The sequence below is a fragment of the Choloepus didactylus genome, chromosome 5 (genome assembly GCF_015220235.1).
Source record: "Choloepus didactylus isolate mChoDid1 chromosome 5, mChoDid1.pri, whole genome shotgun sequence".
NCBI classification, from domain to species: Eukaryota; Metazoa; Chordata; class Mammalia; order Pilosa; family Megalonychidae; genus Choloepus; species Choloepus didactylus.
In genome coordinates, this window is record NC_051311.1 from 166,301,296 (window position 1) to 166,445,474 (window position 144,179).

General features: G+C 41.0%; 3 protein-coding genes, 1 long non-coding RNA gene and 1 pseudogene across 4 annotated transcripts; 3 read left to right on the top strand and 2 right to left on the bottom strand.

The window, feature by feature from the left end:
- Positions 1–8,438: 8,438 nt before the first annotated feature.
- On the bottom strand, positions 8,439–27,511 carry LOC119535508. Its single transcript, XM_037837823.1, is given in 6 exon segments — positions 8,439–9,855; positions 10,357–10,593; positions 11,641–11,752; positions 11,852–12,287; positions 26,786–26,938; positions 27,447–27,511. Coding segments are annotated over 6 exon segments (1,203 nt in total). The 3' UTR covers positions 8,439–9,655.
- A 7,539-nt stretch (positions 27,512–35,050) lies between these two features.
- On the top strand, positions 35,051–37,460 carry LOC119535063. Its single transcript, XR_005217157.1, has 2 exons — positions 35,051–35,133; positions 36,937–37,460. It is a non-coding gene; the product is annotated as an uncharacterized LOC119535063 (long non-coding RNA).
- Positions 37,461–48,262: 10,802 nt separating this feature from the next.
- LOC119534673 (zinc finger protein 596-like) lies at positions 48,263–84,550 on the top strand. Its single transcript, XM_037837288.1, has 6 exons — positions 48,263–48,370; positions 76,800–76,884; positions 78,537–78,663; positions 79,464–79,559; positions 80,081–80,160; positions 80,613–84,550. Exons 2-6 carry the CDS (start codon positions 76,873–76,875, stop codon positions 82,038–82,040), a joined length of 1,743 nt encoding a protein of 580 aa, XP_037693216.1. The 5' UTR covers positions 48,263–48,370; positions 76,800–76,872; the 3' UTR covers positions 82,041–84,550.
- Positions 84,551–87,978: 3,428 nt separating this feature from the next.
- Positions 87,979–89,033, top strand: LOC119535064 (annotated as a pseudogene).
- Positions 89,034–123,145: 34,112 nt separating this feature from the next.
- On the bottom strand, positions 123,146–123,799 carry LOC119535509 (immediate early response 3-interacting protein 1-like). Its single transcript, XM_037837824.1, has 2 exons — positions 123,556–123,799; positions 123,146–123,156 (listed from the first exon to the last, which is right to left on the bottom strand). Exons 1-2 carry the CDS (start codon positions 123,797–123,799, stop codon positions 123,146–123,148), a joined length of 255 nt encoding a protein of 84 aa, XP_037693752.1.
- Between the last annotated feature and the right edge of the window lie 20,380 nt (positions 123,800–144,179).

Sequence of the window (144,179 nt, forward strand, 5' to 3'; positions counted from 1 at the left end):
AGCACCCAGTGATCTTTTTTACTTTAATTGTTCTTTTTCACTTTAATTTTTATTCTTACTACTTTTGTGTGTGTGGTAATGAAAATGTCCAAAAATTAATTTTGTTGATGGATGCACAACTATATGGTGGTACTGTGAACAATTGATTGTACACCTTGTTTGACTGTATGGTATGTGAATATGGGATTGGGAAAGCCATAAGGACCACACTCCACTTTGTCTAGTTTATGGATGGATGAGTAGAAAAATAGGGGAAGGAAACAAACAAACAAAGGTACCCAGTGTTCTTTTTTACTTCAATTGCTCTTTTTCACTCTAATTATTATTCTTGTTATTTTTGTGTGTGTGCTAATGAAGGTGTCAGGGATTGATTTAGGTGATGAATGTACAACTATGTAATGGTACTGTGAACAATCGAAAGTACGATTTGTTTTGTATGACTGCGTGGTATGTGAATATATCTCAATAAAATGAAGATAAAAAAATTTAATTATTAAAAAAAAGTCTTCAACTGATTGGATTAAATCCAGCTGACTGCATTCTGATTGTGGAAGACATGCCCTTTGTTGATGTAATCAGTCACCACTGCAGCCAATTGACTGATGATTTAATAATCTAGCCTTCTGGTTTATTAACCAGTCACAAATGTCTTTGCAGTAATGGTTAGGCCAGTGCTTGCTTGACCAGACATCTGGGTACCATCACCTGGCCAAGTTGACATATGAACCTGACCATCACAGGCATATTACAAAGCTGCAGGGATCAAAACAGCATGATACTGGCATAGAGATAGGTATACAGACCAATGGAATTGAACTGAGTGTTCAGAAATAGGCCCTGTCATCCACGGACAATTGATCTTTCATAACGTTGTCAAGTTGACTCAACTGGGAAAGAGCAGCCTCTTCAACAAGTGGTGCTTGGAAAACTGGATATCCATATCCAGAAGAATGAAAGAGGACCCCTATCTCACATGTTATACAAAAATTAAAATGGATCAAAACCAAACACTTGAACTAAGACCATAAAACCTTTAGAGGGAAAAATCTTAAAGTTCTTTGTGACAGGAGGTGGTTTCCTAGACCTTACACCCAAAGTGCAAGCAATTAAAGAAGAAATACATAAATGGGATGTCTTCAAAATTGAACACTTTTGCACATCAAAGTCAGGAAAGTCAAAAGGCAGCCTAGGCAATGGGAGACAATATTTGGAAACCACATATAAGATAAGGGTTTCATATCCAGAATAAATAAAGACATATATAACTCAACAACAAAAGACAAGTAATCCAATTTAAAAATGGGAAAAAGCCATGAGCACTTTTCCAAACAGGAAATACAAATGGCTCAAAAAACATATGAAAAGCTGTTTAACTTCACTAGCAATTAAGGATATGCAAATCAAAACCACAATGAGATATTATCTCACACCTACTAGAATGGCCATTTCCAAAAAAAAAAAAAAAAAAGGAATCAGTGAATTTTATGGGAAGACAACAGAAATGATTCAGGTTGAGGGGCAGAAAGATAACAAAATAAAAAAAGAATGAACAGAGCCTCTGGGACCTGTGGGATACCATCAAGCATCCAAATATATGCATTATGGGAGTGTCAGAAGGAGAATAAGGGAGAAAGGCACAGTAGGAATATTCAAAGAAATAATAGCAGAAAATTTCCGAAACTTAACAAAATTAATATGCACAATTAATTTTTTGTGACAAACCCAAAATGGGAAAAGAACAAAAAGAACCCCACCCAGATAGTTATCAAATTGTCTAATGCCTAAGACAAAGAGAAAGTTTGGAAAGTCGCAAGAGAAAAGCAATGATTTCTGTACAAAGAAGACTCAAGTGGAAGGGCATTTTGTGTTCATAGATTGGAAGACTAAATATTATTAAGATGTTAATTCTATAAAATTGATTTATAGATTCAAAATGATCCCAATCAAAATTCAAACAATCCAGTTTACAGCAAAAGAAAAGCCAATTATAAAATTTATTTGGAATGGTTAGGAACCCTGAATAGTTAAACATCTTGAAAAAGAAGAATGAAGTGGGAGGACTCTCACTTTCTGACTTTAAAGCCAGTTACAAAGCTACAGTGGTAAAAGCCACATAGTATTGGCATAAAGATAGACATATTGACCAGTGGAACATAACTGAGAGTTCACAAAGAGACCCTCACACCTATGAACAATTGATTATTTATTGTGAACTGTAACATATATACATAACAGTGATGAATTTTAAAGTATGATTTCACAAGTAGGGAGCAAATTTCAAAGTATGTCATGGGACACAGTTCCACAACTTCAGCCATTTACATTATTTTAAAATATATCATACATACAGAAAGGTGTTATCACTCAGTGTACAACTCAACAGGTAATTTCAAAAATTGTTGTGCATTAGAGTTCCAGAGTTCAGTTCTTCCCTTATTATGCAATACAGGGTATGTACAGAAAGGTGAAGAACTTCAAGGCACAATTCAAAAAGCAGCTATAGTAAGTCCCAAAAGATGCCATAGTCTGCAGTTTCACCCTGTCATTACCTCCTTCCAGCCATTCCAATACACAGCATCCAAAAAAAAATCTGTAATTATAAAAAGTTTCAGTATTCATAGACTTTGTTAAATCTTATCTTGTTTGTTGCTACACCCTCCTCTCATTTAATCTCTTTCTCTAAATTTAGGTGTGTCTAGACAGTGGGCACCCTAAATTGTTCTAATTGAAATGGGGTGTCAACAGTATAGGAAGGGGGCTGCATCTGTTGGTTGATCTTAAAGAGGTTCTTGCCTCTGGGTTTTAGGACTTGTCTGTTACAGGAACACTCTGGTGGATTTAAGTTTCTAAAAGATAAAACTTAGTGAGTACATCTTTTATAGAATCTCAGGTAGGGACCTAGGTATTTGGGGACGACCTTTGGTAAGGGCATGGCATTCTGAGGCCATTTGGGATGCTGGAGCTTGCTTAAGAGAAACCTCCAGGATAGACTCTCAACTCTATTTGGGATATGTCAGCCACAATGACATCAGCTTGTTACCTTTTTTTCCCCCTTTGGGTCAGTAGACATTTTTAGTCACCTGCTGCCAGGGCCATGCTCATTCCTGGAAATCATGTCTCACATCTCCAGGGAGATTCATGCCCCTGGGAGTCATGTCCCTCGTGGCAGGGAGGTCAATAAGTTTATTTGCCAAGTTGGGATTAGAGAAAGGCCACATCTGAGCAACAAAAGAGGTTCCCTGGAGGTGCCTCTTAGGCATAATTATAGGGGGCTCAGGCTCTTATTTACAACCCTAAATTTCACAAGAGCAAGACTCAAGTTGAGAGCCTGATTTATTAAATAATGGTTTCCTAATTTCACTTAATATATATTCTATCCCAAGATAAATGTTCAGTTTCTTACAGTATCTTCATTAGCTGTACAATCATTTCTCTCAAGTTAAAACAATTATCATAACATTATATATCCCAGATCTCCTTTCAGCTGCTAATTATTCATTCCTAGTATTAGTGTAGAGTTGGTAAGATATTCCTATTAAATATAGGCATTAATATATAATGGAAGTTTTTCAATACCACTCTGTCATTAACCCTCTGCACCAGTGTCATACCTTATAAGTGTATCCTGCTAATGCTTATTTAGGTTTGTGGTGCTACTCTGTGTGTCACAAGCCTTTAAAGGACTTTTTAAGTCCCTCACTGATAAATACAGGGGATTCACTCTGAACACAAATGACTTGCCATTTATTCTTACTTTCAAAAATGTTTTTTATGAGAGTTGAGGATTTACAGAACAATCATACATAAAATACAAGATCCCCATATATCACCCTATTATTAAAACCTTGCATTGGTGTGGAATATTTGTTAAAATTGATAAAAGCACATTTTTTATAATTCCACAATAATTTTCCCTTGTTTACCTTAGGATTCAGTGTGTTATGCAGTTCTATAGATTTTTTACCAAAATTGTACTCTAGTAACATATGCACAACCTAAAATTTCCCCTTTTAACCACATTCACATACATAATACAGTGCTGTTGATTACATTCACAATGTTGTGTAACCAGCACCACCATCCATCATCAAAACATTTCCACTGTCTCAACAGGAACTCTGTACCTTTAAGCCTGTCAATTTCCCTGCAGCAGTACCCCGAAGGTAAACCATGGGCCTTGCCACTGGAAAGCAAATTGATCCTGGACATCCAGCAGGAGTGGGTTTGTGAGAAAGGCATTTGCAAGGTTAATGACATTCACCAAACACTGCTGGAGGCCATAATGGCATCCATGGGAGAGCCAGTATCAGCCATTCCCTGATAGAAGTACCTCTCCTATCCCAGCAAGGGCTTGTCCTACATCACACACAGGGATACCAGCAGGAGGGCTTTGAACAGGGAGAAAGTTTGCCTTCCAACTGAGAGGCACTGATTTTATTAATTTATTCCTTATACCTGCGTAAAAATGGAGAGGTCAATGGCCCCAGAAGAGTGGGCTTGCACTCCTTCAAAGTACTCCAGGGGTGGTGGCCCTCTGACAGCCATGCCTCTTGGCAGACATTAATGAGCCAATCAATAAATTCGTGACTGCCCAGCACCACCCTTGCCCCATGTCAGCACTGTCTGGTGGATGGTGGGTGGTGGCATCACTTACCTTTTCAGCATCACTCAGCCTCACAAGACAACCCCATCAGCTGCACCATCCTATAACCTTACAGGCCATGCCACCCATCTCCTTAGGATTTGGGGGGAAGGAGCTTGCACTATCAATCAGCTCCACATGGGTTTAGACCTAGGTGGAATATATTTGACTCACTGACAGAGGGGGTCCTTGAGCTCCTGCTGGTTTAGTCTGTTTCACCTTTTCTGTGTAAGGAGATGTGCATGCACACACTTCCCTTCCCCATTCTCTGAGGTGATTGCCTTGAACTCCTCAGATTCAATCTTGCCAAATGATTTCATGTCTTTGCATCCCAGTTGGGAGCCTTTACTATGTTTTATGTTAGAGAGCCTTTTCCCACACCTTTTTGCACACAGCAGGTCAATGTGTTCAGACTGGACTCCCCCTCTTCCACTGACCCAGCCATATCAGTTTCCAGCAAAGTTGCAGTTGACCTCATATTTTGCTCCACCTGCACTTTTTCCTCTAGTTTACATACTCTGGCCTCAAGCACTGACCATGCTTTTACAGTCACTCTTGCTCCCCACACAAGTGGTCACCCTACCCCAGTCACCATTCGCTTCACCTCTTGGCCAGCAGAAAGCAACTTTAGCCCTTTCAGCAGAGAGGCAAGACCTGCCAGAGTTTTTAGAGCATCACCAATCTTCCAGACCCAGATCTACAAGACATGTGACAGAGCCCCACATAGACCCTTGGAGCCAACCTGGAATTCTCTGCCAGTTCCTCTTTCCCCAGCTCATGTCTCCAGAATCCTGCTGACCACACCAATTATGTTCCACAGACCCAGCAGCAGGACTGTTCTAGTTTGCTAATGCTGCCTGTTATGCAAAATACCAGAAATGGATCAGCTTTTATAAAGGGGGTTTATTTGGTTACAAAGTTACAGTTTTAAGGCCATAAAGTGTCCAAGGTAAGTCATCAACAATTGGGTACCTTCAGTGGAGGATGGCCAATGGTGTCCGGAAAACCTCTGTTAGCTGGGAAGGCATGTGGCTGGAGATTGCTTCAAAGTTTTGGTTTCAAAATGGCTTTCTCCCAGGATGTTCCTATGTAGGCTTCAGCTTCTGCCTGAAATGTCTCTCTCAGTTGCTCTTGGGGCATTTGTCCTCTCTTAGTTTCTCTGGAGCAAAAGTCTGCTTTCAAAGGCCATTTCCAAAATGTCTTTGTAAACTGCAGTTCCTCTCTCAGCTCCTGTGCGTTCTTCAAAGGGTCTCTCTTGGCTGTAGCAAGCTTGTTCCTTCTGTCTGAGCTTATATAATGCTCCAGTAAACTAATCAAGGCCCATGCTGAATGGGCAGGGCCACACCTCCATGGAAATTATCCAATGAAAGATCTCACCCTCAATTGAATGATCGCATCTCCATGGAAACATCCAAACAAAAGTCTCCAACCCAATCAACACCAATACATTGCCTGCCCACACAAGACTGCATCAAAGACAATGGCACTTTGGGGGACATAATACATCTAACCCAGCACAAGGACTCACACTGAAAGAAGAAATAGGGGTAGACCCAGTTGGGACTGACCCAAACACAGCTGCTGAGATTCCAAAGAAAAAGGCACTAAATACCAGTGTGATCAGTCCAAAACATTTATTAGGGGAACTGATAAATTCCCCTAGTAGCTCCCATACAGAGCTGCAGTTATCTTGCAATGGACAGTGAAACAGCAAGAAGTTCATTCTGCACCTATGGCAACCACCGCACAGATTATATATATAACCATATATATAGCAGGAACAAAGGTGCCTGAGTGCCAGGGGCTTGCATGCAAATATTGGGAAAATATTTTATGTGCTCTTTTCTCAAAAGAAAATGTTCTAGGGGTGGGCTGCACTCAAGGTTATAGCAGCCAAAGCTTGGCATGCTTCCAGGGTGTTCCAGGAAGGGATGTCTAAGGCAGGTGGGGTGACATCAATACTTGGTTAGGTAGGAGATGCTATATGTATCACACAACATTGTGGTGACTGAAATAAGCCAGACAAAAAGAGACAAATATATGATCTCAGGTATATGAAATACCTAGAAGTAAAAATTCACAGAAGCAGATGGTGGTTTATAGGTTAGAGGGGAATGGGAGGGAGCAGGGTGGTAAGAGAGTGATAGCTTAATGAGTTAACCAGTTACCTCTGTTTGAGGTGATCAGAAAGGAGAGGTAATGTATGTCAGTGATGGTAGCACAATCCTGTGAATATAAATTACTACTACTGAAATTGTACACTTGAATATGGTGAAAAGAGGAATTTTGTGTTCTATATCAGTTACCACAATAAAAGTTTTTTTGAAAAAAGCCTGACATCGTTCCTTCTTACTGCCGCGTAGTATTTCATCATGTGTATATACCATATTTTATTTTAATGCTGAGCAAAATAAGCCAGGCACAAAAAGAGAAATATTATATGCTACCACTAATTTGAACACTGAAAAATGTAAAATAAGTGGTTTATAATGTAGAATGTAGGGGAACTAGCGATAGAGAGCAATTAATGAACGGGGAACGATAACCCAATAAGAACAGATAAGCTATCATGGGTAAATTCAACTTTCGGGGAATGCTCAGGAATGACTATGGTTTGTTAATTTCTGGTGGGTATGGTAGGAACAAGTTCACAGACAAATTCCTACATTAGGTTATTTTCTTGGGGTAGAGTAAGAACATGTTGGAAGTAAAGTAGTTATTTTAGGTTAGTTGTCTTTTCTTACTCCCTTGTTGTGGTTTGTTTAAAATGTTTTTTTATCGTATGTTTTAAAAAAGTTTTTTTTGATATAGTTAATTTTTTAAAAAAAGTTAATTAGCAAAAACAATGAAAAAAGTATGCAGATCCCCCCTGAGGAGCTGGTGGAGAAGTCAGGGGTGTTGGGCTTCCCTACCTCAATGGTTGCTGATGTGCTCACGGAAACAGGGGACTGGTGGTTTGATGGGCTGAGCCCTCTACCACAGGACTTGCCCTTGGCAAGACTGTGGCTGCAAAGGAGAGGCTAGGCCTGCCTGTAATAATGCCCAAGAGCCTCCTCCCAAATGCCTCTGTGTTGCTCAGATGTGGCCCTCTCTCTCTAGCTAAGCCAACTTGAAAGGAGAAATCACTGCCCTCCCCACTATGTGGGATCTGACACCCAGGGGAATAAATCTCCCTGGCAACGTGGAATATGACTCCTGGGGAGGAATCTAGACCTGGCATCATGTGATGGAGAACATCTTGACCAAAAGGGGATGTGAAAGGAAATGAAATAAGCTTCAGTGGCAGAGAGATTCCAAAAGGAGCCGAGAGGTCACTCTGGTGGGCACTCTTACACACAATATAGACAACCCTTTTTAGGTTCTAATGAATTGGAATAGCTAGCAGTAAATACCTGAAACTATCCAACTACAATCCAGAACCCAAGAATCCTGAAGACAATTGTATAAAAATGTAGCTTATGAGAGGGGTGACAATGTGATTGGGAAAGCCATATGGACCACACTCCCCTTTGTCCAGTGTATGGATGAGTAGAAAAATGGGGGCAAAAAAACAAAAAGGCACCCAGTTTTCTTTTTTACTGTAATTGTTCTTTTGCACTTTAATTTTTATTCTTATTATGTTTGTGTGTGTGGTAATGAAAATGTTTGAAAATTAATTTGGGTGATTAGTGCACAATTATATAATGGTATTGTGAACAACTGAATGTATGCTTTGTATGACCACATGGTATGGGAATATATCTCAATAAAAATGAACTTTAAAAAGAAAAAGAAAAAGAAAAAAAAAAAAGCCTGAGGGTCACTTGTGGCTCGAAATCAAGGTGACAATAAAGGACCAATGTAAGGGATCAAGTTCAGGCTGAGGTTCAGCATTAATGTCAGAGTGAGGTCAAGGTCAAGGTCAAGGTGAAGGCAAGGGTGAGAACATGTTCAGGTTGGTATTAGGTGAGAATCAGAAACAAGGTAAGTGAAAAATTCAGATTGAAGTCAGAAGCATTGTCAGAATTGTCCAAATCAGGGTCAGGGTAAAGGTCAGGTTCATGGTCAAGACCAGGGTTGGATCAGTGTGAGGGACAGGGCCTGGCTGAGGGTGTCAGGGAGAAGATCAAGGACACGGTATACATGAGGGTTGAGCCTCAGTGTCAAGGTCAGGATCAGAGTCTAGGTGAAAGTCTGATTGAAGAGTCAGGGTCAGAATTACATGACTCTCAGGTTCAGGATGGTCATGTTAGGGGTCTGGGTGAGGTGTCCTGTTCAAAATCAAGGTGAGCATCAGCGTTAGATACGATGAGGTCAGAGTCAGGTTAAGGTTCCAGGCCAGTATCTAGGTAAAGCTCAGGGAGATGTTAGGATGAAGTTCAGAGTCAGGGTCTTGGTCACGGCAAAGTTCAGATTCAGGATCAAAGTCAGGATCAGAGTTGGTGTCAGGTTCAGAGTGAAGTCCAGTGTCCAGGAGAGGGACAAGGGAGGGTCAGGAGGCAGGGGAGGGTGAGGGTAAATGTGATGGAGAAAGTCAAGAGTCAGGCTGAGGGTCAGACAGGGTAAGGTCAGATTCAGGGTCAAGCGTGGGTTGCAGTCAGGATAAGTGTCAGAGACATTATCAGGGAAAGTCTGAGAGTGAGGGTGATGGTCAGAGCTACACTGAGGTTGAGGGTGAAGGCCGGGTTGTGGGACAGGGTCAGGGAGAGGACTAATGCTAGAGTCAGAGTGAGGCTGAGTTTTGGGTTCAGTGTCAGAGTGAGAATCATAGTCAGGATGAGTCAAGGTAAGGATCAGGGTAAAGGCCAACACCACCATCAGGATTAGTGAGCCAGGGTCACTGTCAAGTTCAGGATCAGCGTGAAGGTCCAGTCAGGGTCAGGGTGAGGGGGTGGGTGCGGGTCAGTGTGAGGTGGAAAGTCAGGGATCCCTGCTTCCCCCTGCCCTCTCCCTCTTGCAGCACCACACTGGCTTTCAGTGGCAGGCAACTTTCTGAACTGCTCTGTTGCTCATTTATCTGCATGTCTACCTCCTTCACCTCCTTGGTGTCTCTAAGTGGCCTAACCATGTCCCCTCCACTAGATTATCAGTGCCATGAAACAAGGATCTTGGAATGTTTTGCCCATTAATTAATCCCAGGCACTTAGAAGAGAGCCTGCCACAGGGAAGGTAAACGTTTGTAGAATGAATGAACAGATGAGTATGCTCTAGAGTATTTCTGTAAAAGGGCACATCTGGAAATAAAACCAAACAAATTGTCAATAGTAGTTCTTTCTGGGGTAGAATTGTAAGAAAGCTTCTTGGTTTTCTTTATATATGTTCATATTGTTTTGATTTTTTAAAAACTGACATTGATTCCTTTAGTATCAGCAAAAATGGATCTTTCCACTTAGAAAGAATAAAAAAACTTTGGGTAAAGTGCCCACACCGTGATTGGTACAAGGTACTCAATGAAGTAGAGCTAGAGCTGAAACTCTGCTAACCGGAGACCTTCCCAGGAATCAGGGAGCCTCCTGGGGAAACCCTGCTCTCATTCACACACCTAAACAGTAGAGACACACTGCAGGCAGAACAGCAGAGAGGGTCTATTCAACAGCAGCTTTAAAAATAAGGCCTCAGTACATGGAGGGGATGCGTTTCCCCAAGTTCTACTTCACTCCTTTCCCACACATTTCTATCCTTTGATGCAAAAAAATAAGGGGGAGCTATTGTCCTACAGGTACTTAATACACAACCTTTTGATGGCACAGCCTGGAGATGCAGACACACAGAGCAGTTGTAGAAGGGGGACGGCAGAGTTTCACTGTAGCCGATGAGGAAGCAGTACTTGTGGGCAGGCAGTTGCCTGAGCATCAGGGCACAGATCTCCACCTGGTCAGGCAGGCAGCCTGGGATGGTACCCAACAGGAACTTGTGCAGGAAGACATCCTCCACTGTTCAATCCGCAGCATGGTCCTCCCCGTCCAGGTTGTCTGAGGAGAGAAGGACATCACAGAAGAGTCAGCCCAGCTGCCTCAGGGACCTGCCAGACTCCACAGGTGACACCCACAAGCTGTGGGCACTCACCCCCATGCCCCATCCCACCGCCTCTTCTGTTTTCCTCTACCAGTGGGATAACAACAAAGCCCTTTATTTCATGAATTCTCAAACCAATCCTGCAATGTTGATGATATCATTATACTTGTTTTACAAAAGTGGAGACTGAGGCCTGAAGCCACAGCACAAAAAGATGATCTGGCCCCTTTCCCACTCTGTCTTGGCTTATAGAAGCACAGGCCATCCTTTAGAGGCCACCAGCTACTTCTAAGTTTAGGGACACAAGCTCTCTCCTGAGAGGGCCTCCAGCAGAGTTGCACAGTGTGGTCCCTGGAGCCCCCTGCAACACTTAAGAAACCTGTTAAAAGATTCTGCATACCTCACGCACAGACCTCAGAACCAGACCCGAGGAGTTGGGGGACAGGAATCTATACTGTAAATAAGTTTCCCAGTTCATCTCAGACATCCAAACTAAGAACCCCTCCCCACAGGCAGGAGCCAAACAGATATGTACTTGTAGACCAACAGTTGTGCTTAAATGGAAAATGGCATTACTTAGAGCACACTCATCTGTTATGTGATTCTAAAGGGGCCTTTAGACCTGTCATTGCCTGAGTTATCTTACATCTCAGTAATTTGAAAATAACTGATAACAATGCAAAATAATTCTTGTCTACAGACATGCTAATAATTTCTGTTCTTTGGAGCCAGTTTTGCATCTATTTCCAAATTCATTTCAAAATCCCTGATATATATGTCTGGGCGTTTTCTCCTTTGAACCGTTTTATTAGATATCTCATTCCGCCATTAATTACTGTGTTAAACAAAAATCTTGGGCACATGTTCATTTTCTATTTGCTTGACATTCGTGGGTGTTTTTGTTTTTAACCGTCCTTGAACATTCTGAACAAAAGCGAGGGCTCCTCTTCCTGTGCCCCTGAGGTGGGCGTGCTGCTGTCTCTGGCACGTCGCTGTGGCCTCACCTGTGTGCAGCGACAGCCAGCCCTTACGGTGGGCGATGTAGTGCGGCGCGTGGGCCTCCTCGTGGGTCACCGGCTTGTCCCCCTTGCCCACGCGGACCCGGGCAGCGCGGTTCTGCGAGCAGAAAGGGCCGTGACCCCGAGCGCTCCCCGCGCCCCCACCTCTCCCCGCCCTGCCCGCCAAGGGCTCCTGCCCCCGCCTCCCCTCCCTCCCCTTGGCGCGGGCCGCGGAGACGTGCAGGGCGCGCCAGGCGCACAGCAGCTCTCGGCTCCCGGCCAGGGCCTGTGCGGATGGGGGAGCGTGAGGCGGAAACCCGGGCCTCCCACGCAACCGCCGCCCGACCCCCAGCCGCACACGCGCGCCAGCACTCGAGCCGAGGGCAAAGGGCGGCGGAGGCGGGGCCACTTGGGCCGGAAGGAGCGGAGCTGCTGGGTCGGGGCGCGCCGGAAAGGCGGGGCCACTTGGCCGGGGGCGGGGCGAGGAGGAAGCGGTTGTGAAGGGACCACGCGGAAGCGAAGAAATCTGGTGCCAACTTGGCGGGGGAGGATGGCTTGTTGGCGCTGGAGCTCCCGGAGGAGAGGCGGTCCCTCGGCCGTTCCGGGGTTGGGCCGGGTCCGGGTGGTTCTGAGATCTGAGCACCTGGATATTTCTGCGTTTTCCCGCAATCCTGGTAAAGGCTCATCCCTACAGCTCTCTTCGGGTTTCAGATCCGAATATTTGATGATGCAAGAAATGAGTTTCACCCCCGAAAAATCTCGCACCGTACTGAGGCGGGAGAAGGATTAATGGAAAACGTAGCGTGTCTGCCTGGGAGTCCCTTGCGCCCGCTCAGCTTGTGGGGCTCCCGGCTCGGAGAAGAAGGGTGCTTTTTTTCCAGGTGCTAGAAATGAGGCTGCTGAGCCCCGCACCTAATGAGAGATAAGGAGATAAACCTGGGCTGCTTAATTAAAAAGACACAAAATAGGTGAAACGAATTTCCTACATTGATCAAGAAGAAATAGAAATTTACCTCAACAAGTAAAGAGATTGAAAAAGAAAATCTCAGCAGACCAGTAACAACTAAAGAGATTGAATCAGTAATTTAAAATAATCTCCCAATGAAGGAAAAAATTCAGGACCAGATGGATTCATTGGTGAATTCTAGCGAACAATTAAAGAAAAATTAAGACCACAATCCTCAAACCCTTCCAACAAATTCAAGAGGAAACACTAATTCATTCTGTGAGGCCAGCATAACCATTATATCAAAGAATGATAAAGACGCCACAAGAAAAGCAAATTATAGACCAATATCCCTGTTGAATACAAATGCAAAACTACTTTAAAAAATACTGGTAAACTGAATCCAAGTGTGTAACAGGATTATGCATCATGACCCAGTGGAATTTATTCCAGGAGTGCAAGAGTGGTTAAACATTCTCCTCCAGATTTAAACAATGTAACAGCTCATCCTAAAGTACAAAAATTTGTATAAACATGTTTAATCATGCAAAAACCTCACATGATTCCCTCTCCCTGATGAACTAACTGAAACTGTTTTCGAAACAAGGTAGGGTATAAACAAAAACAGTGAGTAAAGAGTAGGTAACAAAGAATTTGGACCATGGAAATGTTTGCCAACTGACATGGTCGTTATCACTCTTGGAAAGATCCAGGTCAGTTTGGAATTCCTAGGAGACACCTCAGGCCTAAGGAACAGTAGAGAAAACAAATTTGATTATGCCTCGAGGAAAAAATCTGAAGTCCCGAGCACAGCATTGGTGATGCAGCCTCTGCTCAGCTAGCCTGTTCCTCTGCTCAGCTGGCCTGTAGCATCTCCCACTGCAGGGCTGTGGGCTCCCAATATGCCTTTGTCACCTTTGCTAGAAACCCAGTCTCCGTCTTGTCCTTTATCTGACTCACATCTGTTTCAAGACTCAGCCCAAGTATCTGTTCTCTTATTTGATTGTTTTTATTTCTTTTTATCCTGTTTTTTTTTTTTTTACTGTTTTTGTGGCATGTAACTTTTTTTAACTTTATAAAAAAATTTTTTAAAAAAGCATTTGAAACAAAGCAAAGGAATAAGAAAAACTAATAACCTGAAATAACTACATCGCTTCCTACATGTTCCCACCATACCCCAAGAAATTTAACAACCCATAACAAATCATTCCCCGCCACATCACCCTCTTTTTCATTTAGTTTTTGTCCCCATTTATCTACCCATCCATCCATACACCGGATAACGGGAGCACGATCCACAAGGTTTTCACAATCACATTGTCACCCCTTGTAATCTACATTGTTATACAATCATCTTCAAGAGTCAAGGCTACTGGGTTGGAGTTTTATACTTTCAGGAATTTACTTCTAGCTATTCCAATACATTAAAACCTACAAAGTATTATCTATATAGTGCATAAGAATGTCCACCAGAGTAACCTCTTGATTCCATTTGGAATCTCTCAGCCACTGAAGCTTTATTTTGTTGCATTTTGCATCCCCTTTTTGGTCAAAAAGATGTTCTCAATCCCATAATGCCAGGTCCAGATTCATCCCTGGGACTCATATCCTGCGTTGCCAGGGAGATTATACCCCTGGGAGTCACTAACATTAGTGAGCAAACTTTGAGAGTTAAAAGCTGATAACACAGGCTATTAGGAGTTAGAAAGAGGGTAGAGAGCAGGTATTTGATGCTGAAGGACTACAGAATATTCCTTTGTTTTGTTTCAAATGTTTTTAAAAAACTTTTTGATAAATAATGTTAAAAAATGTTACATGCCCCCAAAACAATAAAAAAAAACAGAAAAAACAAAAAACAAGAAAACAAAACAATCAAAACAAAAGAACAGATATTTGGGCTGAGTCTTGAGTTGCAAGTCTGCTGCCTGCCCTATGAATTTTGGACTCATGCATACCCACAGTTGTGTGAGACAGTTCTATAAATCTTTTATTTATAGATATATCTTGTTGATTCTGTTTCCATAGAGAAACCTAACTAACTAATACAATTTGGTGCTGGGAGTGGTTCGTGAGAACCAGAATCTTAAAACGGGGCTTTTCCAATTGGTTTTCTACTCTGATTAGATTCAAGGGCACTGTTGATTCCATTTCCAATAATCAAGATGGCACTCACAGTCCATGGCATGAGTTGGCAATGGAGATACACAAAATAGCGACATTTGATTCTTCTAATAATACTCTTGTACAAAGCAAGGCTTTAGATGACGGTGTTTTTGACACCTTAACAGAGTTTTGCAGAGTCTAGAAGTATAATGATATTGGCTGGTTGCTCTTAGATACGCTGGGTAAAGTTATAAGACAAAGGGATGAGCTAAAGGCTTCAAATTTAAAACTTGAGCACCATATGACAGATGTAAAGGTTTCCATGTGTGCCTTGAAAGAAAATCTTATTTCCTTTGGCTGCAGACTTGAGATTTCTGAAAACCAGATGCACAGTCCCATTGTGCAAGTAGCAGATTTACAAGGTAAACTAAAATCTCAACATTGCAGGGTGTCTGCTTTTAAAAGTAAAGGCATTGATTGGAAAAGAATGGGATCCTGAAACTTGGGATGGGACATATGGATTGATAATAATGGCAGTGAGGACATTGGAACCCTGGATTCTGCTGAGTCTTTGCTAGATATACCTGCAGTGGTCTGTCCTGAGGAAACAGACCCCACCTGCAGTTCTGCCCTGAGGAAACAGCTTCCCCACTTCCGGTTTGCCCTAAGGAGCCTGCCATCCAACCTCTACCTAAAGAGGTTAGCCCTTCAGTGCCTGCTAATCCTGTAATCAGCTACCCTGAGGAAGCAGCCCTCACTCCTCTGTCTGGAGAGATTAATCCTGTTTCATGAGATGAAACTGCAAGAGAATGCCCTGAAGTAAATGGTTTGAAGAATGCTTCTAATTCTTTTCATGACCCACCCCCACCACCAGTCTTCTCTACAACACCTATAACTAGACTAACATCCCAACAGGCCCTGAAGGGTGAGGTACAAAGTGTGACCCATGAGGATGTATGCTATTCTCCAAAAGAACTGTATGAGTTTTCCAACTTATACAGATAGAAATCAGGGGACTATGTGTGGGAATGGATATTAAGGGTGTGGGATAATTGTGGAAAGAATATAAAGTCGGATCAGGCTGAATTTACTGATATGGGCCCACTAAGCAGAGATTCTACATTCAATGTTGTAGCTCAAGGAGTCAGAAAGGGCATTAACTGTTTGTTTTGGTGGTTAGCTAAAATATGGATCAAACAGTGGCTGGCATTACCTGAGGTTGAAATGCCAGAATTGCCCTGGTATAATGTAGAGGAGGGGATTCAAAGGCTTAGAGAGATTGGAATGTTAGAGTGGAGTTATCATGGAACACGTGCTTACACACCCCTGGAATGTCCAGAGGACACCCTTTTTCCAGGACTGTGAGGAATAAATTTGTGAGACTAGCTCCGTCATCCCTGCAAAGCTCTGTAGTCGCCCTTCTCAGTAGGTCAGATATTACTGTGGGAACTACTGTCACTGAGCTGGAATCCTTAAACACAATGGGGATAATCAGAACTCAAGTTGGCAGAAGCCACATGGCAGCAGTTAATCATCAAAGACAAGGTGGGCGTGGCTACCAGAATGGAAAACAGGATCAAGGCAGCAATCAAAATAATCTGACTCGCAGAGTCTTATGGCATTGGTTAGTATATCATGCAGTTCCTAGCAGTAAAATTGATGAGCAGTGTACTAAATTCTTTTTTGAGCTGTATAAGCAGAAGAATTCTAGGTCAAGTGAACAAAAGTCTACCTTGAATTACAAAATCCGAGTCATGGCCCTTAATCAAGTCCCAGACTTGAGACAATTTATGGATCCAGAGCCCCTTGAATGAGGGAAAGGCTGGGTACCCTTGGGGAAGGACCCTGTTACACTGCCAAAAATTTATACTGTTACTCTTTGTCCCAGCCTTCCCGAGGGGGACCTGTGGCCTTTTACCAGGGTAACCATGAATTGGGGAAAAGGAAATGATCAGAAATTTCACAGATTACTAGGCACTGGTTCAGAATTGACATTAATTCAAGGAGACCCAAAATGTCACTCTGGTCCACGAGTCAGAGTTGGGGCTTCTAGGGGTCAGGTGACTGATGGAGTTTTAGCTCAGGTCCATCTCAGAGTGGGTCCAGTGGGTCCCCAGATACATTCTGTGGTCAGTTCCCCATTCTGGAATTCATAATTGGAATAGACATACTCAGCAACTTGCAGAATCCTCACATTGGTTCCCTGACTCATGGAGTGAGGGCTATTATGGTGGGACAGGCCTGGAAGCCATTAGAACTGCTGCTGCTGAGAAAAATCATTAAACCAGAAGCAATATCAGATTCCTGGAGGGATTGCAGAGATTAAGGCCACTCTTAAGGACTTAAAGGGTGCAAGGGTGGTGATGCCCACCACATCCCCTTTCAACTTTCCTATTTGACCTGTGCAGAAAACAGATGGGTATGGAGGATAACAGTGGATTATTGTAAGCTTAACCAAGTAGTGACTCCAATTGCAGCTGCTGTTCCAGATGTGGAATCATTGCTTGAGCAAGTAAACACATCCCCTGGTAGCTGGTATGCAGCTATTGAGCTGGCAAATGCTTTTTTCTCAATAGCTGTTAGTAAGGATCACCAGAAACAGTTTGCATTCAGCTGGCAAGGCCAGCAGTTTACATTCACTGTGCTACCTCAGGGGTGTATCAACTCTCCAAAGTCCGCAGGGATCTTGATCGTTTCTCCCTCCCACAAGACATCACACTGGTCCATTTTATTGATGATATCACGTTGATTGGACCTAGTGAGCAAGAAGTAGCAACTACTCTAGATTTGTTGGTAAGGTACTTGCATGGCAGAGGATGGGAGATGAATTCAACAAAAATACAGGGGACTTCCACCTCAGTAAAATTTCTAGGCATCCAGTGGTGTGGCGCATATCAGGATATCTGTTCAAAGGTGAAGGATAAGATGCTGCATCTGGCCCTTCCTATGACCAAAAAAGAGACACCATGCTTAGTTGGCCTCTTTGCATTTTGGAGACAACATATTCCTCATTTGGGTGTGCTACTCCAGCCCATTTACTGAGTGACCAGAAAAGCTTCTAGTTCTGAGTGGGGACCAGAACAAGATGAGGCTCTGTAACAGGTCCAGGCTGCCGTGCAAGCTGCTCTGCCACTTGGACCATATGATCTAGCTGATTCAATGGTGCTGGAAGTGTTAGTGGCAAATAGAGATTCTGTTTGCAGCCTTTGGCAGGCTCCTATAGGATAATCACAATGCAGGCCCTTAGGATTTTGGAGTAAAGGTTTACCATCCTCTGCAGATAACTACTCTCCATTTGAGAAACAGCTGTTGGCCTGCTACTGGGCCTTAGTAGAGGCAGAATGCTTAACCATTGACTACCAAGTTACTATTAGACCTGAGTTACCTGTCATGAGCTGGGTGTTGTCCGACCCACTGAACCATAAAGTTGGATGTGCACAGCAGCACTCCATCATAAAATGGAAATCATATATATGAGGCAGAGCTCGAGTGGGTCCTGAAGACACAAGCAAGTTACATGAGGAAGTAGCCCAAATGTCCATGTCCCCCACTCCTGCCACCTCATCTCTTTCCCAGCTCACAGCTATAGCATCTTGGGGATTCCTTACAATCAGTTGACTGAGGAGAAAACTTGGGCCTGGTTTATAGATGGTTCTGCACGATATGCAGGGACCACCCAAAAGTGGGCAGTGGCAGCACTGAAGCTCCTTTCTGGGATGTCCCTGAAGGACAGTGGTGAGAGGAAATCCTCCCAGTGGGCAGAACTTCAAGCAGTGCATCTGGTTGTTCACTTTGCTTGGAAGGAAAACTGGCCAGAGGTGCGTTTGTATACTGATTCATGGGCTCTTGCTAATGGTTTGGCTGGATGGTCAGGGACTTGGAAGGCACATGATTGGAAGACTGGTGGTGAAGAAGTCTGGGGAAGAGCTATGTGCATAGATCTTTCCGAGTGGGCAAAAAACATGAAGATATTTGTGTCCCATATGAATGCTCACCCCAGGGTGACTTCAACAGAAGATTTTAATAACCAAGTGGGTAAAATGATCCTTTTGGTGTATACAAAACAGCCTCTTTCCCCAGCCACTCCTATAATTGCCCAATGGGCTCATGAACAAAGTGGTCATGGTGGTAGGGATAGAGGTTATGCATGGACTCAGCAACATAGACTTCCACTAATCATGGATGACCTGGCCACAGCCACTGCTGATTGACAAATCTGCCAGCAGCAGAGACCCACACTTAGTCCTGGATATGGCACAATCCCCCAAGGTGATCAGCCTGCTACCTGGTGACAGGTTGATTACATTGGACCACTTCTATCCTGGAAAGGGCAGCGATTCTTTCTTACTGGAATAGACACATACTCCAGATATGGGTTTGCCTTCCCTGCATGAAATGCTTCTGCCAAAACTACCAACCGTGGACTTATAGAATGTCTTATCCACCATCACGGTATTACATACAGCATTGCTTCTGATCAAGGAACCCATTTCACAGCAAATGATGTGGGGGAATGGGCACATGCTCATGGAATTCTCTGGTCTTACCATTTTCCCCATCATCCAGAGGCAGCTGGGTTGATAGAACAGTGGAATGGCCTGCTGAAGACTCAACTATGGTGCCCACTGGGTGGCAATACCTTGCAGGGCTGGGGCAGTGTTCTCCATGAGGCTGTGTATGCTCTGAATCAGCATACACAGTCAACCCTCTGATGCTATTTCTCCCATAGGCAGGTTTCATGGGTCCAGGAATCAAGGAGTAGAATCAGGAGTGGCACCACTCACTATCACGCCTAGTGATCCACTAGGAAAATTTTTGCTTCATGTCCCTGCAAGCTTAAGCTCTGCTGGTCTATAAGTTTTTGTTCCAAAAGCAGGAGTGCTTTCACCAGGAAACACAACAATAATTCCATTGAACTGGAAGTTAAGACTGTCACCTGGCCACTTTGGGCTTCTCATACCTCTGAATCAACAGGCAAGAAAGGGGATTACTGTACTGGCTGGGATGATTGATCCTATCATGGTGAAATAGCACTGCAACTACACAATGGAGGTAAAGACTTCTCCTGGAATACAGTCAATCTCCTAGGGTGTATCTCAGTACTACCATGCCCTGTGATTAAAATCAATGGAAAACTGCAACAACCCAATCTAGGCAAGACTACCAATGGCCAAGAAACTTCAGGAATGAAGATTTGGGTCACCGCACAAGGCAAAGAACCATGGCCAACTGAAGTGCTTGCTGAGAGTAAAGGGAACATGGAATGGGTAGTGGAAGAAGGTAGTGATAAATACAGCCATGTGACCAGTTACAGAAATGAGGACTATGATGGCATGAAGATTTCTTCCTTGTTTTGAGTATGTTTGCATTTGTCTGTAAAACAAATATCTTTGCTTTCTTCTGTCTTATTCCCTTTTCATATGACATAAGCTGTATTGTTCATTTTGCAGTATGTAAGTTAAAGGAAATCAATTTTAAGATTTAATGTCACCCAAGGACTTGCACCCTTTTCTGGAGAGATTCAGTGTTTCTGGTTGTATGCACAACAGCAGAATCTTGTTAGGTGAAATATATGGCTGTTATTTTTCCCTACTTAGAGATAAAGTGTGGTTTAAGGTGATGTGTATAACTTCCAGGTTGACAAGGGGTGGATTGTGATGGTTAAGTTCATGTGTCAACTTGGCCAGGTAATGGTACCCATGTGTCTGGTAAAGCAAGCACTGGCTTAACCATTACTGCAAGGACATTTGTGGCTGGTTAATAAACCAGAAGACTGGTTTATTAAATGATCAGTCAATTGGCTGTGGCTGTGACTGATTATGTCAACAAAGGGCATGTCTTCCACAATGAGATAATGCCAGCAGCTGGATTTAATCCAATCAGTTGAAGACTTTTAAGTGAGGCAGATAAAGGACCTTCACTTCTTCAGCTGACCAGTGAAGCATTTCCTGAGGAGATCATCAAAATTGCCAGTTCATTGCCTGAGGAGTTCATAGAACATCTTCATTGGAGTTGCCAGTCTGCTGCCTGCCCTACGGAATTTGGACTTGCACATACCCACAGTTGCGTGAGACAGTTATAAATCTTATATTTATAAATATCTCTTGTTGATTCTGTTTCCATAAAGAACCCTAATTAATACAGTTGGCAAACATTTCTATGGTTCAAATTGTTTGTTACATATCATTTACTCAATATCTTTGTTTATAGCCTACCTTGTTGCAAAAAGGGTTTCAGTAAGTTCATTGGGGAGAGGGAATCATGTGAACCTGTTTGCAAGATTAAAAATGTTTATACAAATTTTTATACATTAGGATGAGTTATTACATTGTTTAAATCAGGAGGAAAATGTTTAACCACTGTTGCACTCCTGGAATAAATTCCACTCAGTCATGTTGCATAATTCTTTTATACACTGTTGGGTTCAGTTTTCCAGTATTTCTTTTTATTCAGTTTTATTGAGATATATTCACATACCATAGAGTCATCCATGGTGTACAATCAACTGTTCACTGCAGCATCATATAGTTGTGCATTCATCACCCCAATCCATTTCTGAACATTTTTCTTACACCAGAAAGAATCCAAATAAGAATAAAAAATAAAAGTAAAAAAGAACACCCAAATCGTCCCCCCATTCCACACTCCCACACTATTTTTCATTTAGTTTTTGTCCCCATTTTTCTACTCATCCATCCATAAACTAGATAAAGGGAGTGTGATCCAGAAGGTTTTCACAATCATACTGTTACCCCTTGTAATCTACATTGTTATACAATCGTCTTCAAGAGTCAATGCTACTGGGTTGGATTTTGGTAGTCTCAGGTATTTACTTTTATCTACTCCAATACATTGAAACCTAAAAAGTGCTATCTATATATTGCACAAGAATGTCCACCATAGTAATCTCTCGACTCTATTTGGAATCTCTCAGCCACGGAAGCTTTATTTCATTTCATTTTGCATACCCCTTTTGGTCAAGATGTTCTCAATCCCATGATGCTGGGTCCAGATTCGTCTCTGGGAGTCATATCCTGCATTGCCAGGGAGATTTACAGCCCTGGGAGTCAGGTCCCATGCAGGGGGTAGGGAAGTGAGATCTCTTGCCAAGGTGGCTTAGTTAGAGAGACAGGGCCACATCTGAGCAACAAAGAGGCACCCAGGAGGGCACTCTTAAGCACAATTATAAGCAGGATTAGCCTCTCCTTTGCAGTAAGAAGCTTCATAGGTTCAAGCCCCAAGACAGAGGGCTCAGCATATCAAGCCATCAGTCCCCAATGTTTGTGAGAACATCAGCAACAATCCAGGTGAGGAAGTCCAACACCTCCAGCTCCTCAGGGGGGTCCGAATATATATTCTTATTCTCTACCCAAATTACTTTGGGATGTGTTGCTATTTCACTCTAACCTATACAAACCGATAGTATCTCACTTCCTATTCAAGGGTCCATGTAATTGTGGTATTTGGACAAACTGTAGAAGTTACATCATTTAGAAAACATAGATCCTACACCAAATAAACATCTCTTCCCTTGGTCTCACATGGAAGTTGAAGTTTTAACACACTGTCAGTTTCAACTTTTACCGTTTGGCCCGATTTGCCCTAGTCTTAACCAGATCTGCTTCATTCATATTTCCAATTGAAGTCTACGCTCTTCTTCAGCTTTTTTTTTTTTTTTTAAACAGTTGCTGTATGCATTAATACTAACATTCATATCTGTGGAGCTCTAGCTTTGAGTTTCACAGATACCCAATATTCCAGAGACCAATCAGCTTATACACAAAGGGATCAACAACTTAGGGTTTGGAGATAGCCATTACAGTTCAGGAATAGATTTGGCTGCTGTAAGAGCTTACAATCTAGGGACCATTACAATAATCATTTCCCTGTTAGGCTGCACTCTAAGATTCAGTTCTGAGTTCACACATTGTAGTTAGTCCATATCGGTGAGGCATTATAGTATTTACCTTTGTTTCTGGCATACTTCACTCAAAATGCTGTCTACAGGATCCATTCACCTCCTTGTGTGTCTCACAACTTCACTCCTTCTCGTAATTGCTCAGTATTCCATTGTATGCATACACCACAGTTCACCATTCTGTTCCTCAGTCAGTGTACCCTTAGGCCACCTCCACCCAGTGCAAATCATGAATACTGCCTCCATAAACACCAATGTTCAAATGTCCATTCATGTCTCTGCTCTCAGATCTTCCAAGTACATACCCCATAATGAGTTTGCAGGACCTTATGGCTCCCACATACTTAGCTTCTTGTGGAACCACCACAGTGACCTCCACAAAGGCTAGACCATTGTGCCCCCTCATCAACATAAATAGGTACATCCCTCTCTCCATGTTTTCTCAAGCAATTTTATCCCTATTTATATATCTTCCTACAATTTTATAGAGATATATTCACATAATATACAATCATTCAGAGTGTATGGTCAGTTGTACACAATGGGAGACAATATTTGGAAACCACATATCAGATAAGGGTTTATATCCAGAATATATAAAACGATCCTACAACTCAACAGAAAGACAAATGACCCAATTAAAAAATGGGCAAAAGACATGGACAGACACTTTTCTGAAGAGGAAATACAAATGGCTCAAATACATATGAAAAAATGCTCAACTTCACTGGCTATTAGGGAAATGCAAATCAAAACCACAATGAGATATCAACTCACACCTACCAGAATGGCCATTATCCAAAAACAGAAAATTACAAGTGCTGGAGAGGATGTGGAGAAAGAGGCATACTTATTCATTGCTGGTGGGAATGTAGAATGGTGCAACCACTCTGGAAGACAGTGTGGAGGTTCCTCAGGAAGCTAAGTATAGATCTGCCATATGACCCAGATATTCTATTGCTAGGTATATACTCAAAGGAACTGAAAGTTAAGACATAAATGGACATTTATAAACTGATGTTTATTGCAACATTATTCATGATTGCAAGAGATGGAAGCAGCCCAAATGTCCATCAATGGACATTAAAAGAATGTCCACATACTACATTATGTCTCTCCATTCAAATGATGGACACGTGACTTGCTTCTATGTTATTGTATAATGTATAATGCTGCAATGAACATCAGTACATAAAGCGCTGAGTCCCTCCTTTCAATTATTTTAGGTATATAGCTAGGATTGGAATTGCAGTCATGTGTTAATTCCATACTTAACTTTCTGAAGAAAATCCATTTCCTACTATAGGGTCATGAAGATATTTCCCTAAGTTTTCTTGTAAGGGTTTTATAGTATTAGCTCTTATATTTAGGTCATTGGTCCATTTTGAAGAATTTTTTGCATATGGGGAGAGCCACATTCATTCTTTTGCATGTGGATTTCTACTTGTCCCAGCACTGTTTAAGAGAATATTTTTCCCCTATTGGATGGACTTGGCACCCTTGTCAAAAATTAACTGGCCATAGAAGTGTAGATTTATGTATGGACTCTCAATTCTATCCTATTGGTCTATATGTCTGTCCTTAGGTCAAAATAAGCGTTTTGGTTACTGTAGCTTTGCAGTAAATTTAAAATCCAGAAGAATGAGTCCTCCAAGTTTTTCTTTTGCAAGATTATTTGGGCTATTTGGGGCCCCCTGCAAATCCATCTAAGGATCAGCTTTTCCATTTCCACGTCCAAAAAAGTTACTGGAACTTTGATAGGGATTGCATTGACTTTATAGATAGCTTTAGGCAATATTGACATCTTAATATTGTCTTCCATTTCATGATTGTGAGATGGCTTTCCTTTTATTTAGGTCTTCTTAAATGTCTTTCAGCAATGTTTTATAGTTTTTGGTGTACTATTACTTCACCTCCTTGTTAAATTTATTCCTATGTATTTTATTCATTTAGATGCTATTGTAAATGAAACAGTTTTCTTGATTTCTTTTTCAGGTTGTTTATTACAAGTGTTTAAAACCCAACTGACTTTTGCATGCATACCTTGTATTTTGCAACTTTATTGAATTCATTTATTAGTAGGGGTCATGTGATTTACAAATCGGGATAATTTGGCATTTTCTTACCCAGTTTGGATGCCTTTTATTTCTTTTTCTTCCCTGACTGCTCTGGCTAGAATTTCCAGTATAACATTGAGTAACCTTGGTGACAATGGGTATCCTTGTCTTGTTCCTGATCTTAGGGGGAAAGCTTTTTGATCTTTCACCACTGAATATGATACTTGCTGTGTTATTTTTTCATAAATGCCCTTTATCATGTTGAGAAAGTTCCCTTATATCCCTAGCTTTCTGAGCATTTTTATCTTTAAAAAAAATTGGTTTTTGTTGATCCCATTTTCTTAATTCTCTATTTCATTTATCTCTTCCCTAACCTTTACTATTCCTTCTATTCACTTTGGTTTAGTCTCTTCAAGTTGTTCTAGTTTCTTTAGGTGTAAAGTTAAGTTATTGACTTGTGTTCTTTCTTCTTTTTAAATGTAGGTATTTAGAGCTATAAATTTCCTTCTATGGACTGCCTTTGCTGCATCCTATAAGTATTGGTATGTTGCGTTTTTGTTCATCTCAATGTATTTCCTAATTTCCCTTGTGATTTCTTCTATACATTGGTTGTTTAATAACGTATTGTTTAATTCCCACATATTTGTCAAATTTCCACATTTGTTATTGATTTCTAACTTTATCCCATTGTAGTCCGAGAAGATACTTTGTATGACTCTGATATTGTAGAATTTATTAAGATGTGAGTTGTGACCTAACATGGGGTCTATTCCGGAAAATGTTCCATGTGTAACCAAGAAAAATTAATATTTTCTTGCTTTGGGTAGAGTGTTCCATATATGTCTATTAAGTCTAATTGGCAAATCATGCTGTTCAAGTCCTCTATCAATTATTGAAAGTGGTGTATACAAGTCTCCAACTATTGTAGAAGCATCTATATTTTTCTTCAATTCTGTCAATTTTTGCTTCATATATTTGGGGGCTCTGTTGTGAGGTGACAGTTTCATAATCATTTTATCTTCTTCATTGAATGTTTTATCAATATATAATATCCTTGTTTCTTATAGTCTTTTTTGACTTAAAGTCTAATTTGTCTAACAGTAATATAGCCATTGCAGCCCTCTTTTGATTACTGTTTTCATGGACTTATCTTTTTCCATCCTTTTACTTTTAATCTCTTCATGTCATTGTACCATGTATGAGTCTCTTATAGATGGACCCTCAGCCTTTTAATAGGAGTTTAATCCACTGACACTTAAGGTAATAACTGACAAAGATTTATTTCTGCCATTTAGCCACTTTTTTCTCTATGTCTTCTTTGTTTTTTGTCCCTCCATTATCCCATTACTGTCACATTGTACATGGTGACTTTGTACAAACCATTTCACATTTCTAAGCCTCAGTGTCCTCATTTGTGAAGTGTGGATAATACCGTTCTTATAGAGATAATGTGAGAAATCAAGAAAGTCATACATATAAAACACTTAGCATAGTGAGCAGCCAAAACAAGTGCTGAACCATTATCACTATTGTTTTTATTAGTAGGAATAATGGCAGTTCCCATGCTTAAATTATCCCATTACTGCCATTTCTTGTATTTAGTTGCTGTTTTGAAGTGTATCATTTTGATCCCCTTCTTTGTTTCTCTATATTTTAAAATTATTTTCTTAGGGATTATCTTGATAATTACAACAAACATCTTAAACTAATGACAACCTAGTTTGACTAATACCAACTTAGTTTCAGTAGTATACAAACTCACTACTCCTATATATCTCAATCCCTCCCCTACACTATATATATGTGTGTATATATAGTAATAGCTTTTATATTTAGGTCATTGGTCCATTTTAAAATATTTTTGTACATATGGAGAGGCACACTCATTATTTTCCATGTGGATTTCTAGTTGTCCCAGCAACGTTTGTTGAAAAGACTATTTTCCCTTATTGAATGGACTTTAAATATTGTATGCTTATTAACACATCTTTCTATCCCTGGAGTGATGTTGCCAAACCATTTGCCTTACCCATGGAAATGAAACAGGCTTGCCATAAAATACTGTAAAGCACTTCTGCCCATGGTGGGCAGAGCTCCTCCTTCTTCAGGATGTCCCTCCTGTCCCACTTCTCTGCACTTCCTCTTGACTGCCAGATGGAGAGAAGCTGGATGCTCACATTCACATCCAGGAAACAAAGATACTCATGACCAAGTACACCCTTACGCTGGCTCTGGAGCTTGCCCAGGTTGAGGGTGGACAGCGAGACCTGGTGCTGCTCCCTGCAAAGCAGAGGGCAGGACCCATATATTGGGAAGGCATCCTCAAAGGCAGGTGGAAGGTTCAGCTACAGCAAGGTTGTGAGGGGTGAGGGGCAGTAATAGGGCCACAAGCCCTTATGGAGTATCTACTACTAGACAGGACAGGGGTGGATAGTGATGGGATGACATAAGCCAAGGGCATGGTTCCTGTCTGCAGGGGCACAGGCTAAGGAGGGAGACAGGCCTGACATGCAATCAGGGTAGTCACAAAGGGCAAGCTACAGCTAGCATGTTTTATGGGAACTTAGAGATATTGAGCCAAGGCCACCACACTGCACAACTCAGGGATCATCATAGTTTATATGTGAATGGTGACCCTGGACTTGGACAGTGTCTAGTCTATGCAACCATCTGTGGCCAAGGTATCAAGCAGAGCTCCTTAGAGGAACGAGATTGATACAATGTGACTCCAGAGAGATCAGGATCCCCAGGAATGGCTCCAATTCCCTGGTGCAGAGCTGGGACCTACTGCAGGACCTGCATACCTTCTAGATCCATCTTCATCTGGTCCCTGATATATTCAGGGCTTGGCATCCTGTGGTCTCCCCTAGAACTGCGACCATGTCTGAAAGGACAGAAATGGGCACAAATGGACAATGTGATATTAGATGTTACCTCATCCAGTCTGAGTCTTAGTTTCCTATATGGTAAAATAGCGATAATACATACCTCTTTGTTATGAGGATTCATGTTAAACCCTTAGCAAATTGCCCAGCACACAGCAAGATTATCAATGTTTTTCATCAGCTGGGGTGAGGTGGACTGCCTTAGCACAGCACTTTAGGGTTTATAAATCACTTTCACATCCATTATCACAACAGAGTGTCACGTCACTATCTCCATTGTAGTTACAACTTTGGCAAAAAGTGCTGGGTTTCAGCTCAGGTTTTGTCACTATTTAGGTGACCTTGTACAAATCATTTCACATTTCTAAGCCTCAGTGTCCTCATTTGTGAAGTGTGGATAACACCATTCTTATAGAGATAATGTGAGAAATCAAGAAAGTCATACATATAAAACACTTAGTATAGTGAGCAGCCAAAACAAGTGCTGAACCATTATCATTATTGTTTTTATTACTAGGAATAATGGCTGTTTCCATACTTAAAAATTCTGGGAGAAATGAGAAGCAGACTGTAGAATCCTAGGATGTTTATTCATTCATTCAGCTAACACTTATTGAGCACTATCCAAAATGTTTGCTATGCAGTGGAACAAGGCAGATATGATCCCTGAACTCACAATGCTTACTTTCTAGTGGGATGTTATAACCGGGTAGGCATTTATAAATTATCTCCTTAGACTAGAGATTCTCAATGTAGCTCCCCAGAAACAATTTAAAGAGGGGATTCCACGCCCCTCCCTCAGACCCCGTCCCCACTTGGCAGATTCGTATTCAGAGTATTTAGGGTGGGACCCAGCATCTGCATTTTAATCAACGTTCTGAGTGACTATAAGGTGCAACGAGGTTTGGGTAGCCGGGCCTAGTCTATCCTGCAGTTAGTCGTAGGAAACCGAGGCTTTGACAGAGGCCGTGACCCGCCCAGGCTTCCACCGCAAAAGCGCGGGGTACAAGCAGCCTTACCCTGGCGGTACCGGGTGTAGAGCGCCCTTCCCGCAGAGCCGGCAGCCAGCAGCACCTTCTACAGCGGGGACGTGGGGATATGGTAGGGGTAGAGCAGGCCGACGCCGTGGCTCGCAGCCCGAAGGGGTAAATAGCTGCCGGACAAAAAAAAGCCAAGGTCAGAGGAGCAGGGCGCCCCAGGACTCCTCCCCGTCTCCATCTGGGACCCGCCGCCACTTGCCTGCAGCAGACCCGGGGCGGCCGGGGAGCAGCGGGAGCGGGCGCAGGGCCCGGCACGGCAGCGTCGCCATGGCAGCGGGCCGGTCCCGACACCACCGGCAATGGGAGGGCAAGGCTGACGCCCCGAACTTCTCTGACGACCAAGAGATGGAGAAGTCAAAAGGACTCGATCCCGACTGTGCTGTCTATGGCTTTTTAGAGGGGGAAATTGGGTCACAGACAAGGAAGAGCCCTATCGCTATGTATTAGAAGGAAACCCAAGCGACCTGTGTACTAAGGCGCCTACTTCCATCTATATAGGACTTCCCATTTCGCCTCACACTCAAAAAAGGGTTTCCCGGGAACAGGTAAACTCCACTAGCTTTGGGTTTCGTAGCCGGGCACTACTTGCTTCTCTCTAGCATGTTTTCCCCGAGGACAAAAAGACAAGAACCACTTCCGGTTGCGGAATTTGGCGACGCCCTCTAACAGCCACTTCTGGGGGCGGGACCGTGCGGCACTTCCGTCCAATGTTGGTTGCTGCCGGCTGCAGGCCTGAGATCTGCATTACTGGTGCGCCTGCGTGGACTCTTCGCGGTGCACAAGCCCCCGGGTCTAAAATGGAAGCACCTTGTGGAACACCGTGGAGATGAAGCTTTTGAAGGGTAACTCGAACCAGACCCAAGATGCCGCTCCCGTTTGCCCAGGTTCCACCTCTGCTTCTGATCCCCCAAAACTAAGTGATGCGACCCGCTCGCTGGGCAGAGCAACTTCTTAATCATCTGTTCTGTACATTCTGTTACCCTCGCGTTTCGCGATTTGGGGAAGCTGAGGCTGAGAAAGGCTGTATTGACCGTTGTCTCGGAGTTAAAAATAGCAGCGGGATTTGAACCCATGTCTGTCTCTCTTAACTAAAGTCACTCTGTTCTCTACACCGTGGGCATCTTATGTGTCTTGTACATCACTCTTCTTCCCTGCCCATCTCCCCACCCCCCAGATCGTCGGACAGAATTGACAAGATGTTTTTTACCTGTGTGTGCTCAGGTCTCAACGCTGGGAACCCTCCTGCTCCGGAACAGTGTGTTGGCTTCCTTCTGGGTCCCGTGGAAGGCAGCGAGGAGAAGGAGTTGACCCTCACCACCACCAGTGTGCCCACCCTGGCCAAACATCCCCTTGGTAAGGCAGATTGGGGCAGGGTTCTGGGTGTCACTTCCCAGCAAATCCCTGAGCAGAGTCAATGTCTCAGTGCTCAGAGACCTTCTTTCCAAGACCCTTGAAGGACCACCGTGGGGATAGAGTATTAGACCAAGGATTAGTATACTTTTTCTGGAAAGGGCCAGATAGTTAATAGTTTAGGCTTTGAGAACCATGTGGTCCCTGTTACAACTACTCAACTCTACTACTGTAGTGAAAGAGCAACAATAGACAATACATAAAGGGATGAACCTGGCTGTGATCCAGTCAACTTTGTTGATGGACACTGACATTTGAACTTAATTTAATTTTCAGTTGTCTTGAAATATTTTTCTCTCAATTTTTTTGAATCACTGAAAAATGTGAAAACCATTTTTAGCTGGTGAGCCATTTAAGAAAACAGGTTGTGGATCTGGCCTGTGGACTATGGTTTGCTGTCCCTTTTACTATTCTAGAACTCCAGGTAAGAATAGAGACCCGCAGGTAGAAGGCCTAAGAGGGAGTTTTGGGCTCCTGGTAAAGAGTGACTTTCAGTCAACATTGCTGCCCAACAATGGAACTGGTTCTGGTAATTAGACCCCTGACACTAGAATTGATTAAGGTACCTGTTAGGGAGGCTGTAAAGTCCAAGGAACTGGGCCAGAAACCTCTATCAAGCCCTTGAGTGGTGATATTCAGTGACTCTACAGTATGATGGCAATAACAAACATAATTTATTGAGTCCCTCCTCTGTACTAAGCATTGTGTTAAGCTTTTCCCACATACGACCTCATGAATCTTCACCACAATCCTGTGAAGTATGTCCTATTCTCATTTCACAACTGAGAAAACTGAGGCTCAGTGTTGACGTTAAGTAACATAGCCTGGATTCAATAGGCTCTTATCTATTCCCACCCATCCCTTAGTTTCCTTTTGATCTAGAAAAAACTATACATTTGCAGCTCACTCCCATGCTCATTTTTTCAATGGTTATTTCCTCAGAAGCTGGTGAGTTCTGGGCTCTGGGTTAGAGGTGTGAGCAGACAGACCCAGGTCCTGTCTTAAGGAGCTTACAGCTCCCATTTTCTCCCCAGATGGTGGTCAGGATTCTCCTTCAGCTGGAGCTGGGCAGGGAAACACAAAAGTCTTTTTTTTTTTTTAATTCAGTTTTATTGAGATGTAGTCACATATCATACAATCATCCACGGTGTACAGTCAAATGTTTATAGTACCATCCTATAGTTGTGCATTCATCACCACATTCAGCACTTGAACATATTCATTATTTTAAAAAAATTTTTAAAAGAATAATAAAAAAAAGACTAAAAAGATTAAAATACCATACAATGCAATGTAATAATATCATACAACATCACCACTACCAAGAATCCCATACCCCTCCCTTATATTTCCCTCTCATAGACATTTAGCTTTGGTACATTTCCTTTGCTACATTTGATGGAAGCATATTACAATGTTACTGTTAGTCATAGACTCCAGGTTGCTTTGATTATATTTTTCCCCAATACTATCCCTTTTTTCAACACCATACAAGACTATTCTCCCACATGTAGCAATATTTTTATATTTGTACATTTAGTCACCATCATTAACCACTCTAAGTTTCACTAAATTATACAGTCCTAGTCTTTATTGTCTGCCTTTCCTTCTGGTGTCATACTTGTCCCTTGCACTCCTCTTTCAGGTTTATTCACAGACATCTTTGTTCATTATCATACCAACATATAGTAGTATGCGATCCATTTCTGGATCTATGCAGTTAATCCTGTTAGCCTTAAATGCCCGATGTTTCCTCTTTCTTTCTTCTGATAACCTGTGTTCTCAGCTTTTGACTCTCAAAGTTTGCTCATTAATGTTAGTTCATATATGTGAGACCATACAGTATTTGTCCTTTTGTTTCTGGCTAACTTCGCTCAACATAACGTCCTCACGGTTCATCCATGTTATTATATGTTCCTTGATGTGTTCCTTTGTTCTGTCTTACACTATGTAATAATCCACTATGTGCATATATCACAGTTTGTTTATCCACTCATCCGTTGACGGACATTTGGGCTGTTTCCATCTCTTGGAACTCGTGAATAATTCTGCTATAAATATTGGTTTACAAATGTCCATTCGTACCTAAGCTTTCAGTTCCTCTGATTATACACTTAGTTATGGAATTGCTGGATCATATGGCAGTTCTATACTTAGCTTCCTGAGGAACCACCACACTGCCTTCCAGAGTAGCTGCACCATTCTAAATTCCCACCAAACGTGAATAAGTGTGCCTCTTTCTCCACATCCTCTCCAGCACTTGTAATTTTCTGTATTATTGATAATGGTCATTCTGGTAGCTGTGAGATGATATCTCATTGTGGTTTTTATTTGCATTTCCCTAATAGCCAGTGAAGTTGAGCATCTTTTCATATATTTTTTGAGCCATTTGTATTTTCTCTTCAGAAAAGTGTCTCTCCATGTCTTTTGCCCATTTTTAATTTGGGTTGTTTATCTTTCTCTTCTTGAGCTGTAGGATCTGTTTATATATTCTGGATATTAAACCCTAATCTGATATGTGGTTTCCAAATAGTGTCTCCCATTGCGTAAGCTACCTTTTTACTTTTCTGACAAAGTCCTTTGATGTACAAAAGTGTTTAATTTTGAGTGTATTCCCATTTATCTGTTTCTTCTTTGATTGCTTGTGCTTTGTGTGTAAGTTCTAGGAAACCACCTCCTATAACTAGATCTTTAAGATATTTCCCTACATTTTCCTCTAAAAGTTTTACGGTCTTAGCACTAATGTTTAGGTCTTTGATCCATTTCAAGTTAATTTTTGTATAAGGTGTGAGATAGGAGTCCTCTTTCATTCATTTGGATGTGGATATCCAATTCTCCAAACACCATTTGTTGAAGAGACTACTCTGTCGCAGTTGCTTTGGCTTGACTGCCTTATCAAAGATCAATCGTCTGTAGATGAGAGGGTCTATTTCTGAACTATCAATTCAATTCCATTGGTCCGTGTATCTGTCTTCATGCCAGTACCATACTGTTTTGATCCCTGTAGCTTTGTAATTTGTTTCAAAGTCAGGTAGTGTGAGACCTCCCACTTTGTTCCTCTTTCTCAATACATTTTTGACTATTTGGGGCACCCTGCCCTTCCAAGTATTTTTGGTTATTGGTTTTTCTATTTCTGGAAAGTAAGTCATTGGGATTTTAGTTTATATTGCATTGACTCTATAAATCAGTTCAGGTAGAATTGATATCTTAAGTATATTTAGTTTTCCAATCCATGAGCATGGTATGTTCTTCCATATTTTTAGGTCCTGTTTGATTTCTTTTAGCAGTTTCTTGTAGTTTTCTCTGTACAGGTCTTTTGAGGCCTTGCTTAAATTTATTCCTAAATACTTGATTCTTTTGGTCCCTATTATAAATGGAATTTTTTCACCCCAATCAATTTATCAACATTTTCCTTACTACAAAAGAATATAAATAAGAATAAACATAAAAGTTAAAAAGAACACCCAAAGTACTCCATCCCCCCATCCCACCCTATTTTTCATTTGGTCTTTGTCCCCATTTTTCTCATCTGTCCATATACTGGATAAAGGGAAAGTGAGCCACAAGGTTTTCACAATCACACAATCACACCACATAAGCTACATAGTTATACAATCATCTTTAAGAATCAAGGCTACTAGGTTGCAGTTCAAGAGTTTCTAGAGTTTCCTTCTAGCTATTCCAGTACACAAATACTAAAAAAGGATATCTATATAGTGCCTAAGAATGCCCTCCAGAGTGACCTCTCAACTCCGTTTGAAATCTCTTTGCCACTGAAACTATATTGTTTCATTCCGCTTCCCTCTTTTGGTCAAGAAGATTTTCTCAATCCCATGATGTCGGGTGCAGACTCATCCCTGGGAGTCATGTCTCACGTAATGGGGAAGGCAGTAAGTTCACCTGCCGTCTGGGAACCCCACAGTCTTCGTCCCCATTGTTAAACTGGTTGAGGTCAAATCTTTTCATTGGGTAGATGGTGCTTGGCACAGTGACATGTATAGTGGATAGGCCTTTCTCTGGGCCAGGGGGAGTGAGGAAATAGTTCTGGGCTCCATATCCCATTGTGGCAACCCCCGAGAGTCTAGCCTGATCCTGGCTTTGGGTTCCATGAGGTCACATTTTAGGCATGAGGTCATCACACAGCCCAAAGTTGTCCTGGAGGCTGGATGAATTGAGGAAATGGACCTTGTTTGTTTTTTCGCAGTACATGGGCCAGCATTCACCAGCCTGAAGGTCAGTGTGGGACACCCTCTGGATATCCAGGCTTCTGGGGTGCTTCGTAGGTGATGTGGTGAGTCTGGGGGTGCAGTTATATGTATTTGGGGGAGGATCAGGGAGGTACCAAGATCCCAGCCCTCTTTTTTCTTGATAGCCATTTTCTACCACTGCCTTTCTCCCCTGATTCCTGTCTCAAGTCTCTGATAGTTGTAACATGAATGGTGGAAGGGAGGAGTGTCACAAGGTCATGGTCACATTGGCTACCTTTATCAAGTGATTCTTCTGGTTACATGTGGTACCACACCCTTTGTGTGCATCTGTTCACCAGACAATCTCATTAGGTAGGTAATATATGATTTTACGGATGAAGAAATTAAGGTTCCAGGAGCTTGGGTGACTTGCCCAGGGTCACATGGCCTGTGAGTGCCCTGGACCAGAGATGGAGCTATCACGGCATGCACGAGGCAGCCAACCCTGTGGCTCTGGACCCCCTGGCTGAGGTCTAAATATTGCTGGTTCTGGACACACAACCAACTGGACACTCTGAGTTATGAGCCAGCTGAGTGCCCAGGATAAGTCAGTTGGCCAAATCTTCTAGTCACGACAGTCTCAGTACTTGTGTGTTGCTTCCTGAGACACAGGCAAGCAGATGTGATCTCACCCACCCCCTCCCTATTCCCTCTCCAAGAGTGAATGGAGAGTCATTTTCTCCTCCAGCCAGAGACAGAAACAGACCTGGGGAAGGGCAGCGAGTGCCCCCATGGCCACCGTTTATTGGATCTTTCTTGGTGCTGACTGCTTCTCATGCATTGACTCCTTTAACCTTTGCTACACCTATAGGCATTCAGATGGTATTTTTATCTCCATTACTGATGAGGAGCCTGGGGCCCAGGGAGGTGAAGGACATACTCATTCACCCCAGGTTTGTATACAGCTCTGTATGACTACTTTTGAGTTCATAAGAATCCCCTGGGGAGCTTGGTAAGGATCCTAGGCTATTCCCAATCAAGAATCAGATTTGTAAATATGGGTGTGGCCCAGAAATCTGCATTTTGATATGTGCCCAGAGCAGCCATCTGGCTCCCTGTAGAAGAAACTCTCCTTGCTACCTTGCAGGCTTCAGCAGCATCAGAGGTGGGAGTATTCTGATGGGGGGTGGGGGTCCCCCAGGGTAAAGGGAATGGGGAGCCAGGTGTGAGATCAGGTTGGGTGCCTTTCAGTGCTCGGCATGGGACGTGGCTGCAGGCTTCTCACTGATGTGTGATGCTCATCTCACCAAGGTACGGGGCTCTAGGGTCAGCCCGCTTATCCCTCAGCCCTTTCCCTGGCATCACTGGCATGATCCTGCAGCAGAGAGAGTTCCACAGGGAGCACCCAGGTTATCAGCAAGCATTTTTCTATGGTCATGTGTAGGGGAGACTAATAATAGCGTGATAACAACTACTGGCATCTAAGCATGCTGCCTACTCTGTGCTGAGCACTGTACATAGATTCCCTTGTTGAATCCTCACAACTTCCCCATAGAGTTGGTCCTATTGATATCCCCATTTTACAGATGAGAGGAATGAGGCTCAGAGAGGGGGTGTCACTTGCCCAGGGTCATACGGCCCTGAGGGGGCAGAGCTGGGATTTGAACCTGGATCTGTCTGACCCCAGAGCCTGATCATGACACCACTCCAATCTCTTTCTGAGACTGAGAATGTGGATGTCACCATCCAGCCCTGAGGAAGCTTTCCATCTAGGGTGGGAACATGGAATCTGGTACCACATTGCATGTGCAGAGGTGTCACATTAGACGGACTGTGTTTTTTAGTGGTTAAGAGCACAGATTCTGGATGCAAACAGCTTGGGTTAAAATCCCAGCTTGTTCCACTCTGCCAGCTGTGTATTCTTGGGTGGATTACTTCTCTGCGCCTTAGTTTTCTCATCTTTAAAATGGGAAATGATAGTACCCCCCCAATAGGGTTACTCTGAAGACTGAGTTGGTGACCATACATAAGTGCTTAACGCAGCTCCTGGCACATAGTAAATGCTCAGTAGCTGTCACTGTTGTCATCATCTCTACCCTCGTCATTGTCATTATTTGTATTTGTGGCAAAGGAAACCCCACAAGTTTAGCTGAAAAAGAATTCCTGATTTCAAGGAGGAGGAGTGGCTTGAAGTGGGCCTGGAAAATGTGGTCCTGTTTAGATAGGTGGAGAGAAGCCAGCAAGGATACTAGGAGGGGGCAGCACATGATAATCATTTGTCTGGTGTGGCTGGAGTGGAGAGAATTGGGAGACATGGGACCATGGCAGGCTGGTTGTTAGCACCCTTTGCAGGCTGCAGTGCTTGCTGTCATGGGGAAATCCATCCATGGAAACCCAGCCAGCGATCATGAAGGAGACCCACTGATTCGAAGCTAGACACCATGTCTTACTGAATGGGGCAAAAGCCCTGTGGGATATGCCCTGCCCGTCCCCCAGTTGCAAAGGAAAACTGGGATACACAGAGAGCAAGGGAGCTGTCCAAGGCAGCTAGATGGGGCTGAAGGAAGAGATGCCTCCCCACCACCCCATCCCCGACATCCCATAGCACAGATTTGGGGTGGTTGTGGGGAGGCCTTCCAGCCCCCAACCTCAGACTAGCACCTCCAGGGCATGAGCTAGTGGGCCAGGTTCCCCTCCTGGGTGCTGAGGCTTAGAGTAGGGGAACTGACCATGTCTTCCCCTCCCTGTCCTGACAGGATTACACAGTACGTGGCCTGCTGGGCAAAGCCACAGATGACTTCGTGAGGATGGGCGGCTGGTGAAGGAAACAACCTATGGTGAGAGCCCGTGGGAGTTCGCCTATTCCAGTGGAACTGAGGCCACGTGGGAGGGTCGGCTGAGGCTGCCTCCCTCTGCGTTTGCTTCCCCTTGATTCCTCAGTGCCCCACAGGCCGTGCCAGCCGCATCTGTTATTCTCAGACACGCCAGGCTCCATCTGGCCTTCGTGGAGCTTTGGACACTGGGGATCCCCTGTGGTCAACTCCTCAGTTGGCTCAAATGTCATCTCCCCAGAGAAGCCTTCTTCAGCCCCAGACAAGGTCCTGACTGGATGGACCCTCACAGAGTAACTAACTAATGATTCGTGTTTATTTACTTAATATCTGCTTCCCCACCAGGCTGTTGCCCCGAGAGCAGGACCTACATGGTTCACCGCTGTGGTTGTACATGTAGCACAGGGCCCAGGATGTGGGGGGCACTTAATACATGTTTATTGAATGAATTAATGGTTCTTTCTTTATTCTCACTGTCTCCATGGTTGGAGACTTCACTTCCCATGGGTTCTACTGCATTTGCTTATTTGTGAAACATTGTTTTAGCACCAACTATGTACTGATCTCTTGGAGACATGGGGTGAACCAGACAGGTTCCCCAACCTCTCTGAATTCAGTTTAGCTAGGAGAGGAGACACACAACTATACATCTATAGAAAACAGAACAGAAAAGATGTGACAAAGCAACACTACATATTTCTTACATATATGTGTATGTATCTGAGATCCAGGTTCTCAAAGGACTCTCAGCCCCCTACGATGTGAACCCTGGGACCAGAGTGTGCTCCATCACCCCTTCTGGGTTCCCAGAACGGGGCGAGTCAGCAGGCTATTGTGTGGTGAGAGTACCTTGGATTTTCTAGACAATGTGACCAGGGAAAAGCTGGACCAGATCCTGTCTGTGACCCAAGGCTCCCATCAGAAGGCTCTGGTGATGTAAGAGAGACCTGAGGGGTGCTAGAAGAGCAAAGAGGAGTGCCCACAGGGCTCCCACAGGCTCCACCACCCTGGGGCAGATTCCACAGCTCTCCTTTTCAGAACCTGAAACCAGACATCAACCACCCATTCCTTCCATAGCACACAGATATGTTTCTGTGTGCTGGGTCTTGTCCTGGCCACTGTGGACACTCAGGGAACAAGAGACCCCTGCTATCCTTCCAAACAGTGTATGTTCTAACGGAAACCAAGGATCCACATCATTATGGTGCAGGGGGTGGGGTGCAAGGCTGGGGGATTGTTTGGCCTAGTGACTAAGAGCTTGGTCTCCAGAGCCAGTCTGCCTTGGAGATCCTGGTTCTACCAGCCGTCAGTGGCATGGCCTTGGATGCACAGCCTAACCTGCTATAAGCCTCAATTTCCTTGTCTGTAAACTAGGCATAGAAACAGCCTGCACCTTATAGACATGTGATGAGGACTCAAGGGGGTCAGGTAGGTCCTTGAGCACAGTGACTTCACAGTTCAGGGTGACACCAGTCAGAACAACCACCTGAGGCAGGGGAGGCTGTTGTGATTGGAGGGATCACCTTAGGATGAGCATGGCAATGCCCGATGTTTGTGGTTGTGGGGAAAGGTTATTCCAGGCAGTGGGAACGTCATGTGCTAAGGTTCAGAGGCATGAAACAGGCAGATGTGTTCAGAAAACTGATGAGGGACACAGCACAAGGGATATGAGGTGCCTCAGGGGAAGGGACTGAAGTGAACACGAGTTGGCAAAGGCAGTGGAACCATTGATGAGTCTTAAGCTGCCCAGGAACTTTGGTCCTATCCTTCTGGGGACCACATGGAGAATGGACTGGAGGGCGCAAAACTGGAGGCTGTGTGGACAGCACCCAGGGACCACCTGAAGGGCCTAACCTGCAGCAGGGACATCAGCAATGAAGAAGAATAAGGAACTGGGTTAGGGTTAGGAAGCAGAATGGACAGGACAGTGGGTGGGGTAGGGAGCAGCAGAGGCTGGGAGGGGCTGTGGGTTCTAGCTGGGCCTCTGGGGTGTTGGGAAGGGCAGGAGGACCCCGTGTAGGGAGATGTTGAATTCACTTTGGGTTAGGTTGAGAATGAGGCACCTGTGGGCTAATAGGCAGAGAAGCTGGAGCTCAGAGCTATGGGTAGAGATGTGGGAGTGGCCATCTCCTGGGTGTGTGCTAAATCCAGGGACAGTGTGCAGGGGGAGGGCAGAGTCTGCATTTAACTGGGTTGGTGGGGACGGAGAAAGGCTGCTGCAAATGTGGCTGGAGGATCAGGGAAGGGCAAGAAACACGGAAAGAGAGCAAGGAGCTTCAGAAAAGGCATCTTTTGTGAACAGGGCTGGGGCAGGCAGCCCAGCTCTGCATCCCCATGCTGGCTGCATGACTAAAGCCCCCTCCTGATTCCCAGGTACTCCAGCCTCGACATGAAGACCCAGGAGGCTTATGAGATGGCTGTGAGAGGCTTGGTCCAGCCCATGAACAAGTCCCCAATGCTGATAACTGATATCAGATGCCTCCAATTTGCACCTCTGGAATTCCTCTTAGGGAGGTTCTTCCGGGAAGTTGGAGCAGTGAGATGGGCTCTTGGGTTTGGAGAGTTACCATGGAATGCCCTTCCAGAGGCTGTTGTTCTCTGGTTCAACCCAGGCTGGCCCATGCCAGCCCTGCTCTTAGGTGCTGAAATCTTAGGTGCTGACTTCCTTCCTAGCCCTGGGCTTCACTTGGCCAATCACAGAGCGCACAGAACAAATGCTCTCCTATCTCCTCCCAAGTCACCCTTTGAAGCCAGACCTTCACAGGCAAAGGTTATATTTGGCAACTCAGTTCCAGAGGTGCGCAGTGTTTCAAGTTGTTGACATCACCCCAACCTCCCACTCTCACCCAACTCAATCCCCCATTATCTTTTGTTCCTTCTAGCCACTCCCCCTTCCCCTTTTCTGATGATCCTATTAACATGAGCTCCTTTCTTGAGCACTTTCCTTAGCATGCAATGCTAAGCACCTTAAGTGAATTATCTCCTTGACTCCTCACCATCCCATTTTACAGATGAGCAAAGCAAGTATTAGTGCAGCTCTTTGCAAACTTTAACATGCCCACTTACCACCTGGAGTGAGGGTGGGGCATGTTCTCAAAAGGCAGATTTGGATCCAAGAGCTCTGGGTAAGGCCTGAGATTCAGCATGTCTAACAAGCTGTCAGGTGACATGGACAGGGCTGGTCTTGGCTTTAGTTGAGCAGAACAGCAAAGCCTTAGTGAACTAAGGTGTGTTGCCTAAGGTTGTTATGCAGCCAGGAGGGGTCCAAGAGGTGTGATCTATATAAGTTTACACCAGAGGCTGTACTTGTGATCACTGTGTCCATCATTGTGTGTTCCTGGCAGAGATTCAATGCATCCATGAGACACAGGAGCAGCTGTGGAAGCTAGTGGTTGAAATCGGCCTGGCTAAAGACCACTGCTGTCTGTTTCCAAGTGCAGCTCACATATGATGGCTTCTTCACGCTGGATGATGCCCTCCTGAGGATTCAGTGGGACCTACACATCATCTAGGATGACATCCAGGCTTCAGCCCCCAGGGTGGCAGCAGAGCTGGAGAAGAACTAAAGGCCCTTGCTGCGCACCCAGCAGCTCCCATGTCCAGGCCAACCCTGGGACTCTGCAGGGCCAAACTCTGCCTTGGGAATGGAGAGCTGCACAGGGCATTGCAAGGCTGGGCAGCTGGTGAGGCAGTGGGTGGCAGAAGGATAAGAACTATTCATGAACCAGAACTAATGACTGTACAAAAAGTAAACGAGTAGGGGAAACTTTTCTATATGCAGCATAAAACTCTGAAGCTGTAAGAGAAAAAATTGACAGAGTTGACCAAATTGAAAAGGAAAATCTGTGCAGACAAAAACACTGTAAATAAATGACAAACTGGGAAAAATAATTGCAATACGTTTAACTAAGAAATAATATCCATAATATATAAAGAGCCCTTATAAAGCAATGAGGAAAAGATGACAAGAAAATTGGGTAAAGGCTATAAACAGTGTGTGTACCCAAGGAAATCCAAATGGTCAGTGAACCAGAATTGATGCACAAACTGTCTAATAATGAAAGACATCCAAATAAAAATGAGATTACTTTTCTTTGCGTTTCAGAGTGAAAAAATTAATAAAAAGATGACATTCCATTATTGGTCTCCAGTATAGGGCAATCTTCTATACTGTTGGTAATGTGAAACTGCAAGTTTTTAGGGATAATTTTGTAGTATGTATCAAAGTACAAAATGTTTCTGTCCTATGACCCAGCAGTTTCACTTTTGGTTGCACAAAAGATTATAGGTAAGTAGATGTTCATTGCTGCCTTGTAACAATAAAAACTAGGAAACATTATTACCATTCATATGAAAGGGACAGGTCAAAGAAATACAGCACCTACAGGGTCACAGGCTCTACTCTTGTTAACGTGAAGAAAATTACAAAGAAAAAAAATTTTAGCCTCTTTTCTGCCAGTTTTATTCCTGTAGGATCTGGACACCTCAGCCCCATATGTACCTTTTTTTTTTTTTTTCAGGGTGGGGGAGGTTCCTGGCTGTTTCCTACCTTCTATCGGTTTTGGACATTCCCCCCTGACACCACTTAGACTGGAGGAAGTAGATGGCTCCTGGCTAGAACCCCAGTTTGGAACCTCCATGGCTTCCTCACCTTCCCACAGTGTTGTCTGCCTTCAGGGCATCCCACAGCCCAGAGCAGTGCCAAACAAGTCTGGTTCTTCCGCTTTCCAGATGTGAGGCCTCAGCTTCCTCATCCATAAAATAGGAATAATGATTTTGCCCACCTCTTGGGGCTTTTGTGGCAACAAACAAGGTCATTGTGTCAGGTACTGTATTAGTTAGGGTTCTCCTTGGAAACAGAATCAATGAGAGATGTCTCTTATCAAACTGTAAAAGTGACTCACGCAACTGCGGGAGCGCACGAGTCCAAATTCTGCAGAGCCGTCAACAAGCTGTCAACTCCAAGGAAGACGTCCGACGAACTCCTCGGGAAATGAACCGACAACTTTGACGAACTCCTCAGGAAACGAACCGGCAACTTTGAAGAACTCCTCAGGAAACGAACCGACAACTTTGACGAACTCCTCAGGAAACGAACTGGCAACTTCGACGAGCTCCCCAGGAAAAGCTTCACTGAGCAGCTGAAGAAGTGAAGGTTCTCTAACCATCTGGTTTACAAGCCTCCAACTGATCACCCGGACCAAATCCAGCCAATTGCATTCTCTCACTGTGGAAGCACGCCCCTTGATGAGTCATCAGTCAGCTGCAGTCAATTGACTGATGATCCGACAAACCAACCAGCCTCAAATAGCCTCACAGCAATCGTCAGGCCAGTGCCCGCTTGACCAGACAGCTAGGCCACCTAGCCAAGTTGACACATGAACCCAACCATCACAGTCCACCCCTTGTCAACTTGGCAGTCGTACACATCACCTAAAACCATATCTTCAAAATGAACGTTACAGCTTATGCCATATGATAAGGGGATAAGACAGAGAAGAAAGCAAAAATATTTTCTTCACAGACAAATAAACATAATCATCACAAAACGAGGAGGAAATATTCATATCATCATAGTCCTCGTTTCTGTAACTGGTCACGTGGCCGTAGTTCATATTTATCATGACCTTCTTCCACTACCCATTCCATGTTCCCTTTACCCTCAGCAAGCACTTCAGCTGGCCATGGTTCTTTACCTGGTGGGGTGACCCAAACCTTCATTCCTGAAGTTTCTTGGCCATTGGTAGTCCTGCCTGGATTGGGTTGTTGCAGTTTTCCATTGACTTGAATCACAGGGCATGGTAGTACTAAGAGACGCCCCAGGGGATCTCCTGTATTCCAGGAAAACTCTTCTTTACTTCCATTGTGTAGCTGCAGTGCTATTTTCCCTTGATAGTCAGGATCAATCACCCCAGCCAGTACAGAAATCCCCTTACTTGCCTGTTGATTCAGAGGCATAAGAAGCCCAAAGTGGCCAGGTGGAAGCCTTAACTTCCAGTTCAATGGGATTATTGTTGTGTTTCCTGGTGGAAGCACTCCTTTTGGAACCAAGACTTGTAGACCAGCAGAGCTTAAACTTGCAGGGACAGGAAGCAAAAATTTCCCTAGTGGATCACTAGGAGTGATAGTGAGTGGTGCTACTCCTGTTTCCACCCCTTGATTCCTGGACCCATGAATCCTGGCTATGGGAGAAACAGCACCATAGAGTGGACGCTGATTCAGAGCATACACAGCCTCCTGGAGAACACTGCCCCAGCCAAGTTGTTCTAGTTTGCTAATGCTGCAGAATGCAAAACACCAGAGATGGACAGGGTTTTATAAAACGGGGGTTTATTTCACTGCTTAGTTACAGTCTTAAGGCCACAAAGCATCCAAGGTAACACCTGAGCAATCGGGTACCTTCACTGGAGGACGGCCAGTGGTGTCCGGAAAACCTCTGTTAGCTAGGAAGGCAGCTGGCGTCTGCTCCAAAGCTCCGGCCTCAAAACGGCTTTCTCCCAGGACGTTCCTTTCTAGCAAGCTTGCTTCTCTTCAAAACATCACTCCCAGCTGCACTCTGTTAGTTCCCTCTCTCTGAATCAGCTCATTTATATGGCTCCACCGATCAAGGCCCACCCTGAATGGGCGGAGCCACACCTCCATGGGAACATCTCATCAGCATCATCTCCCACAGCTGAGTGGGGCACGCTCCAACAAATCCAACCAGCACCAAAAGCGTCTGCCCCACACAAGACCACAAAGATAATGGCATTTGGGGAACACAATACATTCAAACTGGCACAGGTACTAATGGCATCTGGCTTGTAAAGACTTGCTGTTTGCCTGTGAAATGTCTGCTTGCCTTGGCTACTTTCTTCTAAGCCAGGACTCGAGAACCAGTATTGTCACAGACCCCAAAGTCCTTTTCTCCATCGCCTTGTGGTTCTCTGGCATAAACATCACCTGGGAACCTACAAACACTGTGTCAGCCAGGTGATGGAGGCTGACAACAGCAGTCATAAATGATAATGATAGTATGTCTCTTTGATATGATGTGATGAACATGGTATTTTACCTCTTTGGTTTTCCTGCTGATAACCCATAACCCCAGGCTCCAGGGTTTCAAAGAAAGAGTTTTATTGCTAGGCTCAAAGCAGGAGAACAGATGTCCTATTGTTACAAAATCTTTCTCCCAGAACTGCAGTACTTCTGATAGTTTTATAGCATCAAAAGATGGGCAGGTTTTAGGATAATGAGTACAATGTCCCCAGATTATGTAGTTAGAAGTGATCTAATTATTGAGCATGCACAGACTGATTACATACTTAGTCACAAAACTACGTTAGAAAATGGTGGCCAATGGGCATGATTGTTAGTATTGTAATGAGGTATAGGGGATTTGCAGGTTAAGATCTAAGCTACTGAGCATGTCAGGTGGGTCCATTTTGGTTAGATTTAGCTTCGAATCTAGGGGAAACTTTTCTACATGCAGCGTAAAACTCTGATTATCAAGATAATTTGGAGGGTAGTGTGCCATCCTCTAAAACCAAGTAGTCTTGTTCTTTTCGGAATTCTGACCATTTGTCTGTGATCTCTTTTCTTTACTTGGAAACTTTTAGTATCTCCTCTTTGCTCCACGCTTTGGACATTCTCAATGATGTGTCTCAGTATAAATCCCTTTCATCCTTTGTTTTGGGCCTTCCATGGCCTTCTCATTCTAGAAACTCATAATCCTAAATTTTAGGAAATTTTCTTGAATTATTTCCATGTGGATTTCTCTCTTTTCCTTTTTTTCTGGAAATCTCATGATCAGATGTTGGATTTATTTTTTTTTGCAAGAGGAAATATTGTAGTGGTTATGGGCATAAAAGCAGAAGTTCTGGAGCCATTTGGCTTTTGCACCTCGTCTCCCAGTTGTGTGACATTCATCTCTGCTCCCATTTCTTCATCTTTAAAAATGGGGATAGTAACATTATCCTTCTCCACTGGGTTCTTATAAGGGTCACACGAGTTAATGTGCATGAAGTAATGAGCACAATGCCTGGCACACATGTAATCTGAGTGCCATACATCAGTGTCACATTTCACAGGGGAAGCTGTGCCCATAGGTGTTGTTTGTGGCTGCCTCTGGTGTTCATGGACAGTCCTAGCCCAACAACCCTTTCTTCATCCTCCAGTAGTGTGTCAGGCTGGTTCTAAGTACTGGAAAGTCATTAATACAATGTTTTCTATTTTTTTTTTTTTTTAACTTTCTGGTTTTGTTTTTGTTTTACACATTTTGGAGGATTTCAATTTATCTTTCAACCCTTCTATTGAGTTGTTTGCTTTCCTGTCTTATTTTTAGTTTGTAAGAGCTCTTCCTCAGTTGCTAAATATTCTCTTATAGCCTCCTGTTCTTGTTTTTTTGGCAATATCGTCTCTGTTTGTGAATATTGTTTTTAGTTTTTTTTTTTTCTCTGTTTCCCTTAGCATCTCTGTTCCTTCTGTGTCCCTCCCCCTCTTCTCTGGTGACTAAGAATCTCCTGGGATTTTCAGTCACACAACCAGTGAGATGCTTCTAGTACTTGGGGCTGCTGAGCTTTGAGGCCGGGATCTGGCTGAGCAATTCTTCTAGGGGACCCCTAACTTGCAGTCTTTTCTTTTGAGCTGGGAGCTGCTGGAGAGAGGAGACCTCCTCTCCAAAGTGCCTCAGAACAGGTCTCTGACCCTACTTGATTGGGCTTCCTCTCTGTGGCCTCACATCCCAGTGTCTGCTGGGGCAGGGAGCCATGCCTGCAAGCAGGGTAGGGAGAGAGGTCTGGGGTCTCCTCCTTTTCCAGCTGTGTTCTCATGCACGATGTCTCAGACACTGGCCTCCATGCCCAAGTGTTCTAAGGCAGTGACAACTCTCTACCTAGTTCCAGCTCCACAAGTTTCCCATCATTTATGCTTCCATGGGATTTTGCCTTTATGAAAAACCTTTACTATCATATTAAAGGGGTCTCAGGTGGAAGACGAGGTGAAACTTTGCCAGGGTTGAAAAGAGACTAGCCCAACTGAGGAAGCCACTTTGTTGAGGTTTACTAGGCAAGAATCTTGGATGCCTGAGCTTACAGAATTCATTTCTCCTGGGTTGGAAAACTGAATTCGAAGCCCGGGACTGGGTGCACCACATGGCAATTGCCCAGAGCAGGTTGTCCAAAACCACGGATGACCACAGTGAGCCTTTTAAAAACAGTTCAGGTCTAGATTTTGTTAACCCTAATGTGTCAATGCAATTAGTGTAATTTAAAATTTAGAATCTATGGTTTTTATATAGGTAGGCATTTTATTACTATCTCTTGAACTATAACACATTCCCATATATGGTCAGATAACTATTCTGAAATAAGGTGTTTATAAATTGAACAGCTACACAGTCTAGTTTAAACAAGCTTTAGCACCTGAAAGTGTTAAAAAGCTTCTAAATGCCTAATGTCAAGGGAGATGTTTATAGCCACTACATCTATTTTAACATTAGTCTTTGTATTACACTACCTTGGATTTTGCATGGGTGAATATAGTAACGTATGATGCCATAAAAAAATTGATTGAGCATTTTGTAACTTAAAACATTGCAGTTTCAGTAAAAGCTACCATGGAGCCAAGTCAGGGAAGGCTGTTTATGTCAGCATTGATTTCACCAGAATTATTTTTAAATGTCAGAGTGGTTTACTATGCTAGACAAAATTTAAGGGAAAATATTACTAAAGGTGGATTCTTCATCAAGAAATTCTATTGAGACCGAGGTGCCGTAAGACCTCTTAGAATACCAGGACTTTTAATATCCAGAGGGGACTTCAACTAATCCAAATGGTTTTGCTGGATTTATGATTGAAATCCTGTTTGTTACTAGATACATCAGACTAGGCTGACATCTGAAATTAGATAGATTTAAGGGTAAGTATCAGTCTTCAGTATTCCTTTGTTGTATGATTTTACAGGTTTTAATCAAATTTCCTTTTCACTAACAGCGGTGTGGGTGATAAGGCAGGTTTTGAATTTTCTATTAGGGTTAAAAAAGTGGAAGTATTAGCTACTTATATTCTTAGCCATAACTTGGTGGAAAAAAAGATGAGATGTCTGTTACTGAATTGAGAAAAAAAGTTGCTTCTGTGATTTTTTTCACTTTATCAAAAAATTGGAAAAGAAACATTTAAAAAAATTTCCAACAAAACCAAAATAAAGGAATAAGAAAATAAATAACCTAAAATAACTACATTATTAGCTGAGCTGCTCCAACGGAAGGAATAGGAATCAGCTGACCTTAGGCCAGCAGGATTTTAACCACATTGTTACCTGCCTTTCTCACCCAGTAAATCAATCCCTGTATTTGGTTCCTTCTTTGAAAGAGATGTCTTGGTGAAATCTATTTTATAAAGTTAAAGTGTAAGTTACTGCTCCAAAGTCGTAGCAGGTGTCTTAATTTTTGCTTTGAGTCAAACCACTCCATCAGAATTTCCCTTGGTTTAGTATGGATAATTGACTTTAAAATGTTGGGTTTTTAAAAAATGTACGATGACTTGATTAATTTGATTGTTAAACTGGTACAGACGCGATCGTTATACGTATGTAAAATTGCATTCCCTTTGCCATTTCATGTGTGATTTATCAATTGCATGCAATTTATATTAAGACTGGATTATACATGTTTGGGTAAATGAAAACTGCGTCTTATTTGATTTGTCCTTTAAAAAAATAAAGTTCCCTGAATATCCCCCTGCCCCGCAAAACAAACAAACAAAACAAAACAAAAAAAACCCAAATCAAACCAAACCAAAAAACCCAAAAAAGTGCAGGGACTAAGGAGACTCTGCCTGCATACCGTTCAAGACGGACTGGTTTCACACGCCCCATCAATTGGGTTGAGGTTCTACCTAATGTGTTTCACCGCATCTACGATGCCATCAGTCTTAAGATGCATTATTGCTTCCTGACGCAGTAGGAAAGAGAAAATGCTGCCAATTCAAGAACATACCACTCGTTTTGAGGCACATCCTGACTTTTTAGGGATGTTAAAATGCAAATAACATGCATCTTAAAACGATGAAATATGGCGATTCTTTCGTCATTTTTGTCTCCTTAGTTCAGGAAAGTGGCTTTTTACTGCTGAGCAGGCTCCTTCATTTCCGGAAGGGGTCGAGCGGTTCATTTCCCGCCCTCACTGGCGAGACGCAGAAAGAGACTGGACGACGCCGATAACGTGTTTCTTTCCCCTCCCACGCCGCCGGAAGAAAGGCCTATTATCGCGAGAGTTCGTACTCCGGGAGGCTTCTTTCATGGGCTAGATCGGGTGAGACCGCAGAGAGCAGTGTTTAGGTGGGCGCGCGAAACAAAATACCCGACGGCGGACACGGCTCTGGTAAGCGAGTTCGCGTTCCGCGGACCGTCTCTCAGCCGACGGGAGCGGTTCGTCGGCCCTGCCTGGGGCGCGGAGGCCCCCAGAGGCGCCACGGCCGCTCCCCGGGCCCACTGCAGCCCGCGCGCCCCTTCGCCCGCGGATACCATGTAAAAGTTTTACTTTAATTTATTTTCAGTCAGTGAAGATCAACTTGTAGAGATGTCGCTGTTCTAGTAACACTACGTTAAGATTTCAACAGTGTATGTATTAAGAAAACGGAGCAATCTCACATATTCTAGGTTATTGAAGGTAGTGTTGGTCTATTGGATTGCTAGTTCAGTTCTCCTTTATGGCTATCAATGTATTTTTCTTATTTGATAAAAATTTTTCAAAGGGCAATTTACCTTTACTTTGAAAGCATGGGAGGGTTATTAGAGCATAATAAATCTTAACTTGAAACCCAAATGCCCATCAGACAAAATTCTGTGTACTTTGAATGCACTAACTCATTTCTCACAAGATATTACAAAGGAGATCATCATAATTATTATTCACGTCGATAGATGAGAAATCTTAGGCAAAGAGAGGATAAGCAAAATGACCAATTCTGACTAATTGTTATTTATTATAAAAGTTGTCACTCAGTGTCATCCTCAGGGAGACTCAGAGGATCAGCAGTTATCAGCTCAAGTGATAGGTCGGTCCTCTTACTGTTCCCACTTCAAAGAATGGAAAATGAGAGCATAGAAAGGACAAGTAACCCCAAACTCACCTGTCCATTCAACCCTCAACTTTGTAGCAGATTATCCTGATTCATGTTTTGCAATGAAAAGGTTTTGAGAGAGCTAGTACAGAAGCACTCCATTCACGTTTACATTTGGGACTTGCATTTCATTTACCTCAGCCAACTCCCATTTTGAAAGATACTGACATCCAGGTTCTAGGAGATATAGTCCTCATCATTTCTCTGAGACCAGGTATGAGATTGCCTGGGATTGAGGATTTCTCTTGTTATTAATAACAAAACTACTTATGCAAAAATCCCATAGAGTATGCTACCTTTTTACTTTCTTGGCAAAGTTCTTTGATGTCCAAACTCTTCAAATTTTGAGGAGATCGCATTTATCTGTTCTTTCATTTCTTGTGCTTTGGGTGCAATGGCCAGGAAACCACCTCCTACCATATTTTTTTCTGAGAGTTTTATGGTCTTAGCTCTAATGTTTTATGTCTTTGGTGCATTTTGAGTTAATTTTTGTGTAAGATGTGAGATATAGATCCTCTTTCATTCTTTTGGATATGGATAACTTGGTAGTAACATTCAGAGGTAGGAAAATATCGTGTAACAAACCTACTGACAGACCCAAATAGAGTGCTTATAAATTTCAATTAAAAATATTTTGCTATTAATGAGACATAAAAACAAATGTCATGAGCTCTTTTTTTTGAGGAGGAGGAGGAGGAAAAGAATTTTTATTCCACCCCCCTCCCCCCGGAGGGTAGGGGAAATGATTTTTCCACTGGCTTTTATACCCAGAAACAAAAGAGAGGTAATCGTCTTAGTTAACAGGTTAACTGGTCTGGAGAATTTCACTAATTTAATTATTTCCTGTTTTCTTCTGGAAGGAGGTGACACCTGGGAAAGGTGACTCCAGGTATCTAGGGAGATAGATGAAAAGGCTTTATTCATGTCTGGGAGGTCTGGGGACCACTGATGAATGCTTAGGCAAATCTGGGTGGCCACTTTACATTTACACCTTGCTGCAGACCTTACATTTACGTTCTGCTCCTTTGTGAGACCAAGAGTTCTCTCCCTCTACCTACTTCCCATTTTAAAATTACATTTCAAACTTGTTTTAAAGGTTGCATTTTAAGGCTATTTTACAATTTCCTGCTTGCTTACAGTTTTATGATTATATTTAAAATGTCACTGTTGTAGCATCATGTTGATAAGCATGTATTTGATGAAAACTATTCTGCCTTATTGCATTACTTATGACTTATTTATGATTGAAATAACAGCTGCAGCCCCATCCTGTTTTCTTTTTACACTGAGGACAAGATGGTTACATATTATCTAAATCTTAGAAAGTTGGAAAGGATTTGTACATTTCAAAAAATATATATACACAGTTTTTAGCAGGCTGTGTATGACTGTCTCTCATTTTCTTCTCCTTGTTTGGGCCTGCTTCACTTCTCCTTTAGTTACGGTTTTCTAATATAGGACTTTCAGGATATGAATCATCTGTTCCAGTTACTATAGTAAGGCCTTTCCACTTTCTGTTTGAAAATTGTACATGAATAATTTTGGGTAAATGTTCTGTTAGATAAGCCTCAGTATCAGATGTAATAACTGGCTCCTCATTGTCAGAACAGAAGGCATCTGTTGGTATATGAGAGCAGCAAGGCTCCACGGCTGTCTGATCCCCACATAGAGATGAGTCAGGGTCTTCATCTTCGTATTCCTCAGTAGAGACACTGTCCTCAACAATGTTCTCCTTAAGTATTTGACAGCATAAATCATTGATGAATAGTGCAGCAGAAGGCTTCCTGAAAGAGCTATTCCAGCCTTTTAAGAATGAATGGAGAGATACATATATGATAGAGTCATAGTGGAAAGATGCATCCAAAGGTTGCACAGAGAATGTATTTAATGAAACAAAAGTATTCCTTTGAACTTCAATCTATGCCATGACAAATTCAATTTTTGAAGTGATGATCCTTCTTTGCAGCCTGTGATTACTTACGGATTGTTTCTTTGAAATTCATTGAGCTTTATTTCTTTCCATGTTACTGTAATTATGATCACACTTCAATAGAGTCATTTAAAAATTCCAATCCAATCATTATACATCCACACCTATGTTCTTTCACACTTATATAGCTTCCATCTTCTTCAAGAGGAAATCCACAGCCTGTTTGTTGCCTGACCTGCAATCCCTTTCTTGATTTACCCACTCTGGTAATTTCACCATAATTTGTTCCATTCTTCCCCATGAGTAGTGCTGAGCTAGGATGATTTTTTTTTTTTTTTTTTTTTTTTTTTTTTGAGGAGGAGGAGGAGGAGAAAAAGAGGATTTATTTATGCCAGCAGGAGGACTGGGGAGATTTTCCAAATCAGCTTACCTGAAGAGATTTTTCAAATGGCTTTTATACCTTCTGGATTTTTCACAGCCCTTCTTCCTTAGGAAGTTGTTTCTTGCCTGGACTTGTCAATGCAGTCTGTCGGCCTGCTTGTAGAGGCAGAACTTGTGAATTTATTTCACCAGGTGAGAGAGAGAGAGAGAGAGGCTTGCAAAGAAATTGACCTTGCACGTGAATTGACATTTTCCAGTTTGGCATTGCTGAACCTCATGTCTTACTTGAAATGAGTCCCAAGGTCTGCGCTGGATGATTTCCTCACTGGTAGAAGGAGCCTCCTGGGCCCTGTGACTTCAAGTCACCATTTTCATCCCTTGCTAGCTGTGGGGATTGGGCTGCTGGGTCTCCAGGGCCTTTCCCGGTGGGGCTTGGGCTGCTGGGTCCCTGTTGATTTTCCTGTCATGGACTTTTTTTTTTTTTTTAATTCAGTTTTATTGAGATATATTCACTTACTGTACAATCATCCATGGTGTAGAATCAAGTGTTCACAGTACCATCATATAGTTATGCATTTATCCCCTCAATCTATTTTGAACATTTTCCTTACATCAGAAAGAATCAGAATAAGAATAAAAAATAAAAGTAAAAAAAGAACATCCAAATCATCCCCCCTTTCCACCGTATTTTTCATTTAGTTTTTGTCCCCATTTTTCTACTCATCCATTCATACACTAGATAAAGGGAGTGCGAACCACAAGGTTTTCACAATCACTCTGTCACTCCTTGTAAGCTACATTGTTATACAGTGGTCTTCAAGAGTCCAGGCCACTGGGTTGGAGATTGGTAGTTTCAGGTGTTTACTTCTAGCTATTCCAATACATTAAAACCTACAAAGTGTTATCTATATAGTGCGTAAGAATATCCACCAGAGTAACCTCTCACCTCCATTTGAAGTCTCTCAGCCACTGAAGCTTTATTTCATTTCATTTCACATCCCCCTTTTGGTCAAGAAGATGTTCTCAATCCCACGATGTCAGGTGCAGATTCATCCCCAGGAGTCATATCCTGTGTTGCCAGGGAGATTTACACCCCTGGGAGTCAGGTCCCATGTAGTGGGGGGTGCAGTGAGATCACCTGCCAAGGTGGCTTAGTTAGAGAGAGGGCCACATCTGAGCAACAAAGAGGCATTCGGGAGAGAGACTTAGGCACAATTATAAGCAGTTTTAGCCTCTCCGTTGCAGTAACGAGCTTCATAGGGACAAGCCCCAAGATGAAGGGCTCAGCATGTTAAGCCATCAGTCCCCAGTGTTCATGAGAACATCAGCAACAATCCAGGTGAGGAAGTCCACATGTCTGCATCTTTCCCCGGCTCTTCAGGGGGGCTCTGAATAAATATTTTTGTTCTTCACCCAAATTACATTGAGATGTGTGCTATTTCACTCTAACCTATACAGACTGTTCTCAAAAAAAAAAAAAAAAGAATGAATTCTACAATTATTCAGCAAATATATGAGAGTGCCATATCCCCAAAAAGAAAATCTGTCTTTAAGGAGCTCATGGACCCACCAATAAATGCTTTATAAAATAAGATGGAGGAAAACCTCAAAAATTTGAAAGGGTAACAAATAGGCCCTACTCAAAAGGAAATAAAATCAGAACTAGTGACAATCAGAAAATATAATCTAGGAACTAAAAATTAATGGGGAAAACTCTTCTAAATAAACTTGGCCCAAATTTTTAAAATGAACATTATGAAAAAATGTAATAACAGTTTAGTATATTACATGAGATTGCTAAAATCACAATATTGCTAGGAAAATTATTAGTCTTATATTGTGAAAAATACTCATATTAATTAAAATAAATAATTAAATGATGTTAGCCCCCTATTTAAGAAGTTAAAACGAACACAATAAAATATTATTTGAAAAAAGACAAAAGGAAATTAATAGAGTGAAGCAAAAAATAAATAACTTATCAATAGAAAAAAATAGAAGAAATACCTAAAATCCATTGCGACATGCTTAATAGTACTTTCTACAATCAAGATTATGTTCTGTATCAGCACAGTCCATTGCAGAAGCCACTCGCCACATTTAGCTAGTGGGCGATTGAAATTTGGCTGGTGCTTCTGAAGAACTCAATTTCCTAGATTCAATTAAATTTAATTAATTTAAATTTAATATCCCCATTTGGCCTATAAGTATTCAATGCTTACTGTGATGAACAGCAATGACCTAGAATCTTGGAGAAGGCAATGAAAAGTAATGAAATAGATTCAAGAGAAAAATGGAACACAAATAGACAAAATAGGAAATGAGTATTGTAAGGCAAAAGTTGACACAATAAAATGTTAAGATCTTGGTTTGATATAAAAAAGTGTGAATATAGTTAGGACTTAGAAAAGTGTAAGGAAATGAGGCCTGCTCACATCTGTTGTTTGGAGAACTCGTCAAGAACGGGAAGTCTTGGTGAGGTAAATTGGGTTCTGAGATAAGTTGCAAAGAAAAGCAGCACTTTTTCCAAAGTTCTGCCCTGTCCACCTTCTGCTTCTCAAGTGAATATAACCTTGTTTTGTATTCCTTTAAAACATTCAATAAATCTAATAAGAGCTGTATTCCAGGGGTCACACAGATAGTAAATGTAGTCAGTGCTCCATTCTATGGGACACTCTCTTTCATCTTGATTGCAAATACCAGTACAATTTCAAAATTATAACCCTTCTATGATATTGGATATGTAAGGCTTTTGTGAAGGGCAGTTTTGAAAATCTGTTCATTCCCTTATTAATTGATAAATCCTTTTGACTGCATTATGTGTACCAGGAAATATTCCTGGTCCTGGAGATTCAGCAGGGAACCTAACACACTGGGCTCTACAGAGAAATGGTTGGGCTTCTCTGAACAAAAATAAATGGAAGATGAATAAATATGAATTTTCCCAGGTGCCTAATAATGTGTCAAAAATAAAACAGATTACTTGACTGTAGAATGAAGGATGAGCGTGGTAGAGGCCACTAGTACTCTCTAGAACAGGTTAAAAATGTTATTATAAGCAAAATTGGAAGCCAATTTTATACTTTTGTTTTTAAATCTGCAGATTTTCTTATATGTTCACATACCATATATTGTATCAAAAGTATGCAGTGTCTCACAGGTAGTTGTGCAATCATCATCACACTCAATTTTAGACCATTTTCATTGCTTCAAAGAGAAAAATAGCAGGTAGAGAGACACACAAAAAAGAAAACCCTAAACACCCCATATCCATTTTCCCCCCGATTATTTAGTCCTAGTATTGTTGTGGTACATGTTACTTTGATGAAACAATATTAAGATGTTAAATATAGTCCATAGCATGTAATAGGTAGTTTTCCCCATTTGGCACTTTATTATTAACTCCTTTTTTTCTCCTTTCTCCAACTATTTATTATTCCAAGTAAGAGAAATAAAAGAATAAATAAGATAAATAACCCAATAAATAGCTGATCCATAATGAAGCCTGCAGCTTCAAGATGTGTAGCTGGGGCTGTGGCCCTGCCAGGGCCCCAACATGCTCAGGGGTTCGAGGAGCCCACATCAGGGGGCTTGCGGACTGTTATTAACTCTTTGTACAAATTCATCCGCGGGCTTTTGGCATAGGGGAAGAGCTGCTGGTGCTGCAGTGAGGCTCCCTCCCTTGTACCTGCCTCATGGCCTGTGAGTGCTCTGGGCCTCCATGGAGAAAGGACAGAGGCAGCAGGACCAGTGTCTCTTGCTGACCGATTGTCACATGAGCTGTGCTCTGCATCCCCCTCTCCTCCCAAGGGGAGGGTCCCCAGTCACCCCCAAAACGAGGTGCCCACAGTGGCCTGCCTCAGGAATGGGGGATGGCACTGGGTACTGCAGCAAGGTCTCTGTGATTGCAGAAAGAGTCAACTGCTTCCTGGGTTCCCACGTGGGAACTCCCAGCTGTCAGACTGGGAGCGATGTTCTCTCCATCTGGCAGCGTTAGTGGGAGTGCACCACTACCCTGGCAGCCCCAGTTGTGGTCATGATTGAGCAAACTCACCCCGACCTGCCAGTCATAGTTCCTCAGCTTTTTCAACCAGGTCCTCCCTATATAATGTGGAAGTCTCTAATCATCTGTGGCCTGGAACTGATGTCCTGGTCATTTTCTGCCTTTTCTCTAGTTCCATGGTGGAGGAATGAGTTCTTCCTGTCCTATTCTGCCATCTTCCTGGAAGTCTACTTGTTTTTGATAACAGGAAATTATATTGAGATTACTTTGCACAACACAGTGCAGGGCATAATTTTGTTGCAATTTCATTCACAACTGAATTGGACATTTGAGAGGAATTAAGTGTTTCTTTTTAATTTGCCAGTTTAATCTTTTTTCTCTGAGTGTTATTTTTGCATGAAAAGGAAATATTAGAACATGAATATATGTAGAAATTGAGAACTATTAGTGTTTATATTAATGTATAGCCATTAAAGTGCATATATTGTATATTCCAGAGAAAATTGGGTTTCTTTGAATGAAATATGCTGCAGTTACTGTGCTTGATCTTATCTGCACATTTTTTATTGAGGTGAAATTTACATAACAAATTTAGCCATTTTAAATAATATAATCAGTGGTGATTAGTACATACACCATATTGTGCATCAGCTTTATCTAGTTTTAGGGCATGTAATTTACTCCAAAGGAAACCTCATACCCGCAAAAGAAACCCCCCCCATTACCTACCACCTTCAAACCACAACGCTCATTAATCTTCTTGTCTTTATTGATTTACCTATTCTGGATTGTTCATGTAAATGGAATCTTTTAAAAACGTGACCTTTTTTATCTGGCTTCTTTCACTTAGGTTTTTGAGATTTCTCCATTTTTTAGCTTGTTCCGTTATTTCATTCCTTTTTATAGCTAAACAGTGTTCCTGTACATGCATTTAACATATTTTGGTTATTCATACATTGGGTGATAGATATTTGGTTTGTTTCCATCTGTTATATGTTGTGAATAGTGCTGCTATGAATATGTGTGTACAGTTATTTGAATTTCTTTTTTCAATTTTGGGTATATATCAAGGAGTAGGTTTGCTTTCTCATCTGCTACATCTTTATAAAAGTTGAGGAACTGTCACTGTTTTCCATAGTGGTGGCACCATTGTACATTACCTCCAGCAGTATACAGGGGTTCCAATTTCTCCACATCCTCACCTACAATTATTTTAGATTTTCAAAAAATTATAACCATCCTAGTGGGTGTGAAGTGATTATCATTGTGGGGTTGATTTGCTTATCCTTTTTGGCTAAAGATGTTGAATATAGTTGTGTGCTTGTTGGCCATGTGCATATATCCCTTGTAAAATGGTCTGTTCAAATCCTTTGCCCATTTATCACTATATTGTCCTTTTTTTAAGTGTTAAGAGATTTCTTGTGTATAGTCTGGATATTAGGGACTTCTCAGATACATGATTTGCAAGTGTAGTCTACCATTCAGTAGTTTGCCTTTTGATTTCTTGAGTATCCCTTGATGAACAAAAGTTTTTAATTTTTAGGGAGCTCAATTTATGTGTTTTAGTGCTTTTAATGTTGTATCTAAGCATTAATTGCCAAATTCAAAGTCATGAAGATTTACTTTTATATTTTCTTGTCAGAGTGTCATAATTTTTCCCCTTACATTTAGCTCTCCAAATGACATCATTGTTTTGTAAGTGCTGTGAAACAGGGATCAAACTTCATGCTTCGTATTTGAATGTCCAGTCGTCTCACCATCATTTGTTGAAGACACATTTCTTTCCAGAGTGCAGGATCTTGGTGCCATGTTCAAAATTATTTGACCATAGATTAATGGGTGTATGTCTGGCCTATCAGTTCTATTCCATTGGTCTATATTTTTATCTATATGCCAGTATCACACTACTTTGATTATGGTAGATTTGTAGTGTGCTTTGAAATAGAGAATGGGGTATCCTCCAATTTTATTCTTTTACAATACCATTTTAACTCTTCAGGGCCTTTTGTAATTCCATTTGATTTTTTTTTCATATGCAGAATACCTTCATTCCATCACAGTATCACAAAAAGCTTAAATTATTTCAGCAATAATATTAGGTACAAAGTCTCATCAAAATCAGTTACAGGTGTGGTCTGTCCTGTGGCACAGGTCCCATCTGGTTGTAGACCTGTGAAACTTAGAACAGTTATCTGCCTTCAAGATACAAAGGAGAGACAGACATAGGATAAAAGTTAAACCAAAGAAGAGTCATGGGTCCCAAACAGTTCTGAAAACTTGCAGGGTATTCTTCATTAGATTTTGTGGTCTGAGAGTCATCTATAGAAAGATGTTTTGTCTTCAGGGCTTGATGGAGTGGCAGCCCCACCCTTTCCATGGGCCTGCACAGCAAGTCCCTTGGCTATTTCCTCCAAGGGCCAACATCTCCAAGCATTGGGTAGAGGGCCATGCTTTTAGCTCTCGCCTCGTGCACTGGGGAGAAGGCCGAACTCTACACCCCACCCTTCTCAAGCACTGGCATGACATTTGGACTCCCCCCAATCTCTGGGGCATGGGCTCAACCCTGTGAGTACAATGAGGTTGTGGCCAGACTCACCCCAGTCCTGGGGAATGTGCTCCACCCTCTCTGAAACCTGGAGCAGCAGCACTCATCCTGAAAAATGGGGTGGCCAAGGTCTCTGCAATACCCCAGGCATCTGAGATCCCTGGGGTGTTAGTACTCTTCCTGAACAATGGGCAGGAAGGCCCACCCTCTGTAACCTCTTGGGCAAACTCACCCATTCGAAGGGCATCAGTGGGTCCCCCCACCCTCCAGATGCAGCTGGAGGTTAGAGAGACCCCTCTTGTTTGAGTTACAGAAAATTTGTAGCATCTTGATTTAGAGTAACTTTAATTAAGTCATATTCTATGTTTACATTAAATGATGCTTCATGAACATGACTGTCTCAGAGCAAAACATCTTGATCTGTGAGTGGTTCAAGATCAATGGAAAGTATCTACATTATTAAAGACTTAGCCTTGAATGCCTGTCAAACTCTTGATAATAGTTTTACTAATTAAGCTGTGATTTGTTTAAGAGCAATATAACATACTTTTAATTGTTTAAAAATTAGAAAAGAGACTACTAGTACTTTTCTCTAACTTTTTAATATAGGTTTTTTTTTCCTTTTTTTTTTCTATGGTACGTTGAGCCATTAGATCATATTGATAAACATACATCTGATTAGGACTGTTTTCAGCCTTGCTTCATTATTTATGACTTCTCTGATTAAAATAAGACCTGTAGCTCCCTCCTGTTTTCACAGAGGGCTAGGAGATTACATGTTATCCATGTCTAAGAAGGTTGAGAGGGCCTTTCTGCTTTTTTCAAAATATTTACAGAATTTCTATCAAGTACTTCTCAATTCTTCTAAAAATCTTCCCTTTATGCATTTATAAAGCCTTTCCAGCATTTTTGATATTTGGGAATCACAGCAGTGCACTCTCCTGGTACAAAATCTGTTTTCATTTTCTCAAGCTGAGGCAACACAATTACCAGATATGGGTCGGCTTTTACAATGATTATAAACTTATAATTTATAGTTCTTTAGCCTTGAAAAATGTCCAAATCAAGGATCAATAGGATGGTACCTCAACTCTGAAGGCTATCTACCTGTGAGATTGGGCTCCTCTGTCACATGGGAAGGCACATGATGGTGTCTGCTGGTCCTTCCCTTACAGCCTCCAGCTTCTGGTTCCTCCATCTCTCAGCTTCTCTGGAGACTTCTCTCAATTTCATCTCTTAGCTTCTCTGTGGCTTTTATCCTTTTATAAAGGACTCGAGTAAGAGGATGAAGACCCGCCCTTGGGCACTCCTCAACTGAAATAATGTAATCAAAAGATGTACCTACAATAGGTCTGCACCCACAGGAATGAATTAAAAGAACTTGACCTTTTCTGGTGTACATTATATTATCGAACTACTGCACCCTATTTTCAGAAATTTGGTTGTCCCCTCTGTTTCACTGGAGATAGACCTCCCTCTCCCAGGTATTTGAAGGTCTAGGCCTTTGTCCCAGACTTGCCATGTCTATAATGTTTTGCACATTGTCTCAAGCTGCTTTTTCCTAGAGGGCAAATTCTGGGAGGAGGGCACACTGCAGAGGGCTTCCCCATCAGTCTTTCCCAGCCAAGACTGGGCCAGGGACCCATGAAAGTCACACAGGCCACTTCCTGGGGAGGGCACAGGAAGAGTATCAAGAGCTTCTCTGATGGCTCCTCTCAGCTGAGTTTCCTGGTCTTCACAAAAAAATGAAGCCCTTCAGTTAACAGTCCTCTGCAGCCCTGAGGAACTGTAGCATCTTTGTCTCCACTGTCATCTCCTGTGTCTGGGTGGTTTGCAACAGTGGCTATCCTGAGAGCTGGGAATCAGTATTCCAGATTTGCTCATCAAAAGCCATGATCAGGGATTGGCTGTACCTAGACTTGGCCTTGGGGAAGAGGATTTTTATGTTCCTTTCTGTCACCAGAGAGCCAGCACAGGGCTGGATCCCAGGACAGCCTCCTGCAATAGAGGGGGATGGACATTGATAACCACTGTTTGGAGTCAGCAGTTGACTGTTCTTTACCATAATCTGTCAGCGTCTTCCTCCCACTCTGTCTTGTGTGCTGTACAGTGTTCTTCCAGCCTCTGGAGGTTAAAGTAGTTGATTCACACAGTTCCTGCCTGTATAACAATTGTTCTTGTAGGATTGAGCCCTGGAGCTCCCTCCACAGCCATCTTCGCATGAACTTTGGATCTTCTGTAATGTATTTTTAATGTAAATTGTTGTGCCTTTCATCCCATAATTTCTGTTAGGCTATTTTTTTTTTTTTTTTAATTTTCAATTCCTTGTTTGTGCTCACATATTGTTTTAATATACTTTAACTTCATACCCACTATCAGTTTATTTGTATGCATATTTTTCTTCCTCTCCTTGAATCAATTTAGGAGATTTGTTTGAACTTCTTTAATAATTTGTTCCAAATTTTTTGTTTCCTGGAGTTTTCTTTTGTTTGGAAAAACAATCGTATGTTAAACTTTTTTTTAAAACTGTTTATTTTTTAATGCAGTTTTTTGAGATATATTCACACACCTTACAAACCTTTAAAGTATACAATCACACCAGCTCACAATATCTTTACATAGTTGTGCATACATCTCAATGATCAATTTAAAACATTTTCATTACTCCAGAAAAGAAATAAAAAAGAAAACCCAAATCCTCCCATACCCCTTATCCCCCCCATTATTGATCCATAGTATTGGTGTAGTACATTTGTTACTGTTGATGAAAAAATATTAAACTATTACTGTTAGCTATAGTCCATAGTTTGCAATAGGTACACTTTCCCCCATATACCCCACTATTATTTTTTTAATTCAATTTTATTGAGATATATTCACATACCCTGCAGTCATACAAAGCTTACATTTAGTTGTTCACAGTACCATTATATAGTTGTGTGTTCATCACCAAAATTAATTTTTGAACATTTTCATTACCATACACACAAAAATAAGAATAAATAATAAAGTGAAAAAGAACAATTAAAGTAAAAAAGAACACTGGGTGCATTTTTCCCCCATTTTTCTACTCATCCATCCAATCGGTTCATTGTCACCCCTCATAAACTACATTTTTATACAATTGTCTTCAAGATTCAAAGGTTCTGGGTTGTAGTTTGATAGTTTCAGGTATTTACTGCTAGCTATTCCAATTCATTAGAACCTAAAAAGGGGTTGTCTATATTGTGCCTAGCAGTGCCCACCTGAGTGACCTCTCAGCTCCTTTTGGAATCTCTCTGCCACTGAAGCTTATTTCATTTCCTTTCACATTCCCGTTTTGGTCAAGAAAATATTCTCCATCCCACGATGGTGGGTCTAGATTCCTCCCCAGTGTTTCCTGGAGTTTTGATTTGTTCCCTTGACTAAAGCCATATCATTTTGTTTCTTAGTGTGGCTTGCAATTTTTGTTGATGTCTGTGGATCTGATTTTTTTTCATTTTTTTTTTCAGTTTAATTGAGTTATATTCATATACCCTACAGTCATCCATGGTACACAATCAGCTGTTCACAGTACCATCATATAGTTGTGTATTCATCATCCCAATCTATTTTTGAACATTTTCCTGATGCTAGAAAGAATCAGAATAAGAATAAAAAATAAAAAGAAAACCCAAGTCATCCCTTTCATCCCACCCTATTTTTCATTTAGTTTTTTGTCCCCATTTTTCTACTCTTCCATCCATAAACTGGATAAAGGGAGTTTGATCCACAAGGTTTTCACAATCACACTGTCACCACTTCTAATCTACATTGTTATACAATCGTCTTCAAGAGTCAAGGCTACTGGGTTGGAGTTGATAGTTTCAGGTATTTACTTCTAGCTACTCCAATACATTGAAACCTAAAAAGGGATATCTGTATAGTGTGTAACAGTGTCCACCAGCGTGACCTCTTGACTCCATTTGAAATCTCTCAGCCACTGAAGCTTCATTTCGTTTCATTTCACATCCCCCTTTTGGTCAAGAAGATGTTCTCAATCCCATGATGCCGGGTTCAGATTCATCCCGGGGAGTCATATCCTGCGTTGCCAGGGAGATTTACACCCCTGGGAGTCAGGTCCCAGGTAGGGGGGAGGGCAGTGAGATCACCTGCTAAGTTGGGTTAGAGAGAGAGGGCCACATCTGAGCAACAAAGAGGCACTTGGGGAGACTCGGGCACAATCATAAGCAGGTTTAGCCTCTCCTTTGCAGTAACAAGCTTCATAGGGGCAAGCCCCAAGGCAGAGGGCTTAGCATGTGAACTTGGCAGTCCCGAATGTTTGTGAGAACATCAGCAACGATCGTTTCTGATTATTTTGATGTGTTATCTCTGAAGATCATTGTCTCCTTCCTGTCTAGGGTTTTACTGCCTATTGCCTTTGTGTTAAGGCTCTTATTTGCCATTTGTTCCAAGTTCTTCGGGACCACTCTGGTATATAGACTCTTCAGATTTTTTCAGATCCTCTGCATGTGATGCTTGCGCTTGATCTGCGGTACATTTTTAGATTTCCCTTTATGCTTGCAATTGTTTTACTGCCAGTTAAAGCTTCCTTTCCTCTGTTCCTTCTTAAGGAATTGTGATCTGTTCTGTTTGTCTTTTTGAAGACTTTTCTTCCCAGGTCCTATGATTTGTTTGCATTATCTCCCTCCCTTAGGGTCTCCATTTCATTATCTTTTCAGTTTCAGAAACCATCCTATCTGACAGCAATTCAGCCCGCCCCCCCCCCCCCCCCCCGCTTTTTTGTGAGGGTTTTCTGCCCCTGGTTTCTTCCCTATAGGGTAACCTGTCCTAGAGAGCCAGATAGGTCCATTTTGCATTTAGGTGTTTCAGTAAAAACTGGATTGAATGTGGGCAGCACCTCTTGCTAACAGTTCTGTCATAGTCTCTTTTTACCCTGGGGGCACTTTTTATGTGACTCCTCATCGTCTTGTATTCTGTCCTGGGTCTCTTTAGACTTCGATCTCTGTTCCTGGATGTGCATGGGGTTGTGTCTCGCTGCTGTGGGTGGCCCTATGATCTGCATCTATGCAGGAGGGACCCAGGCCATGCTGCCTCTGTGTGACTCCTAAGCTGTGAAGGACTGAGTGAGGGGAGAGTTTCAGACTGGCAGGTCTGGGACTTAAATCTCCCACCTGATTTCATTGTTTCTTTTTCATTTTCCTCAATTCAGCCTTTGTGGAGTCCATCTCTAACCTCTGTCATACTCCAGAGCTCCAAGTAAGTGGTATTTTTCCTTTTATTAGTTGATTCTGAGGGTAGACTTCTCTAGGGAAAGTTTTACATCACTATATTGATGATATCACTCTCCCAAATATCCATTTGGATTCTTTTAAGCCACTAAATTTGTGATATTTGGCATAGCAGCCAGAGGAAACTAATATACTTCATATATAGTTTAAGACATAGCGAGAGTTCTATTCTCTTATTTTTTTTTTAACCGTTTTATTCACACATCATACACTCCACCTTAAGTGTACAATCTATGGGTCTTGGTATAATCACATAGCTATGCATTCACCACTATAGTTAATATGAGGATATTCTCATTTCTTCAAAAGAAAAAAAAAAAATCCCATACTCCTTATATTCCTGTTATTGACATTTAGCTTTGGTATACTGCCATTTTACTGTTCATGCAAGAATATTAACAATGTTATTGTTAACTGTAGATCTTAGGTTACATTAATTGCTTTTCCCATATACTACCATGTTATTAACACTTTGGAATATTGACATATGTTTGTTCTAGTATTCTTATATTTGTACAATTTACCACCCTGATTATCCACTCTAGGCTTCATTAACCTATACAGTCCCAGTTTTTATCCTCTGCCTTTCCTTCTGGTGACAGACACACACTAGCCTTTCTCTTTCAACCTACTCATACTCAGCTTTGTTATTTACACTTGCGGTATTGTGCTACCATCATACAGTATTGTGCTATCCATTTCCAAACCTTTATACTCTACCTTTTTGAACATTCTGTACTCCTTAAGCATCAATTGCACAAATTCTTCCCCCTTAATCTCCTGATAACCTAATCCTTGACCTTAATTTTCAGTTTGCTCATAATAGTTAGCTCATATTTGTGAGACCACATAATATCTGTCCGTTCATTTCTGGCTTGTTTTGCTCAACATAATGTCCTCGAAGTACATTCACTTCCTTGCATGCCTTATGACTTCTGTAGCCTTACAATATTTCGTCACATGTGTATCCCACAGTTCACCCTTCTGCTTATCAGTCACCGGACCGCTGGGCTGCCTCCATCCATCAACAGTAGGGAATAATGCTGCCATATACATTGGGGTACTAATGACTATTCATGTCCCTACTTTCAGTTCTTTCGAGTACATACCTAGTAGCATGATTGCTAGATAATATGGCAATTCTGTATGTAGCTTCCTGAAGAACAATCACACTGTCTTCCAAATGGGCTGCACAGTTCTATTCCCCTAGCAACAGAAAGCAGGTATACCTCTTCTTTTTTCACATTTCCTTGTCATGGGGTTCATCTCCTTACACCTCAAACCTGTGATCTCTGTTTGAAAAGGCCTGAGCCTTATCAGATTGTGATTTAGTTGTGGGCCTTATCAAGTAATCTCACACTCATATAAGAGTATAGGGACAGACAGTAGTTTAAAAGTAAAGAGCACTCAAGACAAGGAACAAGTTTATAGTGTAAAAGTTAATTGATACATTATGAAGCCTGGGAACTCACTGCCCTTCCCTTATGTGGGATTTGAGTTCTGGGGGTGTAAATCTCCCTGGCAGTGTGGGATAGGGCTCCTGGGGATGAATGTCGACCCGGCAGTGTGGGATTGAGAACATCTTGTTGACCAAAAGGGGGATGTGAAATGAAACAAAGTTTCAGTGGCTGAGAGATTCCAAATGGAGTCGAGAGGTCACTCTGGTGGGCATTCTTATGCACTATATAGATAATCCTTTTGAGGTTTTATTTATTTATTTATTTATTTAAATTCAGTTTTATTGAGAGATATTCACATACCAGAGAGGAGGAAAAAAGGAGTTAATAATAGAGTGGGATACGAAGGAAAACTACCTATTGCATGCTATGGACTATATTTAACAGTAATACCTTAATAATGTTTCATCAATAGTAACATGTACCACAACAGTCCTAGGGGTAAATAATTGGTGGGAAAAGAGATATGGTATGTTTCAGGTTTTCTTTTTTGCGCATGTGTCTACCTATTATTTTTCTCTTTAAAGCAATGAAGATTGTCTAAAATTGAGTGAGGTGATTGCACAACTAAGTGAGGTTGCTGTGAGACACTGATTGTATACTTTGGATAGAATATATGGTACGTGAATTTCTCTCAGAAAAAAATATAGTCCATAGCATGCAATAGGTAGTTTTCCCCCGTATCCCACTCTATTATTAACTCCTTTTTTCCTCCTCTCTGGTATGTGAAGATCTCTCAATAAAACTGAATTTTAAAACTGCAGAATAAAAAAAAAGCAAGTATAAAATTGGATTCCAATTTCACTTACGATAATAACATTTTTAACCTCTTCTAGACAGTACTAGTGGCCTCTATGCTACCACTCCCATCGTTCATTCTACATTTGAGTAACCTGTTTTATTTTTATGGTAATTAAATTCAGTTTTATTGAGATATATTCACGTACCATACAGTCATCCATGGTGTACAATCAACTGCTTACAGTACCATCATCTAGTTATGCATTTATCACCCCAGTCTGTTTTTGAACATTTTCTTTACACCAGGAAGAATACGAGTAAAAACAAAAAGTAAAAGTAAAAAAGAACACTCAAATCATCCCCCCATCCCACCTCTATTTTTCATTTCATTTTTTTCCCCATTTTTCTACTCATCCATCCATACACTGGATAAAGGGAGTACAGTCCACAAGGTTTTCGCAATTACGCTGTCACCCCTTGTAATCTACATTGTTATACAATCGTCTTCAAGAGTCAAGACTACTGGGTTGGAGTTTGATAGTTCCAGGTATTTACTTCTAGCTACTCCAATACATAAAAACCTAAAAAGTTTAATATATATAATGCGTAAGAATGTCCACCACAGTGACCTCTCAACTCCATTTGAAATCTCTCAGCCACTGAAGCTTTATTTTATTTCATTTCGCATTCTACTTTTGTTCAGGATGTTCTCAGTCCCACACTGCTGGGTCCAGGTTCATTCTGGAAGTCAATCCTGCGTTGCCAGGGAGATTTACACCCCTGGGAGTCAGGACCCACGTAGTGGGGAGGGCAGTGAAATCACCTGCCAAGGTGGCTTAATTAGAGAGGTCTACATCTGCGCAACAAAGAGGCACTCAGGGGGAGACTTTAGGCACAATTATAAGCAGGTTTGGCCTCTCCTTTTCATCAACAAGTTCCATAATGGCAAGCCCCATGATAAAGGGCTCAGCATACCAAGCCATCAGTCCTCAATGCTTTTGAGAACATCAGCAACAATCCAGGTGAGGAAGTCTAACACTTGTGCATTTTGCCCCATCTCCTCAGGGGGGCCCTGCATATATATTTTTATTCTCTGCCCAGATTACTTTGAGATGTGTCACTATTTCACTGTAACCTATACAAACCTACCATATCTCACTTCCTATTCAAAGTTCCATGCAATTGTGGTGTTTGAACAAATTGTGGAAGTTATATTGTTTAGAAAATATAGATCCTACACCAAATAAGCATCTCCTCCTTTGGTCTCACCTGGAGGTTGAAGTTTTAATACACAGTTTCAGCCTTTACCCTTTACACTGATTCACTGTTGGTCGGAATGTAGAATGGTGCAACCACTCTGGAAGACAGTGTGGAGGTTCCTCAGGAAGCTAGGGATAGATTTGCCATATAACCCAGCTATTCCATTGCTAGGTATATTCTCAAAGGAGCTGAAGTTAAGACACAGACAGACATTTGTAAGCCGATATTTATTGCAGCATTATTCACGATTGCCAAGAGATGAAAGCAGCCCAAATGTCCATCAACATTTGAGTGAATAAACAAACTGTGGTATATACACATGATGGAATATTATGCAGCTGTAAGAACAAAGACATGGAACATATAATAACCTAGATGAACCTTGAGGACATTATGTTGAGTGAAGTTAGCCAGAAAGAAAAGGACAGATACTGTATGGTCTCACTTTTTAGGTTTTAATGCATTGGGGTAGTTAGAAGGAAATACCTGAAACTATCAAACTGCAACCCAGTATCCTTGACTCTTGAAAGATGATTGTGTAGCAGTGTGGCTTACAAGAGGTGACAGTGTGGTTGTGAAAGCCTTATAGATCACACTCCCTTTATCCAGTGTATGGGTAGAGGAGTAGAGAAATAGGTACAAAAAACGAAATGAAAAATATGGTGGTGGGTGATTTGGGTGTTCTTCTTTACTTTTATTTTTTGTTCTTATTTTCATTTTTTCTGGTACAAGGAAAATGTTCAGAACAGATTGGGGTAATGAATGCACAACTACATGATTGTACTGTGAACAGTTGATTCCGCACTTTGGATAATTTTATGGTATGAATATATCTCAATAAAACTGAATTAAAAAAACTGAATGAAGCAATAGACGTTTCTAAAATAATAGTGGGGTATTTCAATGCACCGCTCTCTTCTCTAGATAGAACTAGATAGAGGACCAAAAAGCAAATTGAGAACCTAAGCAATGTGATAAGTGAATCAGATCTAACAGATGAACATAGAGCATTGCTTCCCAAAATACTAGGATGCACATTGTTCTCTAGCACTTGTGGAACATTCCCCAGGATATACCATAAGCTGGGGCACAAAACAAGCCTCAATAAATTCGAAAAGATTGAAATTATTCTGGGCACATTTTCAGACCAAAATGGAATGTAGCTGGAAATCAAAAACCACAAAAGAACCAGAACTTTCACAAATATATGGACGTTAAATAACACACTCTTCACCAATCAGTGAGAGGGTCAAAGACGAAACTGCAAGAGAAATCTGTAAATATTAGGAGACATGAAAATGAAAACTCACCATATCAAAACCTATGGGATGCAGCCAAGGGGGGGGGTGCAGAGAGGGAAACTTACAGATCTAAATACTTACATTAAAAAGGAAGAGAGAAACCAAAGTTTTAAAACACAGTTAATGTCATCATTTACCCTTTAGTCTGATGTACCCCAATCTCAACCAAGTCCATTTTGTTCACATTTCCAATCGAAGTCTCCTTTTTTTGGTTGATTGTGTGGAATCTTTTTCCAACCTTTCACTTTCAACCTATTCTTGTCCTTCGGTCTAAAATGAATCTCTTGTAGACAGCATATGGATGGATCCTATTTGCTTTTAATCCATTCAGCCAGTCTTTGTCTTTTGATTGGGGAGTTGCATCCATTAAAATTCAGTGTGATTACTGAAAATGCAGGGCTTTTTTCAACCATTTTGTCTTTAGGTTTTATATGTTACTTTTTTTCCCTTTTAGTTACCTTTACTGTTAATCTTCATCTCTATTCTCTCCTCCAAACCTCTCTCCCTCCTGTGTTTTCTTCTCAGCTTGTAACATTCCCTTTATTATTTCTTGTAGAAGAGTTTTCTTGTTCATGTACTCTCTCAGTGTCTATCTCTAAATACTTAAAACTCTCCCTCAGTTTTGAAGGACACTTTTGCCAGGTATGGAATGCTTGGTTGGCAGTTTTTGTTTTTCAGTATATTATTTATACCAATGCCTTCTCTCCTACATGGTTTCTGCTGAGAAAGCTACACTTAATCTTATCGAACTTCCCTTCTATGTGATGGATTACTTTACTATTGTTGCTTTCTGAATTCTCTGTATGTCTATGGCATTTTTTAATCTGATTAGTAAGTGTCTTGGAGTAGGTCTATTTGGGTCTTTTCTCTTTGGGGTATCTTGAACTTATGGAACATACAATTTGATGTCTTACATAGGGGTTGGAAAGTTTTCTGTGATTATTTCCATTATTCTTTCTGCCCCTTTTTCTTTCTCTTCTTCTGTGATACCCATAACACGTATATTCATGGGCTTCATATTGTCTTTCAGTTCCCTGAGACTATGCAGATTCTTCCATTGTTTTCCCATCTGTTCTTTTGTATGGGATTTCAGATGTCTTGTCCTCTAAGTCACTAATTCTTTCTTCTGCTTTTCTAATCTTTGCATTTCTTCATTGTATTTTTCATCTCTTTTCTTCCTTTTATTCCCATAAGTTCTGTTTTGTTTTGTGAGTTTCTGAGTTCTTTGTGGTCACCAAGTGTCCTCCTTATATCCTTCCTCTCTTTTGGCACATTTTCCTTCAACTTGTTGAATTGATATTGGTTTGTTTGAACTTCCTTCATTAGTTTTTTGAACTCCTGTCTTATCTGAAGTTTTAGTTTGTTCCTTTGGCTGGACCATATCTTTGTGCTTCCTAATGTGACTCATGGTTTTTCCTGGTGTGTAGGCATCTGATTTTCTTGATTAGTTTTTTTGTTGTCATTTTCTTTTACCTAGGGTTTTCTTCTTGTTGACTTTTTGCACAGTTCCTTAACATTTGCTGCAACTTATTCTAGGTCTGTAGCCTAGCTTCTGTTTAGCTGATCAAAATTTTTTCAGCTTTTATCTTATTCTTTCCCAGGATATATGGAATGATTTTTGAGGTTGCCCATTTTTGTGCAGTTATGTTTCCCTGGGTCAAAACTTTCTCTTCCCTCTTCCTCCTAAAGGAATGTTGATCTGTTTGTTTTGTTTGTGTTTTTGTTTGCCTCTATATGTTTTTTAACACTCCTTTCATTATGTTTAGAAACTTTTACCTGGAGGGCTGATTCTGAGAAGAGAGTATCCCCAGAGAGGATCTTCCCATCAGTTTGTCTCAGAAAAGACAGGTCCAGGACTCATGAAAGGATTGTAGTTCAGTATCAGTGTTCCCTGGGGATGCGACCAGCAGGGTGCTAGTCTTTCCTATGAATACTCATGATTCTGTGCTGTTCCCATCCTGCCTAGCAGATGACACTTTCCAGTCTGCTGGTCCTCACTGGCATGAGGGTGTCCTGTGCCTTTAATTCTCAGCCAGCCCCGCCTCTGCCAGGGGCATAGGTGAGACATAGGCTGTGGAGGTGGGAGTATTTGAAACTGTCGCTGTTTTCCCAGCCTCCGGTTTTTGAGTTCTCTAAAGAACAGCCACCTGTGCTAAGCCTTACCCCTCCTGCTCCTCAGCCCCCTGTTCCCTGTAAGCTGGAAAACTATGGTGAATGTCACACTGCCCCAGTTTCACTCATACTTGAGCATTTTTCAGAGGCTGGTGCCACCTTTTGTAGGTTGCAAAGCAAGCTCCTTGCTGATATTCCAGCCCCTGGAATCTGATTTCTTTGAATGTCAGCTACCATTTGTGCTGGCTCCCCCCCACACACACTTATTTTGGGGATAAGCTACCCTTTAGGGGCTATCACCACTGCCTGTTTAGTTACTTTGTCTCTCAGTCATACTTCCACCCTTGCCTGGGGTAGGGCTAAACATGGAGATTGCCAACTTCTTTATTTAATGGACTACCTTAGGGAAAAAAAAAAGTTCTCTGAGCTGTATTGCAGCACCCCGGATCACCAATCAAGAGTTGGAATTGGTACTTGGCTCCCTATGCCCCTTTTCTTGGCGTACTTCCCTACTTCCTGATTGTTGGGACTGGGACTGAAACGGCCCTGCTGGTTTGTTGATTGCATTGTAAATTTATCTATGTTCAGAACTGGGAGTCAGCATTCTGAATTCATCAATGAAGTACACTGTTTGTGCTTGGCTGAATTCCTGTTCCTTGCTATGAGGAGCCTGTACTTCTGTCCCACCAGGGGGGGAGTCTGAGTCCGCCTGCTGTGCCAGTGGGGGAGGGGCTCTAGCATGTAAGGATTTGCTGTGATTTCATTTCCACTCATTCCTGGCTTGTGTACGATATTGTTTGTTCTCTGTAGTTCCACAAATAGTTGCTTCTTACAGTTTCTAGCTATTTACTAGCTGTCCTAAAGGATGGGCTAAACTGTTCAATTCCCTTTGCCACCCTCAGCTTTCCCCATGTGGTTTTAAGGGTCAACTTCTACATGTCTTTTAAAAAATTGCCCTTGTAATTTTTATAGGTATTGCAGTGTATCTGTAAATCATTTGGGGGTGTATTGCCACCTGACCTGTGTTAAATCTCTCAGTTCATGAAATGGGATATCTTTCCATTTAGTCAGATCCTCTTTAATTTCTTTCAACCAGGTTTTATAGATAGATACAATCATCCGTGGTGTACAATCAGCTGTTCATAGTATCTTCATATAGTGCATTCATCATCCCAATCTATTTTGAACATTTTCCTTTCACCAGAAAGAATCAGAATCAGAATCAAAAATAAAAGTAAAAAAGAACACCCAAATCATTCCCTCATCCCACACTATTTTTCATTTAGTTTTTTCCCGTTTTCTACTCTCCCATCCATACACTGGATAAAGGGAGTGCAATCCACAAGGTTTTCACAATCTCCCTGTCACCCCTTGTAAGCCACAATGTTATACAGTTGTCTTCAGTTTCTTCCCATTATTTAACCTCATTCCATCTCGTGGTAAGCTGCATTCTAGATTTTATGCCTATCAGTTTACATATTATACTTAGATTGTATTACTGAGATCATGCAATATTTGTCCTTGTGTGTCTGACTTATTTCACTCAGCATAATGTCCTCAGCATTCATCCATGTTTTCCCATGCTTTAGGATTTCATTCCTTATTCCTGCTGAATAATACTCCATCATATGTATATACCACATTTTGTTTATCTACTCATCTGGTTGTTGCCATCTTTTTTCAGTTGTGAATTGTGCTACTGTGAACACTAGTGTGCAGCTGATTGTTCACCTTCCTGCTTTTAGATCTTCTTGGTATCCACCAAGCAGCAGGATTGCTAGATTGTAAGGCAACTCTGTACTTAGCTTTCTGAGGAACCGCCAAACGGTTTTCCATTTTCCACAGTGGCTATACCATTATAAAATACAGAAGTTCTAGGTTTAGAGAAAAATCATGTAGAAAGAATAAGTTCTGTATACCCGCGATGCAGATTATCCTATTATTAACCCATGCATTATTGTTTTTCTTCTATTACAATTGATGTAATATTATTGTAATTATATTATTACCTGCAGTCCATAGTTTTCATTTGGGCTCACTGTGTTGTATAGTTTTATGTATTTTTCTTTCATTTTTAATTTTTTTCTGGTAGCATTTTCTGTTTATCTTTCATTCCGGCCGTTTGAATATAACATGTCACGTTTTGGTTCTATTTGGTGTCCTGTTTGTCCTTCATTGAGTATGTTGGATGTATATATACAAGTCTTTTCAGTAAATTTTGGAAGTTTACAACCATTTTTTTTTTATATTCTTTCTTTCTCTTTCCGTTTTTCCTTCAGGAAGTTCCGTAATGTATACATTTATATGTTTGATGTCTGTTTTAGTTTTCTAAATGTTGCAAAGAGGATACCATGAAATGCTTCAGTTTAAACAATGGGAATTATTGGCTTACATGTTTACAGTATTGAGACTGTGAAAATGTGAAAATCAAGGAATCAAGGCAGTGTTTTCTTCCTGAAGATTACCTGTCAGTGATCCTCGGCTCCTCTTCCACATGGCAAGGCACATGGCAGTGTTTGCAGGTCTTTCCCTTTTCTGGATTTCATTGGCTTTCATCTTCTTGCTTCTGTCTCTGTATTCATTCCATTTATAAAGGACTCCAGTAACTGGATTAACACCTGTTAACCTTGGATTTGCTGGCTTGAAAATGTGTTTTCAGTGTATGCCTCAGCTTCCATGGTTCTGCCCTTGAAGTGATTTTTCCCTCAGTGTCATTGTTTTTTCATACAGATATGAACATGGAGTTCACAGGGACAAATCTAGCCGTAGGATTTTCCACACATAGTTTTTGTATAACTGAACCTCCAAACCTGTTTTATACTGAAATGGCTGGCTGGATCCATGTTCAGTTATACCTTCACATTGGGCACTATTCTCTGGGGACTAACCATGCTGAAAGTCATTTTCCAAACCATCAATTTCTGGTTTCTTTATTCTTCGTAGCTCAGTTCTTAGCTCCTCCCTTTCCTCTCACATGGTTCTGTAAGCTTCAAGGAGAAGTCGGGCTTCACTTTCAACACTTAGCTTGGAAATCTCAGCTAAATATTCAAGCTCATCACTTTTAAGTTCTGCCTCCCATCTAAAAATCAGAAATCATTTTCACCAAGGTCTCTTGCCATTTTAAACTGTGGATCACCTTTCCTCCAATTTCCAAAACACATGCATCATTTCTTTCTAAGGCTTCATGTGAAGTACCTTTGATTCTCTCGTGAAGTACCTTTGATTCTCTCTCTCTCTCCCCTTCCCTCCCTCCTTCCCTCCCCCCTCCTCTCTATCTCTGTGTCTCTTTTTGATATCCTGTTTATAAAAATACTCCACAAGAATGCAGGGGTATTCGCCTACCCCACCTCCATGGTTGCTAATATGACCACAGACATAGGGGACTGGTGGTTTGATGGGTTGAGCCCTCTACCATAAGTTTTACCCTTGGGAAGACGGTTGCTGCAAAGGAGAGGCTAGGCCTCCCTATATTTGTGCCTAAGAGTCTCCTCCTGAATGCCTCTTTGTTGCTCAGATGTGGCCCTCTCTCTCTGGCTAAGCCAACTTGAAAGGTGAAATCACTGCCCTCCCCCCTATGTGGGATCAGACACCCAGGGGAGTGAATCTCCCTGGCAACGTGGAATATGACTCCCGGGGAGGAATGTAGACCCGGCATCGTGGGACAGAGAACATCTTCTTGACCAAAAGGGGGATGTGAAAGGAAATGAAATAAGCTTCAGTGGCAGAGAGATTCCTAAACGAGCCGAGAGATCACTCTGGTGGGCACTCTTACGCACACTTTAGACAACCCTTTTTAGGTTCTAAAGATTTAGGGGTAGCTGGTGGTGGATACCTGAAACTATCAAACTACAACCCAGAACCCATGAATCTCAAAGACAGTTGTATAAAAATGTAGCTTATGAGGGGTGACAATGGGATTGGGAAAGCCATAAGGACCAAACTCCACTTTGTCTAGTTTATGGATGGATGTGTAGAAAAGTAGGGGAAGGAAACAAACAGACAAAGGTACCCAGTGTTCTTTTTTACTTCAATTGCTCTTTTTCACTCTAATTATTATTCTTGTTATTTTTGTGTGTGTGCTAATGAAGGTGTCAGGGATTGATTTAGGTGATGAATGTACAACTATGTAATGGTAGTGTAAACAATCGAAAGTACAATTTGTTTTGTATGAAAAAAAAATAAAATAAACTGTCATAGGCAAAAAAAAAAAAAAAAAAAAAAAAATACTCCACAAGAGGATTAAGACCCATCCTGAAGGTGGTGTTTCACATCTTGACTGAATAACATCCGAAGATTGTAATTATGATGGGTCCACACTCACAGGAATGGATTACCTTTAAAAACATGTTTTTCTGGGGTACATAGACTTCCAAACCACCATAAGTTCCTCAGGTCTGTTCACTTTTCTTCATTTTTTCTTCTGGTCTTTATCAGACTGGATAATTTCAGCAGTCTTATCTTCAAGGTCACTGATTCTTTCCTCAGCCAGCCCCAATCTTTTTTATGATTATAGATGTTATTGGCTTACAGGAAACCATACATAAAATACAGAGTTCCCATATACTATCCTATTAACGCCTTGCATTAATGTGGTACAATTGTTAAAATGTAAGAGGACATTTTAATTATACTGTGAACTGTAGTCCATTGTTTAAAATAGGGTTCACTGTGTTGTATAGTGTTGTTTTATGTTTTCCTTTTTAAGTTTCAGTTTCTGACTCTGAGTTTATTAAGATAATTTTATTTTAGGGAAATCACCCAAATATCTGTCCTTTGTGTTTAGCTTACTTCACTCAGTTTGAAGTCCTTGATGTTCATCCATGTTGCCACATGAACTTCATTCCTTTTTATGGCTGAATATTACTCCATTCCATGTATATACCAGATAGTCTTCATTTGTGAATGGACTCTTATTGAGTGTTAAGTATTGAAATCTCCTACTGTTAATCTTGTACCGTCTACTTCTCCCTTTGAATCTCTCAATATTTACTTTGTATATTTTGAGGCTCTGCTGTTAGGTGCATATATATTTATGATTCTGTCTCCTTGTTAAAGTGACACCTTTATCAGTATATAAAGGTCTTCTTTCTTCCTTTAGTAGTTCTTGACATAAAGTCTATTTTGTCTGATATATATAAATCTACCCCAGCTCTCTTTTGGTTGATAGTCTATGGTAGATATGTTTTCCACCCTTTCACTTTGAACCTAATTATGTCTTTGAAGTCACACTTATAAAGGGAGTGTGAGCCGCAAGGTTCTCACAGTCCCACAATCACACCATGTAACATACATGGTTATATACTCACCTTCAAACATCAAGGCTGTTGGGTTAATACACCATTTTTTTCCCCTGGTTTTCAGGTACCCATGAGTAAGTTAATCCTGTGTTAATGACACATTATTGTTATTTGTCCATGAAGTGCATGCAATTATTCACATTTTTGTGGAGCAATTTACATTACACATCCATTCACTAATGTGAATAATGAAGTGTTAGATACCACAGTTGATGATTAATATGTGAAAAAGCTTTCAGTTCCCCACTCATAAAAAGATCAAAGTAAGCAAATAGATTATTTCCCAGATCTTTTCATTCTACATTTTCTGAACCTCCTAATCCTTTCAAGATTTTGGGACATGATAGTGACATTATGACCATATAATTTTTTTAAAAAAATTCATTTTTATTGAGATATATTTGCATACCATGCAGTCATAAAAAATGTACATTCAGTTCACAGTACCATTATATAGTTTTGCATTTATCACCAAAATTAATTTTTGAACATCTTCATTACCATACACACAAAAATAATAACAAAAATTAAAGTGAAAAAGAACAATTAAAGTAAAAAAGACTACTGGGTGCCTTTTTTTTTTTTTCCTTGCCCCCATTTTTCTAGTCCTTCCATACACTGGACAAAGGGGAGTGTGGTTCATATGGCTTTCCCAATCACATTGTCAGCCCTCATAAGCTACATTTGTTGTTTTCTGATGCAGGGGATTTTCATGATTAGATTTATATGAAGGGAGCCATTGATCCCTCCAAATTGATCAAGTCCTTGAATTGATCTCCTTGTTTTCCATATAATTAAATATATTGAATTTCTTTGTTGACATCCGAATCCATTGGGATGAGATCTAGCACTCAATGTTGAGGGAGTTACATTGCTATGCATCACATGTGAAAGAACTAAGATGATTTAGGACAGGTGTATCCAGAAGGCTAAGTGAAGGTGGTTAGAGCAGGGAGCTTCTGAGAATCCAGTGGACAGAGATGGATGTTGGAGAAACAAAGGAGGCATCCTGATTCCAGATGACATATGGGTCAGGAATTCTTATGTTTTGGAATCAGGGAGGGAATTAAAAGTTCCTGAACAGAATTGGAATTTAATACACACAATTCAGTGATTTTTATGTTCTTATCTTTAATATGGAGAGATTCATATCTTCATTAGTCACTAGAGAAGCCAGGACCTCCTACATCTTGACCCTGGGAAAGAAGAGACCGCTACCTCTTTTTTTTTGTTTTTTCCTCTTTTTTTTTTTTTTTTTGCAGTACACTTCACATTCGTGTTGATTATAGTGGTTTGACTCCCAGATGAAGTGTTTGAGATTCCTGCCAGTTAAGTCTAGGTGGAAACTGTGCTCAAGACTTGATTCTGAAGGTTCTGTCTCCTTTCTCAGGTTACTCACCTATTGCCTGTCTGGTTGTGAGTGAACATCTGGAGGAAGACAGTTGTCAGCTGAGCTATTGATAATGCAGTCGTGGGTGAGTAGGGAATTCTTTAACTGAAGTTATACCACTGTTGTCAGCAGGTGGGGAGGTTTCTCCTATTGGCTTAAATTTTCTGAGTCCATTCGTGAGGTGTTCAAGGACATGAGCTTCAGTTTGGTTTATCCGGACTCTAGAATAGTTAAGGTAAGTTTGGGGCTCATCAATAAATATTGCTTCCCAACACTACAATAGTTTGTAGTACACTCCATTTAGGTAGTGTATTCTCTGAAGAGATGAGAGATATTTTCTTTTTCTCACTCAACCCATGGCCTCATTGGAGAAATAATGCATTCATGGATCATGTCAGTGCTTGAAGTTTGCTTAGGCTTGCGGTAAACATAGATAATACAGATGATTAAGAGCAGAAATTAACAGCGGGGAGGGTGATGTAACAGCAGGTGTGTTTTATAGGTACTGGGGTGATCCAGTTTTATAGGTACTGGGGTAAAAATAAGTCTGTGCATTCTTGACTGGAGCACAAGAGGTTAGCAAATAAAAGGAAGTGAGGAATTCTTTATTTTTCCAAATTTTAATTGTTTTAAAGTGTTGATAGAATATATTTGTACATTTTGAAACATTCCAAAAAAGTAAACTAAAATTGTCCCTTAAACTCTTGTTCCCAATTTCCCAACTTCAACTTTTTGTAAATCAACTTTTTCTCAAATTTTTAAATGGATATAGTAAGTATTCTTCCCTTGAATAGAATGCAGTTTATGGAACTGTGAAAATTTTTGCAGGTTTGAGGAGACCAGAAGCAACGATGGGTCTTCTTTTAACCTTTAGTAGACAGGTGGTGAAGATATAAGGAGATGAAGATATAATAGGGACACTGAAAACTGGTGGTGTAGGCCCCAGAAAATGTTGGGAATGGGAGGTCTTCTACCACAGAAACAGTCAGACTAGGGCCATCTTTCAGTACAACTCTCTCAAGGGTCTCTGACTTGTGATGCTGAACCAGCTGTACTAAACATCACAAACAACTGAGTTATGTAGAATTGAGGGAGGCAGAACTTACTGATCCGGAGTTCTGTATGAAACCAGTTTAGTTTTGTAGAAATCTACATATTGCTTCCAAGTTCCCTGCCATGTTAATGAACAGAGTACTGAATTGAATTTAGATAAAGAGTGCTTCATACATCAGTATATTGGGTCTGTTTAAATGCATAACACAATGTTAAACAATTTTATAAATGACCCAAAGTGTTGTCATCCATATACAGGAAGAATCTAACCCTAGTTGTTTTTAAAAGTGGCAAGTCATGGCTATTTCTTTCCTTATCATGTCTGTAGATTTATCTGTAATTGGTAAAAATATTTTAGTTATGGCATATTCTAGAGCAAGTATTATAATCAACATCAGAGGTCATAATTAAAGTCTGTCGGGAGATTTCCAGGATATATCACTCCATTGTCATGTGATATTCCTTTGTAGTGCAGTTGTATGTATTTAAAATGTCTGTGGTTCTTTGAATGTATCTGAAAGGCAGACAGCAGTTCAGTATTGAAAGTGATGTTGCAGGAACTCCAAACATGTTTTCAATTTTATAAACACAGTCCCTACATCCTTATGCTGTCATTCTGATTATCACACCTCAGACTTCTGTAAGGATGGCCTTGTGTGAACCCAAATTTCTGTGATATGTTAGGAGTTAATGGCCTTCAAAGATATAGCCGTAGACTTCACCCAGGAAGAGTGGGCATTGCTAGACTCGTCCCAGAGAAAGCTGTTCAGAGAAGTGATGCTGGAGAATATCAACCATCTGGTCTCAATCGGTGAGTCTCAGAAAGTTTACTCTTGACATGTATCTATCAATCGTCAATCCATCTCTCTACTATCTACATATGTATTTGTCATATATCATCTATTTCAGGTATCTACGTCAGCTTCCCCACGTTGTATAACTTTTTTATATTCTTTATATTTTTATAGTTCATATTAATACTTCTAAATTATATTATTTTTTAACACATACAACCACCTAAATGAAATAATTTTTCTAACATTTTATTTACATCTAGTTTACCCCATAGAATTAAATTTCTTGACCACAATTTAATGTCCTTCTTGAAACCCAAGTTCAAACACTCAGACTAGTGTTGGTAGGTCAAGCAGTAATTTTTTCAATGGGTAAATAAGTGACTAAACATTTTAAAATAATTATTCTGCTCTAAGGAGTATGCTGAGGCTTCAGAAGACAATAGTAAAAACACTACAGATATCATTTTCCTCAGAATGTAGATTGTCTTGGTGGAGTTTATGCTTACTGGATTCTTTTTGAAAATAATAGTCATCAACTGTGCAAACATAATTTCTCTCCTTTTAGAATACATAGGATTCTCTGGTCTCTCTTTGACCTTGTACGTGGGGAGCAATAGCAAAAGGTACACACTGTAATGTAAATAAGGTCAAGAGTTACTCTTTGTTGGTGAAATATGGTCAGTGTTCTCTGTTCCAAGTACTTTCGTCTTGCTGACGTTCAGTGCTTACCCTCTTTTTTTGTTAGCCTGCAGTAGACTTGATAATGCACTATTAACACTTAGCTCAAAATTCAGGTATCTCTTCCTACAAACAGGAATTCAGGTCTGCAAATCGGATGTGCTTTCCCAGTTGTCACAAGGAAAGGAAGTTTGGAGAGAAGGAATAGGATTTACCCAAAACCAGAGTCCAGGTGAGCTCTAGGAACCTGTGCATCTATAGTGGAGCAGATTCATCAATTAAAGAGTAGGTCCTTTGAAATATCAACTTCAGGTTTCCTTAAGGGAGTGATGATTTCTGAAATGGAGGCAAGAATATTGGGGAAATTTTCATTATATGTGGTCCTTATCATATACACTTATCAAGCCCTATTCAACTGTTTTTGACTCTGGAAAAAGGATATTCGTATACTATTGGAATTAAAAGTTTCAGTAATGATCCTTGTCCTGGTCTTACTCTTGTAAGATTTTCCCCATCTTTATCTTACCAAGCTCCTAACTTTGTATTTTTCTCATATTTTATTCTTGAAAATCTTTTCTGATTGTTAATGTCCTATAATTGTTTCTTTTACCTAGAGTATTCCTTAATTTGAAATTGTTTCCCAGCCAAGTGTCAATGTTTGAAATATTTTGACAAGAATATTTTCGACTTTCCAAGATTTTCATTCCCGTAATGCTAACCTAACAATTTATTGTGTTTTCCCCCCAATTATAGGCAAGAAGAGTCCTCGTAAAAAGCAAGAAATAGCAGTCTTGCACCTTACCTGCAGGAAAGCCAATTCTAACATGTCATCGGTAAGCTCTCATTGTGGTGAACCCTAATTTTCCAAATAAATACCTGAGGATTGAATAAATTGTGAATACAGTACAATCAGCTTGCTGTAATTAATGGGATTCAATGCTAATCTATCAAAAATCTGTGATAGTATCAATTTGGGAAAAAGTAAACTGAGCACAAAACTCTTGGCCAAGTACTTATGAAAACATGATTGCATAAACATGGTTCATGTAAATAAATTTTGAAATATCATGTAGGTCAAAATTGATCAGATAGATCTGCAGTTTGGGTGGTAATACAGAGAAAATCTTGCATAACGGTGAATAATGTGTATATAAAACTGACATGGGGATGATTTTATTCAGAGACTATCACTTGAAGGGTGAGTTGAGAATTTGCATCTTAAGGAAGTGAAGGTATATATGTATATGGACAAATGTTTGACCATCTGTCTTCTAATTTCCCACAGCAGATATCACACGCACAAAAGGATTCCTTTCAATGTAATTATTTGCTAGAAGATTCCACTCTCAGATCCACAGTCCCTAAACATGCATTAATTCCCATGGGAAAGAAACCATTTTTAAGGAAACCACTTGGAAAAGTCGTTAGTGACCATTCATCTTTTTATCAACATAAGCAGATTAACCGTACAAGTAAATCATATATACGCCATCAAAGTGCTAAAGCCTTTATTGAAAGCTCTGGGCACAGAAAATTCAGTAGAACTCAAACTGGCGATAAGCCACATGAATGTGTTCTATGTAGGAAAACTTCTAACCTTAGACAACATGAGAAAATTCAAGGACGGAAGCTCAGTGAATGTCCTCTATGTGGAAGAGCCTTCAGTCAGTCTAACGTTCAAGAATATGAGAGAACTCAAACTGGAGAGAAAACCCACGAATGTCGTCTATGTGGGAAAGCCTTCAGTAATCATTCTAATCTTAGACAACATGAGAGAACACACACTGAAGAGAAACGCTATGAATGCCATACATGTGGGAAAGCCTTTCATTATAGGTCTGCCCTCAGAGCACATGAGAGAACACACACTGGAGAGAAACCACATGAATGTCATCTATGTGGAAAAGCCTTCACACAACGTTCTTGTCTTAGACACCATGAGAGAACACACAGTGGCGAGAAACCCTATGCATGTCATACATGTGGGAAAGTCTTCCGTCATTGTTCTACCCTCAGACAACATGAGAGAACACACACTGGAGAGAAACCCTATAAGTGCAATATATGTGGGAAAGTTTATATGTATTCTCTTTCCCTCACGCTACATGAGAGAAATCATACTGGAGAGAAACCCTATGAATGCCATACATGTGGGAAAGCCTTCCCTCATACTTATCTCCTTAGACTACATGAAAAAATTCACACTGGAGAGAAACCCTATGAATGCAATACATGTGGGAAACGCTTCATTCGTTCTTATTCCCTCACGCAGCATAAGAGAACTCACACTGGAGAGAAGCCCTATGAATGCCGTACATGTGGAAAAGCTTTCAAATGTTCTTATGCCCTCCGAGTACATGAGAGAACTCACACTGGAGAGAAACCCTATGAATGCTATACATGTGGAAAAGCTTTTGCATCCTCTTCTCCCCTCAGAGTACATGAGAGAAATCACACAGGAGAGAACCCCTATAAATGCCATACATGTGGAAAAGCCTTCAAATGTTTTTCTGCCCTCAGACTACATGAGAGATCTCACACTGGAGAGAAACCCTATGAATGCCATCTATGTGGGAAAACCTTCAGGCAATCTGGTACTCTTAGAGAACATGAGAAAACACAGTGTGGTAAGAAACCCTATGTTTGCCATACCTGTGGTAAGGCCTTCCAATATACTTCTTCCTTCAGAAAACATGAAAGAACTCATATTTAAGAGTGTCCCCATGAATGTGATCTGTGGGAAAAACTTCCGGCAACCTTCTCGTCTTAGAGTACATAAGAGAACACAGAGTGGCAAGAAAGCCTATGCGTGCCATATATGTTAAAAAGCCTTCAATCATTTTTCTCAACTTAGACAAGATCAGAGAGTGCACACAGGACAGAAACCTTACAAATGCCATATGTGTGGAAAGGCTTCATTTATTTTTCACACCACATGGGAAAACTCGCCATGTCATGAGCCCCATGTGGAAAATCTTTTTCTTGTAGTTCTTCCCTCAGCAAATATGAAAGAATGCACAGTGGGCAAAAGCCATAAGAATGGCATCTTAATTTTTCTCTTCTTACACAACATGAAACTAATCAAATTTGAGAGAAACCTTGTGAATGTCATCAATGTGGGAAAGCCTTCAATGTTTTGACCTAGATAAAAAGAGTTGTCACACTAAATGTTTTTAATATGCAAGAGATTTGAGTCATGGCTTCAAACTTTAAACATGATAACTGACGTATTGAAGAAACAGGATGTTTATAATCAGTATGCTGACACCTTTTGTCATCAGTAGTATTTCAATTAATATAAGTAAATTCATACAGGAGAGACTCTGTATGAATTCCACCTATGTAGGAAAACCCTTAGTGGGTAGTCTTATATTATGTCATATGAGAGAACTCACAATATAAATCTAATAGAAGTTGAGAGTCCTAATGGACTGTTCTTATATATAAGCCAGAGAAATTACATGTGAAAGATTCTGTTTGTACTGAGTGTTGGAGTTCCCTAATTTGTATTTCATCCTTTCAATAAAATAAGTGTACACTATTGGAATGAAACACAGTCTGCAATTACTGTGCACTATCATTCAGTGAAACACAAGCTTTGCAGTACAAAGAAAAATACTCAGTTCATAAATAACAATGAAATTGAAAAGAGAGGGAAGAGTATTAGGAGGGTGAAACCCCCTGGCTTAGATCCAGAAATTTCATTAAATGTATTAAATGTAAACTCATGGAAGTCGCTGATTAAGTATTTAGGAATGTTGTTAATATAAGCTGTGGCTTTGTCAGGGTTAGTGTTTGATGAGATTGGGCAAATTATTGGGTGTCTGGTGGCTGAATAGAAATGCTTTATGTTTGGGCATAGGTGAATGTGAAGTCTGTGATTTGGTATTCTAGGGTAAATGAATATGCTTCAATGGTTGCTTCTACTGGGTGAGTGATGAACATTTCTTGAGTCAGTGATTATATGAAGCAGAACAGAAATGTTTGCATTGTGTCAAATCTTAGAGGAAAGAATACTTCATTTCAGTATTAATCATTGGGTTAGAGGGTTCTGCACAAAGTAGTTCACTGAGTCAAGTGGAGTTCCAGATAGTTCCCATTTCCCCTCTCTGAGGGACTATTATTGGTTATTAGAACCCACTGAAATAATCATTTTAATAATCAAAGATGTAATAGGCAAAGATTCTCTGCTTATCTTAACACATATAGATTATAGGGAGTCCCTGTAAGCTGTAAGGACCAGAGACCCCTGGAAACTGGGAGTTGTTTGGTGATGGAGATGCCAATTTATGAAAGCAATTTGGATGGAAAGAGTCTAGGTTTCTTTTAATTCCATGAGGTACAAGAAAGACACTGCAAGCAGTGTGGCCCTGAGTCTTCTGGAATTTGATAGTGGTACGTGAGCTTGGAGTTGGCAATGATTGAATATCTTTTGGATATGAAGACTTTGCACAAAGTAAGGAGAACAGAAGGCCTATGGGCCCTAAATCTGTCTCCCCTAACTTCTGTAACTCACTAGGCTCCTCCCCCAAGTGGTGTGGAGTTTTATAGTATTTAAAGACAAAGGTTTAGGATAAGGAGAAGAGTGTCTCAGTGTTACAAAGTTAGCAAAAGTCTGAATATTGGGCATGCACAAACTGATTACATGACTAGTCTCAGGATATATGTAAGGAAATACTGGTCTTAAGCTGAAGATGGGCATGATTTTTAATATAGTGAGGTATAGGTCACCTATAGGTTAAGGTATAAGCTACAGTGCATGTCAGATGGGCCAATTTGGTGAGAACTGGCTTTATCTAGTAAGATAGCTTAGGAATTGGGGTAGGTTAGTTTTGGGCTAACTCAAGTTCTTTCATTAATAAGCGGGCTGTCTACGAGATCACAAGACTTCGAAGTTGTAAAACAAGAAAAAGGGGTTCAGTTGGGGTCAGTCAGAAGTTATGAGGCTGTAGAGTTATAATGTAACTACGTAGATACACAATAAAGCATTAGCATCAAAGAACAAGGCATCTGGCCTTGAGTTTCAGCAGTTTCAGGTTTTACTTTTGTCTATTCTAAAAAGTATTAGAAAGTAAAGTATTGGAAAGTATTAGAAATTAGATGAGCATTTGTTTCATGTTTTTTCGTGATTTGTATTTCCTCTTGACAGAAATGTCTTGTCAGATCTTTTGCCCATTGGGTTGTTTGTACTATTGTCATTTGAGTTGTAGGATTTCTTTACTTATGGAAGATATCAGTCTTTGATCAGATACATGGTTTCCAAATATTTTTTCCATTGAGTTGGCTTCCTCTTCCCATTTTTGAAAAATTCCTTTGAGGTATAGAAGCTTTTGATTTTGAGGAGTTCCCATTTATCTATTTTTTCTTTCATTGCTTATGCTTTGGGTGTAAGGTCTAGGAAACAAATTCCTAATACACGGTCTTGAAGATGTTTCACTACATTGTTTTCTAGGAGTTTTATGGTATTGTCTCTTTTATTGATGTCTTTGATCCACTTTGAGTTAATTTTTGTGTAGAGTGTGAGGTAGGGGTCCTCTTTTATTCTTCTGGATATGGATATCCAGTTCTCAGAACCCCTTTTATGGGCTTAAGGACTGTAAATTTATAACCCAATAATCCTCCTTCATAAAAGCCAATCTGTTTCTGGTGTTTTGCACAAGGGCAGCTTCAGTAAACTGGAACAACCTTGTACCTTTTCCAATAGGTCTTATGAGGACCCAGCGTCAAGTTTAGTCAAAGAAATCTTGGTAATGCAAAATGTACTGGCCAGATGTGACCTTCTCTGCCTTTCTCCTATGTGACCTCCAGCACTCACTGTTTGTCTTAATGTCCCTGCCAATCCCCAGATGATAATTCAACCCTCCCTCCCATGGAACTGTGAAACAAGAAGGGGGAAAGCACTATGTAAAAAACAGTCACTTGGCTCAAATTTTGGTGCCAGCGTGCTGCTGCGGGTCAGGCAGTGGTTGAGTGGGAGGCCGGGGTTTCTGTCTCACATTTCCCCATCCACACAGGTCCTGGCTGGGAGTCAAGCTGTATGCCTGCCTTGCCCTGCTCAGCTCCACGGCCTGCACCAAGGGTAGGGGAGGGAGGCAGGGGGCAGGAGCCCCTTGGCGGGGCAGGGCAGGAAGCAGGTGGGGCCGTGGGGAGCTCTCAGGGTCATGGGCCTTTTCCAGTCAGAGAACCGGGCTGCCTGAGTCCGCTGGGCAAGGGAGACAAGGTGGTGACCTATGAGGAGGCCCTAGTGCTGCACTACATTGCCCACCATAAGGGCTGGCTGTCACTAAACAGGGGTGAGGCAACAGTGATGTGCCAGAGAGCCGGCAGCATGCCGACCTCAGGAGCCACAGGAAAAGGAGCCCTCACTTGTCATACATTCTGGTGTTTGATACCAGAGGTAAAGATAGATAATGAAGACTGGGACTGTATAACTTGGCAAAAACTGGAGTGGCCAATAACTGTTATTAAATGTACAAATATAAAATAAAAATATTCTCACATATGGGACCACAGTTTTTGAACATTTTCATTGCTCCAAAAAATAAAAATAATAAAAAACATCAATTTTTTAATTGAAATACTTTCACATATTATACAGTCATCCAAAGTGTGAAACATTTGTTCACATGATATCATATAGTTGTGCACTCATCACCAGTTTTTGAAAATTTTCATTACTCCAGAAAGTAAAAATAAGAATAAAAAAAGTGAAAAGAACACCGAAAACATCCCGTATGTTCCCTACCCCTCTTCTCCATGTTATTTACATTTTATCCACACTTTTGTATTCATTTGTCCATACATTGGGTAAAGCGAGTGTGAGCCATAAGGTTTTCACCATCACATGGTCACACCATATAAGCTGTAAAATTATATGATCACCTTCAAGAATCAAGAATTTGGAGTAAAAGTGCTCATGGGTAAAGAGTTTCTCTATGGTAGTGAACATTTCTGGAATTTCATAGTGGTGATTGCTGCACATGCTTGTGAATTTTATGGGACATGAACTTTATCCCGGTAAAATACATCTAAAATTCTTTAAACATTAAATGATACGGATCAAGGGAAACAACTCACATACACAGCCACAAGATTATATTTAGTTGGTCATCAGAGGAACCAAAATCCCTTACATGTGGCCCTTATCTTGTGAACAACCTGCTGTACTCTCCATGGGCTCTCCTTTAGAGAGACTCGCTATGCAAATCTGTGTGGGGCTCCTATTCAGTAAACTCTGCTCCAGGAACATTACCACCCAGTAGCAGTAGTCCCAGGCAAGTTCTGGGGCTTCTTGGGCCCTGAGATATCTTCCAGTCTAAAGTAGATGGGGCCTCTAGCTATGGAGAACATTCAAGAATGGGGAGTGAAGACTGAAGTTTACCGTTTTAACTGCAGGGCTGTGATTAAGGCTTGGATACTGTTGAAATTTGAATTACAAGAGCAGCCCTGCCTCAAGGACTGAAGCTAACGTGTTACGGTGCCCGCGAGTTAAAGTACGAGACAGCCAAACAGAATTTAAAGAGCGTTTATTAGCCGGCTGGCTGCTGCCGTTTCTCATTCCGCGCAGGGAGTTCAGCAAGCAGCAGCCCTGACCTGTGTGCGCTGGTGCCTTATATAGACAGAAACCATATCCTAGAAACGCAAGCAAGCAAGCTATTCTAACAGAAGCAGAGTTGGCAGTTAGCTCTTGATCACAAAAAACAATTTCACAAAGAGTTTCACTTGGAACTGGAGCAGCTATTGATTATTAAAGGGTTACAAAAAGTTTCACTTGGACCTGGAGCAGTTACTGTTAAAAGGGTTATGCTTGGCTGATGCGTGCAACCGCAGCTTTGCCTCCCCTAAATGGTAAAGCTTTGCTTCCTTTAACTGATACAGGCATAGTCTCACTCCCCCCTCCTCATGGCCTAGTGCCGTTTGCACAACACTGTTGCTTTGCAAATGTTTTAGGATTAAGGGAAAGGGGCCCCACTTCATAACCCATTTAGCAGGCCATGGCATTTCAACAGGAATCTCAAAAAGGACAATGACAGAACTGTGAGGGACTCTTTGGAAAAATCCTCAGCTCCAGGTCAGTTTTACCTACGTTTGAGGGTCAGTCTTTCTGCACAGTGCAGTTCTAGAATTCTTTGGGTTGCTTTCTATGAATCCTGCCTGAGACTGACCAGGTCAACCTCTCCTGCTCCAAGTCCGTTAAATCTATGGTCTTTCTGTTTAAAAGTTTAAGTCCTGGGGACAAATGTTGATCATTTTTCTGATTAATAAGCAGTTATTTATTTTGGATTCTGTGTCCCTTTGAAAATCTGATGAAATTGTTGAACACCCCCCCCAAAAAAAACAAATAGTTTACATCAGCCTTTAAGTGAAGTGATTGTAGCTAGTGAATCACTATATAGTTGCCTGTTTGCTTTCTAATACTTTCTATAATTTCTGTAATTGATAAAAGTACAATTATATCTATAAAAGTACAGAGAAGAATGGGAATTTTATTGATGCAGTGTTGGTATCAAATATGATTGGTGTAAATTTAGGTTGTTAAATTTTAACTCCATGGTAACCACAAAAAATTTTTTTAAAAATACATTAAAAATATATCCAGATAGAAATTAAAAGGGACTCCATATGGTACAAAAAATAAAATAAAATAAATATGAAAGTTGGCATAAGTGGAAGAATTGAAGGACAAAAATGTTATAAGACTTATAATGCTAAATAGCAAAATGGCAGAAGAAAGCCTTGCATTATCAGTAGCAACTTTAAATGTAAATGGACACCTGGGTCACTGCCATCAGTTGACTCACCACGGCAACTTTTTCTGGAGTCTGGGATGGAATTAAGCAGTCACCATGTCAAGCAAAAAGGCAAAAACCAAGACTACCAAGAAGCACCCTCAGCACTAAACATCCATCGTGTTTGCCATGTTTAACCATTCACAGATTCGGGAGTTCAAAGAGGCCTTCAACATGATAAGAACAGAGATGGTTTCATTGACAAGAAAGATTTGCATGATATGCTTGTTTCTCTGGGGAAGAATCCAATGGATGCATACCTTCAGGTGATAATGAGTGAGGCTCTGGGGCCCAATATTTCACCATGTTCCTCACTTTGGTGAGAAGTTAAAAGGGTTGTTTTGATGAAGAAGCAACAGGCACCACTCAGGAGGATGACCTGAGAGAGCTGCTGACAACCATGGGGTATTTGTTTACAAGAGGAGGAAGTGGATGAGCGATACAGAGAAACACCTATTGACAAAAAAGGGAACTTCAACTACATTGAGTTCATATGCATCCTTAAACACAGAGCAAAGGACAAAGATGATTGAAAGAACTTCAGCTAGTACCTTTCAGTTACTTTGTCGTACTCTATTTTACTTCCAAGACACTTCCCCCCACCTTTGTAAAACCTTTTGCATGCATTTAGCTTTACAGCTTTGATTTTTTTTTTCTTTTGAGGTATTTATTCCAGAACTTTCTGCCACTTAGCACTTGTATAATCAGACTAGAAGTGGGGATGAGGTTGTAAGCTGTGTTGAAAAAGAGATTGCAAATAAAAATCAATAAATGTGAAAGCCCAGGAAAATATATCCATTTTCTGGTTTTGCTGGATTTTTACAGTTTTATATAATAAAAAGACTAGTTTGAAAGGAAAAAAAAAAAAACAAAAACTATTACAACTCAATAACAAAACAGTGAAAATTTTAAAAAATGGATAAAGGACTTGAATTGGTATTTCACCAAAGTGAATATACAAAGAGATGATAAACTCATGAAAAGAACTTTATCATTAACCGTTAGGAAATGCAAATCCAAATCACAATGCAATACTACTACATACCCACTAGGATGCCTATTTAAAAACATTGTTGGGGAGGTTGTAGAGAAATACCAACACTTGTACTTTGTAGGAATATAAGATGGTAGTCATTGTAGGAAACAGACCAGAGGTTCCTCAAGGAGTTAAACAGAATTAGCATATGTGCCAGTTTGTGTGTATTGTGACCCCCAGAAAAAGCCATGTTCTTTGATGCAGTCTTGTGGAGGCAGACATGTTAGTGGGGATTAAGTTGGAACATTTGGATTAGGTTGTTTCCATGGAAATATGCCCCACCCAACTGTTGGTGATAACTCTGGATAGTTTCCATGGAGGTGTGGCCCCACCCATTCAGCCTGGGCCTTGGTTAGTTTGCTGGAGCACTGTATAAGCTCACACAGAAGGAGCGAGCTTGCTACAGCCAAGAGGGACACGTTGAAGAATGCACAGAAGCTGAGAGAGTAGCTGCAGATGAAAGACAGTTTGAAGATAGCTGTTGAAAGCAGACTCTTGTTCCAAAGAAGCTAAGAGAGGACAAACACCCCAAGAGCAACTAAGAGTGACATACTTGAACTGCAGCCTAGAGAAGAATGTCCTGGGAGAAAGCCATTTAGAAACCAGAACTTTGGAGCAGATACCAGCCACATGTCTTCCCAGCTAACAGGTTTTCTGGGCACCATTGGCCATCCTCCAGTGAAGGTACCCGATTGTTGATGACTTACCGTGAACACTTTATGGCCTTAAGACTGTAACTGTGTAACCAAGTAAACCTCCCTTATAAAAGTCAATCCATTTCTGGTGTTTTGCTTTCCAGCAGCATTAGCAAACCAGAACACCATACAACCAGGAATTATTCTTCTAGGTATTTACCGAAAAGGATTGAAAGCAAAGACTTGAACAGGTACAGGATATCAATGTTCATAGCAGCATTATTCACAACAGCCAAATGGTGGCTATTCAACCCAACAATCCAAGTGTCCAGTAAAAGATGAATGGATAAACAAAATGTCATCTGTATGCAAATGGAATATTACTCAGTCATAAAAGGAAATGAAGTTCTGATACATGCTACAACGTGGATGAACCTTGAAAGCATGGTAAATGAAGTAAGCCAGACACAAAAGGACAAATATTGTATGATTCCACTTACATAAATAATTTAGACTAGGCCAATACACAGAAACAGAAAGTATATGAAGCTTACCAGTGGATAGTGGGAGGAGTATGGGGAGTTGTTGCTTAATGGGTACAGAATTCCTCTTAGGGATGATGAAAATGTTCTGGTAGTAGATAATAGTGAGAAATAGACAATGGTTTCCAAGTACTTAAAATCATGGAATTGTGAACTTGAAAATGGTTAAAATGGTTATTATGTTATTTATATTTTACCACAGTAAAAATTTTTAAATGAATCTGTCAGAACAGGAAGAGGTGATAACTGCAAAACTTAGTGTATATAGTACAGATCACTGAAAAAAACACTTTAAAGAGGTTTTATGTTATGTGACTTATGTTTCAATTTTAAAAAAAAAGCACAATATGTTTAAAAAAAAAAAAAAAAAGCAAGAAGCCTGGATGCATAGAGTGAAGGACAGTCAGGCAAGAATTGTTATTCTGACATTTCTTGACTGCTAAATACAATTCCTATAGACACAATGAAGGGTAGTATAGAAAAGGAAAACTAAGATGGAGAGAAGAATACAAAGGTATGTACCTCACAAGGGGTGGTAATGGAACATAATGTTTGAGATGTTTTCTCTATGAGTTATCTACCTGTGATGTTTAGGTTCATGTGTCCACTGGGCAGGTAATGTTGCCCAGGTGTCTGGTCAAGGAACCAATGACCTAACCATTACGGCAAAGATATTTGTCACTGGTTAATAATGAAGAAGGCTATTTTATTAAATCTTCAGGCAATGGATTGCATTTGCGGCTGATTACATTAGCAAGGGAGTGTCTTCCACAATGAGATAGTTCAATCAGCTGGATTTAAGCCAATCAGTTGAAGACTTTTAAGGGAGAAGAGAGAGAACTTTCACTTCTTATTCAGCCACCAAGCCTCTGCTGAGGAGTTCACCAAAGACCTTCAGCAGAGTTGCCAGCTTGCTGCCAACCCTACACAATCTGGACTTGGCATCCTGCCCTACAGAATTTGGACTCATGTATCCTGCAGATAGAATTTGAATTCCTGAAACCTGCCTTACGGAATTTGGACTCATGCATCCTGCCATGGAATTTGGGCTCATGTATCTGCACAGTTGCATGAGACACTTTTATAAAATCTCATATTTGTAGATATCTCCTGTTAGTTCTGGTTCCCTAGAGAAACCAAACTTATAATACACTACTTGAGCTAAACCATCAGGAAACTCTAGCCGCCATTCAATATAACCATTGTCCACCACTGTAAATACAATAATTTTAATGTAATTTTACTGAAATATATTCACATACCATACAATCATCCAATGTGTACAATTGTTCACAGTATCATAATACAGTTGTGCATTCATCACCCCAATCAATTTTTGAACATTTTCCTTACACCAGAAAGAAACAGAATAGGAATAAAAAATAAAAGACACCCAAATCATCCCTCCAACCCCCCCCCCCATTTTTCATTTAGTTTTTTTCCTCATTTCCCCATTTCACTACTCATCTATCCATACACTGGATAAAGGGAGTGTGATCCACAAGGTTTTTACAATCACACTGTCACCCCTTGTAAGCTACATTGTTATACAATCATCTTCAAGACTCAAGGCTACTGGGTTGGGGTTTGATAGGTTCACGTATTTACTTCTAGCTATTCAAAAACATTAAAATCTACAAAATGTTATCTATATAGTGTGTATACTGTTGAGGAGGCAGAATGGTATACGTTGTTTAACACTCCTTTCATTACCTCTAGAAAATTTTACCTGGAGGGCTCATTCTGGGAGAGTCACCCCAGAGAGGGTTTTCCCTTCAGTTTGTCCCAGAAAAGACAGGTCCCGGACTCACAAAGGGGTTGTAGTTCCTTATCAATGTTCCCTTGGGATGAGAACAGCAGTGCGTTAGTCTTTCCTGTGAAGACTCGTGATTCTGTGCCTTTCCTGTCCTGCCCAGCAGATAGCACTTTTCAGTCTGCTGGTTCCCACAGGTCTAAGGGTTTACCCTGCCATTAATTCTCAGCCAGCCCCACCCATGTCAGGGGTATACCTGAGAGAGCTGAAATGACCCTCCTGGTTTCTTTCTTGATTGCAGGGAGTCTATTGAAAACTGTTGCTGTTTTCCCATCCTCTGTGTCTCAGTTCTCTGAATAACAGCCAACTGTGCTAGGCCTTGCCCCTCCTGCTCCTCAGCCCACTGTTCCCTGCAAGCTGAAAACCATGGGAACTGTCACACAGCCCCAGTTTCACTCCTGCTCTAGCATGTTTCAGAGGCTAGGCACCACCCTTTGTAGGTTGAAAACCAAGCTCCTTGTGGATATTCCAGCCCCTGGGATCTAAATTCTTTGAATGACAGCTGCCATTTGTCCTGGCTCTTCCCCTCCCCCACTCCTTTTGGGGATAATCTGCCCTTTAGGGACTATTAACACTCCTGATTAGTTACTTTGTCTCTCAGTCATATTTCCACTCCTGCCTGGGGCAGGGCTGAACATGGAGACTGCCAAGTTCTTTATTTAATGGACTGTCTTAGAAAAAAATAATAGATTTTCTCAGAGCTGAAGTGCAGATTACCAATCAAGAGCTAGAGTTGGTATGCAGCTCTTTGTGCTCCTCTTCTTGGGGTACTGCCCTGCTTCCTTCCTGCTGGGACTGGAGCTGAAATGATCCTCCTGGTTTCTTTCTTGATTGCATTCTGAATTTATCTATGCTAGGAGCTGGGATTCAGCATTCTGAATTCAACAATGAAATCTACCATTTGTGCTTGGCTGAATTCCCATTCCTTGATACTAGGAGGTTGGGCTCCTGTTTCCCACTAAGGAGTGACTCTGAGTCAGCCTGCTGTGCCAGTGGGAGGTCCCTAGCATGGAAGGATTTATTTACAGCATCAGTGCTGTGATTTCATTTCCATTAATTCCTGGCTTGTGTACGATATGCATTTGGTCTCTGAAGCCCCCCAAAAAATTGCTTCATGCAGTTTCTGGCTATTTATTAGCTATCCTGGAGAATAGACTAAACTTGACAACTCCCTATGCTACCCTCTTAAATTTCTCCATATGATTTTCTGCAGTTGATGGACATAGAGCTCTTCATAACTCAGTTAGATCAAGTTGGTTAATCATGTTATTAAATCTTCTAAATATTTACTGTCTTTTGACTGTTCTATCAGTTATTGAGACAGTTGTGTAAAAATCTCAGTATAGTTGTGGGGTTGTGTATTTCTACTTTTACTTCTGTCATCTTTTACTTTGCATATTTGAAGCTATGTTATTTTGTGTGTTTAAATTTAGGAATGTTGTATCTTCCTGTTGGTAGATACGACTAATTCTTATTATGAAATATATTTATTCTAAAAATACTTCTTAATTTAAAGTCTACTTTGTCTGAAATTAATATAGCCATGCTAGCTTTCTTTAGTTAAGGTGTTCATGATGTTTATGTTATCAACCTTTTCTTTCAACATTTCTGGATCCTTATATTTAAAGTTTGTTCCTTTCTGTTTATTTGTTATAATGCAATTTTATTCAGATATACTCAGCCACATGCAGTCCATCCAAAGTATATAATCCATGGCTCACAGTATCACATATTTCTGTCTTCATCACCACAATTTTAGAACATTTTCATTACTCCAAAAATAAAAAATGAAAATATAAAAGTAAACCCGGAGGCGGGGCAAGATGGCGGACTGGTGAGCTGTATGTTTTAGTTACTCCTCCAGGAAAGTAGGTAGAAAGCCAGGAACTGCGTGGACTGGACACCACAGAGCAATCTGACTATGGGCATACTTCATACAACACTCATGAAAATGTGGAACTGCTGAGATCAGCGAAATCTAAGCCCAATACAGAAAGCTTCAAAGACTTGCAATTTGGGCAGGTCAAGACAAGAGTAGAACTAAGAGAGCTCTGAGACAAAAGGAAATAATCTAGTGGCTGAGAAAATTCACTAAACACCACAACTTTCCAAGAAAAGGGGGGTGTCCACTCACAGCCATCATCCTGATGGAAAGGAAACACTCCTGCCCATCGCCAGCCCCATAGCCCAGAGCTGCCCCACACAACCCAGTGTGACGGAAGTGCTTCAAATAACAGGCACACACCACAAAACTGGCGTGGACATTAGCCTTCCCTGCAACCTCAGCTGATTGTCCCAGAGTTGGGAAGGTGGAGCAGTGTGAATTGACAAACCCCCATTCAGCCATCATTTCAGCAGACTGGGAGCCTCCATACACAGCCCAGCAGCCCAGAACCACCCTGGGGGGACAGCACTCACCTCTGACATAGCACAGTCATCCCTCAACAGAGGACAAGGGGGTGCACGGCCTGGAAGAGGGACCCACTCACAAGTCTCAGGAGCCATACACCAATACCAAGGACTTGTGGGTCAGTGGCAGAGACAAACTGGCAGGACTAAACTGAAGGATTAGACTATTGCAGCAGCTTTAAAACTCCAGGATCACCAGGGAGATTTGATTGCTAGAGCCACCCCCCGCCGACTGCCCAGAAACACGCCCCATATACAGGGCAGGCAACACCAACTACACACACAAGCTTGGTACACCAATTGGACCCCACAAGACTCACTCCCCCACTCATCACAAAGGCAAAGCAGGGGAGAACTGGCTTTTGGAGAACAGCTGGCTCATGGACGCCACCTGCTGGTTAGTTAGAGAAAGTGTACTCCACGAAGCTGTAGATCTGATAAATTAGAGATAAGGACTTCAATTGGTCTACAAATCCTAAAAGAACCCTATCAAGTTCAGCAAATACCAAGAGGCCAAAAACAACAGAAAATTATAAAGCATATGAAAAAACCAGACGATATGGATAACCCAAGCCCAAGGACCCAAATCAAAAGATCAGAAGAGACACAGCACCTAGAGCAGCTACTCAAAGAACTAAAGATGAACAATGAGACCATAGTACGGGATACAAAGGATATCAAGAAGACCCTAGAAGAGCATAAAGAAGACACTGCAAGACTAAATAAAAAAAATAGATGATCTTATGGAAATTAAAGAAACTGTTGACCAAATTAAAAAGATTCTGGACACTCATAGTACAAGACTAGAGGAAGTTGAACAATGAATCAGTGACCTGGAAGATGACAGAATGGAAAATGAAAGCATAAAAGAAAGAATGGGGAAAAAAATTGAAAAAATCGAAACACACCTCAGGGATATGATAGATAATATAAAACGTCCGAATATAAGACTCATTGGTGTTTCAGAAGGGGAAGAAAAGGGTAAAGGTCTAGGAAGAGTATTCAAAGAGATTGTTGGGGAAAACTTCCCAAATCTTCTAAACAACATAAATACACAAATCCCAAATGCTCAGCGAACTCCAAATAGAATAAATTCAAATAAACTCACTCCGAGACATATTCTGATCACACTGTCAAACACGGAAGAGAAGGAGCAAGTTCTGAAAGCACCAAGAGAAAAGCAATTCACCACATACAAAGGAAACAGCATAAGACTAAGTAGTGACTACTCAGCAGCCACCATGGAGGCAAGAAGGCAGTGGTACATTTTATTTAAAATTCTGAGTGAGAAAAATTTGAACCAAGAATACTTTATCCAGCAAAGCTCTCCTTCATATTTGAGGGAGAGCTTAAATTTTTCACAGACAAACAAATGCTGAGAGAATTTGCTAACAAGAGACCTGCCCTACTGGAGATAGTAAAGGGAGCCCTACAGACAGAGAAACAAAGAAAGGAGAGAGAGACATGGAGAAAGGTTCAGTACCAAAGAGATTCGGTATGGGTACAATAAAGGATATTAATAGAGAGAGGGGAAAAATATATATGACAAACATAATCCAAAGGATAAGATGGCTGATTCAAGAAATGCCTTCACAGTTATAACATTGAATGTAAATGGATTAAACTCTCCAATTAAAAGATATAGATTCACAGAATGGATTTAAAAAAATGAACCATCAGTATGCTGCATAAAAGAGACTCATCTTAGACACAGGGACACAAAGAAATTGAAAGTGAAAGGATGGAAAAAATATTTCATGCAAGCTACAGCCAAAAGAAGGCAGGTGTACCAATATTAATCTCAGATAAAATAGACTTTAAATGCAGGGATGTTTTGAGAGATAAAGAAGGCCACTACATACTAATAAAAGGGGCAATTCAACAAGAAGAAATAACAATCATAAATGTCTATGCACCCAATCAAGGTGCCACAAAATACATGAGAGAAACACTGGCAAAACTAAAGGAAGCAATTGATGTTTCCACACTAATTGTGGGAGACTTCAACACATCACTCTCTCCTATAGATAGATCAACCAGACAGAAGACCAATAAGGAAACTGAAAACCTAAACAATCTGATAAATGAATTAGATTTAACAGACATCTACAGGACATTACATCCCAAATCACCAGGATACACATACTTTTCTAGTGCTCACGGAACTTTCTCCAGAATAGATCATATGCTGGGACATAAAACAAGCCTCAATAAATTTAAAAAGATTGAAATTATTCAAAGCACATCTCTGACCACAATGGAATACAATTAGAAGTCTATAACCATCAGAGACTTAGAAAATTCACAAATACCTGGAGGTTAAACAACACATTCCTAAACAATTAGTGGGTTAAAGAAGAAATAGCAAGAGAAATTGCTAAATACATAGAGACAAATGAAAATGAGAACACAACATACCAAAACCTATGAGATGCAGCAAAAGCAGTGCTGAGGGGGAAATTTATAGCACTAAATGCATATATTAAAAAGAAAGAAAGAGCCAAAATCAAAGAACTAATGGATCAACTGAAGAAGCTAGAAAATGAACAGCAAACCAATCCTAAACCAAGTACAAGAAAAGAAATAACAAGGATTAAAGCAGAAATAAATGACATAGAGAAGAAGAAAACAATAGAGAGGACAAATATCACCAAAAGTTGGTTCTTTGAGAAGATCAACAAGATTGACAAGCCCCTAGCTAGACTGACAAAATCAAAAAGAAAGAAGATCCATATAAACAAAATAATGAATGAAAAAGGTGACATAACTGCAGATCCTGAAGAAATTAAAAAAAATTATAAAAGGATACTATGAACAACTGTATGCGAACAAACTGGATAATGCAGAGGAAATGGACAATTTCCTGGAAACATATGAACAACCTAGACTGACCAGAGAAGAAATAGAAGACCTCAATCAACCCATCAGAAGCAAAGAGATCCAATCAGTCATCAAAAATCTACCCACAAATAAATGCCGAGGGCCAGATGGCTTCACAGGGGAATTCTACCGAACTTTCCAGAAAGAACTGACACCAATCTTACTCAAACTCTTTCAAAACATTGAAGAAAATGGAACACTACCTAACTCGTTTTATGAAGCTAACATCAATCTAATACCAAAACCAGGCAAAGATGCTACAAAAAAGGAAAACTACCAGCCAATCTCCCTAATGAATATAGATGCAAAAATCCTCAACAAAATACTTGCAAATCGAATCCAAAGACACATTAAAAAAATCATACACCATGACCAAGTGGGGTTCATTCCAGGCATGCAAGGATGGTTCAACATAAAACCAATCAATGTATTACAAAACATTAAAAATTCAAAGGGGAAAAATCAAATGATCATCTCAATAGATGCTGAGAAAGCATTTGACAAAATCCAACATCCGTTTTTGATAAAAACACTTCAAAAGGTAGGAACTGAAGGAAATTTCCTCAGTATGATAAAGAGCATATATGAAAAACCCACAGCCAGCATAGTACTCAATGGTGAGAGACTGAAAGCCTTCCCTCTAAGATCAGGAACAAGACAAGGATGCCCGCTTTCACCACTGTTATTCAACATTGTGCTGGAAGTGCTAGCCAGGGCAATCCAGCAAGACAAAGAAATAAAAGGCATCCAAATTGGAAAAGAAGAAGTAAAAGTGTCATTGTTTGCAGATGATATGATCTTATATCTGGAAAACCCAGAGAAATCGATGATACAGCTACTAGAGCTAATAAACAAATCTAGCAAAGTAGCGGGATACAAGATTAATGCACAGAAGTCAGTAAGGTTTCTGTATGTTAGAAATGAACAAACTGAAGAGACACTCAAGAAAAAGATACCATTTTCAATAGCAACTAAAAAAATCAAGTACCTAGGAATAAACTTAACCAAAGATGTAAAAGACCTATACAAAGAAAACTACATAACTCTACTAAAAGAAATAGAAGGGGACCTTAAAAGATGGAAAAATAGTCCATGTTCATGGATAGGAAGGCTAAATGTCATTAAGATGTCAATTCTACCCAAACTCATCTACAGATTCAATGCAATCCCAATCAAAATTCCAACAACCTACTTTGCAGACTTGGAAAAGCTAGTTCTCAAATTTATTTGGAAAGGGAATATGCCTTGAATTGCTAAAGACACTCTAAAATAGAAAAACGAAGTGGGAGGACTTACACTCCCTGACTTTGAAGCTTATTCTAAAGCCACAGTTGTCAAAACAGCATGGTACTGGCACAAAGACAGACATATAGATCAATGGAATCGAATTGAGAATTCAGAGATAGACCCTCATATCTATGGCCGACTGATCTTTGATAAGGCCCCCAAAGTCACTGAACTGAGTCATAATGGTCTTTTCAACAAATGGGGCTGGGAGAGTTGGATATCCATATCCAAAAGAATGAAAGAGGACCCCTACCTCACCCCCTACACAAAAATTAACTCAAAATGGACCAAAGATCTCAATATAAAAGAAAGTACCATAAAACTCCTAGAAGATAATGTAGGAAAACATCTTCAAGACCTTGTATTAGGCGGCCACTTCCTAGACTTTACACCCAAAGCACAAGCAACAAAAGAAAAAATAGATAAATGGGAACTCCTCAAGCTTAGAAGTTTCTGCACCTGCAAGGAATTTCTCAAAAAGGTAAGGCAGCCAACTCAATATGAAAAAATTTTTGGAAACCATGTATCTGACAAAAGACTGATATCTTGCATATATAAAGAAATCCTACAACTCAATGACAATAGTACAGACAGCCCAATTATAAAATGGGCAAAAGATATGAAAAAACAGTTCTCTGAAAAGGAAATACAAATGGCCAAGAAATATATGAAAAAATGTTCAGCTTCACTAGCTATTAGAGAGATGCAAATTAAGACCACAATGAGATACCATCTAACACCGATTAGAGTGGCTGCCATTAAACAAACAGGAAACTACAAATGCTGGAGGGGATGTGGAGAAATTGGAACTCTTATTCATTGTTGGTGGGACTGTATAATGCTTCAGCCACTCTGGAAGTCAGTCTGGCAGTTCTTTAGAAAACTAGATATAGAGTTACCATTCGATCCAGCGATTGCACTTCTCGGTATATACCCAGAAGATCGGAAAGCAGTGACATGAACAGATATCTGCATGCCAATGTTCATAGAAGCATTACTCACAATTGCCAAGAGATGGAAACAACCCAAATGTCCTTCAACAGATGAGTGGATAAATAAAATGTGGTATATACACACGATGGAATACTACACGGCAGTAAGAAGGAATGATCTCGTGAAACATATGACAACATCGATGAACCTTGAAGATATAATGCTGAGCAAAATAAGCCAGGCACAAAAAGAAATATTATATGCTACCACTAATGTGAACCTTGAAAAATGTAAAACGAATGGTTTATAATGTAGAACGTAGGGGAACTAGCAATAGAGAGCAATTAAGGAAGGGGGAACAATAATCCAAGGAGAACAGTTAAGCTGTTTAACGTTCTGGGGATGCCCAGGAATGACTATGGTCTGTTAATTTCTGATGGATATAGTAGGAACAAGTTCACAGAAATGTTGCTATATTAGGTAACTTTCTTGGGGTAAAGTAGGAACAGGTTGGAAGTAAAGCAGTTATCTTAGGTTAGTTGTCTTTTTCTTACTCCCTTGTTATGGTCTCTTTGAAATGTTCTTTTATTGTATGTTTTGTTTTTTTTTCCAATTTTTTTTTCATACAGTTGATTTAAAAAAGAAAAAAAGTAAAAAAAAAAAAAAAAAAGAAAAAAGTATGTACCGCCCCCTTGAGGAGCCTGTGGAGAATGCAGGGGTATTCGCCTACCCCACCTCGATGGTTGCTAACATGACCACAGACTTAGGGGACTGGTGGTTTGATGGGTTGAGCCCTCTACCATAGGTTTTACCCTTGGAAAGACGGTTGCTGCAAAGGAGAGGCTACGCCTCCCTATAATTGTGCCTAAGAGCCTCCTCTCGAATGCCTCTTTGTTGCTCAGATGTGGCCCTCTCTCTCTAGCTAAGCCAAGTTGAAATGTGAATCCACTGCCCTCCCCCCCTATGTGGGATCAGACACCCAGGGGAGTGAATCTCCCTGGCAACGTGGAATACGACTCCCGGGGAGGAATGTAGACCTGGCATCGTGGGACAGAGAACATCTTCTTGACCTAAAGTGGGATGTGAAAGGACATGAAATAAGCTTCAGTGGCAGAGAGATTGCAAAAGGAGCCGAGAGGTCACTCTGGTGGGCACTCTTATGCACAATTTAGGCAACCCTTTTTAGGTTCTAAAGAATTGGGGTAGCTGGTGGTGGATACCTGAAACTATCAAACTACAACCCAGAACCCATGAATCTTGAAGACAATTGTATAATAGTGTAGCTTATGAGGGGTGACAATGGGATTGGGAAAGCCATAAAGACCACACTCCACTTTGTCTAGTTTATGGATGGATGAGTAGAAGGAAACAAACAAACAAACAGACAAAGGTACCCAGTGTTCTTTTTTACTTCAATTGCTCTTTTTCACTTTAATTATTATTCTTGTTATTTTTGTGTGTGTGCTAATGAAGGTGTCAGGGATTGATTAAGGTGATGAATGTACAACTATGTAATGGTACTGTGAACAATCGAATGTACGATTTGTTTTGTATGACTGCGTGGTATGTCAATATATCTCAATAAAATGAAGATAAAAAAAAAAAGTAAACTGAAAACATTCCCTACCCCCTGGGCCCCCCATTATTGACTCCTTGTATTGGTGTGGTACATTTATTATTGTTGATGGAAGAGTATTAAAATATTAGTTAACTATAGTTCATAGTTTACAAGGGGTAACATTTTCACCATATACCACTTTATTTTTAACTCCTTGTAAAAGTGTCTTACATTTGTTCTAGTGCATGAAAGACCTTCCTCATATTTGTGTTAATCGCAGCCATCATCCACCATCAGGTTCACTGTTACACATTCCCATATTTTAAACTCAAGCTTTCCTTCTGGTGACATACATGACACTAATACCCCTTTCAACCACTTTCACATACAATTCTGCAATATTATACTCAAAATAGTGTAAAACTCATAAGTTTCAGTTTAAAATTCTGTACATATTAAGCAATTGCTCCCCATTATTTTGCCTCATTCCATCTCATGGTACACTGCATTCTAGATTTTATGACTCTGAGTTTACATATCACAATTAGTTTGTATTACTGAAATCATACAATATTTGTCCTTATGTGTCTGACTTATTGCACCCAGCATAATATCCTCAGGGTTCATCCATGTTGTCCCATGCTTCAGGACTTTATTCCTTCTTCCTGCTGAATAATATTCCATCATGTCTATATACCACATTTTGTTTATCCACTCATTTGTTGAAGGACACTTGGGTTGTCTTCATCTTTTGTCAATGGTGAATAGTGCTCCTATGAACATTGATGTGCAAGTGATTGTTCACATCCCTGCTTTTAGATCTTCTTGGTATCCACCGAGCAGCAGGATTGCTAGATTGTAAGGCAACTCTGTGCTTATCTTATGGGAAACTGCCAAACTGTTTTCCACAGTGGCTATACCATTATAAAATATAGTAATTCTGGTTTAGAGAAAAATCATGTAGAAAAAACAGTTTTCATACACTCCACCATGCAGATTATCCTATTATTAACACATGCATTACTGTTTTTCTTCTGTTAAAATTAATGAAATATTATTTTATTCTCTGTAGTCCATAGTTTACATTAGGGTTCACTGTGTTGTACAGTTTTATGTGTTTTTCTTTTCTTTCAATTTTTTTCTGGTTGCATTTTCTCAATATTTTTGCATCCAGCAGTTTGAATATAACATGTCGCAGTGTGGTTCTGTTTGGTATCTTGTTTGTCCTTCACTGAGTACCTTGGATGTATATATACAAGTTTTTCATTAAATTTGAGAAGTTTACAACCATTATTTTTTTATATTCTTTGTGCCTCCTTCCCTTTTTCCTCTCCTTCAGGAACTTCTACTATGCATACATTGGTATGTTTTATGTCTGTTTTAGTTTTTAAGCTTTGCAAAGTGGATACAATGAAATGCTTCCATTTAAGCAATGGGAATTTAATAGCTTACATGTTTACATATTCAGGCCATGAAAATAGCAAAATCAATGCATCATCAAGGAAATGTTTTCTACCTGAAGATCACCTGCCAGTGATCCTTGGCTCCTCTTCAACATGGCAAGGCACATGGTGGTGTCTGCAGGTCTCTCTCTTCTGGGTTTCATTGCTTTCGGCTTCTTGCTTCTGTAGCTTTTTCTTTTTCTGTCTCTGTATTCATTCCATTTATAAAGGACCCCAGTAACTGGATTAACACCTGTTAACATTGGCTCTGCTGGCTTGAAAAGATGTCTTTGGTATAGGACTCAGCTTCCACGGTTCTGCCCTTGAAGTGATTTTTCCCTCACTTTCAGTTGTTCTGTTCATATAGATTTCACCTAGAACTTGTTGGTTTGCATGAAGTACACAGGTGTCAAATATATCAGTAGGATTTTCCACAGATACTTTTTGTATAACTGAACCTCCAATCCTGTTTTATAATGAAATGGCTGACTGGATCCATGTTCAGTCATACCTCATGTTGGGCACTATTCTCTGGGGATTTTCCTTGCTGAAAGTCATTTTCCACACCATCAATTTCTGGTTTCTTTATCCTTGGTAGCTGAGTTCTCAGCTCCTCCTTTTCCTCTCACATGGTTCTGTAAGCTTCAAGGAGAAGCCAGGCTGCATTTTCAACACTTAGCTTGGAAATCTCAGCTAAATATCCAAGCTCATCACTTTTAAGTTCTGCCTTCCATCTAAAATCAGAAATCAATTTCAGCAAGGTCTCTTGCCATTTTAAACTATGGATCACCTTTCCTCCAATTTTCAATAACAAATGCATCATTTCCTTCTAAGACTTCATCTGAAGAACCTTAGGTGCTTGCTTGCCATCTCCTCTCCCTCTCCCTCCACTCTCTCTCCCCGTTACTCTGTTTATAAAACTACTGCACAAAAGGATTAAGACCAATCTTGAATTTGGTGTGTCACACCTTGACTGATTAACATCTAAAGATTATAATTATCTGTCCACACCCACAGGTATGGATTATCTTGTTGTCCTTGGGTACATACAGTTCCAAACCACTGTAAGTTCCTCAGGCTCTGTTCACTTTTCTTCATTTTTTCTTCTGGTCTTCATCAGACTGGATAATTTCAGCTTATTTTCAAGTTCATGGATTCTTTCTTCAGCCAGCCCCGTTCTTTTCTATAATTAGAGATGTTATTGGTTTACAGTAAATCATACATAACATACAGAGTATCCATATACTGTCCTGTTAACCCCTTGCATTAATGTGGTATGATTGTAAAAATGTAAGAGAACATTTTAATTATACTATGGACTGTAGTCCATTGTTTACAATAGGTTTCACTGTGTTGTATACTGTTTTTTGTTTTCATTTTTTAAGTTTTAGTTTCTGACTCTGAGTTTGTTTATTAAGATTATTTTAGGGAGATCACACAATATTTTTTCCTTTGTGTTTAGCTTATTCACTCAATATGAAGTCTTTGACATTCATCCCTATTGCCACCTGAATATCATTCCATTTTTATGGATGAATATTATTCCACTGCATGTATATACCAGATAGCCTTTATTCATTTACAGATGAACTCTTATTGAAGGTGATGTATTGAAATCTACAGTTAATATAGAACCACCTGCTTCTCCCTTTAAAACTGTCAATATTTACATCATATATTTTGATGTTCTGCTGTTAGGTGCATATATATTTATAATTATTATGTCTCCTGTTAAATTGACCCCTTTATCAGTTTATATTGGCCTTCTTTCTCCCTTGTAATAGTTCTTGATGTAAAGCCTATTTTATCTGATATATGTATAGCTATCCCAGGTCTCTTTTGGTTGACATTTCTATGGTAGATATTTTTTCCATCCTTTCACTTTGAACCTAATTATGTCTTTGACGTTCAAGTGAGTTATACTTTTATTCAGTGTGCCAGTTTGAATGTATTGTGTCCCCCAAATGCCATTAACTTTGATGTAATCTTGTATGGGCAGACGTTACCAGTTTTGATTAGATTTCTTTGAGTGTTTCTTTGGAGATGCGCCCCACCCCACTGTGGGTGATGACTCTGATTGGATATTTCCATGGAGGTGTGGCCCCACCCATTTAGGGTGGGCCTGGATCAGTGGAGCTATATAAATGAGCTGATGGGCAGAGGGAACTCAGTGCAGCTGTGAGTGATGATTGAAGAGGAGCTAAAGCCAAGAGGGACACTTTGAAGAAAGCACAGGAGCTGCAGATGAGAGACACTTTGCAAATGGCTGTTGAAAGCAGACTCTTGCTCCGGAGAAGCTGAGAGAGGACAAATATCCCAAGTGCAACTAAGAGTGACATTTTTGAGGAACTGCAGCCTACAGAAGAATATCTTGGGAGAAAGCCATTTTGAAACCAGAACTTTGGAGCAGATGCCAGCCACGTGACTTCCCAGTTAACAGAGGTTTTCCGGACACCATTGGCCATCCTCCAGTGAAGGTATCCGATTGCTGATGTGTTACCTTGGACACTTTATGGCCTTAAGACTGTAACTGTGTAACCAAATAAACCCCCTTTTATAGAAGCCAATCCAACTCTGGTGTTTTGCATTCTGGCAGCATTAGCAAACTAGAACATACAGCATACAATTGAGATGCGTTTGCTGTTCTTATCTATCCTGCTAATCTATGTCTTTTGACTGGAGAATGAATCCATCTATATGAAAAGTAATAATAAAGTACTTTCTTTTTTAAAATAGTTTTATTCAGATATATTCACATACCCTACAATCGTCCAGTGTGCAATCAGTTATTCACAGTGTCATCATATAGTTCTGCATTCATCACCAGAATCAATGTCTGAATATTTTCCAAACTCTAAAAAATAAAAATAAAGTAAAACACCTATAACATTCCAACCCATCCTATTTTTCATTTAATTTTTTCCACATTTTTCTACACATTGGTTCATACACTGGAAGTGTGGGCCACAATCACACAATCACACTGTGTAAGCTACATAGTCATACAATCATCTTCAAAATCAGGGCTTTTGGGTTAATACAACTGTTTTTCCCCTGGACTTCAGGTACTGATGGGTAAGTTAATCTTACCACTGTTTATGACACATTACCATTATTTGTCCCTGAAGTGCATGCAAATGTTGATCATGATTTTGTGGAGCAATTTACATTATACATGTCCATTCACTAATAAGAATAATGAATTGTTAGATATCATAGCTGATGACTAATAAATGGAAAAGCTTTCAGCTACCCCTTCATAAAAATATCAGAGTGAGCAAATAGATTTTCTCCCAGATCTTTGCATTCTGCCTCTGAGCCTCCTAATCTTTGAAAACTTTGGGACATGAAAATGACATTATGATCATATATTTTTGCTGTTTTCTGATGCAGGGGATTTTCATGATTAGATTTATATGAGGGGAGCCATTGATCCCTCCAAATTGATCAAGACCTTGAATTGATCTCCTGATTTCCCATATAATTAAATATATTGAGTTTATTCATTGATTCCAAATCCATTGGGATGAGATCTAGTATGCAGTGTTGAGGGAGATACATTGTTATACATAACATGTGAAAGAACCAAGATGATTCAGACCAAGTGTATCCAGAAGGCCAGGTGCAGGTGGTTAGAGCAGGGAGGTAGTGAGAATCCAGAGACAGAGATGGATGTTGGAGAACCAAAGCTGGTGCATACACCAAGCATAATTGTATCTGAGAAATTTCAGACAGCTTTCTCTGGTAGTGGCAACCTAATTTTAGATGAGACATGGGTCAGGAATACCTGTTTTTGAATTAGGGAGGGAATTAAAAGTTTCTGAACAGCATGGGAAATTAATATACACTATTCAGTGATTTTTATGTTCTTATTTGTAATATGAAGAGACTCATACCTTCATTAGTTGATAGAGAAGCCAGGATCTCCTACATCTTGATCCTGGGAGAGAAGAGACTTCTCCCTCTTTTTTATTCCTGTTGACTATACTGGTTTTACTCCCAGGTGAAGGGTTTGAGATTTCTGAGAGGTGAGTCTGGAAATTGTGCTCAAGACTTGATTCTGAAGGTTTCTATCTCCTTTCTCAGCTTTACTCACCTGTTGCCTATCTCATTATGAGTGAACATCTAAAGAATGACAGTTGTCAGCTGAATTATTGATAATGCACTCATGAATGAGTAGGGAATTCATTAACTGAAGTTACACCACTGTTGTCAGCAGGTGAGGAGGTTTCTCCTATTGGCTAAAATTTTCTGAGTCCATTCATGAAGTGTTCAAGGATCTGAGCTTTAGTTTGGTTTTTCCAGGCTCTAGAATAGTTATGTAAGTTTGGGGCTCATCAATAAATATTTTGCTTCCCAACACTACAATAGTTTTTTCCAGCCTCCATTTAGGTAGCGTATTCTCTGAAGAGATGAGAGATATTTTCTTTTTCTCACTCAACCCATGGCCTCATTGGAGAAATAATGCACTCATAGATCATGTCACTGCCTGAAGTTTGCTTAGGCTTGCAGTGAACATAGGTAATCCAGATGAATAAGAGCAGAAATTAATAGCCAGGGGGAGGGTGATGTTTCAGTGGGTACAATCAGTCCAGTTTTATAGGTACTGGGGTATAAGTAAGTCTGTGCATTCTTGACTGGAGTACAAGAGAAGGTTAGCAAATGAAAGGAAGTGAGGAATTGTTTATTCTTCCAAATTTTAATTTTATTAAAGTGTTGACAGTATATATTTGTACGTTTTGAAACATTCCAAAAAAGTAAACTAAAATTGTCCTTTAAACTCTTGTTCCCAAATTCCCAACTTCAATTTTTGTAAATCAACTTTTTCTCAAATTTTTGAATGGATTCAATATATATAGGAAGTATTCTTCCCTTGAATAGAATGCATTTTATGAAACTGTGAAAATTTTTGCAGATTTGAGGAAACCAGAAGCAACCATGGGACTTCTTTTAATCTTGAGCAGACAGAGGAGATGAAGATATAAGGAGATGATGATATAGTAGGGACAATAAAACGTGTTATAGGCCCCAGAAAATGTTGGGAATGGGAGCTCTACCACAGAAATAGTCAGACTAGAACATTATTTCAGTACAACTGTCTCAAGGGTCCCTGACTTGTGATACTGGACCAGCTGTATTTAACATCACAAGCAACTGGGTTATGTAGAATTGAGGGAAGGAGCACTTACTGATCCAGAGTTCTGTATGAAACCTGTTTAGTTCTGTAGAATTCTAGATATTGCTTCAAAGTTTCATGCCACTTTAATGCACAGACTAGTAAATTGAATTTAGAAAGAAAGCACTTCACACATCTGTGCATTGGGTCTGTTTAAATGCATAACATAATGTTAAACAATTTTATAAATGACACAAGTTATGGTCATCCATATACAGGAATAATATATCTCTAGTCATTTTTGAAAAGCAACAACTCATGGATATTTCTTGCCTTTTAATGTCTGTAAATTTATCTGAAAATGGTGTAAAATATTATCTTTGTTATGAGATGCTCTAGAGCAAGTATTATAATCAACTTCAGGAGGTAGTAATTAAAGTCTATTGGGAAATTCCCAGGTGTATATCACTCCACATGTTATGTGATATGGCTTTAAAATGGAGTTGTATGTATTTAAAATGTCTGTGGTTCTTTGAATGTATCTGAAAGGCAGATAGCAGTTCAGTATTCAAAGTGATGTTACTGGAACTCCAAACGCATTTTCTGTTTTATATACACATTCCCTACTTCCTTAGTTCTGTCATTCTGATTATCATACTCCAGACTTCGGCAAAGATGTCCTTGTGTTAACACAAATTTCTGTGATATGTTAGGAGTTAATGACCTTGAAAGATATAGCAATAGATTTCACCCAGAAAGAGTGGGAATTGCTAGTCTCATCCCAGAGAATGCTCTTCAGAGAAGTGATGCTGGAGAATATCATTCTTCTGGTCTTAGTGAGTCTCAGGAAGTTTACTATTGACATGTATCCATCTATCAATCATCAATCCATCTATTTATGTATGTATATATAATATGTCATCTATTTCATGTATCTAAGTCAGCTTTACCCTATTAGATAACCTTTCTGTATTTATAATTTTTATTTCATATTGTAGACACTTTAAATTATATTATTTTATAACACATACAACCACCTAAATGAAATATTTTTTCTAACTTTCCTTTATATCTAGTTGTGCCGGTTTGAGTGTATTGTGTCCCCCAAATGCCATTATTTTTGTGGTCTTGTGTGGGGCAGACGTTTTTGGTGCTGGTTAGATTTGCTTGGAATGTGCCCTACTCAGCTGTGGGTAATGATCATTTTGATGAGATGTTCCCATGGAGGCATGGCCCCACCCATTCGGGGTGGGCCTTGATCAGTGGAGCTATATAAATGAGCTGACTCAGAGAGAGGAGACTAACTGAGTGCAGCTGGGAGTGATGTTTTGAAGATGAGCAAGCTTGCTAGAGAGGAACGTCCTGGGAGAAAGCCGTTTTGAGGCCGGAGCTTTGGAGCAGACGCCAGCTGCCTCCCTAGCTAGCAGAGGTTTTCCGGACGCCATTGGCCATCCTCCAGTGAAGGTACCCGATTGCTGAGGTGTTACCTTGGATGCTTTGTGGCCTTAAGACTGTAACTGTGTAGTGAAATAAACCCCTGTTTTATAAAAGCCTATCCACCTCTGGTGTTTTGCATTCTGCAGCATTAGCAAACTAGGACACTAGTTTACCCCCATAGAATTTAAATTTCTTGACCACAGTTTAATGTCTTTCTTAAAATTCACTCTCCAACCCTCAAAGTAGTGCTTGTAGGTCAAGCAATAGTTTTTCAATGGATGAATAAGTGACTAAAAATTTTGAAATAATTATTCTTCTCTAAGGGCTATGCTGAGGCTTCAGAAGACAATAGTAAAAACACCACAGATATCATTTTCCTCATAGAATTTAGATTGTCTTGGTGGAGTTTTTGCTTACTGGATTGTTTTTGAAAATAATCAACAACTGTGGAAACATAATTTCCCTCTTTTTAGAATACATAGGATTCTCTGGTCTCTTCTTGACCTTGTGGATGGGGAGCAATAGCAAAACATACACAGTGTAATGAGAACAAGGTTGAGGTAACTTTTGCTGGTGAAATATGGTCAATATTCTGTGTTCCAAATACTTTCCCCTTGCTGATGTTCAATGCTTACCCTTTTCTTTGTTAGCCTGCAGTGGACTTGATAATGCACTATTAACACTTAACTCAAAATCCAGTTATTTCTTCTTACAAACAGTAATTCAGGTCTGCAAATTAGATGTGCTTTCCCAGTTGTCACAAGGAAAGGAAAAATGGTGAGAAGGAATGGGTTTTCTCCAAAACCAGAGTCCAGGTGAGTTCTAGGAACCCATACGTCGGTAGTGGAGCAGCTTTGTCAGTTAATGAGTTGGTCCTTAGAAATGTCAACTTCAGGTTTCCTTAAGGATGTGATGATTTCTGAAATGTACACAAAGATATTGTGAAAATCTTCATATGTGGTCATTATCCTTTACACTTATCAAGCTGTATTCAAGTGTCTTTAACTCTTGGAAAGGGATATTGATTTATTATTGGAATTAAAGATTTCAATAATGAGCCTTGCCCTGGTCTTACTCTTGTCAGATTTTCCCTGTCTTTCCCTTACCAACCTCCTAACTTCTTTTTATTTTTCTTATATTTTAAGAAAATCTTTTCTGATAGTTAATATCCTAAACTTGTTTCTTTTACCTAGAGTATTGCTTAATTTGAAATTGTTTCCCAGCCAAGTGTCAATGTTGAAACAAACTGACAAGGATGTTTTCAACTTTAAAGGTTTTCATACCCATAATGCTAGCCCAACAATTTTTTTGTGTGTTTTTTTCCCCTGAATTATAGGCAGCAAAAGTCCCTGTAAAATGCAAGAAATGGCACTCTTGCATCTTACCTGCAGGAAAGAGAATTCTAACATGTCATCATTAAGCTTCATTGGTGTGAACCCTAATTTTCCAAACCAATATATGAGGATTGAATAAATTGAGAATTCAGTACAATCATCTAACTGTAATTAATGTTGGGGTTGAAAGCTAATCCATCAAAAATCTGCAGTAGAGAGGATCTAAGATGGTGGCATAGAGAGGAGTGGAAGCTAAGCAGTCCCCCTAGAACAACTAAAAAAAAAAAAAAAAACAGAAACAACTAGTAAATAATCTGGAATAACTGCAGTGGGGACAAATGTGACTGTCCACTCATTATACACCAACCTGAATTGAGAGGAATGCCTGAGGTCACAGCATCAAATCTGTAAGTAAAATCTGCAGATCCAAGTCAGGAGACTCCTCTGCCTACAGCCTGAGATTCAAAGCCTCGTGGTGCCAGAGAGAAGCTCTCTCCCAGCAAGTGAATATAGCTCAGCTGAGCTCCAACTAGGGTTTTAATTAGTGAGTGTGAACTGTTCACTATGAGCTATGAATCCCCAACAAGCAGTCAGAAGCTCTGGGGGATGACTGACTTTGAAGAGGTGGAGGGTCTCCATGGACTAGCTCTAAAGGGGACTTTCTGTTCTTTTTTCAGCTCATAAAGCCTCAGCCATTTTCAGTTCCCAGTCCTCTGACCCAGACAAGGGTGGAGATAGCACAGGCAGAGAGAGACCATTGAAATGCTAATGACTTCCCCCCTAGGGGGTCTATCCTCTGTAAGAGGAAAGGGGTGGGACCCAGCTCTACTACCTGCTTTCCATCCAGAACTACATTGTGGAAAGCCGCCTCCCGAATCGGGCCTAGCGTATGCGCTGCAGCCTGCTCTAGAGTTACCCCCGCCCATCGAGTGAGCCAAGATGGCGCCTGCATCCTGTTTCCGCATAGTGACGCATGTATCCGCCACCCGCTCCTACCAATCGAAATCCTGTATACGCGATACTAGCCTAGAAGCTTATTGGTTGTTAATTGTGTATAAAAGGTCTTACCCGGACGGGGTAGGGTGAGACAGCCCACAAGGAGCCGTGCCTGACGGCCACATCGAGGCTGCTCTCCCACGAGGCGCCGTGCCCCGTGTGGGAACCAGTAACACAGAATGTTCATCTAGCTGTAGTAAAGGGCTTGCTTTCACAACTGCCGTGTGGTTCGAGTCGTGATTCATGACCAGGTTAGTTCGCGCAGTCTGCATCTCTCTCTCTCCTTCCCTGTTTCCCCTCGCCGGCCGGGAACCGGGGACCGAGCGGGGCAGCGCCGGACAAGTGGTGGCCCGTACAGGGAAGCTCCTCCTCCTGCCTCGCTCTCGACGGTCCCTCTGTGAGGAGAGCAGCGCTGCGCGTCGAGCTTACGGCGGACTTCCCGCGCCTGATCAACGCGAGAAGGTGAGTGCGTCTTATTACATGATAGTTAGGGCCCGTGGGTTTTCAGGTGACCCCGGGGGACTCGGAAGAGCTCTCCGAGTGACTGAAGTATAGTGCCGACTGCAATCATGGGGCAGTCCGGAAGTTCACCTCTCTTAGCTCCCTTAAAGAACCTTTTGAAACAACGGGGTATCTCGGTCAGGAAAAGCTCCCTTCAGCGTTTTCTTGATGATGTTGATACTTTTGCCCCTTGGTTTGCCTGCACCGGCAGCCTTAGCCTACCCTCTTGGATGAAGCTCGGTCGCGACATAGACCGAGCGCGCCAGACGGGCGTGTGTATGGACCCGATTCTAGTACCCATATGGGAGACCGTCCGTGCGGTCCTTGAACTAGAATCGGCTACCGGCCTAAGCCCGTCCTCTGTCTTGCAAGAAGCACGGTGCGCGCTCCAAGAAACCCAGTCAGTTTCGTCAGCGGACGGCTCCTGTAAGGGCAAACCGCCGGAGTCCAGTGACTCTGACTCAGAGTCAGATAGCGATACTGACGAGAAGGCGGAAGCATCCCCGCTAATTGAGTGGGAGGAGCCTCCCGCCACACCCGTGCGGCCTTCCGCCCCGCCAATGTCTACCGCTGCACCCCCAGGGACACCCCAGCTCCCAACTGACGCCTTGGGCGGTCCCACCAAAGGACCTTGCCGAGAGCTCCCTCTAGTGGCCATGCCCAGTAAATGTAATTATCCTTTGCTGCCAGACCCGGAAACCCCGATGGGTCGGTCAGGGGAGGGGCAACCTTTGCCGTACCCCCCGCCCGAGTATACAGGCCCTCAGGACCCTTTGCCATTAGGTAGTGGTGGGAGACATTTCTGGAGATGGAACCCTTTCACAACATTTAGACCTTTTGGCATGCTGGGTGGCTACCAGCCACTTGAGCCGCAGCCAGTCTCAGAAATGTACCCGGTTATTATCAATCCCCAAGGTGGCAATCGGCACGAATCATATGATTACAAACTATTGAGGGAATTGAGGCAGGCCGTCCATCAGTATGGCCCCAATGCCCCTTATACCTTGAACATGATCGAGAACCTCTCTGCTCTAAATCATACACCCGCAGATATTTTTCAGCTAGCCCGTGCTTGCTTGCCGTCAGGCCGATTCATAGATTGGAAAGCATGGTTTGAGGAGTTAGCTGAAGAGCAGGCCGCAAGGAATGCGGCGGGGAGACGTGGCGGGTGGAATGCTGACATGCTGTTGGGGAGAGGCGCCCATGCCCAGAACCAAACGGGTTTCCCACAAGAGGTCTATGCCCAGATCTTCCGCTGTTTTGTGGGTGCCTGGAAAAAGCTAACAGGTGAGGGAGAGGCTCAGGCCTCACTCAGCAATATACACCAAGGCCCCACAGAACCATTTGCGGATTTTGTAGCCAGGATGCAAACCGCAGCTGAGAGAATCTTCTCAGATCCAGGAGTAGCAGAGACTGTGGTTAAGCAAATGATTTTTGAGCAGTGCAACAAGGAGTGCAAAGTTATCCTGGCACAAAACAGAGCAAAAAATTTGACAGAGTGGGTCAGGCTCTGTAGAGATGCTGGCAGCCCTTTAACTAATGCAGGTCTAGCTGCCATGCTAGCCAGCTCCCTACAGGTGGCTACAAAAAGCCCGAGAACCTTAGGGGCAAAGTCTAACGGGTGCTATGGCTGTGGCCAATCAGGGCACTTTAAGAGAGATTGTCCCAATAGACGTCAACCCCCTGCCACTCAACGGTTTGGCGAACCAGGTGCAGCAACCAGGCCGTGTGGCCGTTGCCACAAAGGCCCCCACCGCGCAGAAGACTGTAAATCGGTTTTCGATGCGCAGGGTAGACGCCTCTCTGGCCGCCCCGAGCAGATTCCAAAAAACGGGAAGAGGGGGTCCGCCCTTTCGACGGACCCCCTTGCATGCCATTCGACAACACAGGATCCGATCAAATTCGTGCGTCCCCCGGCTCAGCAGGACTGGACCTCTGTGCCACCTCCAGACTCGTACTAACCCCCTCCATGGGTGTCCAGTTAGTAGGGACCTCCTTCAAGGGGCCCTTACCGGCTGGTACTGTAGGGCTCATATTGGGAAGAGCATCCACGGCCCTGAAAGGATTAACAGTTATACCAGGACTTGTAGATTCAGATTTCACAGGCCGTGCCCAAGTTATGGTTCAATCTCAGCGGGGCACCTTAGTCATTGCAGAAGGTGATAAGCTGGCGCAGCTCCTGCTCTTACCCAGCTTACATGCAGTCTTTCCAAGCAGAATCAGACAGAGAGGGGAAAAAGGGTTCGGATCCAGTGGAGCGATTTTTGAGGGACTCCATATGTCCCTGGAGTCTCGACCTATGCTAACCATTAAGGTGCAAGGCAGATCTTTCTTGGGCCTGCTCGATACAGGGGCCGATCGGTCTATCATAAGACAACAAGAATGGCCCCCCACCTGGCCAACGAGCAGGGCGGAAGAGCCCATTAGAGGAATAGGCCAAATTTCAGCGCCCATGCTCAGTGCAGCTGCCCTTCATTGGGCCGATGAAGAAGGACACCAAGGCAGTTTCCAGCCTTATGTATTAGCCCTGCCTGTGTCTTTGTGGGGAAGAGACATTCTGACCCAAATGGACGTTACTTTAATTAGCGGCTACTCCCCAACCTCTAAGCGACTGCTAAAAGAAATGGGGTATACCCCCGGCAAGGGTTTAGGAGCTTCACTGCACGGACGTGCGGAGCCTATACAAGCTGCCCCCAAGTCTGACAGACGAGGCTTGGGTTTTTCATAGGGGCCACTGAGGAGAGATTCCCACCCACACCTATAAAACTAAAATGGAAAACCGAGGCTCCGGTGTGGGTGCCTCAGTGGCCCTTGCCACAGGAAAAACTTGCAGCGTTGCACGCCCTAGTATCAGAACAACTAGAAAAGGGCCATATCGCCCCTTCCACGTCACCGTGGAACACCCCTATATTCGTAATAAAAAAGAAATCTGGTAAATGGAGACTGCTACATGATCTAAGAGCTATTAACGATTGCATGGAGCCTTTAGGGCCCGTTCAGATGGGACTGCCCCTCCTCTCGGCATTACCGGAGCACTGGTCGATTTTCATCATAGATCTGAAAGATTGCTTCTTTTCTATTCCGCTCCACCCTGAAGACACCCCTAAGTTTGCCTTTACTGTGCCCTCTAGTAATCAAGAGGAGCCCTGTCAACGCTTTGAATGGACAGTCCTGCCCCAAGGCATGGCTAATAGTCCTACCATGTGCCAGCTGTATGTCGCTGCGAAGCTAGCTAGCACTCGGCAGCAGTTCCCTCAAGTGAAAATCATCCATTATATGGATGACATTCTCTTAGCCCATAGAGACACAGATCTTCTTAAAACAGTTTTGTCACATTTAGTCCTTAGTCTTAGAGAAGCTAACCTAGAGATTGCCCCTGAAAAAATCCAAATGACTGACATTACCACTTTCCTGGGGGCGAAAGTCGCACCCACTCATGTTTCCCCCCAAAAGGTGTCTCTCAGGCTAGACAATATACACACTCTCAATGATCTACAAAAACTCATGGGGGATATCAATTGGATCCGTCCATACCTAAAAATACCCAATGTCAAACTAACACCTTTGTTCGACCTGTTGAAGGGGGATTCTAATATAAACTCACCTCGAAGCTTCACTCCAGAGGCAAGGCGAGCACTATGCCAGGTGGAACAGGCGCTCAGTGGCGCTGCATTGAAGAGAATAGACCCTGATGAGCCTTTTGAAGCCTGCGTGCTGCCGACAGAATTACAGCCCACTGCGGTACTGTGGCAGCGGGGGCCGCTGCTCTGGGTCCACCCTGGAGTTTCCCCCAAAAAAGTCCTAGAGCACTATCCTACAGCGGTTGCAGACTTGGCCCTAGAATGCATTAAAAGGGCTGTGCAGCATTTCGGTCAGCAGCCCAAAAATCTCAGGGTGCCTTATTCTTCCCAGCAGCTTGAGATACTCACCGGATGCATAGATCAATGGGCCATTCTCCGGTGTACATTTCTTGGTCCCATTAACAATCAGTTCCCTAAGGCTCCTCTCTTGCAGTTTGTCACCCGGCACCCAGTGATTTTTCCCAAAGTAACCTCTCCTAGGCCACTAGCAGGCGCCCCCACCGTATACACGGACGGCTCCAGCTCTGGAACAGGGGCGTATTGTGTGGAGGGGGACACTCCTAAAACAGTGCTCTTCCAACCACAAAAGCCTCAATGGGTAGAACTGCAGGTTATCATTGCAGTCCTGGAAAGCCTTTCCGAGCCCTTAAATGTGGTCTCGGATTCTGCTTATGTTGTGAACTCTGTACAAATTTTAGAAACGGTGGGCATTGTTAAACATTCCTCTACAGTAAGGACGTTCTTTGCCAAACTACAGGAGGTTATATGGACCAGGCAACACCCTTTTTACATAACCCATATTAGAGCCCACACAGGTTTGCCTGGCCCTATGGCCCAGGGGAACCATAGCGCAGATGTAGCCACTCGACAGCTGCACATCTTTCCGACGCTGGTACCGTATCAACAAGCCCGAGAATTCCATGCCAAGTTTCACATCAATGCAGGTACCCTAGCTAAGCGGTTCAGCATACCACGTGCGGCTGCTCGAGATATTGTCCGAGCCTGCAACAATTGTGCAGAGCAGAGAGCAGTCCCCTCGGTTGGGGTCAACCCTAGGGGTCTCACCCCAGGGGATACTTGGCAGATGGATGTCACTCATCATTCAGAGTATGGTAAGATCAAGTACTTACATGTGTCGGTGGACACATGCTCCCAAGTTTTATTTGCCTCTGCTGAACCAGGAGAAAGAGTCTCCCACGTCATTGCACACTGCCTCGCTGCATGGGCAGCTTGGGGTAAGCCAAAGACGTTAAAGACGGATAACGGGCCTGCCTACACTAGTAAATCCTTCCAAAAATTTTGTGACAACATGGATGTCCAATTAAAACATGGCATCCCCTATAACCCTCAGGGGCAAGGAATCATTGAAAGAGCGCACAGATCTCTCAAAGACTTGCTTAAAAAACAGAAAGAGGGTATAGGCCACGGCCTGTCCCCAAAAGCTCGACTGTCTGTAGCCTTGCTCACATATAATTTTTTAAACGAAAATTCACAAGGAATGACACCTGCCCTGCAACACACCACCCCGAGTCCTCCGCATAGAGGTCTAGTCCGTTGGAAGGACGTCCTGTCGGGGCAGTGGAAAGGCCCTGACCCGGTGCTCAGCTGGGCCAGAGGCTCTGTTTGTGTTTTTCCCCAGGAACCAGGACGTCAACCAGTGTGGGTTCCGGAAAGACTGGTGAGAACCGTGACATCACCTGAAGAAGCCAAGGAACAGCTGTCAGAAACGCCAACGAATATACAACCTGAACCATTAGACCAAGCCTCCGACCCTGCTGATGATGGCGACGACCGACAAGACGATAATAGTAGGACTGACCACCCCGCGGTTGCCCAAAAAGAGGATCGGTAACTCTGTTCTTTGCTCTCCTATAGCAATCCTTCTAATCTGCCTTTTTCTTTTTAGTGGAACTATATTTCCTCCACAAGCTTCAACGAGTCCTTCCCCCTCACCAATGACACACTGATCCTCTCTTTTGCTAACCTCTCTGTCAAGGTTGTCAACACCACAGTTGCGGCGAATGCTACTTGTGAAACTGGTAATGGCGAGTTAAGTAAGGGAGTCTTGCTTGAATTTCTTAACGTTACAGGGAAGAGCCGCCAGTCTTGTGAAGGGATCTTGAGTAAAAAGGAGACTCAAAGGTGCCTTTTCCTTCCAGGGCTTGCTCCTACAGTCTGCAACCGTTCCAAAGACCCGGATGCCTCGCCGCCCCGCTATCCTAGTGTATCGCCCAAGTTATGTCTGGCTCCCCGTCAAGGCAACCGACTGGGTTGGCCCTGTTTCTCAAGTTGTTTCACTTAACAATATCCCCTTCTCTAAGTCTAGGCGTCCAAGAGGCATAAAAGAATGGCTATCGAATGCTGCCAGTGTAGCTTCCTCTTTGTTTGTCCCAACGATCGGGCAGGCTGTGCTACAAGCATGGACAGATCGGCAGCTCGCCATAACGATGGAAACGGTAAATGGCTTGGTCAACCTTACCTGAGACGTGCTACGCCGCCACAATCAGATGCTGAACTTAAATTTCCAGGCCATTCAGAAACTCCAAGCGGAGATAGATGAACTTGGACTGGAAATAGATGGACTCTGGAGAGTGCTTCAGCAAACATGTGACACCCGGTGGCTTACGGTTAAACTCTGTGTCACTCCTGTCAGGGCCAACGTGACCGGAAGCATTTCCAGAGTCTCTGATTGGCTGAAAAGGTCATATTTTCCTGAATTTGTTAATCTCTCCCAACAGGTGGAATCTAGTTTAGACACAATTGGGGGGATCAAGTTAAAACCCGTTAAAGTCGATCTCTCCGGGTTAGGCGAGGTTCTACAGAAACTATTGCACAGTGTTTCTTCCTGGTTCTCTTGGCCCAATTTAACTAATTGGATCCTCATTGCAGTGGGATTATTGGTGGGATTAGTCGTTGTTAAATGTTTGCTAGAACGCCTGTTTCAAGCGCAGCAGCAATTGCGTGTTACCACTATGATGGCTATGACTCCCACCTCTGTTACCCCCGATAGTGACCGATTTATTAACCATACCCCTTCCTGGTTGCCTCAGGTGGGGCGCTTTGGAGCAAAATTTGTAGCGAATCGCATGGCTGTTTCTCGGGTGTAAAAGGCGACACCAGTAGTCATAATTTTGTCTCAGGTGGGTCTCTAGGGCAGAGTCCTAGTTGTGGCCAGACTGGACCCTAGCCATTGCACAGAGACACCTAGTGACACCCCCGACTCTGGTTACTGCTGTTCCTGCCCCCGTCGTTGTTCCCCAGTTGCCAGGCAAAGCACTGCAGGGAGAGTCACGTTGCTTCCAGCTTACGGACTCTCCGGTCTCCATATGACGTGAGCATTCTGGTTGGTGCTAGAGGCTCCGCCGCTGGATGGCTGAGGCCTAGTCCAGACTCCCCAAAGCACCAAAGAGGTTGTGAACCATTTGGGTTCACGGGAGCACGCTCATCACTGGAGACACTGGGTCAAAAATAAATAAGAAAGGGGGAGATGTGGAAAGCCGCCTCCCGAATCGGGCCTAGCGTATGCGCTGCAGCCTGCTCTAGAGTTACCCCCGCCCATCGAGTGAGCCAAGATGGCGCCTGCATCCTGTTTCCGCATAGTGACGCATGTATCCGCCACCCGCTCCTACCAATCGAAATCCTGTATACGCGATACTAGCCTAGAAGCTTATTGGTTGTTAATTGTGTATAAAAGGTCTTACCCGGACGGGGTAGGGTGAGACAGCCCACAAGGAGCCGTGCCTGACGGCCACATCGAGGCTGCTCTCCCACGAGGCGCCGTGCCCCGTGTGGGAACCAGTAACACAGAATGTTCATCTAGCTGTAGTAAAGGGCTTGCTTTCACAACTGCCGTGTGGTTCGAGTCGTGATTCACGACCAGGTTAGTTCGCGCAGTCTGCATCTCTCTCTCTCCTTCCCTGTTTCCCCTCGCCGGCCGGGAACCGGGGACCGAGCGGGGCAGCGCCGGACACTACATCCCAGAGCCTGGGGGAAAACAGCCACACTTCCTTAAACCAGTTAAGAATTACAGGCTAACAGGTGCCACCTGCTGGGCAGAAAAGCACAGTGACCTGAAGCATCACAGGGTGTACCAATTTTCTAGCACACACCCTCAGAGAAACCAGATACTGAATATTTCTTCCTTCTGGGACCTGAACCTGTTCTGGTCTGGGAAAACCTGATTGGGGTAAGCAAGGAAACCATGCCTAGACAACAGGAAACTACAATGTACACTAAGAAAAATGAAGTTATGGCTCAGTAAAAGGAACAAACTTACACTTCAACTGAGATACAGGAATTTGAACAAATAATAAATCAATTCAAAAAGTTTAAGGAAGATATGGCAGAAAAACTGAACCATATAATGAAAACACAGGATGTACATGAGGTAGAAATTGAAAGTTCAAAAAACCAACTAGCAGAATCTATGGAAATGAAAGTCACAACATAAGAGATGAAAGACACAATGGAAACACAACAGCAGATCTCAAGAGGCAGAAGAAAACACTCAGGAACTGGAGAACAAGGCACCTGAAAGCCTACACACAGAAGAACAGATAGAAAAAAGAATGGAAAAGTACGAGCAATGTCTCTGGGAACTTAAGTAGAAAATGAAAAGCAAGAATTTATGTGTCATTGGTGTCCCAGAAGGAGAAGAGAAGGGAAAAGGGAAAGAAGTAATAATAGAGGAAATAATCAATGAAAATTTCCCATGTCTTATGAAAGATGTAAAATTACAGATCCAAGAAGCACAGCATACCCCAAACAGAACAGATCTGAATAGGCTTACACCAAGACACTTAATAATCAGATTATCAAACATCAAAGACAAAGAGAGATTCCTGAAAACAGAAAGAGAAAAGTGAAGTGAAAAGCAAAGGAAGCTTGATAAGACTATGTGTGGATTTCTCAATAGAAACCATGGAGGCAAGAAGGAAGTGGGGTGATATATTTAAGACACTGAAAGAGAAAAACCACCAACCAAGAATCCTATATGCATCAAAACTGTCCTTCAAATATGAGGGAGAGCTTAAAATATTCTCTGACAAACAGACACTGAGAGAGTTTGTGAACAAGATACCTGCTCTACAGGAAACACTAAAGGGAGCACTTCAGATGGAAAGGAAAAGGCAGGAGTGAGAGGTTTGGAACACAATTTTGGGAGACAGTAGCACAGCAATGTGGGTACACTGAGCAAAGATGACTGTGAGTATGGTTGAAGAGGGAAGGATAGGAGCATGTGGGATGCCAAAAGGAAAGAGGAAAGATAGAGACTCAGACTGTATAACTCAGTGAAACCTAGGGTGCTCAATGATTGTCATAAAAGATACAAATAAGTTTTTACATGAGGTAGAGCAAATGAATGTCAAAATTGCAAGGTGTTGAAAATTGGGTGGGAGCATATAATATTTCTCTTTTTGTGCCTGGCTTATTTCACTCAGCATTATGTCTTCAAGGTTCATCCATGTTGTATGTTGCATGGCATCGTTCCTTCTTATTGCCACATAATATTCCACCATGTGTATATACCACATTTTAGTTTATTTTGTTTTATTTTATTTATCCACTCATCTGTTGAAGGACACTTGGGACATTGAACATATAAAATAAATGGTTTATAATGTAGAAAAAAATAGGGTGAGATTGGGAGAAAATACAATCAATTCAAACTAGAGACTATAATTAACAGAAACATTGTATTATCCTTCCTTTAATATAAGAAAGACAATATACCAAAGCTAAATGCATATGGGGGTACATGGGGAAAGGGTATGAGACTCTTGGCATTGATGATGTTGTCTGACTCTTTATTCTACTTTAGTTTAATGCTATCTTTCCTTTTGGTGCTTCCTAGCTGTTATGTTTTCTCTCTCTCTTTCTTTTTTCTTTCTCTTTTGTCTCTCTGCCTCCTTTGACTCTTCCTCCTTCTTTGTGGAAGAAATGGAGATGTCCTTATATAGATAGTGGTGATGGTGATGAATACATAAATACATGACTATACAGGGAACCATCAATTGTTTACTTAGGATGGAATATATGCTGTGTGAACAAAACCGTCTTAAAAATTGTTTGATGTAAAAATCTTGAGGACACTATATTAAGTGAAATAAGAAAGAGACATAAGGACAAATATTGTAGGGTCTCATTGATATGAACTAATTATAATATATAAACTCATAGACATGAAATATAAGTTACCAGGATATGGAAAGAGACTAAAGAATGGAGAGTGGTTGCTTATTATGAGCAGAATGTTCAACTAGGATGAACTTAAACATTCAGAAATGGACAGAGGTGATGGTAGCATGTTGTGGGAATAACAGTGCTGAATTGTTTGTGAATGTGGTGTGGAGGGTAAGTGCAGGGTCACGTATGTCACCAGAAAGAAAGTTGGAGGTTAAAAGATGGGAATGTATAAAACAGTGAATCTTGTGTTGGACAATGTCCATGATTAACAGTACAAATATTAGAAATCTCTCTCATGAACTAGAACAAAAGTATGACTCTATACCTAGAAGTTAATAATAGAGGGGCATATAGGAAAAAATATACCCATTGCAAACTATATGCTACAGTTAGTAGTGTTTTAATGTTCTATTATCTACAAGAAATATACTTTAGCAATACTATGAATCACTAAAATAATGGAGGGGGTTTGTTAAGGTTATGGGAAGATTTGAGTTTCCTTTTTTGTCTCTATTTCTTTTCTGGAGTAATGAAAATGTTCTAAAAATTGAAAAAAAATTTGTGGTGATGGATGCACAACTGTATGATGGTACTGTGGGAAATTGTGCACTTTGGATAGTTGTATGGTATGTGAACAATCTCAATTTTTTAAAAAAAAGGTAAAAAAAAGGGCATTGGAGCAAAAAATACTATAACTGATTATTTCCATGAAAAATTTCATAATTTTAATCTTGTTGCACAAAACTTTATTAAGGGATGGGCAAATAACCTCAGAAGATGATCTTAGACATAAAAACAGTATCAAACATACAAGTTATCCAGAATAAAAGTTCAATTGCCAGAGAGAATGAAGAATTAAACTCACACACCTTAACATTTCCACCAGGAAATGAAAACATGGTAATTTTTTGGAGATAAATCCTTCACAATAAACATAGCCTTTTATGTAGTATAATTGGATTGTGGTTGTTCAGGATTGCTCTTTTAGGCTTGCATTTATGTTGATTTAAAAAGTAAGTCATCTTTGCAAAACAGGCACAGACTTTTCTACACAGATTTTCTACCAATGAAAATATGGTCTGGTCTCATCATTAAGGCAAGTCAATAAAATAATAAACCCAAGAAATAATTTAAAAGCATAATTGTCATGACTGATGTACAAAATTAGAATTCGCCCTGAAATCAGGGAGTACTGTTCCTCAATGTTATAAATTTGACTCTTCCATAGCTGAGACTATATATAGTCAAAAAATTTAACTGAAAAGTTTAAAATTACCTATATATCATTTTATATATAATTAGTTTTTAAAATCCTTTAATTTTGTCTAGCAGGATACTCACTCTCACATCATAGCTAAATCATAAGGAATGTCAAAAATTTGAGAAAACAGCTACAAAAAACTCATCCCTGAGAAGTGAGAGAAAGAAAAATCTCTGTGAACGTAGACATGACAGTCTAGTACTTTTTCACAAACTTTTCCACAGCATGGACTATTATTAACAGCCAGCAATAAAATGTACTTCAATTCTGAATAGTTACTGCCTCTGTTTTATTGTTCTGATCTTTTTTTAGTGAAACTACAAGTGATACATTAAAAAATCAGATAAATAGGAAATCATTTTATTGTCAGCTTAACATTTTGTCAAGTGCAAGGTTGGCTAGCCAAGATATCTATATTCCAATAATGACTGAAATAATAACTTCTTCTTGCATCTTTTCTTTCAAGTCTCCATTTCCCCCACGGCTCTTCACCCATATTATAAAGTAATAAAATTACAATTGAGTTTACTATTATCAATGGCACTCTCATCACAGTTCTTACAGATTGAATAAGGTTCATTAGCAGAGATTTGAGTCCTGGCTCCTCTCCAAATCTGCCAGTACCCGGGTCTGTTCCCCAGCCAGTGTTCTTGGGGAAGAACTCCTCATGCAGTACAGTGATGGCGTTGATGTAGAGCAGGGCTGCCTGCAGCAGTGAGTACAGAGTAAAGGCCATGGCTCCTGGAGCCACCCTGGGCCCAACAGCTCACACTCCTACTGCCATCCAGGAATTGGTGATGCAACAGCCTCCCTGGGAGACAGATTTTTGTTCACTGCATGTAAAAATAAACCAAGCTTCTCAGCTAGAAAGCTGAGAAGCAAACCTTGGCTCTGAAAAAATCTTATAAATATAAGTGATGCTTATCCATGTTGATGAGGGAAAGGAAGCCTAGGAGGGGTTAAGCAACTTGCCCAGATCACCTGTACTGAGTGCAAAGGTCTGAGCTCATGAGCCAGTGTTCTGGACCACTGGGCTCTCTACACCTATCCTACCTGCCACTTAACTACTCTCAGACTCCCACAGTTTCCAGGCTCACCCCTGGCCTGGCCAACTTCCAGGTTATCTACTCATCTGACTTCCTTGCCTCTGGGCCAGGCTTTCTCATGATCATCCATGGCCCACTTGCCACCATTGGAGTCAGAAGCTCAGTCAACTACTCTGTGCTCCTGCCCTGTCAATTTTCCTGCTGGAATACTTGCTTGCATAGGCCCTCATCAGGGGCCAACAACCATTACCTCACTGAGCCTTGGAACCCAAAACCAGCTGTAACATCAGGGTCTCAGGAGCCACTACTTTGTCCTCTGAATCTTGCAACTCATACCTTGGAGTCTCCTTCCTCTGTATTTCATGACTTCAGAAACACCTGACTCCTTCCCCAAGTGGTGACCAGGAGCTCCTGTAATGTTTACTACATTCCTTAAACCAAACTTAGCAAGGGACCTGAGGCTCTGCAGTATTCACCCTTGGACTCTTTCCTGTAGATCCTGCCTGCTGTGGCTTTCTGGAGTCCCAGGATGCTACACATGTTGCTCCCTTGGTGTTTGAAATGTTTCCCCTAGGTTCTGGGAGCTGTTTCTCCTTGGCTTTTGAATCCAGGGATGAAAACAGTACTGGAACTCTGGAAACCTGATACTTTGTTAACAAATTTGTTATAAGAAACCTTCTGAAATTCAAAAAGAATCTCTAATACCCTCAGGGTTTAGCAATGTCCATCTCTTCCTGGATCATAAACACATATTTTAAGATATTGGTTGTCTTGTAGATACCAAAAACTTCTCTCCCCTCCCCTCTATCCCCAGAGCCTTGGAAACTGCCCAAATGCTTCTCCAGAACTTAGAAGTTCACCCAAGTTGCCATTAGGTGTCAAGTTCAGGCACTGGAAGCTTCTCTTCTTAGCAATGCTGATCAACATGGGAGGGTTTCTGTCCTAAGTGCATAACAACCAATTTATGACACTGCGGTTTCAAAGCGAGAGAGACTTTTATTGCAAAGTGCAAAGCAAGGAGAACAGAAGGCCTATGAACCTTAATCTGTCTCCCCTAAATGCTATAACTCACTAGGCTCCTTGCCCAAGTGGTGTGGAGTTTTATAGTATTCAAAGACAAGGTTTAGGATAGGGAGAACAGCGGGCAAGATGATGAACATAGAAATAGTCTAATTATTTAGCATATACAAATTGATTACATGCCTAGTCACAGGACATATGTAAGGAAATGGTGTCCTTAACATGATGTTGGGCATGATTTTTAGTATTATAATGAGGTATAGGTCACCTATAGGTTAAGGTTTAAGCTACTGTGCATGTCAGGCAGGCCAATTTTGGTGAGAACTAGCTGTACCTAGTAAGATAGCTTAGGAATTATTGTGGGTTAGTTCTGGGCTGACTCAAGATCTTTCATTTATAAACAGTAAGATGCTGTCTACAAGATCACAAGACTTCAAAGTTGTAAAACAAGATAAAGGGGTATAAGTGAGGCTAGTCACAAGTTATCATGAGGCTTTACAGCTACAAGGTAAAGATGATATAGTTATGCAATAAAGCATTATCATCAAAGATCTTGAGTATCAGTATCAGTAGTTTCAGGTTTTGTTTTTGGCTACTTTAAAATATACTAGCTAGTAAAAAGGTATCTATATAATGATTCAGTAACTATAATCATTTGTTAACTCTTTAACTCTTGGTTACATTAGCATCACTGAATATAAACCAGTTCTCTTAAAGGCTGATGCAAATTATTTCTTTTCCCTTGGGGAGAGTCCTAAAGCATGTTATCAGAATCCCGAATTCCGAAACAGCCTAGTGGCTTCCTTAGAGATCAAGGAGTCTTTACAAGGGGCTATCTGTTATGTCAGAGTCATTCAGGAATCCACACAATGCAGCAAGTCATGGTTTAAGTAGAGTTTAAGGTTTATTAGAGGAAGAAAGCAGGTGGGAGCCAGCAGAAAAGAAAAAAGAAAAATAATGGCTCCAGCTCTCTGAGAGCAGCAATTTTTGAAGGAAAAACCCATGTTGGGATGGGAGGGTGTTGGTGGGGAAGGGTGCCTGCTGAATGTGTTCTGTGCCTTGATTGGGTGAGTGCTTATCAATTTCTGGGCTGATTGGTTGCTAGGGCTCTGAGCCTTATTCTTTGAAATATAGCTGTGTTATCTGTGTGGAGGAAGCAGACCTTTTGGCTTGTTTATGGTCATTCATCTTATGGACCTATCTGATCTTGTCTTATCCACCTTTTGGGGTCTAGGTGCCACTATGACTGGGATTTCTAAAACAGCCTTCAACCCTTAGTTTATGGTGCACCTGATATCTATGAGATAAGCAGCAGGGCCCCTGGATCAGACATTCCTTCTATATGTTAAACTATTTTTTCTGGGGTCTGACATTCCTGCCTTTTATTTTTAATAAAATATTGGTACAGGTTTGGGTTGAATTTTGGGTTAATACTTTAACTTAGCTTGAAACAACCTTTGTAGGGAATAGGGATGTTGCACTCTTCTCTTAGCTACTTCTGGCTACATGTGGATGGAGTTGGGGAAGAGTTGCTTTGAACTAAGTTCTAGCATTATTAGACTGATGTTTGGATATCTTCTGTAGCTAGTAGTGAAGCTTTTGCTGTGGCAGGAAATTTTCAAATTTTTGTTGCAGCAGTAGTATGTATTCAGAGTTTTGCTGGTTAGTTACAGCTGCTATTGACCTATTGATAAATTTAATCAGACATTGTAAGAGGCAAGGAGAAAAAAGGAAAATTAATATAAGGATAATTACTGGCCCCATAAGGGGGAGTAGAATAGCTTGTAGAGGCATAGAAAAGAATGAAAGAAAATTTGAAAGTTGTATTGAATATTGCATAGAAAAGAATGAAAGATAATTTGAGAGAAAGTTTTATTGACTATTTCTTACTTACTCAGACTTACTCAGCAATTAAATCCCTCCTTTTTATGAGGCATTTTCTTATTTTTAAGAAATGGTATCTTGTGAGCATCTTCTATAAAAGGGAAAGTGGGTGGAGGTTTTTTTCCTCATAACTGCTTTTTGCTGAGCAAGGGTGAATAGGTTCTTATATTAATCTGGAAGATGCTCTGGACATAAACTTACAGATACAATACAGGCAACAAGACAAACAAGTGACTAGCAGAATAAAAACTATGGTAATAAGGGCTATTTTCTATTTCATGGTAAATTCATTAACCACTTAGAAAATGCATCTAGTTTACTATAATTTTAACATTATTATTATTTTGCATATGATTTAATATCAAAGAGATGTAATATTTATTTGGTATATATGTGTAGCACTGAATGCTAATGGATGCTCAAGTTTTTCCTGAGCTGCATTGGGTGTTAAGTTTACAACACCATACATACTGTCGCCTCATAGGAGCAGGCCTTAGTGTTAATTATGTTTTTAGGTTTCAACCACATCACACTGGCAATTACAGCTCCAAGAGGCATCTACTTTGTACAGTTGTAGCACAGCATTGTTGGTCCTCTGGGAAACATGGTGGTTTTTTTTTTTTTTTGCTGAGCAAGCCCAGGGTTCCATTGGGTTGTTTCACAGAACCCTCTGGGACTATGCAGCAGAGCCAGTCTGGAGACAATGTTCACCTGAAAAGCTAAAGTGATTGAGTCCGGGGAGGCGGGGCAAGATGGAAGACTGGTGAGCTGTATGTTTTAGTTACTCCTCCAGGAAAGTAGGTAGAAAGCCAGGAACTGCGTGGACTGGACACCACAGAGCAATCTGTCTTTGGGCATACTTCATACAACACTCATGAAAATGTCGAACTGCTGAGATCAGTGAAATCTGTAAGTTTTTGCGGCCAGGGGACCCGCGCCCCTCCCTGCCAGGCTCAGTCCCATGGGAGGAGGGGCTGTCAGCTCCAGGAAGGAGAAGGGAGAACTGCAGTGGCTGCTCTTATCGGAAACTCATTCCACTGATCCAGACTCCAACCATAGATAGACAGAGACCAGACACCAGAGAATCTGTGAGCAGCCAGCCCAGCAGAGAGGAGACAGGCATAGAAAAAAAAAAACAACACGAAAAACTCCAAAATAAAAGCAGAGGATTTTTAGAGTTCTGGTGAACACAGAAAGGGGAAGGGCGGAGCTCAGGCCCTAAGGCGCATATGCAAATCCCGCAGAAAAGCTGATCTCTCTGCCCTGTGGACCTTTCCTTAATGGCCCTGGTTGCTTTGTCTCTTAGCATTTCAATAACCCATTAGATCTCTGAGGAGGACCCTTTTTTTTTTTTTTTTTTTAATCCTTTTTTCTTTTTCTAAAACAATTACTCTAAGAAGCCCAATACAGAAAGCTTCAAAGACTTTCAATTTGGGCACGTCAAGTCAAGAGCAGAACTAAGAGAGCTCTGAGACAAAAGGCAATAATTCAGTGGCTGAGAAAATTCACTAAACACCACAACTTCCCAAGAAAACGGGGGTGTCCGCTCACAGCCACCATCCTGGTGGACAGGAAACACTCCTGCCCATCGCCAGCCCCATAGCCCAGAGCTGCCCCAGACAACCCAGTGTGACGGAGGGCTTCAAATAACAGGCACACACCACAAAACTGGGCGTGGACATTAGCCTTCCCTGAAACCTCAGCTGATTGTCCCAGAGTTGGGAAGATGGAGCAGTGTGAATTAACAAAGCCCCATTCAGCCATCATTTGAGCAGACTGGGAGCCTCCCTACACAGCCCAGCAGCCCAGAACTGCCCTGAGGGGACGGCACTCACCTGTGACACAGCACAGTCACCCCTCAACAGAGGACCCGGGGTGCACAGCCTGGAAGAGGGGCCCACTTGCAAGTCTCAGGAGCCATACGCCAATACCAAGGACTTGTGGGTCAGTGGCAGAGACAAACTGTGGCAGGACTGAACTGAAGGATTAGACTATTGCACCAGCTTTAAAACTCTAGGATCACCAGGGAGATTTGATTGTTAGGGCCACCCCCCCTCCCCGACTGCCCAGAAACACGCCCCACATACAGGGCAGGCAACACCAACTACACACGCAAGCTTGGTACACCAATTGGGCCCCACAAGACTCACTCCCCCACTCACCAAAAGGCTAAGCAGGGGAGAACTGGCTTGTGGAGAACAGGTGGCTCGTGGACGCCACCTGCTGGTTAGTTAGAGAAAGTGTACTCCACGAAGCTGTAGATCTGATAAATTAGAGATAAGGACTTCAATAGGTCTACAACCCCTAAAAGAACCCTATCAAGTTCAGCAAATGCCACGAGGCCAAAAACAACAGAAAATTATAAAGCATATGAAAAAACCAGACGATATGGATAACCCAAGCCCAAGCACCCAAATCAAAAGACCAGAAGAGACACAGCACCTAGAGCAGCTACTCAAAGAACTAAAGATGAACAATGAGACCATAGTACAGGATATGAAGGAAATCAAGAAGACTCTAGAAGAGCATAAAGAAGACATTGCAAGACTAAATAAAAAAATGGATGATCTTATGGAAATTAAAGAAACTGTTGACCAAATTAAAAAGATTCTGGACACTCATAGTACAAGACTAGAGGAAGTTGAACAACGAATCAGTGACCTCGAAGATGACAGAATGGAAAATGAAAGCATAAAAGAAAGAATGGGGAAAAAAATTGAAAAAATCGAAATGGACCTCAGGGATATGATAGATAATATGAAACGTCCAAATATAAGACTCATTGGTGTCCCAGAAGGGGAAGAAAAGGGTAAAGGTCTAGGAAGAGTATTCAAAGAAATTGTTGGGGAAAACTTCCCAAATCTTCTAAACAACATAAATACACAAATCATAAATGCTCAGCGAACTCCAAATAGAATAAATACAAATAAACCCACTCCAAGACATGTACTGATCACACTGTCAAACACAGAAGAGAAGGAGCAAGTTCTGAAAGCAGCAAGAGAAAAGCAATTCACCACATACAAAGGAAACAGCATAAGACTAAGTAGTGATTACTCAGCAGCCACCATGGAGGCGAGAAGGCAGTGGCACGATATATTTAAAATTCTGAGTGAGAAAAATTTCCAGCCAAGAATACTTTATCCAGCAAAGCTCTCCTTCAAATTTGAGGGAGAGCTTAAATTTTTCACAGACAAACAAATGCTGAGAGAATTTGCTAACAAGAGACCTGCCCTACTGGAGATAATAAAGGGAGCCCTACAGACAGAGAAACAAAGACAGGACAGAGAGACTTGGAGAAAGGTTCAGTACTAAAGAGATTCGGTATGGGTACAATAAAGGATGTTAATAGAGAGAGGGGAAAAATATGGCAAACATAAACCAAAGGATAAGATGGCTGATTCAAGAAATGCCTTCACGGTTATAACGTTGAATGTAAATGGATTAAACTCCCCAATTAAAAGATATAGATTCGCAGAATGGATCAAAAAAAATGAACCATCAATATGTTGCATACAAGAGACTCATCTTAGACACAGGGACACAAAGAAACTGAAAGTGAAAGGATGGAAAAAATATTTCATGCAAGCTACAGCCAAAAGAAAGCAGGTATAGCAATATTAATCTCAGATAAAATAGACTTCAAATGCAGGGATGTTTTGAGAGACAAAGAAGGCCACTACATAATAATAAAAGGGGCAATTCAGCAAGAAGAAATAACAATCGTAAATGTCTATGCACCCAAACAAGGTACCACAAAATACATGAGAGAAACACTGGCAAAACTAAAGGAAGCAATTGATGTTTCCACAATAATTGTGGGAGACTTCAACACATCACTCTCTCCTATAGATAGATCAACCAGACAGAATACCAATAAGGAAATTGAAAACCTAAACAATCTGATAAATGAATTAGATTTAACAGACATCTACAGGACATTACATCCCAAATCACCAGGATACACATACTTTTCTAGTGCTCACGGAACTTTCTCCAGAATAGATCATATGCTGGGACATAAAACAAGCCTCAATAAATTTAAAAAGATTGAAATTATTCAAAGCACATTCTCTGACCACAATGGAATACAATTAGAAGTCAATAACCATCAGAGACTTAGAAAATTCACAAATACCTGGAGGTTAAACAACACACTCCTAAACAATCAGTAGGTTAAAGAAGAAATAGCAAGAGAAATTGCTAAATATATAGAGACGAACGAAAATGAGAACACAACATACCAAAACCTATGGGATGCAGCAAAAGCAGTGCTAAGGGGGAAATTTATAGCACTAAACGCATATATTAAAAAGGAAGAAAGAGCCAAAATCAAAGAACTAATGGATCAACTGAAGAAGCTAGAAAATGAACAGCAAACCAATCCTAAACCAAGTACAAGAAAAGAAATAACAAGGATTAAAGCAGAAATAAATGACATAGAGAACAAAAAAACAATAGAGAGGATAAATATCACCAAAAGTTGGTTCTTTGAGAAGATCAACAAGATTGACAAGCCACTAGATAGACTGACAAAATCAAAAAGAGAGAAGACCCATATAAACAAAATAATGAATGAAAAAGGTGACATAACTGCAGATCCTGAAGAAATTAAAAAAATTATAAGAGGATATTATGAACAACTGTATGGCAATAAACTGGACAATGTAGAAGAAATGGACAATTTCCTGGAAACATATGAACAACCTAGACTGACCAGAGAAGAAATAGAAGACCTCAACCAACCCATCACAAGCAAAGAGATCCAATCAGTCATCCAAAATCTTCCCACAAATAAATGCCCAGGGCCAGATGGCTTCACAGGGGAATTCTACCAAACTTTCCAGAAAGAACTGACACCAATCTTACTCACACTCTTTCAAAACATTGAAGAAAATGGAACACTACCTAACTCATTTTATGAAGCTAACATCAATCTAATACCAAAACCAGGCAAAGATGCTACAAAAAAGGAAAACTACCGGCCAATCTCCCTAATGAATATAGATGCAAAATCCTCAACAAAATACTTGCAATTCGAATCCAAAGACACATTAAAAAAATCATACACCATGACCAAGTGGGGTTCATTCCAGGCATGCAAGGATGGTTCAACATAAGAAAAACAATCAATGTATTACAACACATTAAAAACTCGAAAGGGAAAAATCAATTGATCATCTCAATAGATGCTGAAAAAGCATTTGACAAAATCCAACATCCCTTTTTGATAAAAACACTTCAAAAGGTAGGAATTGAAGGAAACTTCCTCAACATGATAAAGAGCATATATGAAAAACCCACAGCCAGCATAGTACTCAATGGTGAGAGACTGAAAGCCTTCCCTCTAAGATCAGGAACAAGACAAGGATGCCCGCTGTCACCACTGTTATTCAACATTGTGCTGGAAGTGCTAGCCAGGGCAATCCGGCAAGACAAAGAAATAAAAGGCATCCAAATTGGAAAAGAAGAAGTAAAACTGTCATTGTTTGCAGACGATATGATCTTATATCTAGAAAACCCTGAGAAATCGACGATACAGCTACTAGAGCTAATAAACAAATTTAGCAAAGTAGCGGAATACAAGATTAATGCACATAAGTCAGTAATGTTTCTATATGCTAGAAATGAACAAACTGAAGAGACACTCAAGAAAAAGATACCATTTTCAATAGCAACTAAAAAAATCAAGTACCTAGGAATAAACTTAACCAAAGATGTAAAAGACCTATACAAAGAAAACTACGTAACTCTACTAAAAGAAATAGAAGGGGACCTTAAAAGATGGAAAAATATTCCATGTTCATGGATAGGAAGGCTAAATGTCATTAAGATGTCAATTCTACCCAAACTCCTCTACAGATTCAATGCAATCCCAATCAAAATTCCAACAACCTACTTTGCAGACTTGGAAAAGCTAGTTATCAAATTTATTTGGAAAGGGAAGATGCCTCGAATTGCTAAAGACACTCTAAAAAAGAAAAACGAAGTGGGAGGACTTACACTCCCTGACTTTGAAGCTTATTATAAAGCCACAGTTGCCAAAACAGCATGGTACTGGCACAAAGATAGACATATAGATCAGTGGAATCGAATTGAGAATTCAGAGATAGACCCTCAGATCTATGGCCGACTGATCTTTGATAAGGCCCCCAAAGTCACTGAACTGAGCCATAATTGTCTTTTCAACAAATGGGGCTGGGAGAGTTGGATATCCATATCCAAAAGAATGAAAGAGGACCCCTACCTCACCCCCTACACAAAAATTAACTCAAAATGGACCAAAGATCTCAATATAAAAGAAAGTACCATAAAACTCCTAGAAGATAATGTAGGAAAACATCTTCAAGACCTTGTATTAGGCGGCCACTTCCTAGACTTTACACCCAAAGCACAAGCAACAAAAGAGAAAATAGATAAATGGGAACTCCTCAAGCTTAGAAGTTTCTGCACCTCAAAGGAATTTCTCAAAAAGGTAAAGAGGCAGCCAACTCAATGGGAAAAAATTTTTGGAAACCATGTATCTGACAAAAGACTGATATCTTGCATATACAAAGAAATCCTACAACTCAATGACAATAGTACAGACAGCCCAATTATAAAATGGGCAAAAGATATGAAAAGACAGTTCTCTGAAGAGGAAATACAAATGGCCAAGAAACACATGAAAAAATGTTCAGCTTCACTAGCTATTAGAGAGATGCAAATTAAGACCACAATGAGATACCATCTAACACCGGTTAGAATGGCTGCCATTAAACAAACAGGAAACTACAAATGCTGGAGGGGATGTGGAGAAATTGGAACTCTTATTCATTGTTGGTGGTTCTGTATAATGGTTCAGCCACTCTGGAAGTCAGTCTGGCAGTTCCTTAGAAAACTAGATATAGAGCTACCATTCGATCCGGCGATTGCACTTCTCGGTATATACCCGGAAGATCGGAAAGCAGTGACACGAACAGATATCTGCATGCCAATGTTCATAGCAGCATTATTCACAATTGCCAAGAGATGGAAACAACCCAAATGTCCTTCAACAGATGAGTGGATAAATAAAATGTGGTATATACACACGATGGAATACTATGCGTCAGTAAGAAGGAACGATCTCGTGAAACATATGACAACATGGATGAACCTTGAAGACATAATGCTGAGCGAAATAAGCCAGGCACAAAAAGAGAAATATTATATGCTACCACTAATGTGAACTTTCAAACATGTAAAACAAATGGTTTATAATGTAGAATGTAGTGGAACTAGCAGTAGAGAGTAATTAAGGAAGGGGGAACAATAATCCAAGAAGAACAGATAAGCTCTTTAACGTTCTGGGGATGCCCAGAAATGACTATGGTCTGTTAATTTCTGATGGATATAGTAGGAACAAGTTCACAGAAAGGTTGCTATATTATGTAACTTTCTTGGGGTAAAGTAGGAACATGTTGGAAGTTAAGCAGTTATCTTAGGTTAGTTGTCTTTTTCTTACTCCCTTGTTATGGTCTCTTTGAAATGTTCTTTTATTGTATGTTTTTTTTCTTTTTAACTTTTTTTTTCATACAGTTGATTTAAAAAAGAAGGGAAAGTTAAAAAAAAAAGAAAAGAAAGAAAGAAAAACAAGGAAAAAAAATGATGTAGTGCCCCCTTGAGGAGCCTGTGGAGAATGCAGGGGTATTCGCCTACCCCACCTCCATGGTTGCTAACATGACCACAGACATAGGGGACTGGTGGTTTGATGGGTTGAGCCCTGTACCATAAGTTTTACCCTTGGGAAGACGGTTGCTGCAAAGGAGACGCTAGGCCTCCCTATATTTGTGTCTAAGAGTCTCCTCCTGAATGCCTCTTTGTTGCTCAGATGTGGCCCTCTCTCTCTGGCTAAGCCAACTTGAAAGGTGAAATCACTGCCCTCCCCCCTACGTGGGATCAGACACCCAGGGAAGTGAATCTCCCTGGCAACGTGGAATATGACTCCCGGGGAGGAATGTAGACCCGGCATCGTGGGATGGAGAACATCTTCTTGACCAAAAGGGGGATGTGAAAGGAAATGAAATAAGCTTCAGTGGCAGAGAGATTCCAAAACGAGCCAAGAGATCACTCTGGTGGGCACTCTTACGCACACTTTAGACAACCTTTTTTACGTTCTAAAGAATTGGGGTAGATGGTGGTGGATACCTGAAACTATTAAACTACAACCCAGAACCCATGAATCTCGAAGACAGTTGTATAAAAATATAGCTTATGAGGGGTGACAGTGGGATTGGGAATGCCATAAGGACCAAACTCCACTTTGTCTAGTTTATGGATGGATGTGTAGAAAAGTAGGGGAAGCAAACAAACAGACAAAGGTACCCAGTATTCTTTTTTACTTCAATTGCTCTTTTTCACTCTAATTATTATTCTTGTTATTTTTGTGTGTGTGCTAATGAAGGTGTCAGGGATTGATTTAGGTGATGAATGTACAACTATGTAATGGTACTGTGAACAATCAAAAGTACGATTTGTTTTGTATGACTGCGTGGTATGTGAATATATCTCAATAAAATGAAGATAAAAAAAAAAAAGAAGGGAAAGTTAAAAAAAAAAGAAAAGAAAGAAAGAAAAACAAGGAAAAAAAAATGATGCAGTGCCCCCTTGAGGAGCCTGTGGAGAATGCAGGGGTATTCGCCTACCCCACCTCCATGGTTGCTAACATGACCACAGACATAGGGGACTGGTGGTTTGATGGGTTGAGCCCTGTACCATAAGTTTTACCCTTGGGAAGACGGTTGCTGCAAAGGAGATGCTAGGCCTCCCTATATTTGTGTCTAAGAGTCTCCTCCTGAATGCCTCTTTGTTGCTCAGATGTGGCCCTCTCTCTCTGGCTAAGCCAACTTGAAAGGTGAAATCACTGCCCTCCCCCCTACGTGGGATCAGACACCCAGGGGAGTGAATCTCCCTGGCAACGTGGAATATGACTCCCGGGGAGGAATGTAGACCCGGCATCATGGGACGGAGAACATCTTCTTGACCAAAAGGGGGATGTGAAAGGAAATGAAATAAGCTTCAGTGACAGAGAGATTCCAAAACGAGCCGAGTGGTCACTCTGGTGGGCACTCTTACGCACACTTTAGACAACCCTTTTTAGGTTCTAAAGAATTGGGGTAGCTGGTGGTGGATACCTGAAACTATCAAACTACAACCCAGAACCCATGAATCTTGAAGACAGATGTATAAAAATGTAGCTTATGAGTGGTGACAATGGGATTCGGAAAGCCATAAGTACCACACTCCACTTTGTCTAGTTTATGGATGGATGAGTAGAAAAATAGGGGAAGGAAACAAACAGACAAAGGTACCCAGTGTTCTTTTTTACTTCAATTGCTCTTTTTCACTCTAATTATTATTCTTGTTATTTTTGTGTGTGTGCTAATGAAGGTGTCAGGGATTGATTTAGGTGATGAATGTACAACTATGTAATGGTACTGTAAACAATCGAAAGTACGATTTGTTTTGTATGACTGCGTGGTATGTGAATATATCTCAATAAAATGATTTAAAAAAAAGTGATTGAGTCCTTTTTTTGGCAGGCAGAGGCAAAGGTGTTTGTAGTAAAAGGTGTTTGCAGTAGCAGCATGTTTCCATTTACTTATGGAGCACATCCATGTGATGTGATTAACACCCTTATAATTTTAGGGACCACAGAAATGGGTCTTACCAATAACTCTGATGGGGAGAGAGCATGCAGGCATAGTACTAGGAGCTTGGTTTAAACATGCAAGCACTTTCAGAAAAGCATTAGAGTAAACATAGTTTTATTTACCGGCTAAACCAGGCTGTTAAAGGGACTTTGTGTTAGTGTTATGGGTTTGTTTGTTACACTTTAAACCTATGGTTTCTATTAGAAAAGGCCTGAGCTTTATCAGGTCATCATTCAGCCAGTTTGGGTTTCATTAAGTAATCTCCCACTCAAATAAGAGTATAGGGACAGACAATAATTTAAAAGAAAAGGGTGCTTAATACAAGAATTTAAATAAACAGTCAAGGACATAATAATGTTAACATGAAGTGCAAGAAGTTATTTTGATAAAACAGACTTTTTGCTTCCTATACTGATTACTCAGAAAAACACTTCTACAACCTTTTATTAAGAAATAACACCCTAATAATTTAAAGAAATATTTTCTTAATAAAAACAGCAGGAGACCATAATGTGAGGAGCTTGCACTATGGTGAGGAATGTTTTATATTTTGTGAATTATTAGACACATACCTACAACACTGAATATTAATTACTGCTTTGGGTGGTGGTTAAAATATTTAATGCTATTTTGTTTTATAAAACCACTTTTTTTTCGAGTCATAAGGTTCTATTTTTAAGCAGTGTTACTAGTTTTTACTGTTTTTTAACTTTGACCACAGAAATAATTGTTTTCACAAACTTTTTACAGCTTTCTGTATCTATCTTTTAACCTTGACTACAGAAATAAATTTTCCACTCTACAAACCTTCTGCAACTTTCTGTATCCGTCTAGGCTTCATCCCACATTCCTAAACAATCAGTCATTTAGGACAAAGCTACTTTCCTTTTCCCCTTAATTAGAAAAACATTCTTTATACCTTCTATACAACATGCTATTACCACCAAAATTAAACTTGTTAGAATGATTCTAGATATTTAAAACATTTTAGTCAATGCATTTTGAAACAGTAATAAACAATCTTTTGGCCTTTTAAAAAAATATTTATGGCTTTTAACTGCTTAGCTTGTCTTGAAGTACAAACTTCTAATACAGGACTTGGAGGATATGAATCATTTGTTTTAGTTATTATACTAAGACTTTTTACTTTTTATTATTTAGAAATTGTATTTTAGTTTATTAGGGTGAAATTCTGTTAAATATGCTTTTATATTAGAAGGAATAACAGGTTTTTTACCACCAGAACACAAATCATTAGTTGGTATATGAGAATAACAAGGCTCCTTAGCTGTTTGATCTCTATGGAGAGAGAGATTCAAAGTTTTTATTATCAGATTCCTCAGTAGAGATATTTTATTACACTGATTTGACAATTTGCACTTTTGCTGATTTTTAAATTGTATTACTTTTGATGTCCTTCCAGCAGTTTTAGGTTTTTGTAAGGACCCTTTTGACTAGGTCCTTTTTGACTTTAATTTTAAAAACTGATAGGCTAGCATATTTATGTTATTATTTCTTTTATTTAATTGCTTTGGAAGGATTTATATTAAAGCAGAGGTGGAAGTCTGCATATCTTTAAACTGTAACTTTTCTTTTAACTTACAGATTTTTTTTTGTCTTTCTTGAGACAGTTTGCTATAGCTAGCCATACCACACATAAAGGCCAACTGACTGTAGCTATAGCTCTTTAACAATTTTAATGACACTTTCCAAATTTAGACCAATTATTAAGAATAGTTTTTTAAGGGAAATCTAGCTGGCACATTTTGAGAGTTTCCCATGGCTGAGCAATAGGAAAAGAAATTATAAAGACAGAACATGGGAGTAGGAGCTGTTTAAATGTAACTGGTTTTTCACACAAATGCAAACCGCAAACTGCACAAAATTTAAAAGGAGAACTACAAATCTGGGGTTATGGTTAATGGGGCTTAAACCCACTGAGTTTGCATGCATGACCCTTGGATCAACTTACAGTTACTATACACTAGACTAATTGAAACAAAAGAAAGTGAAGTGGACAAAATAAACAAAAGATTACACACTTACCCAGCACAGGGGAAGTCTCAGTTGCAAAGCTATTTTAACTCAGATGCATTTGGTGTTTGTCTGCAGCAGGTGCTTCCACCTGGACTACCCAGTCCAGTACTCCAGGAAAAATTTCTGGGCAGCTGGTAGGCACAGAGCTGAGGGGTCCAGGGGAGCTCCATAGCTGACAAGACATGGATCAGGGTGTTTGAAAATACAGTTTTAAATAGTTAGGCTCACCTGATCTCACATTAAATAGAGAAATAAATTTTCTTTTTGTTAGGGGGGAGGGAAATTTCTAAGTGACTTGTGGCTTAGAAAATTGTTTTTTTATTTTTGGAAACTTTATGTCCTTTCTGTTGGAGGTAGTTAAGGAGAGTGACTTTTTGTGATAAGGCTTCAGGGTTGCTGTGCAATAGGAGGTCATCTACATATTAAAGCAGCTTACTGGGATGTAAATTTAGTGTTTGTAAATCAGAGGCTAAATGTTGTTAGGGATGGGGATGGTTGGTTGATAGTAAAACAGCATGAGACAGTAACTTGAGTTCTCATCTTATTCATTTATCCTCTGGCTGCACCGGGGGTGTGCACTCTGGGCTTGTGCTGCACCCCCTGCATGGGAGAGGTGGGCTGGGATGGGAGATGGGGAGGGGCATGCAGATGAGAAGCAGACTGTGCACAGGTGGGGTGAGGCAGGAGGAGGCCATGGTGATGGGACGAGAAGGGAGGGGAAGGGGTTAAGTGTGAGGGAAGGGGAGCGGAAGGGGTTAGAGAGGAGTTGTGAGGGGGATGGTTTGCAGGATTAAAGAAGCAGAAGCTGCTTAAAGGCTTTTCCCGGTTAACTTTTGTAGAGAGGAAAGCAGAAGACTTAGAAGGTTTTTTTGTGAAGGAGGAGGATTTGGTGGGAGGTGACAGAATGGCATAAAGATAGCTGGGACTGAACAGTTTAGAAAGCTTGAGATTAGGAGCTTCAGACTACTTGTCATTTCACTGAATAAAATTATCAAGTTCAGTGAGAATTTTTGCCAATCAAAAGTGTCATTTTCTGGCCAATGCTTTTGTTGCTCTAAAGGATATTGCAGCAAAATTGTATTGGTTCTACTTCCCTTTTTAACTGAAGTTTATTGAAATTGTGGAGTAAACATCTCAGGGGAGTAGATTTAGGAGGAAATGCAGTTTTGGAGTCACTTAAAGTGACTGTATATTACCCATGATTATTTAAGATATTTGAGAGGTTTGTGGTTTGTTAGGGAATTTTGCTTGCCAGAGGCTTAAGGAGATTGCCCATGAGAGACCCACAGCTCCCCCACTCCTTTAGAGGCTTACAGTCTCCCTGGATGAGGCTGACACAAATTGGGGCTATGCTCATGGGAGGCTTATGGAGATCACCCATGAGAAATTTATGGTCCCCCTGCACCTTTGGAGGCTTACAGAGGCCACCCAAAACATTGCTCAAGTGAGACTAACAACCCAGATCCATATGACCCATCACAACAACAAAGCAGGTGTCCCTGGTTTGTCATTGGGGTTCAGGAAATTCACTGCAGTCTTTTGCTCAAGGCACCCCCTGAGTTACTTTGACTGCTGCAATGGGGAAAAATGCTCCCAGAGTGTTAGAGAGTTTTGACTGAGTGCTCAGATTTTGCTAGGCTTGCAAAGCCAGGGTGCCACATTAGAGCAGGCCTAGGCACTGCACTGGGGATGGGCTAGGGTGTCCATGGGACACTGAACAAAACTCTCAAGGGGGCATCTGGGCAGAAAGACATCACTTACCTACCTAGGGGCAAATTAGTTGTAGATGTTTGAGAGCTGTGCAGGTAAGCCAGCATTGTGTTAAGGTGGTCTGAGTTGATGGATTCAAGCCACTGAATGCATGGAAACCTGAATGGCTGTAGTCCAGGAACAGAGTCAACTGGAAGGCTGCCCCATTGCCCCAAGGGGCCGGGAAACTCAAATCTCATTCAGTCCTCTGAACAAGGTTGACTGAGAGGCTGTCGCTTTGTTCCTGAAGGAGCCAGAGACTCAAGACAGTCAAAACTCTGTATCCGAGTCACGGCATCAGTTGTTAGGTAAGAATCATTCAGGAAGCCACACAACACAGCAAGTCATGGTTTAAGCAGAGAGTTTAAGATTTATTAGAGGGAGAAAGCAGGTGGGAGCCAGCAGAAAAGAAAAAAGAAAGACAATGGCTCCAGCTCTTTATCTGAGAGCAGCATTTTTTAAAGGAAAAACCCACGTTGGGATGGGAGGGTGTTGGGGGGGTGCCTGTTGAGTGTGTTCTGTGCCTTAATTGGGTGATTGCTTATCAATTTCTGGGCTGATTGGTTGCTAGGGTTCTGAGCATTATTCTTCTTTGAAATGTAGGGTATCTATGTGGAGGAAGCAGGCCTTTTGGTTTCTTTGTGGTTGTTCATCTTATGGACCTATCTGATCTTGTCTTATCCACATTTTGGGGTCTAGGTGCCACTATGACTTGGATTTCTAAAATAGCCTTCAACCCTTAGTTTATGGTGCACCTGGTATCTCTGAGATAAGCAGCAGGGCCCCTGGATCAGACATTCCTTCTATATGTTAAACTCTTTTTTCAGTGGTCTGACACTATCCACTGTCCAAATGTAAGATTCAAACACTGAATTTCTGAAAATTACATGTGTGCATTTTTTTCTGGAGAGAATGTTCATCACTTTCATCAGATTTTCAAAGGGGCACAGAGTCCAAAATAAATTAATAACTGCTTAGGAATCAGAAAAATGATAAAACATTTGCCACCAGGATTTAGGCTTTTAAACAAAGACCATAAATTTAATGGACTTGGAGCAAGAGAGGTTGACCAGGGCAGTCGGTCTCAGGCAGGATCCATGGAAAGCAACTTAAAGAATTCTAGAACTCCCCTGGGTAGTGTGGAAAGATTGACCCTCAAACATGTAGGAACAAGAGAGACTGACCTGGAGCTGAGGATTTTTCCATAGAGTCCCCTGTGGTTCTGCCATTGCCCTTTTTGAGGCATTGATGATGAAATACCATGGCCTGCTGAAGGGGTTAGCTTCAGTCCTTGAGGCCAGGGCTGCTCTTGTGATTCAAGTTTCTACAATACCCAAGTTTTGCATCAGCCCTGGAGTCAAAATGGTGAACTTAGTCTTCCCTCCCCATTGTTGTATGTTCCCCACAGCCAGGGGCCCTGCCTACCTTATGCCAGAAGACATCTTCAGGGTCCAAGATGTCCCTGAACTTACCTGGGACTACTGCTACTGGGTGGTGATCTTCTTGGAGATGAGTTTAGTGAAGGGAGAACCTCTCACAGATTTGTGGAAGGCCTGATTCTCCCTAGAGGACAGCCATGGACAGTGCAGCAGGTTGTTCACAAGAAAAGGGCCACCCACTCATAGAGGATTTTTGTTCCTCTGACGAAAGAATGATCCAATTAAATATAATCTTGTGGCTGTGTATTGAGTTGTTTCTTTTGATCTGTATCATTTAAGTTTTAAAGAATTCTAGATGTATTTTATTGGGATGTAATTCACATACCATGAAATTCACAAGCTTGTGCCACTATCACCACTATTCAAATTCCAGAACTGTTCATAACCCTAAAAAGAAATTCTTTACCCATGAGCAGTCTTTTTCTCAATTCTCCCCATCTTCCAACCCATGGCAACTACTAAACTATTTTCTGTCTCTATGGATTTGCCTATTCTAGATATTTCATATACATGGAATGACATAATAAGTGGCCATTTGTGTCTGGCTTCTTTCACTTAGCATGCTAATATCCATATCACAGCATGTATCAGAATTTAATTCCTTTTTACTGCAGAATAACATTCCATTGTAAAGATATATCGCATTTATATATCATTTCCAGTTTTTGGCTATTATGAATAATGTCAAAACATGTATGCACAAGTTTTATATTCATCCAGCATTTTATTTTTTGGAGCATTCATGTGCAAGATTTGTGAGAACATGTTTTCAAATTTCTTGAGTATATACTTAGGAGTAGAATTGTTGAATCATTTATTTAATTTTTTATGGTTTGACACTTGCATCATTTAATCCACAACACACTGTAACCGTGAGTTCCAAGACACTGAGTATTTCATTGAATACAACAAGTGCTGTTCCCTTAATCTTTTGGAGACTCTCTGCCTGTTTGCATGCCCCCCTCTACCTCAAGACCCTGTCTGTGGCCAGTGCTCATCAGGGCTTAATATGGTATGTACAGAGGTGGGCCATGGATCTAGTGGATGTCTGCCAAACTTTTCTGATGATTCAGCTCAGGTAAATAACTCTTTGGAAAAACATCTCAAATGTGATGTACCACTAACACCATTTGCAAAATACAGACTTTTGTATTTTTCCATGCATCTTAGTTATCCTTTTCTATACTACCCTTCATTGTGTTTATAGGTATTTTATTTAGCAGTCAAGAAATGTTAGAATAATATTTCTTTCTTGACTCTTCTTCTCTCTGTGCATCCAGGCTTGTTGGGTTTTTTGTTTTTTTTGTTTTTTGTTTTTTTTTTGTTTTGTTTTGTTTTGTTTTTTTTACCATATTCCTTTTTTTTAAAAAAAAAAAATTGAAATATAAGTCACATAAAGTTCACCTTTTTATGTGTTTAGTCCAATGACCTGTAGTATATACACTATGTTGTACAATTATCACCTCTTCCTGTTTCCACACATTCATTTTTCTAAAAAAAGTTTATTGTGGTAAAATATAGGTAACTTAAAAACCATTTTAACCATTTTTAAGTTCACAATTCAGTGATTTTAAGTACTTGGACCATGTTGTTTGTTTCTCACTACTATCTACTTCCAGAACATCTTTATCATCCCAAACAGAAATTCTGTACCCATTAAGCAACAACTCCCTATACTCTCTCCCACTGTCCCCTGGTCACATTCATATACTTTCTTTCTCTGTGTATTGGCCTATTCTAAATTATTTATTTAATTGGAATCCTACAATATTTGTCCTTTTGTGTCTGGCTTATTTCATTTAGCTTGTTTTCAAGGTTCATCCATGTTGTAGGTTGTATCAGAATTTCATTCCCTTTTATGACTGAATAATATTCCATTTATATGTTATTATTCCACACTTTGTTTAGCCATTCATCTTTTACTGGACACTTGGTTTGTTGGGTTGAATACCCACCATTTGGCTGTTGTGAATAATGCTGCTATGAACATTGGTATATAATTACCTGTTCAAGCCTTTGCTTTGAATTCTTTTGGGTCAATATCTAGAAAAAGAATCGATAGATTATATGGTAATTCTACATTTAACTTCTTGAGGAACCTCTGAACTTTTCCACAGTGACTATACCATCTTATATTCCCACAATGTACAAGGGTTGCTATTTCTCTACAACATTGCCAACATGTTCTTTCATTTTGTTTTTGTTTTTGTTTTTTAATAATAGGCCTCCTAGTGGGTATGAAGTGGTATTTCATTGTGATTTTGATT

Bases quoted from the DNA above. Each gene is read 5' to 3' on its own strand.
- LOC119534673 (XM_037837288.1), top strand. The intron at 78,664-79,463 runs GTGAGTCTCAGA...TCCTACAAACAG, and splicing joins CAACCATCTGGTCTCAATCG to GAATTCAGGTCTGCAAATCG. The intron at 80,161-80,612 runs GTAAGCTCTCAT...AATTTCCCACAG, and splicing joins CCAATTCTAACATGTCATCG to CAGATATCACACGCACAAAA.
- LOC119535509 (XM_037837824.1), bottom strand. From the start codon at position 123,799: ATGGCCTTTACTCTGTACTCACTGCTGCAGGCAGCCCTGCTCTACATC.